The sequence below is a fragment of the Magnolia sinica genome, chromosome 8 (genome assembly GCF_029962835.1).
Source record: "Magnolia sinica isolate HGM2019 chromosome 8, MsV1, whole genome shotgun sequence".
Taxonomy (NCBI): domain Eukaryota; kingdom Viridiplantae; phylum Streptophyta; class Magnoliopsida; order Magnoliales; family Magnoliaceae; genus Magnolia; species Magnolia sinica.
This window is the reverse complement of record NC_080580.1, coordinates 64,713,908-64,858,086: the sequence shown is the minus strand read 5'-3', so window position 1 is coordinate 64,858,086 and position 144,179 is coordinate 64,713,908. Positions and strand designations below refer to the sequence as shown.

Here is a 144,179-nt window from a genome sequence, read left to right as displayed (position 1 = left end):
CAGCGAACGGTTCGATTTTGGTTAACTCAGCAGAAGCATTTACTGTTACTGTAGCTATAATCTATGTAATTCAACAATTCGATTTCAAGATTGTTGGAATATTTGGTTGAATTAAATAGACTATTAAAAATCGAGAACAAAAAAAAAAGAAATTAAATTTTGAGAAAGAAGAACTTATTGAATTGAGTCGAGGCGTGACTGAGTCACTCGGCTTGAAATCGAATTTGCTCCCCTTGGACAACGTCCCAAGTGCAACAGGTTTCCAGAGCAATCGACCTCCAGGATACAACGACTATGACCCGGTCCCAGCGGTGCACTCACTGTACACGGGCTCGAACCACTTGCAGTTTAATTTGAAAGTGCTGAGTTGACTCAGCGATGAACTCAGTAAAATTCTTAAAATTGTATCAGAGAGAGTTTTATAAGAGATAATAATTTCGTATTTTAAAACTGGAATCGATAGTCTTTATATAGACTCCGAAGTGGTACATAAGCACCATTTACAAAAGGTTAGGTCCGGTGGGTTGAAACCCAACAGGGGCGACCAACCAGAAGGGACGCATCTCTCTGGTTTAAAACAAAAAAGCGCAAGTGCGAGTACACTCCCGCACATACAGTCCTGCGAGTACCCATACACACACCCACGTGAGTACACACACACCGCACCTGCACCCGCGCCTAGCCCAGCTCGTCCCGTCCTGTCGCGCACGCGCACACGGACCCAGACTAGGCTCGGCACGGCTTGGCTCGGCGTGCGCGCGCATGTGTGGTTAATGACATAAATTAGAGCTATTGGCATAGCCCCCCACAGGACCAAATTTACATGCCCCCTGAAAGGGGCTCAAGCCTTAGGCAAAAAGACTATCTCATATACAAAATAGTTTACTATGTCAAATCCGATGTGGGATAAAACCCACAACTCAAAAGTACTACAACTTTTTAAAAATGGAGAGAAATTACCGAAAATTTGAAAATTCAAATTTTAATACTATTTTAAAACAAAATATAATAGTCCAGCCGTCTATCCTCTCCCTCAAATCCAACGGTCAAGATTACACTACAGATTCTACTTAGAGGTTGTGTGCCCCATTCAATTAGAGGTGGAAATAGGCCGAGTTAGCTCAAGTTAGGCTGGCCTAGTACCGCTTAAGACTTACGGGCGGCGCATGGTATCAGATGTTATTAGGTGGGATGGAATTGTATTTGGTACCATATGGGTTTTTTTTTTTTTAAATGTATTTTGAAATTCATCACACATGTGGGCCCACATTCTGCCCATCCATATATACCATTTACATATGACATTCTGAATATATATGTATATAAGTGACCGACGTTTATTGTGAATTTGGTTTATTGATTACAATTCTAGAGTCACCAGACAGGATTTTGCTTAATTCGGTATTTTCCTGTAGTCGTGATCATGGTATCCACCGTGTGAGAAGACGGAGATGGAAAGGGAGACGAGGATGAGGAGAGAGAGGAGAGATCTGTTGGCCATGGCTGTGGAGAGACGGAAAAATGCATTTGGGAGGATTTTCCAGGGTTTAAATAGGGTTAGGGTTTTGTAAGATTCAGTACAGATGTAGAAGAGAGGGAGAGAGAGCGATGTTTTGTACCGCGGATGGAGAGGGGGATGAAATAGGAGGGAGAGAGTACGACAGATATTTACAGGCAGGTTCGTTAGCTAGTCCTATCTTGGTGGGAAGCGAATACTATACATTTCAAAAGCACGGAAGGGTCGGGGCGTTAGCATGATTGACATGATCGTAACCGTTCATTCATCAGGACCCATTAGGGCTGGCAATGGATATCCGTTTATCAAGTTGACCCAAGAAAATCGAATTAGGATTAACCGATTATCCGAGTTCTAATCAGATTGTGGTCCCCACTTACACAAGGTAATTTTTATTAGTTATCCGATTAATAATATTTTTAATTAAAATATTAAATAATGACAGTGATAGATTCATTGATTTTTACCACAAAATCCCTCCAAAATCTGATTTTACTAAATAATGCTTGGGCTAATTGAATTGCTAAATAAATTTCATATATTCTTTTCTCTATAAAGTAACAATTGAAATTTGTGGGGTCCACGTGGTTTCTGTACAGCATCTAATCTGTCTAATACATGCACCAATCATAATCGTTCAAAAATTAATTCTGATGGATCAAATCATGAAATGCGCTTTGGATTTTTTTTTATGTCATGGATTTCATTTTCAATGGTGTGGTCCACCTTTTAGTTAGATCATTTCTCTAATCTTTTAAATAGGATTCATTCATAGGATGGGTTTGTTTTAGTGAACATACAAGTGGGCCCCACAATTCTTGACTTTTTTTTATTTTTTAAAGAAACTTAGGAAAATTGTAGTATCAACTGTTGTGAAAAAATGGTTATCAAAAGATTTTGAAAACACTCAGCTTTTAGTGAGTAATTTTTTTACCTATAAGAAGATTAGAAGTGTCCAATTTGAACATTTTTGTTATTAGATAGGATGAGCGGTATAGATCATCAGAAACAAGTTATATGTGTACATTACTTAATGTAGGCATAGAAATTCATTACTTAATGTAGGCATAGAAATTCCCTCCTCTGGAGGCATTAGGTCCTTGTTCATGTATGCCGCGAATTTAGAGCTGGGCATTGAGTCAAGTTGTATAGAGTTATGACTGACTCAACTTGATCAGGTTTTGAAATATGCCTAAACTCGATCTGACTTGGTATTAAGTCCAATATGTCTAACTCAATTCGAATCCAGGTCTAGCAAGTCCAACCTGATCATAAGTACTGAGTCATCACCAAGTCAATTTAGGTGCAGTAGGTATTCACAGCTGAAATCACAACTCACTTAGGTGCACTTGCTAGATTTACAGCCTTTCCAACTACACGACATCTCATATTTGACACACGCGCGCGCGCGCACACATATAAAGAGAGAGATGCTCACCTACATAAGGCACTTGAGCACCTGTGTGCACCTTTGCATACATGTCTTAGGCATGGAATCTGAATAATCAACGTGATGCGGCACTCCCTGAAACCTCATAAGCCCAATTTCTTGCTCGATACAAAACTCTAGTGGGCCATGGATAAAGGAAACAGTCTCTTCCCTTGATTTGCATTTCTTTTAGCTATGGCTCACTAGAGTTTTTAATTGGATGCTACATCAAGTAGACCATTCAAATTTTGTACCCACGACAAGTATGTAAAGGTGCTCACAGATGCTCATGTAAGAAGGTGCACAAGTGAGCTCACGGATGCCATAACCCTCTATACTCACATGCGCATCTTCTTAGGTGAGCATCTGTGAGCACCTTTGCACAGTGTTGTAGGCACAGAATCTGAACGATCTACATGATGCACACCCCTTGAATCCTCACACGCCTAACTTTAAGCCTAATACATAACTCTGGTGGGCCATGGTAAAAGAAAAGAATTTCCTCCATTGATTTGCATTTCTCTTTACTATGGCCCACTAGAGTTTTGGAACAAGCTGGAAATTGGGCTTGTGAGGTTTTAAAGGGTGCCGAATCACATGGACCGTTCGGATTCTATGCCTATGACATGTGTGTAAAGGTGCTCACGTAGGAAGATGCATAGTTGAGCATTCCCCTCTCTTTATACACACATGAGTCAAGTTTTGGATTGAGTGAATAAGTACCAAGTTAGATTTTGGCTTGGGTCTAGTCAACTCAGTCGGGTATTACTCAACTTAGTTTGAGTTTGTACCAGATGAAGTCTACTTCGGATGGACTCACCCACTCAGTCCGGTCCAAACTAGTCATACAAGTTGGGTTTACCGAGTCGAGTCGTCCAGTGCCCCACTCTAGTGGCCGTTGGCTGGCAGAGCATATTACATGTCCCCGGGGCGTAGAGATACCTATGCTTGTAATTATGTGGGCCCGCAGAGATGTCTGTGACAAATCCACACCGTCCATTTATTTTTAAAGAACACAATAGGATATGAATCTATTTAAATAAGGCATATCCAAAACTCATGTGGGCCATACCACATGAAACGGTGGGATTTGAACACCTGGGGGTGATGGAAGTTTTGGCTCAGGATGATATTCGTTCCTACAGTTTATCTGAGTGTTAATAACCATATGAACGGTTTGGATGGAATATAAACATCATGGTCAGGTCCAGGATATTGATGCTCTGTGAGTGTAGTTGGTTCATACTCATGAACAAAAAAATTACATGTGGCATGCTCCTTAATCATATATAACCGTCCAAATAGTCGGTCCCAATTTGAATAGATCATATATAAAAGAACAATGTCAAAGGAATTTCTTCATTTACTTATTGATGGACATAAAATGGACATTCAGGATGTAATAATCAAATGTCTGATTTCAACAGGAAAATGTCCATTAATCAACGGTTAGGATTGTTTGATAAATTTGAATTTGGGGTTATATCCTATGTATCCTGTTTCTCATATGATGTGGATGGTTGAATTGAGAGTGGATTGCCTGTTGTACAAACGGAAAACCCAAATAGTACCTCGTTTTTAACGGTGGACTTCAATCAACACTGTTTCCTGTGTGTGGTCCACCTACGATTTGGATTTGCTTCATCTTTGGGATCATGCCCTTGAATGAGCTGGAAAAATGGATGGACGGCATGGATATACAACATATACATCAAGGTGGGCCCCGTTGACGGCCTCACCGAATCTGCTTTGGTCATTTCAGTAGTCAGTGCCAGGATTGGAGAGAGAAATCAGACGAGCTTTTTCCTACTGTACAACCTACTTATGGCCTACGAACCCTTTTAAACCCACCTTTTAAAACCCACTTATTCTTACCCCTGCTATACAGAGAGAAATCAGACGAGCTTTTTTTGTATGACGTGGTCCAATTGAGTATTGAATATGCCTCAATTTTTTACTCATGCTATGAATTCAACTAGAATAATGGATGAACGGTGTAGATAAGCGAAATGCATCACAGTGGGACGCACAGATATATTATAATATTTTCGATTTTCGTGTAAAAAGTAAGTGGTCAAATCAGGAAAGCTGTAAATGCATGGGGAAGTAATCATTACTTTTCTAAACGGCATTTACCATTTCACCGTGAAAACAAGCCTGTTTGATTTCAAGGGAAATGGAAAATACCCTTTCAAAAGTTCATTATTACCTTTTCTTTTGTTTGGATTTTCAAATGCAATTCTGCTTCAAAAATTGGTCTGAAAAAGTTGACTTGCATTTGTGGACCCCATTGTGATGTGTATGATATATTCACACCGTCCATATATTTTATCAGAATATTTTAGGGCCTAAGTCTAAAATTGATAAGGGATAAACACAAATATCAGCTTCAGCCAACACATCTAAGCGCCACAAAATTTTTATACGGCAAACATTAAATTTCCACTCTTTCCTGTGGTGTGGTCCACTGGAGTTTTGGATCTACCTCATTTTTGAGTTCATGGCCTAAATGAAGCTGACATACAAGATGAACGGTGTTGATACATCATGTACATCACAGTGGGCCCTATATTCCTTTCATAGCCATCCTCGATTTTAACGCCAAAAGGCTATGCCGCCGACATCAGCGTACAGGAAACGAGAGGCAATTCCTGGTAAGTAATTATTACTTATTTTCCAGATAATTTTCATTTACTTCACAAATCAAACAGACCAAGGAAGCGGATTAGCTGGTGCTCGAAGACGAGCACTATGCTCCTCAAACTCCAAGTTGTAGGAACAGTTCAAAAGAGATCAAAGTTACATGGCCCCATAGTTATGTATTTATTATATCCACAATGTTCATCCATATATCGAGATCATTTTGGAGCATTATAAAAAAAAAAGAATCATATCCAAAGATCAACTAGACCACACCACGAAGAGCAGCGGGAAAATTGATATTCACTGTTAAAAATTTTGTAGGGTCCACCATAACATTTATTTTCCATCCAATCTATTCATAAGGTCACAAAGACCTAGATGAAGAGGAAAAATAAATTTCATAATGATTCAAAACTTTTGTGACCCCTAAAAGGGTTTCAATGGTAGACGTTCAATCCCCCACTGCCTTTTACAGTGTGGTCCAATTGATAGCTATATCTGTCTTATTTTTCATCTCAAGCCTTAATATGAGTTCGCCAAATAGATGGACGGTTTGGATATAACACATAACTCATGATGGGACCCACACACCAGGAAAAAAAAAAGCGGCAGCCTGCACTTTTTTTTTTTTTTCACAGAGAACTTTTTTTCCTGCATTTTTCTCTAATACATATTTATATAAATATGTATATATAATCATATAAAAAAAATTTCTCTTTTTATTCATTTCTTTCTTTATTCATTTAACAAGCATATCTTCTAAATCAAAATGAATTACTTGACGTATCATATATGATTTTGAGGTAGGAGAAGCTACTTTATCCAATTAACCTGGTTATTTTTGAAGATTCCATCAGGTTGATGGTTAAAAATCCATTTCATTCACTTCGTAGTCAATTTCAATCAGTTCGTGGTCAATTTCATTCATTTCACGGTCAATTCCCTTCACTTCGCGGTCAATTCCATGCATTTCACAGTCAATTCCCTTCACTTCACGGTCAATTCTATGCATTTCACCGGGTAATGTAGAATAATCCACTCCCTGGAGTCCATTGGATACGACCTGTAGGTAGGCACACAATTATACGTAATTCATCATCCAACTAACTATTGTCAACATTTATAAAAATAAAAGATATACAACCAACCTTATATAACAACTTGCAACTTAATGTACTGGGAACCGTCATGCACCGTAATATCTTATGGCAGAGACGGTTCTGAGGAGGTACAAGTTGGTTTTATACAAAAGAATATAAATAAGTCTAATTCATTGTAGTTTTCTGTATTATGTGTTCGATGTATGTTTACTTCTATTCTATTCTTTTATTTGGTCAGCTTTTGGGACTAGACTGTGTTTTTCCAAGATTTCTTAAATGTTGGTGATAGGTGAACAATCCACATAGACTCGAGATCCATGTATGCTAATCCAGATTCCACAATGTTTGAACTCATGGGCCACATTTAAACGTAGTATAGTTAAATCACATAGATCAAACACTATGATCCTACACGACTGATGACCTTAAAATAGACAGGAAAATGGTCAGTGATCAATTCAATGGCCAATATGAGATTGGTAAAGATGGTTGATAAGTGCGATTTTTGGGCATTGTGTTGTCCACAATGCTCACTACCAATTGTAGGCTCTAGCAATTTAAAGCATGGGTATTGACACATGTATTACACCCTCGCATAGGTAAACTTGAAATAACATATGGAGAATCATTCTAAGTATTAGCAGTTTGGTAATTCATTTTGGAATTATGTTTAGACATTGTGAAATATGGTATACCCCACATTGTGGTGCAGTTGGCTGTAAGTGAGCAGTTCTCTTTACTGAAAACTGTTATCTGATGACTGGTTTTGATTGATTTTGATTGGCATAGCTAATATGTCTTGTCTATGTCTAATTTGTTTTGATTGTCAAACCACTTACATGCATTAAGGTCCCACTCAAGATTAGGTTGCATGCATGCACGCACACATGCAATCAATTGCTGGAATGCAATCATAGATACATCTAGTCACGAATGCACAATGCATGTGCGCATGAGTCTACTCAACTAGATTGAACTCAACCCAACTATATATATATATATATATATATATATATATATATATATATATATATATATATATATATATATATCCTTCTTTATAAACTAAATCGAACTCAACCCAACTCGACTGAGTCTACTCAACTCAAGATTTCATTAGAACTGAGCTGCTCAAGACTCATAAGAAAAAAAAGAAGAAAAAAAAGAAAGACAAAAGCAGAAAAAGCTCAATAAATAAATAAATAAATGGCTTGATTTGGCTAAGTCATAGATAACCAGATCTCATCAATGCTAGAACTCCTACTTGGAAAAATCTTGACCTAAGTAATTTTAATTAAACTGTCCAAATTATGGATTCTATTTAGACGTATTATAAATCCAAAACTATGTTTATTTCATTATCCAACTATCAGATTGGAGGATATTTATTGGACAGTTAAAAGCTCAATAAATTAATAAATAAATGGCTTGAGTAGGTTATTTGTTTTGTTGTTTCTCATACTCTTCTATTCCCATTTATTCTCTAGATATTTCCCAAAGGCCTCCAAGCCAGCCGGTGGCTAACTCCCAAGTTGGTTCATTTCCTTTTGCGGCACAACCAATTTACTATAACAATTTTCAAGGAACAAGTAAAAAAGTGGACATTTATTGAATCAAGGTTTTAAATCGGTGTATTGGGTATCACATCATTTCCCACTGATATGCCCTGTATCACCCCTGTATCGGGCTGGTACAGGCTGATGCCACCATTTCGTTCATGGGTGGTACTAGTTATGTATCAGGGGTTATGTACCGGTTCCAGATGATACTTTAAACCTTGTACTGAATACGAATCTTCTGCTCTTATATGTAAATTCTTCATCTCAGGTTGGTGTGATTATTGGGAAAGGCGGGGAGACTATAAAATATCTCATTAGCAATGTAATCATAACAAAATAAATTTCAGAGAAAATCAATTTTCTGTAAATTTTTGTTGATTTTTTCAAAATTTCACAAGGAGGTTGACACGTGTGATATCATTGATGTGTATTGCACATATCAACAATACCAAATAACTTGTAAAAACAATATTTTCAAAATGTTGCAATGTATTGATATCTGTAATACATTGCAATATTTTACAAAATAACAATGTTATCAATATCGATAACATTGATCTTTCAAAAAAAAAAAAAACAATGTTATCGATATTTAAATCACTGGTTTACTAAGGCTCACCATCTATTGCTGGCTCATGAATTTGTAAGGCCAGTCAAAGTTGGGCATTTTAACAATAACACGATAAGCTGTTTTTTTTTTTTTCAAAGAGTATTTTCACACCAATCATTGCAAACTAGAAGCATTAAAGGGAAGTTTAAGGAAATCAATGAGCATTTGGTGGGCCACCTTCCAAGAAGCTCATTACCAGTGGGTGTATTTTCTGTTTTCTCTACATCTTCAAGAAAAATATTGAACAAGTCCTTCCCTTCCAACTCTTAATACATCAGGAGTTTGAAGAAAACAGTACAATGGTGTTTAAAAGTAATCCAGACAGCAGTCCTTGGCAGCATGCATCATGCATATCAATTTGAGATGATGCTGACAATGATATGATAACAATGTTCAAAAGCAAAAAGGACAGGACTCCCCCAATTCTGACCTTTTGCTTTAGGTTATCCATTGCAGTATCTAACTTACAACAAAAACCACCACCTCCAAAGCCTCATTGACTGTACCTATCAGTCTTAACTTCCATAGTAACGTTCGATAACCACAGATCTTTTATCAATAATATTTCAAAATTACAATTTCTGGTATAGGATTAGATACTATAAAATATCACATGGCAGAAGTTGCCCAGTTTCAAATCAAGTAAATGCAGGTGACATCTAACATTCCAAATCAGATTTTAATGGCCATTTGTGGAACACTTACGGAATATCGAAAGCACTGTGGAAAATGTCAAGGTCCCAAAGATAGAAGTGGAGGGCTTCAAGACAAAGCTACAGTAGACATATTTTAGATGTAAAAGCAAGCACTTTGGAGAAAGGGTAGGTGCTGCATTAGTCGAGGATCAAAGCTGGAATGTGTTCAAACACCATTGGTACTATGGAATCTGTTGTTCTGGTGAGTCTACGGCATGCATTGGTGTATTTTAATTAGTATAGAAATTATCAACTATAGCTGCCTTTTCCTTATAATAGTAGGCACACCATAACATACCGGTGGTCTGAAGCTGGAGCTAGAAGCTGCAATAAGGGAAGTGATGTATAAGAATGCCTTATCCATGGAAAACCTTGCTTTTTTGGGCAAGGTAGAACAGTCAGATTAAGCCACGATGTTTTTGTTTCATCCACATTAACTATCGACAACATTTATAAAATTAAAAGATATACAACTAACCTTATATAACAACTTGCAATTTAACCTACTAGGAACTGTCATGCACCATAATATCTTACGGCAAATCGGGTTCTGAGGAGTTACAAGTTGGATTTCTACAAATTATACCTGATTCGGCAGGTTCTTAACTGCAACAGGAGAAGTAGACTTCTAACGATGCCTCTTTACAAATTCTAATATCATTATTTAAACCTTATATGCTTTTACATGTTAAAATATTGTTGTGAGTCGCCCTTAAAATTTAACTCAAAGCATTCCACATGGAGAAAATTTCACTATTGCATGTGAGCTACACTTGGGATGTAACTAGAGAGATGTTGTGAGAAATAGGACCCTCGACTTGGAGTTATTTTGATTGACCGCTCGTGGAGGGATCCTATCGAGCATCCTAAGGTGGAAAACCTCATGAGCGGGGGATGGTGGTCATGGGACACTATGCCCGAGCTGTCGGCCTACGCTGGGTGACGAGCCCCTCGTAGTGACCATTGAGTTTTCTTAAACCAGCTGATTGTAACTGGAATAATAACTATCTGGCTAATCATGCATTCATAGCATGTTGGTGATGACGGGTGGCTAATTCTGGATGTTGTAGTACGTGCCTTAGATTTGTCAGGGTATCATTTTGCTAGCTCCCAGACCATCGACTATCGACCTATTTTGATGACCTTGCACCATGCTGTATGAGATATGCTACACTGGTGACCAGTCTTATGCATGGGTGACGAGCCCAAGTCCGACTGGATGAGCATCCCCAGGTCGATGTGCATTCATAACATCCATGCACTTTAATAAGATTGCATCCTATCTGTTTTGAAATGTTTCATTGTTTTCTTTAAACTGTGTTTACTAAGGCGGCGGTGTGTAATCTTAAAGGGAATTCACACTGAGATGGTCACTCATTCATCGAATATCCAACCGTATAGAGTATGCAGGTGTAGATGAAGAAGATGACAGCACTGGCATGGAAGGCGCGATGACGGAACCCAGGGAAAGATATTATGATGATGAGCTGCATCAGGAAGCGGCCGAGTACTTTGGGCTTAACCAGTAGTAGTAGCATTTCTTATGGTCGTTTTGATTACATTGAAACTTATAAATTTTGTAATTATAGCCCCTAGCTGAGTGGGCCAAATATTCGGATTATATGACACTATCTTTACCTACCTATGCTATCACACTCTGATTTTTGGTACTTCGCTAGTTCTCTGACCTATTAATAATCGGGTTTCTAGAATGAGTCTTACACTCAGGTTCTGAAAACCGGGGTATTACAAGTTGGTATCAGAGCGGAGTCTGTGATAGCCAGGCTGTGGGATCAATGTACAAAATTTAAAAGGAAATAACTTAGGCGAAACTTAGGAAATTTTCCTTATAAAGGAATTAGGATGAACAAACGTAGAAACAAAACATTTAGGCTCCCCCAAATATTAGTACAATAGACACTTGAACCCACAAAGAAATCCCCAGTATCTAGGAGAGATTTAGGATATGGATTGGAATCCTAGGTTCCCTAGGAAGACTTTCTAAGTGATGCTCTATGAGTTGCATATGAGTTACCCTCTCTAAATTAGTAGCCATGTCTAAGGTGGTGTGGCCCACTAGTATATGATAATTTTTGGGGGTTTGAGTCCAGAACTAAAACACGTCCCAAGGAGCTTGGAAGAAAAGGTGTGTGGAACCAATAGAGAAATTCTGAATACATTCCACAGTCACAAATCCATTTGGGTTAAAGAAGTTATACTTCACGTAGAAATTTCATTGTCCCAAACCCATTTAGTTTAGGGAAGCTTTATTTTAGAATTTCATAGTCATAAGGCCATTTGATTTAGACAAACTATTTACGTAAGTGTCACAATACTTATTAGAGCATGACTTGTCCACGTGGTCATCCAACTAATGGTCACAAAGAAATTAGCCCATGGCCTAGATTCAACGTGACGTCATATACTCAATGTTGTTGTCATACTATGGCGATTCACTGCTCTATTACCTGAACTATGAAATCTGACCTCACAGGAAGCCATGCTGCCTGTGTTACTATCATAGTGGACCCAAACGGTCGACATACATCCCCTCCCATCGCTAGAGCGGCAGCGAGAGCGCAGTCCTGTGTATACGCCAGGCCTTCTGCCTAGAGTGGCGAATCTGGATATAGGATTTGAAGCCGTAGGGAATTCTACTTCCCCTCAGGTTATTCCATCAGGGCTGCCCTCATAGTATTTCGAGCAGAGGACGCCTTTAGCTGATGCACTTGCATCACCAATGGGGACCGCGGCCTTCACAGAAATGGCCACAGCTATGCAGCAACAGCAGGATACGTTTGCGTGGCGGCAGCAGGATGTGCATGTGCTTATGATGGAAACCCCACGAAATAGGGATCGCAGGGAGTTATCACGAGACAGAGATGACAAAGTTACAAATATCTTTGAACGATTTCAGAGGCTTTGATAGCCGACGTTCAAGGGGGCGCCAGACCCGGTACAGGCGGAACACTGGCTAGCAAGAATCACCAAGATGATGTGGCCTCTAAAGTGTTCCGATTCATAGATGATAAACTTGGCCACATACTTGTTAGAGGGAGAAGCGAAAAACTGGTGGCAGAGTCTACAGCGGGGCATCCCAGCCACATACGCATGGACATAGGTTGGGTTAGGACGAAGTTCCTAGAGAAATACTTCCCCCGGTCATGTAGGAATGAGAAGATAGCCTAGTTTTTAAAACTAGAACAGGGCAGCATGACTGTTGCCCAGTATGAGGCCTAATTTGATGAGCTCTCTCGATTTGTGCCCAAGGCCCTGGAGGATACGGAATACAAACTACAAAAGTTTAAGGAGGGGCTCAGGCTGGGAATTCAGTCACATTTGTGCGCCTGGGATTTCGGAGACTTTACTGAGCTGGTAGATAAGGCCGACCATGAGGGTGGAGAAAGACTTTGAGCGCACCATGAGGACTCGCCCCCCAGTTAGGGACACCCTAGCCAGGCCTAGGCAGGCGCCTCCTACCCCATTGGTACTAGAGAGAAGAGTTAGGGTCATGCCTGCAGGCGCTCCGACCATGCCTCCCAGCAGGAACTGCGATTACTGCTACAGAGGTGGACATCATTCACGGAACTGTTTCAAGAGAATGAGGGACGAGGGCATCTCCCCTCCAGCAAATCGCTCGCAGCCAAACCCAGTAGTAGCCAAAGCGGCACCTAGGCCGCAACCGCCTAGATCGGGACCTCCAGTTCAGCAGAGCCCCCCCCCCCCCCCCGTATGTTTGCAGTAGCCACTACCGAGGCTGAGGAAGACCCTCATCAGACGATCCATAGTACAACTCACATCAACGGTACCCCTGTACTCCTCTTAATTGATTTTGGCACAACTTTATCTTTCATAGATTCTACCATTGCAAACAGACTAGAACTGAACACAATTCGAATGCATGCTTCCTTAGTCGTAGCATCCCCCATAGGTAAATTCATCGAAATAGACAAATTATGCAAAGCTTGTCCCCTAACTCTTGCAAACCATGAAGTGGCTGTGGATCTGGTCCTCATGCCTATAAAATGATTCGACGTCATCCTTGGTATAGATTGACTTTCTCAGGTCCAGGCAGTGATGGACTGTCGTGGCAAAACAATCACTATAATTGTCCCTTAGCAGGGCTCCTTTACAATAAAAAGAAGAAGTGGACACAGTACGTTCGAAAGCTTACAAGCCCTAGACGAACCAGAATCAGTCGAGTCCACGATCAGCCCAATCCCAGTAGTGCGGGATTTCCCCGAGGTATTTCAAGAGATACCTGTGTTGCCCCCCAAAACGAGCAGTAGATTTTTGCATAAACCTCAAACCAGGGACTGCTCCCATATCATTGCCCCCATTTCACATTCCCCCTTACGAATTGGAAGAATTAAGGAGCCAGATAGACGAACTGCTGACCCAAGGCTTCATCCACTCCAGTGTTCTCCGTGGGGAGCTCCAGTCCTTTCATGAAAAAGAAGGATGGGTCAATGCATCTTAGCATTGATTACCGGCGACTGAACGAAGTCACGATAAAGAATAGATATCCTCTGCCGTGTATCGACGACTTGTTCGACTAGCTTAAGGGTGCTAGGTACTTCTCTAAGATCGATCTGCGATCGGGGTATCACCAGCTGAGAATCAGGGATGAGGATATCCCTAAGACGACATTCAGGACTCGCTATGGGCACTACAAGTTCTTGGTAATGTCCTTTGGCCTCATAAATGCTCCTGCAATATTCATGGACCTAATGAACTGAGTTTTCATGTTGTACCTGGACCGGTTCATAATCGTGTTCACTGATGACATCCTGGTTTACTCCAAAAGCCAAGAGGAGCATAAACAACACCTGCACACAGTCCTGAGTACTCTGAAGGGAAATCAGTTGTATGTTAAGCTGTCTAAGTGTGAGTTTTGGGAAGAGGAAGTGAAGTTTTTGGGGCACGTAGTGAAAGCAGAAGGTATAGCGGTTGAATCCTCTAAGGTAGAAGCAGTATCCAAGTGGGAACAGCCTACCACAGTCGTGGAGGTTCGGAGCTTCTTGGGCATGGTCGGGTACTACAAGCACTTCATCAAAGAATTCTTGAGAATCGCGTGGCTGCTTACTCAACTGATAAAGAGGAACGCCTGATTCACTTGGGACGAGAATATGGAAACATCCTTCCAGGAGTTGAAGAGATGAGGCTGACATTCGCACCAGTGCTCACTTTTCCACAAGAGGGGGAGAAGTTTGTAGTGTATAGTAATGCTTCGAAGTTGGGTTTAGGCCGCGTCTTGATGCAAAACGATGGGGTGATCGCTTATACTTCTCGGCAGTTAAAGAAACATGAGGAGAATTACCCGACGCATGACCTAGAATTGGTAGTTGTGGTCTTCGTTCTAAAAATATAGAGGCATTATCTCTATGGTGAGGATTTCCAACTAGTTTGTGACCACAAGAGCCTGAAATATATATTCACACAAAATGACTTGAATATGCGCCAGAGTCGGTGGATGGAGACCCTTAAGAACTTCCACTTTAATATATCTTACCATCTGGTAAGGCAAACTCTGTGGCTAATGCTCTAAGTCGGAAGAAGAAACATGAGCTGATAGCCACTCTGATGATCAAGGAATGGGAAATGATGGAGTTTGTCTAAGACTTCGACATTCAGCTTACACTCGATGAGCCATATGCTTATGTGGCTCTTTTAACATCCGAGTCGACCTTGGTTCGCCAAGTAATTTCTGCCTAAGACCAGGACGAGTGGCTTATCAAGATGAAAGAGAGGTGCAGGGGTGAGGAAATGCCCGATTGGAGGATTGGCAGCGATGGTAGTCTCCAATATCAGGGGCTAGTATGTGTACCCGATAATGCAGATTTAAGAAGAGAAGTAATGGTGGAAACACATCATTCCAGATTGGCCATACATCAGGGAGTATGAAAATGTACAATAACATGAAACGGCAATATTGATGGAGCAACATGAAGAGAGATATAACAGGGTTTGTAGTGAGATGCATGGTGTGCCAGAAGATAAAAGCCGAGCATCGGAAGCCTGCAGGCCTTCTTCAGCCACTACCGTTGGCGGAATGGAAGTGGGACAACATCTCTATGGATTTCATTGCTGGACTTCGTAGGACTCAGAAGAAACACGACTCGATATGGGTCATTGTGGATACGTTAACAAAGTCTGTTCGATTCCTTCCCATTCGTACGACAGACTCAACTGATGATCTGGCAAGGCTGTACGTCCGTGAAATCGTTTGATCTTACGGGGTTCCCCGAGAAATCATATCAAATCGAGACTCTCGGTTCACATATACTTTTTAGAGAAGATTGCAGGAGGAGCTCGGCGCGGAACTCAAGTTTAATACGACTTTTCACCCCAAGATAGATGGGCAGACAGAGAGGGTGAACCAGATTCTGGAAGATATGTTAAGTGCGTGCGCCCTCGACCTCAAGGGGAATTGGGATGATCATTTGCCTTTTACCGAATTTGCGTACAATAATAGTTTTCAATCCAGCATAGGCATGACTCCTTACAAAGCTCTTTATAGTTGCCCCTGCCTGGCTCCGCAGTGTTGGGTAGAAGTAGGAGAAAGAAGCTTGTTAGGGCCTGAGCTCGTCCAGGTTATCACTAAGGTGATCGATGTTGTTCGGAAACGGCTTCACGCCGCCTAGAGCAGACAAAAGAGCTACGCAGATAATCATCAACGCGACTTGGAGTTTGCGACGGGCAATCACGAATTCCTGAAAGTTTCGCCTATGAAAGGTTTAATGAGATTTGGGCAGAAGGGAAAGTTAGCACCTTGTTTCATTGGACCTTTTGAGATCTTGGATTGCGTGGGAGCTGTAGCATACCACCTTGCGTTGCCTACTGCACTGACCAGTATCCATAGCGTCTTTAATGTATTCATGTTGAAGAAGTACAGCCAGACGAGTCACACATTGTTAGCTGGGAGCAAATCGAACTTACAAATGACGCTTCTTACACAGAGGAACCTATCCGCATCCTGGATCGTAAGGAGCAGGTCCTGTGGACAAAGACTATACCATTGGTTAAGGTCCTTTGGTCGCATCACGAAGAAGAAGAAGCAACTTGGGAGCGGGAAGCAGAGGTTAAGGAGAAGTATACCCTTAACTAATCAACAACACGCCTCAGGTAATTTCCAGGAAATTTTTTTTAGGGGGGTAGACTGTAACACCCCATATTTTTGATACACGGGTGCTACTTTTAAACTCTTATTAGTACAACTGTGAACCTAGCATCTAGATAATTCCAACTTAAGCCAAGTCAAAGAAAGAACTTCAACCATGTGTCGAAACCACCCATCAACACTCAGATGTGTCACAAAGACCTCCTAGTAAACCAAGCAAGACATTCACTAGCCCCAGGGGTTAGCCTAATAATCAATATCCCCATCTCAACCATTGAGATATGGGTTTTAGCCGCCAACTGCTCAAAGGGTAGGTGCACCTGGCATATACATAGAGTAATGGCCTATGGAAAGCTTCATGTACGCTCATCAGGCAATGGTTAAGCTTGGACATACCCATCACTCCTAGACCTTTTTGGGCCATTGATACTCGAACCAAAAGTGATTTGGCCCTCACATTGGTAGAAAAACCACAGATAAGCACTCTGATCATAATTTATAGGCCACACGCACATTGGATCGTGCTGATCGTCGGTACAACACCTCACATAGGACCACTAAGGAAGATGGACAACATGGATTGAAAGATCCCATCACAGTGGGGTCCATGTCAGCAAGAATGTGTACCATAGGCGCGTGTACCTAATGTACACCGAACCGCCAGAGCAGTCAAACAAAGGTTGACATGACGATTTACGAAAAAGGCGCGGGATTTCTCCTACTGCAGCAAGACGAACTGAGTGATGTCCACTCGCACGGGATGTGGTCCACCTCCGGCCACCATTCGTGAGATCCAGACCGTTCGTTGGTCTTGTACTATCTAGACGACTAAAACCATGTTGGCCAACCAGGCTCATGCAGTCGTGCACATGCACGAATAAGGGACGATAGGAAGACGTCCGCTTAGGACGAGTTGTGGCTGGTTTCGAGCCACTATCTGGATGATCTGAACCGTACATCGGATAGGGAAGCTCTGGACGACCAGTTCTACGATGACTATCCAAACCCATGCATACATGCATGTGTGCATACCATAGGCAGTCACGAATGGACAACTGAATCTCTTGAAAATAGAGCCGTTATGGAACTCTCCACGTTAGCAATCTGCGTCCGTAATTCTCCTTCGATCCCAGCTATCCCTTGGGGTAGAAATTCGCATTTTCCATTCACTACTAGAAGTGGACAGGCAGCCGCCTGTAGCATCGGTCGGCGCGGGGAAACATTCCCTTCTTTGGAAATTCTAGTTGGTGTGATCCGAGCGGCTCTCTGAGCTCCGTGGAAGAATCTCGTCTGTCCCTACTAGGGCTGCAACTGCTTTCTCATCAGGGACATCTCATCTTGCGAGAAATGCAGATGGGGTGGAGAATTTCGCCGAGTGAAAGCAAACAGCTATGAATGAGGGTAAAAATGGGCCCCACCATGATCAAGGGTCCCATCTGATCCGTTCAGACGGACCAGATCATGCAAATGTGCCATGGACAAAAATCCACCATTAATGGCTGCACCATCTTCTCTGTTGAGTCCAATGACCCACCATCACGACATGGGCCCCACAGAGGGTAAAAATTTGCTTTTCCCGTGGGCCATAGCAACAGGAACCCATCCCCAGTGATGGATGGATTCCATGCATGCTGGAATCCGAGATAAATGCACGAAATCAACCGACGAATCATGGCCATTGGATGGGCTGTTCACATGTGCCTCAACCCTATAAAGCCTGGCCATTTGTCTCGGGATTTTCACCTCGAGTTCGTTGGGAGAGAAATCTAGGGAGAGAGTGAGAAAGATAGAGAGAGAGGCTTGAGGAGGGCGGACTCGGAGCCGCACTAAGTCGACCCGGTCTGCACGGGTTGAGTCGAACCAGTGCAGTCCAATTTAGCCATTTAGGAGAGATCAAAAAGAGGGAAGGAGATAAAGGAGGTAAGAGAGGTTAGAGAGAGAGAGAGTGCGAGAGGACCCGACACCCGCACTGCACCAACTCAAACTGACCAGCTTGGATCGAGTTGGGTCAGTTCAGGCCAAGGGGACTTCATTACCAGGAAGGAGTTGCCAGCATAAACTCGGCATGCCGTTGGGTCTAGCAGCAGGTACTACTGCTCAATTCTTCCTCCACCCACAACCTTAAAAAAAGAGCCAAGATCAGCCTCTGATCAGGGCTGAAAACATCCTCTGATCGGGGCCAAAACCAGCCCCCATTCTGGGCTAAAACTAATCCACCTGTTGGATCGTGTAGCTGAACTGAAACCGGTCCTGGTGGGCAGAGACTCTCAGATGGGCAGAGACTAGCCCAAGTTCTGGGTCATGGTGTGAACCGAGCACAACCATGAGCGTGGGCCGAAATCGGCCTGAATGTAGCTCGGGCCCAGAAGCACAATGGACCAAGATCAGGCCATGCATTGGGCCGAGAAATGGACCGAAACCAAGCCTCGAACGACCATTCTGGGCCGAGTCAGACTCCAGCAACGAATATGGGCCGAGCTCAATATATGCAGTGGGCCAAAGGGAGCTGGATGTCAGCCAAAGACTGGGCTGAAACCAGCCCAAAAATAGGCTAAGTACGGCCTTAGTATGGGGCCTCGATCTGGGCTTGGGAGCAGCCACGCCACCCATCATAGTGGGCTTCACCAAGCGCACGCCCAGTGGGCCTCACTACAAATCATAGTGGGCCATGTTCCACCTCAGTGGGCCTCACTATAAACTACAGTGGGCTGCACCAGGGATAAACCTCAGTAGGCCTCACCATACATTGCAGTGGACCGCGCTCAGCTTTATGCTATGGGTCGCACTCATGGAGCAAGTGGGCTGTTGAGTTGGGCTAAGACTGGTCCAGCCCAGACCATCTTGGGCCGCGCTTTGAACAGTAGGACTAGGCCGAACAGGGTCCCATCCAGCCCAATTTTCTAGGCCATCAATGGTCAGCAACGGTTGGCCCATGTCCAGGCCCAGTTTGGGCTAAAATGAGCAACAGGTATTGGGCCAAATCAGGCCCAAGCCAGGCCTAGTTTGGCCCTTGATTATCGGTAAATTTCAGGCCCAACCTAGGCCACACGGTGAGATAGAATTGGGTGGGCCTGTTAACCCTAGTGCAGGCCCAAGCTCCCATGGTTATTGGGCATACAAATCCCAATTCATTTCAATGACTTGAGTGTTTTAAAATTCTTCTAATACAAGTTGCCACATCGGGAATGACCCTAGGGAATCACTTGTGTGACTTTGAGCCGCAAGATACACTCAGGAATTCGAATCAAGGATAGGACTACGACCCTTCAGGTGATGACTTTTCCCCTTGGGCTTTCTATCTCTAAGTTAGTTTAAACATAGTTTCCATCTAAAACATAACCGCTAGTAAGGTTCTGATTATTTGTGTTAATATGCTATTAGCAGACCTACCTTGATCTATGATTGATAAACCACATCCACGTGAAAATAGGGTTACATGTGAGGCTCACACATTAGTTAATAAATTATAAATATTGTTCAATGCAATGATCTTGATTTCCATGTTTTAGCATTATAATACTTGATAGTTCATACTTTGGTTTCATAATGCCTCTTTACAACTTCTAATATCATTATTTAAACTTATATGCTTTTACATGTTAAAAGATTGTTGTGAGTCGCCCGTAAAATTTAACTCACAGCATTTCACATGGAGAAAATTCCATTAGGATGTAACCGGACAGATGTTGTGAGAAATGGGACCCTCGACTTGGAGTTATTTTGATCGACCACTTGTGGAGGGATCCTATTGAGCATCCTAAGGTGGAAACCCTCATGAGTCAGGGATGGTGGTCATGGGACACTATGCCCGAGCTGTCGGCCTACGCTGGGTGATGAGCCCCCCGTAGTGACCACTGAGTTTTCTTAAACCGGCTGATTGTAATTGAAATAATAACTATCTGGCTAATCATGCATTTATAGCATGTTGGCGATGACGGGTGGCTAATTCTGGATGTTGTAGCACGTGCCTTGGATTTGTCAGGGTATCATTTCACTAGCTCCTAAACCACCGACTATTAACCTATTTTGATGACTTGGCACCATGTTGTACGAGATATGCTACGCTGGTAACTAGTCTTATGCATGGGTGACGAGCCCATATCCGACTGGATGAGCATCCCCAGATCGATGTGCATTCATATATCCATGCACTTCAATAAGATTGCATCCTATCTGTTTTGGAATGTTTCATTGTTTTCTTTAAACTATGTTTGTTAAGGCGGCGGTGTGTAATCTTGAGGTGAATTCACATTGAGTTGGCCACTCATTCATCGAATATCCAACCGTATAGAGTATGCAGGTATAGATGGAGAAGATGACAACACTGGCCTGGAGGGTGCGATAGTGGAACCTGAGAAGGATATTATGATGATGAGCCGCATCAGGACGCGGCTGAGTACTTTGGGCTTAACCAGTAGTAGTGGCATTTCTTATGGTCGTTTTGATTACATTGAAACTTATAAATTTTGTAATTATGGCCCCCCAGCTGAGTGGGCCAAATATTCAGATTATATGACACTATCTTTGCTTACCTATGCTATCGCACTCTAATTTTTGGTACTATGCTAGTTCTCTGACCTATTAATGTTGGGTTTCTAGAATGAGTCTTGTGCTCGGGTTCTAGAAACTGGGGTGTTATAAGTTGGTATCAAAGCGGAGTCTGAGTTAGCTAGGCTGTGGGATTAACGTACAAAATTTATAAGGAAATAACTTAGGCGAAACTTAGGGAATTTCCCTTATAAAGGAATTAGGATGAACAAACATAGAAACAAAACATTTAGGCTTCCCCAGATATTAGTACAATAGACATTTGAATCCACAAAGAAATTCCCAGTATCTAGGAGAGATTTAGGATATGGATTAGAATCCTAGGTTCCCTAGGAAGACTTTCTAAGTGATGCTATATGAGTTGCATATGAGTTACCCTCTCTAAATTAGTAGCCATGTCTAAGGTGGTGTGGCCCACTAGTATATGATAATTTTTGGGGGTTTGAGTCCAGAACTAAAACACGTCCCAAGGAGCTTGGAAGAAAAGGTGTGTGGAACTAATAGAGAAATTCTGAACACATTCTATAGTCACGAATCCAGTGTAGGCCAACAGCTTAGCGTAGGTCGACAGCTCAAATACAGTGTCACATGCCACCGTATTTGGCTCACGAGTTTGGGTTGCTCAATAGACACTACGGCAAGGCTCGTCACCCCAGCGTAGGCCGACAACTCGACCACGGTGTCCCATACCACCATGCCCGGCTCATGACACTACAAGAAAACTAGAATTTACCGGCGGTCAAAACCGCCGGCAAATCCCCATGAAACCGCTGCTAAATCCTTTGCCTGCGGTTAGCTAACAGCCGGTAAAGCCTCAGTCGGTAAAGGCTTTGCCGACGGCCAGGACCTTTACTGACAGTTGTGCTGGACGCCGCTAAACCACCAATTTTTGTTGCAAAAATGGTCAAAAGCTGCGGATAAAATCCGTAGCTGAATATGATTAGCCCACAGCACGAGCGTAGCCTTTGGTACCATAGCTCTTTAAAACTTTGCTGCGGATTAAATTCGTAGCCATAGAACCCATGGCCACCGATAATCCGTAGCCATTGAGAAAATCTTTCTTAAAAAAAAAAAACAAAAAAAAGGTGACCCACATGTATTAGTGTTTTTTTTTTTTTTTTTTTTTTTTAACACAAGTCTAAACAGTTAACATATCTTGGTTAATGTCAATGATCTCCTTGTTACCAATGATTGCCATTGTTTCCAAGGGACCGGTTTCTTCTGTCGATATTTGGTGAGCTGTGTAGCAGTAAAAGGCATCAGCACCAGTATTTCGGAGTCCTTCAGCAAGTTCAAGCCCTCAATGATATTGAGGTTCACCACCTGTGAGTGGAGATTCTCTGTTTTGTCTACCAGAAGCTCAATCTTCTCACCACGGTCCAGAACCTGCACAAAGAGATCTTACAATGGGTTTATGTTGTTCTGCACATCACACAATTGAAATACTTTAGGGGCTTCAAAAGACGGGGCTGCATGGAGGACACTAATCTTGGCATTTGGGTGGCCCAAGGAAAAAGATTTTCCTAACCGCACATTGAAATATTAGAGGCAACCATCTGCACATTGAATGCTATACATACACTAACAGTATATGGATTATTCCCCTACAGTAACACATCTTTCAAGTCAACAATCTGGGAGAAAAACCACATTAAAGCAACCACTTAATAAGCAAATATGATACATCAGCATGAGATCCATGTCATTTATCTGGAGGGCCTCACCATGTACATGTTGTGGCCCAAAATCAAGCTGATTTTGATCATCGGGTGGGCTACACTTTTGAATAGTCATGGCCTAACAAACCAAACAGGCCATCCTCTAAAAGCTAGGTTGGGCAAATTAAAATTTTGAATAGTCATGGCCTAACAAGCCAGCCCCAAATAGTTCAAAATCCAGTCCCAAATCCTACATGTGGTGCTTGTGAGGATAAACAAATGAAGTGATCAATAAAGCATTAGATTGAAGCCTGAAGCAATAAGTTTGCGGAGAAACATTGACATAGATACCTTTGGTTGACTAGAAAAAATGCATGTGCTAAAACCATGGACAGACTAGAAAAAATTGCCAAGATTGTTTAAACCATCCACTGTTTTCATCTATGTGGTCTAACTGATTATTTAACCATCCTCACAGTTATGTACATGGCAAAGCACACCTGATACATGGCTCAGATGTCCTGCACATTTTCCAAGTTAGCACGTATCTGCTTGCGGAAGTGCATGTGGAGCCAGCAAACATCCCTGACACAAGGCTCAGATGTCCTGCACGTGTAAGGTTAGCACATATCTGCTTGTAGAAGTGCAAGCGGATCTAGCAAACCTCTTTAAAATCCATGCACTCTGCATTCCTTTGGCTTCTTTAGCAAGTACCCAGAATAAGCTTAAAAATTAAACTATAGAAAATCTGAGCTTCTTATGACAAAATCAACTAAATAAACCAACCACTATCATAAAAATTCATCTATCATCCATCATACAGTGCCATCAACAATTTTTGCTTAGGCAACTGTCTTCAAGGAATGAATCTGGACTGTCCATAGTTACAAACTTACAACCTATGGGACACCCTGAAAGAATCACACCAGTCAGATGATCCTATCCACCTAAAAAGTAGCCATCTGTTTTTTTATGACCATCTCTTATCTAAGTTGTATGCCATGGATGGATGGTTAGGATCATCTATTGAAAGTGATTCGTTAGAATCATAAGCAATCCATTATAAGGCGCTTTTGATTTTTTGGACATGTTGTTTCCAGGCATGCCCTTAAATCATTTCTACCAAAGAGAGAAGTGGACTCTCCAGCACTGAACTATACCTGTACATTACACATTAATACGTTGCTAAGAAAGCACCAAACTTATTCCATCACGAATCTCTTTTCTCATTAATACATATGATTAGTACATGATTTATTACTAGCCTTGACTAATATGTTTATTAGAATAGAAAGGCCTAATCACAATAGCCTTTCATCTCAAAATCAATACACTACTGAAACTTAAAGAGTAGTTAAAATCAGAACTTTGTACTTAGGCTTAAAAAGTGTTGAAGAATAGACAATCCATACAAAGTAAGACACTTAGTTCAAGGCATACAGGTATGATAGAGGGAGACCAGCCAGGAAGTTAACTGATCCAGTAAATTGGTTGCTCTGCAGGTCACTGACAGAATTAACCATGGATCGTTAATGGTATCAACTCACATTGCAATATAAAAAAATTAGATAGATTGAAGAAACTTAGCCCATTAGCATACTTACATTTGTTTTAGATTTGTTTTAGATTCTTCAGACCAGTAAATATGTCCCCAATGGAACCGGAGAGGGAATTGTGACTCAAATTCCTGCACTTGAAAAAAAGATCGGTTGGCAAATATGAACTGGCTACTCATAAACCAGAGACTTTAACATGCTCACAGATTACAAGAACTTACAAATAACAGAGAGATTTCAAGGAAGCTAAGGAGAATAGAATATTCTGACTCAGCCGATTGAATGCCAGGTTTCTGCATTGCAAGAAGAAAACAAAAATATATCTTGGAACTGAGATTCAATTTTTTTTTTTTTTTTAAAAGATTAAATCCTATATGGGAGATGGATTTCACAGTAAAGCTTCTCTAGATCTTCAGGGCTCTGTAAGAAGTCATACAGCTTCACCTGGTTCCATGCCACCTCAATCCCTTCATATTCATCAAAGCTATGTACCTGCATCAAAACCCACCAACATCAGAGAAAATTGAAAAGGACCCAAATGAGAGACAGAAAGAAAAATGAAAAAGGTAGGCCCACTGACTTTCAGTGATGATCAGACAGATCAATTTCAAGTATGTTTAAATCATTCATTCCTTTTGTATAACCATGACCCACTTGATGATTGGAGCATGCCAATGGGTCCTTGAGCCAAGTTTAGGAGCCCAAGCCGTGACCAATGTATTGCCATCCCTAGCTTATGTCACTAGCTATTATGCACTACCAAATAAATACATTATACCTTCCCAAGTCTAAAATCTTCAATTTCTTCAATATCATCATCAGGAAAGCGGCCTACAACTGCAAATCCAAATAACTACTAGGAAACTAGCAACCACAGTAATCAGAAAGAAATCTGAAATGATTGATTATTTCGTAAAATTTTTGTTTACTTTCGTCTAAAGCTAAACCTGTCACGCCACATTAAATGGCAGTGACTCATTGCATGCTTGTATGTTGATCCAGACCAGTTAGATCATTGGGCTTATTGCATATGGAGCCACCTTGAAATCAGAATGATCTAAAGATTCTGAGCGTCCACATTAGATCCATGGATTATAAGTAATACCAACTTAATAATAATATCTTTGGATAATATTGTAGTATTAAATAGTGGATTGTAGCCTTTAAAAAAAATATTTATTTAAATAGTGGATTGTAATTTACAGAATTATGTGTATGTGTGTAAAGGAAAACAACAAGGAGAATATATAATCCAAGAAAAAGCTATAGGATAAGTGGCAAGTGGTTTCACCTACTGATTTCTTTAAGTAACGCATTCATGATTGCTTATTAGACTATGTTTAACAGCTTTGATATCAGATCTGTTCGGGACCAGCTAGGAATATTGTTTGATTCATGTGATTATATGCTCCATCCACAATTGGGACCTACAATTGGGATGGTCTAGATAGCTTGACATCACTGTCAGATCTTGTGGGTTTGGTGGTATCTTAAGACACCAATATGAAGCTAAAGGACAGTGTCATGAGGCGAAAAAAGAACAATACCATTGTTCCACCCAGCTGCAATCAGGATCGACGCACTCAGCTCCAGCAGAAGTTGGTGAAGAGAACTTTATAACCTGATGCAAACATGTGCTTAGACATTTTTGATACATTCAACTCAAAGCTATTTTTTTCAAATAGATGTTTCCTCTACTCACAGCAGGTTCAGTGCACTTATCAGATACCCCAACACTAATAAGGTTTATTTAGAGCTTTTAAATTGGGATAAGATTGCATGGACTTGAATTTTCATATCTGAAAGTATAAGAAAGTCGTTAGAATATGGGCAAGAAAAACCACTAGGGCTCAACCCCATGTAAATAGCTTACTAAGAGATTAGAGGTCTTAGAATCCACGTACCTTGGAGTCTTAGATGCTGATAAGTGTATAGTTACTGGAGACACAGTTACACAATGCCAAACATGATGGCTTTTAGTCGGATTCACGACATCCATACATTCTTTTCTAATTGGCCTGCCTTATATACTTGTACATTACATTCATATATATATATATATATATATATATATATATATATATATATATATAAGAACATGAAGGTGTTCAGAGAAAGGGGAATATATATTATGGAAAAAAAAATCTATACTTCTTCCATTACCAATATACTCAATTGGCCTGCCTTATATCATACAGATCCCCAATCAGAATCACAACAAAAGCTGATAGCTGTGATCATTAGAACCATCAACTATTTTATAGTACATAAAGGAATAATGGTTGTAAATGATTCCAAGATGGAGAAATGGAAACATGAAAGGAAACAGGATGCAAAGAGACTTACCAAATCCATAGCCAAATACCAACCAAAGAAAGTAACCATTTAATATACCCTTCTTATTTGATCTGTCGAATCTGCAGTAACAGCATAAGCCCATCATAAATACAAATGGTTATTTGATTTTATCATGGTAATCACCTGGCGCAAAAATCATGGTGATCCACTCGCCAAATGGACCACACCATTTCATGATTTCTGCACCAGGTGATCATCATGATTGTTCCCGCCTTCTGCATAACAATGACAGAGTTACAATAGTACCTGTATGAAAATGAAACCAGCAAACCTAGAACCCCAGTTAGGTAAAATTTCAAAATTTCCTGAACCCTTGACACCTAATAATCTTGATTTCTCCAATTTTCCCAAAACCCTAAAAACCAAAATTTGCAAAGTTCCCGAATTTTCCACCTACCCTAACACCTAATTTCTTAAAATCCCCAAATTCCCCTTTCAAGGACAGCCAACAGTTCAGAGAACCGACTGAATTTATACTATGAATGCAACCGCTTTTCATGTGCCAAAAATACAGTGGAGCCATAGAAATCCCAAGGAACCCCAACAGTATTCTCATTCAAAGAAAAGGGAGATTTACATAGTAGAGCTGGTCAAACCTGAATATGGCAGAGCCAACTCACCAAAGTAAACATGGCAGGGTGATTGGATGATTTCAAACTACACTTAGATTGGATACCCATCTGCATTCATAGATGAAGATGAAGCAGCAGAAAGCGGAATTTCTTAAATAGTAATATGTAGAATTCTAGCATATGTTTATTACTGTAAAATGAAAAAAATAAATAAATAAATAAAAATTGCCAATAGAATAAGACTAACAATTTTGTTTATTGAGTTACCTTGAAGAAGGATGAAAAAGAGAAGCACAAAACCATTCTTGTGTACATCCAAGCGTAGCATAGGTACTCTGATTCAAGAAAATAGTTATTGTTCTTTTCATTGTGGATTGCTGAAACGTGGGCCATGCAGCAAGAAACAGTCGTGTACTGCTGTGCAGGATATAATTCCTCTATTCTGCATTGGGGGCATGAGCAAGGATCGAACGCACAAGGGGATATAACAGAGAAGAGGCTTACCTAGTTGATCTTTTCATTCGAAGGACCATGAATCCAATGTTCCCTCCAAACAATCGAAGATGATAGAAGACGTTCCGTCTTCCATCCTGATTACTGTAGCTGCAAAGAAGCAAAACCACTCAAACACATCTGGATTAGAAACAGCATAAGCAACCTCAACAGTCTATACATAAATGACATTTCTATTGGGCATCTAGACACATTCAAATGTAGAAACAATGCATTCTTGCATCCACCATCAACAGTCACCACAAACCAGATGCTGCCCATGTTCCAACATAGCACATTGTAAGAGATCTGGGCTGTCCATCAGACGTTTTCTTTGTTCTTTGGGATTTCAGACGTTTCATCATCTTCCCTAAAGGCAATTCAGCCCCCTCTGAGATTTCAATTAGATCATAGGATCTAAACAGAAAACTGTAGGATTTAAACAACATTGAGCAAAACATTCGGCTCATAAGTTAATTTACATATCCAAATAGTGCTAAATTAATCTACTAGGAAATCTCACACATCTGTAGGTTATGGTATCAACATTTGAATCTCACTGGCAGATGGTTTCTATAGACACAGCTAATGAAAGAGCCAAAGACCAACTAAAACGGAAATCATATTAGATTACCATTAAAAAGAGTAGACTAACAGATGCACACAAAATAAAGCCAACAGAACCCAGGGCATTGGACCTGAAGATATTGATGATAAATGGCAAATGGCGCTGAATTCGAAAGAAGTGGTAGAAGCTCTTGAACTACGCTCCAAGTAATATTAACAACTTGCTAACATTCAGCCAATTAGTACATCCTTTTGTATATTTACCTAGTAAAACCATTTTCTTTCCACATCTTTGCGGCTTCTGGTGATGCCCTTCTTCCAGGTTTTGTTGATTTGTAAATCTTGTATAAGTGTTGTCATCATGTATGCCATCTAAGTGGTTAGTAGAACAAGGAGACATATCCATAGGATCCAAAGCTCCATTGCCAGAAGAAAGAGTTGTATCAGTGGTGCTAACTGATGGCTGAGATGAGTTAAAGAGCAGAATTGAGACACAAGTACCAGAACATTAGATGAGACACATTCAGTTGATAAAGAGATGGATACCGAACCTGAATCTGCTCTGGGAACCTTAGTTGGAGATCCAGACCATTCACCAGCACTCTTCACTTTATGTTGTCTCATCCACCATACACATAGCACACATTCATGTGAAAACAGACCAATCAAATTATATAGCCCTCAGTTTGACTCTTGACCATAGTTCAAAAGTCAAACTAACATAATCATCCTGGCCAATTGATCGAACAGATGATTAAAAACAAAAATGGTCAACAGGGGAAAATTCCCCAGTCATTGTGAATCTATGTGTTGGTCCACTAAAGAAGGGTCAACTAGATGGATGATACAATGGGTTCATCCAACCATATAGTGATTTATGCCCCATTTACAGAGAGTTGAAACGCAGGACCTCTAGCATGATTAACACAAGAACATTCTTGGTTGAGGCATTTCCTCAAACAATTAGCATGCAGATTTTCATATAAAAATAATGAAATGCTTTAGTGAAATAAAAATAGAAATTCATATTATTTTTTTACTTTCTTGATCAATTACAAAACTTTCATATGATTACATTAATTCTTGTAACTATCAACAGTGAAATGAAAATGATAAGGGGAAAGAAGTCTCACCAAATTAATTCACAAGAAGAGGAAATGCAAGTTACAAATTCAACGCCACCGCATCTTAATAATCGCCTCCATCACTGAAGAACATATGTCGAATCTCATCCAAAAGCCCTAAACCTAGGAGGGAGAAAGAGAGGGAAGGGAAGGGAATAGAATGCAAAAGCCCTAAACCGCAGAGGGATTTAGATCTGTACCGGTTTGCAGTGAGTAAAAGGACCAGATTTGGCCAGAGGATGAGAGAGAGAGAGAGAGAGAGAGAGAGAGAGAGAGAGAGAGAGAGAGAGATATGAAGGTTCTCAAGGTCGGAGGGCGAGGACGGGGGCCGAGAGAGAGAGACCGAGCAGAGACGGAGAGGTGCAGAGAGAGAGAGGAAAGGCACAGAGAGAGAATCAGCGATGGGGAGAGGAAAAGTGCCAAAAATGAGATCAAAGCATTCGCATTTTGATTTAATAGAGACCCTTTTACAGCAGCTGGATTTGGTTCCAGCCGGCAAAGGGTTCCACCAATAGTCGGTTTTACCCTATTTTCTTGTAGTGTGAGTCTTAGTGGATCGTGGTACCAAGGTTAAATGGGCTTTTCAGTGGTAAGTGGTACCTTAGATTCAAGCGGTTGCGTCCATACATGGTGAACATATATTAGGCCAATCGGGTTTCTTGATAAGCTCGATTGGTATGAGCGCACGTTGAATTAATCGACATGGAGCCCGTACGCACTCCTCGTGGCCTAACCACTATCGATAATCACCATACAACTCAGATTCATCGAACGTATTCATCGTGGCGAAACTAGTTTGGCCACTCGATCGAAAATCATTACAGATTGCCTGGACTACGTCGTAGTCCCAATCACACTTCAATGCAATATCATTCACATATGGTAGTCATAACAGTATTGAACAAACAATTCAATCATTGCAATTATTTAAGCATTTTATAAAATACATAGTGAACATAACATCATACATATGCATTTCATAACATAAATCACATAGCCGAATTTAAATTACATGAAGGAATCTATTCATATAGTTAAGATAATTGAGAATCTCATCTCAACACCTTTAATAAATACATTTCATCAAACAATTGTTCATTCAGACATTTTATCAAACACTTAGACTACACATATCAACATACACATAATAAATTAGTTATAACATATTTTATGGCAATTCCTTTCGCAAAAGAGTTGTCACACATACAACAATCATATATCCTCAATTAACAATCATGGCAAGCATAATTCATAATTCTATATTCATTCAAACATTTCAACAAACACATAGAATGCATTATATTCAACATAGTTCATATATATGTGTAATACACAGAAAACACCATATCTAAGCACATGTGAGAGCAATCAAGTCGATCACAAATCATTAACTGACATTGAAAGCCTTGAAAACCATAACCTAAATGTTTATAGTCCGCACCTTTCGTCGGTACGCCGATTACGAACTCGGTTCGTACACTACGCCTTTGTTTACGGCACAACGACTACCTAAAGCATGAAATAGGTTAGCTATTTCACCGATCTACCTATTTAGATACCTAAAATAGATTAGGGTTAGGATTCCTTACCTAAAAATGGAGTTGAAACTGCTGGTATAGCAACACAGAAGAGGGAATCCAGTACGTGGAGTGGCGGGAATGAATCCCAACAACAAACCATACTCTCTCTCACTTCTCCTCACTCTTTCCTTCTCTTTTCTCTCTTCTCTCTCCTAGGATTTAGGAAATTCGTATGGAAATAAGAGAGGGGTGGGTTAAGGCCCTTATATAGACCCAGAAGTGGTTCAGATGGCCCCAGGGCCATGATATAGCCAAAGGGCATCTATTTCGGGCCAACGGAGCTCATCTGGAGGTCCATTTTCTGCATATGGTTCGGAGAAAGTTCCCTGTCAATGGATCTATGCCAGGTTAAAGTTTCGGTCCAATCGGATTTGTAGATCAACCATGGAGGACCAATTTCAGTTCAAAGGCCATCGTCACTCGATTAAGGTCACAAGTACATTGACCTGTGTTGGGAAATTTTTCTGATCCAAGGGTGTAGTTGGGTCAGAATCTGACAGTCTGAAACCTTAAATTTGGCTTGCAAGCGAACGACCCAATTTACTTAAGTTTGAGTTTATTTTCTAACGATATTTGCGTTTCTCACACACTTCGCTTCGGGCTCAAGTTGTGCATTTTTGGATACTATTTGGATTTGATTCCCGAGGTGGTTGTCAAGCCCAGTAAGGCGGTCATAATCGTATAGTTTCACGGTCATTGGACTTACGACGCGCTGTTCAAGTTCGATATGTAGTTTCAATGTGCTCCCGAGAGCAACTGGGTTTTGAGATTTCTTCTTAGTTTTCAGGTAACGTAGAGTTAGTAATTCCACTAGTTCTGGGTCTTGCAATTCACATAAAAAGCGGTTCAAGCTAATCTACTAATTAATTCAGTCTAGTAGTTAATTAATTTTCGTCTAATTTCTACATAATTTGATCCTTAGCAATTTCTACCTAAGGTGATACTCGGATCTTTATACGGATTTCTCCAAGACGTTAATATCTACCCACCTTAAAGGAAAATTTTGTCATCGAAATTAGTACCTTTTCATACTCCTCGAGAATCTGAGGGTAGTTCTTGTGGACCTCGGCTTCTGTTTCCTAAGTAGCCTGTTCCTCAGTGTGGTGCGTCCATAGTACCTTCACAAGCGGGGTAACCTTACCGTGCAATACCTATTCCTTCCTGTCTAGCATATGCGTCGGTCGCAGTACATAAGTAGTATCTTCACTCAACTGTACCTGCTCCCATTTGATAATGTGGGATGGGTCAGGAACGTATTTCTTTAGCATCGATACATGAAATACGTTGTGCACGCCTGCGAGTGGTGTTGGCAAAGCAAGGCGGTACGCTACCACACCCACTCGGTCTAGTACCTGAAATGGGCCAATGAATCCCAGCGTGAGTTTTCCCTTATTTCCAAACTAAAGGACTCCCTTCATGGGAGAAACCTTAAGAAACACATGGTCTCCAACCTCAAACTCTAGCGGTCGCCACCTCGTATCGGCATAACTCTTCTTTCTGCTCTATATTGCTAGAAGTCGACGCCTGATAATGTCAATCTTTTCTGAGGTCACCTATACTAACTCTGGGCCAATCAAACTCCTGTCATTAACCTCTGCCCAACAATGCGGCACTCGACATGGGCGCCCATACAAGGCTTCGTAGGGAGCCATGCCAATACTTGCTTGAAAACTGTTATAATAAGCGAACTCAGCATAAGGAAGACAGTTATCCCAACTATCCTTGAAATCAAGCACACAAGTGCGTAACATATCTTTCAACACCTGATTCACCTGTTCTGTCTGTCCGTCAGTCTGTGGGTGAAACGCGGTGCTGACTTCAGTTTCATATCCATTGCTTCTTAGATACGAATCCAGAAGATAGATGTGAATCTCGTGTCTCAGTTCGACATGATCTCCATAGGAACTCCATGCAGACGCACTATCTCCTTGATGTACAGCCTGAACAAATCATCTGCTGAGTTTGAAACTCTAATAGTGAGAAAATGAGCCAATTTCGTCAATCGGTCTACAATCACCCAAATAGAGTCATGTCCTTTCCTCATCTTCGGTAACCCTGAAATGAAATCCATAGAGATGAAATCCCATTTCCATTCAGCTATGGGCATGGGTTGAAGTAATTCAGGAGGTCGGCGATGTTTAGCCTTGACCTGCTAGCATGTGAGACAACGAGATACATAGTTGGCTATGTGGGCCTTCATGTTGTCCCACCAGTACAAGCGCTTCATATCTTGATACATCTTCGTACTACCAGGATGCATCGCTATCTTCGAATTGTGAGCAGCTTCGAGAACTTTCCTTCTCAAGTCATGAAGATTTGGGACACATAGGCGGCCACGATAACGTAAACCCTCATCCGTACTAACTCTCTATTCAGAGTCTTCATCGTCACTATCTCACTTTCACAACTCTACTAACCATTCATCTTTCCCTGAGCCACTATGATTTGGTCATCGATAAGTGGCTACACACGAATATGTGCGACGCTCTTGAACGGTTTCTCTACTGTAAGTTTTTACTCAAAGTCTCACACAAACTCTACCATATTCCATTCATCGATCATCAGCGGAGCCACAAATGTTATCATCTTCTTGCGGCTCAACGCGTCTGCCACAAGGTTGGCTTTGCCGGGATAGTAGGAAACCTCAAACTTGGAAGTCCTTTAAGGTTTCCATCCACCGTCGCTGCCTCATATTCAAGTCTCTCTGTGTGAATATGTATCTGAGGCTCTTGTGGTCACGAAAGAGCTCAAACTCCTCTCCGTAGAGGTAATGTCTCCAGAGCTTTAATGCAAAGATGACTACTGCTAACTCTAGGTCGTGCATAGGGTAGTTTTCCTCGTACTTCCTCAACTGTCGTGATGCATAGGCAATCACTCTGTCCTTCTACATCAGAACAAAACCTAAACCAATGCGAGAGACATCGGTGTAAATGGTATATCTGACCCCCTGCTCTGGCAATACTAGCACGGGTGCAGATGTCAACTTGTCCTTCAGTTCCTAAAAGGCTGCTTCTGCTTTCTCATTCCAGGCAAACTTAAGATCCTTCCAAGTGAGCTAAGACAACGGTCTGGTTATCTTGGAAAAGTCTTTAATGAAACGACGATAGTAACTTGCCAGGCCAACGAAACTCTTCATTTCAGTAACCGAACCGGGCTGCTCCCAGTCCTGAACTGCGGTCACCTTAAGGTCCATGGCTATTCCTTCCTTAGACACAACATGTCATAGGAACTTGACCTCTTCTTTTTAGAAGTCACACTTCTTGTACTGGGCAAACAACTGGTTCTTCCTGAGCGTATCAAAGATTGCTCGCAGGTGCTCTTCTTGATCTTCCCGACTCTTGGAGTATATGAGGATGTCATCTATAAATACAATGATGAATTAGTATAGATACGGCCGAAACACCCGGTTCATCAGATCCATGAACACAACGGGTGCATTTATGAGTCTAAATGACATCACCATAAACTCGTAGTGCCCAAAGCTAGTTCTGAACACTTTCTTTTGTACATCTTCATCTCTAACGCGCAACTGGTGATACCCTGACTGCAAGTCGATCTTTGAGAAATACTGTGCCCCTTTCAACTAATCGAACAGATCATCTATCCTGGGCAAAGGATACTTATTCTTCACTGTCACTTGGATCAACCTGCGATAGTCAATACACAAACGCAGCGAACCATCTTTCTTCTTCACGAACAACACAGGTGTTCCCTAAGGAGACACGCTAGGCCGTATGAAACCTGATTCTAACAGGTCATCAATCTATCTCCTCAATTCCTCCATCTCACATGGAGGCATGCGATACATGGGTAAGGAAATAGGTGTCGTATCAGGCAAATGGTCGATAGTAAAGTCGATCTCGCGCCGAGGAGGTAATCCAGGTATTGTCTTAAACACTTTTTAGAAGTCCTGGACCATGGGCATGTTTCCAAGTGTCAGACCATTATGATCTTTGAATAAGGCAGAATAACAAAGAACCTGGAAGGGGCAACTGACCTGAACGGGGAATGTGAAGGTCATGTTTTCGTGTCCATGTGCGGTCACCAGTCGGGTCTCGCAGTCGATCTCAGCCCTCATTTCAGTAAGCCAATCCATGTCGAGGATGCCGTCGTAGTGGTATATCGTGGTGACAATCAGGTCAATGCATATCGTCCTACTCCCTAAATCTACCAAGCAACCCTCACACAACTTAGTGGCATCTGTAAAAGTTCCTCCTACTACGATAACTCTCACCCCAACCATAGGGGTCGTATTCAGCCCTAAGCGCTTGACCGTAGAACATGATATCATCAAAATAGTGGACCCAGTGTCCACTAATAGGAATACGGGTGTACCTTGGATGTTGGCAGTGACCTCAAAGGCTAAAGGCACTGTAGTTGTTGATTGAGACGCTTCAGCTGCAAGCGCATGTACTCGCACCTATTGAGTATGGTTCGGCTACGGTGCCATAGGCCGTTGAGGCGGCCTAAATCGAGGTGCAGGTGGTGCTGATCGTAGAGGTAGAGCTGAGATGGCCTGAGGTAACTGACGGTTGATCTTTTGAGGAGGTGTGAAGCTGATGTCCCTCATCTTGGTGAAACAGTAAGTGTCAGTGTGGCCCGACCTCTTGCAGTAAGTACACCACAAGTTTGCTAGCCTCAACTGAGTTGGTGGAGCCGAAAGTCTGGGAGGTGAATCTACGCATGACCTCTTGTTGAGGAACGGTCTGCTCGGCAAATCTGGTCGAGGCCTTGGACATACGGGTGCATGTGTATGGGATAACCTGTTCCTATCCTGCTCAGCTTTGTATAGGAAGTCTACCATCATATATGTGCATTCGCTGTGATTGCTCCACCTAGGATACACATTGTGTGTGAAGATGTGATGGAGTAGGCGGAAGTCATTGGTCATCTTGGTCATTGGGAGACAGTTGCCTCGATTCTAGTGGATCAATCGACGGAAAAGAAATCGGGTACGATGATTTCTTTTACGCACACTCCTGAGATTCCTCTCGCTAGCATGAACCTCTCCACGATGAATCCCCATGATTCGGGCTATCAAATCTACATCGATAATGGCTTCCTGTCTTCCCACGAGGATAGAGAACTGTAGAGGCTCCAACATTAGGTCTCGTATGTGGGCGTAAAAGGCTCGGACAGTGCTCTCATTTGCACTTGACTTGCCCTCAAATATGGGACTCCACCCGACGTCCAATAGGAAGTCTGTCGCCGGATAAAGCCCAAATAGCTTTTCGTCCATGTGTGCTTCAAAAATGACCCCATGGCCTTGAAACCTTCCATGTGCCATATCCGCGAGTAGAGCTCTTTCAAGAGGAATCTGGGGATCGAGATCCCGCTTCATCTTCAGCTCTCGTGCGACGCTTATATTAGCTTCGACGCCTGATTTCTTCCTTGGATGGGTTGGGCAGCTAGGCCCAACTTCATCTGTGGAAGCCCTCTGGAAAGCGAAAATATAGTCGCCACTAGCTCAAAAAGAACCATGAGAGTGAAACAAAATGGAGGGATGAGATGGGTTGTTGGACCTCGAGATTTTTGAGACACCATGGAGGGTTTATGTGCCTAAATGGGAGAAAATAAGGGAGATAAGAGATGGGTTTGAAAGGATTGGTGGGAGATGGGTATGTAGTGATGAAGAAGATGATATGAGAATGGAGGGGAGTTTTGAGAGAGAAAAATGAGATTTTGGGAGATTTGGAAAGCTTGGAGGGGTGGAAATGGAAGAAATGAAGCAAATGGGGAGGTATAGGGGGCCCCCACATGATTTTGTGGGCCCCACACGCATGTACAATGGCCGGCCCGACCGGCCCGCAGCGGCCCAACCGGCTCATTGTCCGTGGACCGCGAGGCCTCGCCCTAGGTGCGATGCTATCGCTGTCCGCTGGACCTAGGGCGATGGCATCCACCCCAGGGTGCTGAAAATGCATGGGGCCTACCTTGGGTCCCACTGTTTTATGTGGTTTAGGCCCCTGAGTCTGTTTGGTGCGGTTTCGGGTTTCATCTTGTGTATATTCATGCTTTTCAGGTTATTTGAGTGTGGAATACACCGAATCATCGTCTAAACCCATCGATTGACGGCCTGAAAAAGAATTGGGATCATCACACATGATCACAGATGCCTACGGGTCTGATTTCAATGGTTAGTTTCGCCTGTCAGTGAAACTTGGAATTCTACAACCGTTTCTACGTTTCATCGCCCCCTCCTAAGTCAAAATACGTCAGTGTGCATCGTGTTACCATAACCCAGGTTCATTTTGATCTAAATCATACTCTAATACCAACTTATAACACCCTGAAAATCAGGAGTCGAGCAGAAGCTCAGCTTCGAGTTCTAACGCATCACTTATACAACATAGATAATGATGGTTAAATGTTGTCCGTATTATTGCATTAAACATGAATGAGATTACACTAAATCAGCATATCATACTCCAGAGATAATTTGATTACGTAAGCGGAATACTGTGATAAGTATATAAAGTATATAAGTGGTTGTAAGTCCCCAAAGTATGAACATGTCACCAGGTGGAATAATTACATGTATAGTTTCAAAATTTACAAAATGATCAAGTGTAATGTCCAACTAATTTGTATCCCTACAATCCCGTCGGTGCAACTCTAGGTCACGTAGACCCACCAGAGAGTTGCATATAGGAGAACTCTTCTTCTTCATCATAGAAGTCAGGCTCCGCCTTATAAGTACGTCATCATCTGAAGTTATAACAGAGTCTGGTTGGTATTTTAAAACACTGTCCCAAAGTGGGAGTGAGTGATCAACTCAGTGGAGCTATAAGGCAAATGTTAATATATTATCAATTCAATCAAGCAGTAATGATAAAGCAGTACAACAATCATGTCCTAAATACTCTTGTTAATGCAGGAATGATATGTTGTAATGATGCATGCCCTCGCCTACACTCCCTCTACGACATCATCTCACGATCGCGGCATGCACCACTCCGGACACGTGTACTTCGTCGCTAAATCATATGCAATGCGGTGCATGATCGTATTAGCCAATACTTAATTAGATTTATTTATATAGACGGTTTGGGAAGCTAAGGTACCTCCCTTTATATCATTTACCCAAACAATGATCCATCTAGGGTCGTCAATCTTAGTTAATCACATACGATAGGCAAGTTATAGAGCAACGTCACCCCTGATTTAAAAACAGTGGACAGGCAAGTTCAGGTCACCACAGGAGGCTTGTCACCTCGGCATAGGACTAGATTATACTCAAGGTCACTATGGGAAAGGCTCGTCACCTTAGCGTAGGCCGACAGCTCGAATACAGTGTCTCATACCACCGTATTCGGCTCACGAGTTTGGGTTGCTCAATGGACACTACGGGGAGGCTTGTCACCCCAGCGTAGGCTGACAGCTCGACCACGGTGTCCCATACTACCATGCCTGGCTCATGAGTCTTAGTGGATTGTGGTACCAAGGTTAAACGGGCTTTTCAGTGGTAAGTGGTACCTTAGATTCAAACAGTTGCGTCCATATATGGTGAACATAGATTAGGACAATCGGGTTACTTGACAAGCTCGATTGGTATCAGTGCATGTTGAATTAATCGACATGGAGCGCGTATGCACTCCTCACGGCCTAACCACTATCGATAATCACCGTACGACTCGAATTCATCGAACGTATCCGTCGTGGCGAAACTAGTTCGGCCACTCGATCGGAAACTGTTACCGATTGCCTGGACTACATCGTAGTCCCAATCACACTTCAATGCAATAGCATTCACATATGGTAGTCATAACAATATTGAACAAACAATTCAATCATTGCAATTATTTAAGCATTTTATAAAATATGTAGTGAACAAAACATCATACATATGCATTTCATAACATAAATCACATAGCCAAATTTAAATTACATGAAGGAATCTATTCATATAGTTAAGGTAATTGAGAATCTCATCTTAACACCTTTAATAAATACATTTCATCAAACAATTGTTCATTCAGACATTTTATCAAACATTTAGACTACACATATCAACACACACATAATAAATTAGTTATAACATATTTTATGGCAATTCGTTTCGCAAAGGAGTTGTCGCACATACAACAATCATGTGTCCTCAATTAACAATCATGGCAAGCATAATTCATAATTCCATATTCATTCAAACATTTCAACAAACACATGGAATGCATTATATTCAACATAGTTCATATATATGTGTAATACACGGAAAATACCGTATCTAAGCACATGTGACAACAATCAAGTCAGTCATAAATCATTAACTGACATTGAAAACTTTGAAAACCAAAACCTAAATATTTATAGTCCGCACCTTTCGTCGGTACGCCGATTACAAACTCGGTTCGTACACTACGCCTTTGTTTACAGCACAACGGCTACCTATAGCATGAAATAAGTTAGCTATTTCACCGATCTACCTATTTGGATACCTAAAACAGATTAGGGTTAGGATTCCTTACCTAAAAATGGAGTCGAAATTGCCGGTATAGCGACACGGAAGAGGGAATCTAGCATGTGGAGTGGCGGGAATGAATCCCAGCAACAAACCACAACTCTCTCTCACTTCTCCTCACTCTTTCCTACTCTTTTCTCTCTTCTCTCTCCTAGGGTTTAGGAAATTCGTACGGAATGAGAGAGGGGGGTTAAGGCCCTTATATAGACCCAGAAGTGGTTCGAATGGCTCCAGGGCCATGGTACACTTAGGTTATAACCAAAAGGCATTTGTTTCGGGCCAACGGAGCTCATCTGGAGGTCCATTTCCTACATACGGTCCGAAAAAAGTTTCCTGGTAATGGATCTATGCCAGGTTAAAGTTTCGGTCTGATCGGATTTGTAGATTGACCATGAAGGACAGTTTCAGTTCAACGGCCATCGTCACTCAATTAGGGCCACAAGTACACTGACATGTGTTGAAAAATTTTCCTAATCCAAGGGTGTAGTTGGGTCCAAATTTGATGGTCTGAAACCTTAAAATTGGCCTGCAAGCGAATGATCCAATTTACTTAAGCTTGAGTTCATTTTCTAAAGATATTCGCATTTCTCACACACTTCGCTCCAGGCTCAAGTTGTGTGTTTTCGAATACTATTTGGACTTGATTCCCGAGGTGGTTGTCAAGCCTAGTAAGGCGGTTATAACCATATAGTTTTGTAGTCATCGGACTTATGACGCGCGGTCCAAGTCCGATATGGAGTTTTAATATGCTCCCAAGAGCAACCGGGTTTTGAGATTTCTCTTGAATTTTCACGTACGTAGAGTTAGCGATTCTACTAGTTCTAGGTCTTGCAATTTACATAGAAAGTGGTTCAAGCTAATCTACTAATTAATTCAGTCTAGTACTTAATTAATTTTCATCTAATTTTTATATAATTTGATCCTTAGCGATTTCTGCTTGAGGTGATACTTGGGTCTTTGTACGGATTTTTTCGAGACATTATATGGAAGATGAGAGTCAGTGAAACAAAATACCCTACACTATTGGTGATGGTACAGGACTTATTTTTAATTTCAATTTCAATAGTTGCATTAGGGTTGTGTGCAAACATTGAATCTCTTTTTCACTAAAAACAGTTAAAGAGTTAATTTGTACACAAGAGTGGTTACGTTTGGTTTGAGGAGATAATAGTTTTGATATTGAAGAGGAGATCAAGTTTCAAAATAATACTACACCTGCAACAACATCAACATGAAGGAAGTTGTAGTTAATTTGTTGAAACTTGAAAGTGATATAATGTGTACTTGATTATAATGTTGAAAGGGGCTATAAATGCAACAACTTTTATTTTATTTTCATATTATATTTTTATTTATCATATAATTCATATTTCATTATTGCTTTTGTTTATCATATTTTATTATTGTCAAAATACTTATTTTTTCAATACATAGAGTATAGATATGTCGTCAACTGACTCATCGATCAATATTTGAGACCACAGTTCTTTAGTCCACTCTCCGAAATCTGAAAAAATGAAAATTTTGTGTCATTTGTGTAGCGAAAAATTTGTTAACAAAACTAATCAGCTCAGGTTACACCTATCATGTCAGGATGAAGATGCAAAATTATGTCTTAAAAGTCTTAAAGGAGGTCTAACTTCTTTTTCAAACCCTTCTATATTCAAATAAAAAACCCTCCACCCCATTCAAACCTTCCAAAAGACTTGTAATTGGAAAAAAAGTTATGATACATGAAAATTAGAGATAACTTGGAAGAAAGGGGAAGACAAGGAATCTAGATTATTAGTATTTGAAGAAGAGCAATTACAACTCCCCTTGAAACGTAGTATAAAAGAGGATTTTAGACATCAACGATGTCCTCTAAGATAATATAATGCCGATATAGGATCGAGCATGAGTTTTTTTTTTTTTTTTTTTCTTTTTTTTGTTTTAAAGAAGAAAAATAACAAACAATTCAAGTTTCTCTCCAATCTCGGTGCATTTTATAGGGTGTTGTTTACTCAATGTAAATCTACTCATAAAGAAAACTTGAAAATTTTAATTCGAACTATATAAAAGCACAATGAAACTCTCTCTACATTCTGATTCAAGAGAAGTAAACAACTACCTATATGAAAAATTAGATAGCATCTTGACAAACGAATCTCCTCTCTTATAATAAGTAATGATAAAAACACATCTAATGTTATAAACACTTTAAGCATGTAATATTTTTTACTTTTTTGTCAATAGATTGGCTTCATTTTTACTTCTATTGTAGGATGAATTGGATTTTATGTACAACCTCAAACTCGAAATGGAACTCACTTGAGAACTCGAACATGAACTCGACTCGATCGCTTGAACTCGGGTAGAGCTAGCCGAAGCTGCTGACCAAACCGAGCTGAGTTGGCCAATCAAGATCAATGATAAAGCCAAGCTGAGATCTGAGCTGGGGTTGACCACTGGCTGAACTGAATCGAGCTAGCCAAGATTTCCCTAGCGAGCTCAAAATGTAAAACAACTCATTTTATTTAAGCCATCTCCACGACCAAGCCCATTACCCATGTCTGCGACCCTTTTTTCTATTCTCTAGATTGGTAGAAACCCAGCTCTAGAACCCAATTCTACCATGTGGCAGCCATAGCCACCGGATTGGAGACAAAAGGGTTGGCCAAAAGCAGAACCCGCGAATATTTATCGGCTTGCGCATTCAGCAGCCAGTGGTTATGATCACTGGTCTTTAAAAATCAGAAAGAAAATAGAGAAAGATGGCGGCATGGTGGGCCTTGGCATGTACCCACAGCTGCAGCATGTGGCATTGACCATGGCGAGGAGTGCATGTGAGATTTTTTTTCATAGCTCCTAGCCATTGTTTTTTAAACTGTTGGGAGGAATTGGTGTGCTTGGAATCGGGAACACATCTCGATGGAGATATTTCAAATAGGGGCTTTTTCATGTAAAATGGATTACAATTCACACCAAATACCCCCCCTCCCCGGCAAACAAAAAGAAGGGGTGTTTCACACCAATTATCATGAAATACACTCCCCAAACGCACCATTTTTCACACCAATCATTAAGGAATACACTCTCCCAAACAACCCCTTGTTTAGGTCATGTTTCGAGGATCCGAACTGATCATGTGATGGGACTTGTTGCAGATGGAGTCCTCCCAGCAAAGATTCTCTAACTGAACTATTTCAAACCGTTGATCATTTGTATCTTTTTCCAAGTAGGGTGGTCGGGATTTTCCAGTATAAAGTGTCTGCCATGTGTGGACCTCACATAAGCATTTGGAAGGGGTCACAAAGTTTCTCCAATATTACACTAAACCTAACCTACCTGGGCTTCAGAGTCCAACTTGGGTTGAGCCGACAGAACCCAACTAGGCCACCGAAACTTTAGATTGTGTGGGATTAGGTTGGATTAAGTTGGGTTCTTCTGGGGCTAAAGTTCCTCGACCCAGCCAAACCTTTTGGGCTAGGCTTGGCTCCAACCCTTGACACAAGATAATAAATAACAAAGATAATATAAAATCATGACCAACGTAGAAAATAGGGTTCATGATGGAACGGTCCATGCTAGCTAAGGCTGGTAACCCCCAACCCCGATGAGCCTGGCGCACTTGCACATACTAGCTTGCCATGGCCTGGGCTTGGCCCTTGCACGCATGGCCCAATCAAAATTCAGGCCTGGCTTTGGCTCAAGTCATTTTAGCCCAACCCAGCCCAATGCAACCCGACTCGATATCAATGTGTTATGTCCTACCAATATCCCATGTTACCTCAAAAGGCTTGTTTCATCCTTCTAAATTGTTTCTTTGTGCACGTGCAGCCCACTTGATAAACATATATATTGGGAAAATTAGGAAAATTCAAGGGAGAAATAGGAATATTTTCAATTTTCGATCTTGGTCAGGTTAAATCGAATCAGGCCCGGATCCATCTAATTTTTTAAATCAGGCCCAAGCTGAACCAATTTTGTTTTTAGCCAGGATTGGTCCTGCTACGGTAGGCCCATAACAAGCTTGGGCCAGGCATGGGCATTGGGTCTTAATGCGGGTCCGGCCCCATCCGCCCAAACCAAGCCATTGCAACCCATTGTGCAGTCCACATAATATTCTCTTTCCACTTCTACACGAGTTTCTTATCTATATGTTCAATTATATTTGTTTATGACCAACGATTCTAGATATTTTTGGTACTCTTATTTGGATAGCTGTAACTGTTACTTAAAATAGTATATCTTAAATCATTAATGCTTGGTTTTATGTATTATCTTATTAAATTAGTATATCTTAGATGTTAACCCAAGCTGACAAAAACCAACCCAACCTAAATTGGGTTGTTATTAAGTACTGAATAGTTCAGGTTGAGGTTGGGTTGAGTCAGGATTCAGCCTAACTCCCCCTACGTTTGGCTGAGGTTCGGTTGAGTGACATACCTGACCCAACAGACACACATTCCTCCATGGTCCCAGGTGGTTCAAATACCCCAAAGCTCGACTCTATGTCAAGAAGGGTCAGGTCGAGTCACTCTGGCAACTCAAGTGTGTCAATGACTTGATATTTTAAGAATTATAAATTTATAATTATATTTTGTAGGAAAAATTTGAAATTATTGAAATATGGTTAAGTAAATAAAATAACCAAAATAAAACACATTGCACTTCTTGGCGCACCGGTTGTACCTGCACGCAGTTGCTCAGGAGGTTTTGAGTATTTTGTTCCTTGCACTTGACCCATTTGATTTGATTTGATTTTTTATGACGAAAACACCTGACGCGGTGAGTGACTCGGTTTGGCTCACGCCGCCCAGTCATATATCTAGTCGACCAAGTTATACCGCAACCCTTGTGTTTTATTTTCATTAACCCAGTCACTTTCGTCAGCGAGTTCAAATGTTATCTAATCAAGTTGAGACCCTTCCAAGGGTCAAAAACTCTTAGAACTATGGGACCCAGCAGCAGAGGATCCTAACCATCATCAAACTCTCTTAGAACTAGTTAACAATCCCTCAATCTAAAACCTTCTTTGCCCCGTTTGTATCCCTAACCAGATGATCCTAACCATCTTTAAGAGTAAGATACTGAGTCGGGAATCATCTACCAAATCCGTTCATGGTTGTCCATCTTTAAAAGTGAAGCCGCTCAATATCGGCCAATTAACTTAATGAGCCCCACCAATATGTGGCCCAATAATCACAAAATTTGAGCCGGAGTTGTTGTGCTTAGAATACAAGCAGACTGGGCAAAGGAAATACAACAACAAATTACAGCTAGGATGGAACCCTATGGGTATGGTGTGTATATGGTTACAAAGAAACAAACCTGTCTGGATGCCGAAAACATGGCAAGGTGAAATAAGAATGCCTTTGACAAACAACTGAAGCAGAGCATCTGTACCCATTTGAGCTCCACCATTCTTCAAACAGTCTTATGCTTAGACCTTCTTTTGATGTGGCTCCGTCATCATTGACCGAGGAGAACTGGTATTTGGATTATCCAAATTTATCATAAGGATATATTATTTATTAATTCTTTCTCAGCCCTTTAACATGTAAGCCACAAGTTTGACCTTCTTCTCTTTAGGAATTTTCATATAGTAAAAAATATCGCTCAACTTCAGAAAGTCAATCAAAGAAATCCTAAATGTGAAGTTAGCCATTGGAGCTCGAAAAATTGACTTTTATCCGAAATTCTCGATTTGCCCGATCTAACCGATCGCCGCCTTGTCTGGGATATTAAATGATTATGGCATTGATCTTCTCGTCGATGGATTTCAACTCCTCTGGCATGATCCTGCGGTTAACTGCTAGCATCGCCCTACGATCGATGCGATTACAAATTTCAACGTCTGCTGGGGGCAGATCACCGCCACGACACAGAATTGCCTTAAAGCCTCCATCATGCGATCAATGGCAGCATGCAGCCCTTGCGTGCCGTACCAATTCTCTTGCTGAGCTACTTCAAAAGGCATTGTTATTAAACGAAAATTTTCTAGAGTACCATCCATGAGAATGTTTCATGACATGTCGTTAGAAGCCATCGATTCAAGGAAAAGCCTTGCTCTGATACCATTAACGCAGGGGAGGACGTGATGAGGTTGATCACCATCTTCCTCAATCGATAAATACCTTGAATCCACAAGATGCTATTGAATCCACAAAAGAAAACCTCGATTCCACCAGAAGAAATATAATTTCTAAAAAGTTTTTTAATTGATAGATCGAATTAATAATAAAAATGAGTTTAACACCCTTTAAATAACCCTAAACAAATCCTAAAAACGCAATCTAATAGTTTTAATCAAAATAGGAAACAAATTCAGAAAATCACGCAATTTTCCCATGTCCATTGAGACCATCAACAACAAGTCGATGGACACGGAAAATTTGCACGATTTTTTGAATTTGTTTCCTTATTTAATTAGAAATCTTTTATTACGATTTTAGGTTTGTTGATGGTCATTTTAAAGCTGTTAAAGTCATTTTTATTATTGATTTGATCTATCAATTAAAAAACTTCTTAGAAATTCTATTTCTTTTCATAGATTTGAGATTTTCTATTATGGATTCAAGGTATTTATTGATTGAGAAAGATGGTGATCAACCTCATCACGTCCTCTCCTGTGTCAATGGTATCAGAGCAGGGCTTTTCCTTGAATTGATGGCTTCTGACGACGGGTCAAGCAACATTCTCATGGATGGTGCTCCAAGGAATTTTTCTTCAACGGTGGTGAATTTCGAAGTAGCATAGCGAGAGAATCGGCAACACATGTAAGGGCTACAAGCAGCCATAGATCCCATGATAGAGGCTCTAGGACATCTCCGTGTCCGTAGTGGTGATCCACCCCCCGTAGGTGTTGAAATTCGTAATCGCATCGATTGCAAGGGGATGACAGCAGTTAGGTGGGATCCAACAATGAGGAGATCGACGACATGATCCTCCAATGTCCCAGATAAAGCAATAATCAGGTAGATTGGGCGGATCAAGAATTTATGATAAAAATTGATATTTCTAGCTTCAATGGCCAACTTTACATTGAGGATTTCTTCGGTTGGTTTTCTGAAGTTTATCGATTCTTTGACTATATGAAAATCCTTGAAAAGAATAAGGTTATAACTTATGGCTTACAACAACTGTTTCATCCTCAATTGTTGTGTTCATGATCCCCCCCTCCCCCCCCAATGGTTACGATCATGTATTGTTCCAACAATATTGAAATTATCGACAGGCTAGTCGATCAGTGATTAGTTATGAAGAGAAGTCCAAGTGTTTTTCTACGAGAGGCAACCTAATCAAGACGGAGTCGTGATAGGCCATCGTAATCGTCAGTAGTGCATGTGTGGTCCTTGTGAAAATGGAGAACCAACCCAATACTTCTAAAGTGGATGAGTAACCTCTCATAAATGAATGAGACTTCATCAAACATCTTGAGAAGATGGAAGTAATAATGGCATTAGTAGAAAAGAAAGTAGATGCACAGTCCATGAACATTCCAAAAGATGTAATACTAGTGTCTCAAGAATTCGAGACGATTGTACTTGCCGAACTTTCGGACGAATTGTCCCGTATGCAAGATATTGGTCTTTCTCAAGTGGAGTTTGTCTTCAACAACACGAAGAATCAATCTACTGAAGAATCAATCTACTTACCAGACTAATTTGAGGTTGTATATGCCCGAGTTCCTAAACCTGCACTTGACTTGTTTTCATTGCCTAAACTACATGAAATTAGTGTTGCGATGGAGAATATGGTAGTTTGGGTAGCAACTTTTATACTCATATCCATGAGAAATCAAAGAAGCATATTGCAGAGTACAAAGAAGAGGATAATGTCGGCATCCGAAGTTGAATGTATTATGAACCAAGTCCATTGAAGAACTTGAGGAAGTTGAATACATAACTCGAGGACGAGTTTTTTTCAAGTGGAGGGGTCTAATGTAGGACAAGGATCAAGTACGTTTCTAATGCATATGGACCGAAATAAACCCAAAGAGAAATCAATAAAAATTCATCATAGTTTGACTAGTCGATAGATCTAAATTCTGCCAGAAATTCTAGATTGCTTGTTAACTGATTTCTGTAAGTTTAGACAAGTTGAAATACTATTCAACGGGTTGAAATATTGTTCCAGATTGCTTATTGACTGATTTTTACAAGTTTAGACAAGTCAACAAATCTTGTCGACAGGTCGAAATCCAATTCAACATGTCGACAGATCGAGTCGACAAGCCAAAAATCATAGAATTTCTAGTTTAAATATTTGGACACATTTTAGTTGTTTCGACCTGTCGACTGGACCCTTGACAACAGGTCGATGGATGCAGAAAATTTGTGCAATTTTTTTTTTAAAGTTCTTTCCTAGATTGATTAGAACTCTTTGACTACGTCTTTTGGGTTATTTAAAGGGTGTTAAACTCATTTTTATTATTGATTCGATCTATTAATTAAAGAACTTCTTGAAAATTCCATTTCTTCTCATGGATTCGAGATTCTCTTGTGAATTCAAGGTATTTATCGATCGTGGAAGACGGTGATAGAGCTCATCACGTCCTCACCTGCATCAATGGACAAATTTTATTGTATGGAGTATTTTGAGCGTCTAGACTATTTGGGCTCCTAAAATGTGAAAATGAGATCATCATCACGATGCAAGCTATGGTCTCAAATAACTTGAATCAAATTTCAGCTCCAATGAACCTAGAGGATACTAGTGCCCTATTATAGAACCATAATTAAGAAACTTAATTACCAGAAGACTTAGCTAGGTTTTGAGCTAAGTTTGTCCAATAAATTCATTTTATACATGACTTGACATGTGACTAATCTAATTTGTAGTCAATTTAGCTTAGTAAGAAAAGAAGAAGAAGAGGACAACTTACCTAAGAAAGGGCTTATGTTGTTAGGCGCAATTTTGGGTAGGAGGAATTGAGAGAGTGTGTCGAGTAGGTTGTGGGGCTATGCATAGGGGTATGAAAGGGGAATGGAAAGTGTGTTGTCTTGGGTTTTGATAGGAAAACGCATAGAATGACTACCTCAGGAAGAGAGTTTCCACCTTGGATTGCATCTTTGATGGTGATCTAAACCGTTCATTTTCTAGAATCTATGTTGAACAGTTGTTGTAAGAAACATTTGTTGAATGGATGAGCATCCATGAGAATATGAATTTGGAACATTGAAAAGTAAAATTTTAATTTCCCGTATTCAAATTTAAGAGTTCATGATCAGGTTCATTAATGAAGCATGATCAAAAGATCATAACTTTTACATGGTAGTAATGAGAACATGAACGGGTTTAATTAATGCACGTGTTTAAAAATTTATAGTGTCACACATTTCTGGTGTTGTAATTAAATATGCATACATGTACTCTTCATAATGTTAAATGTATATTCATAATGACATATACATGTATCCACTAAATGATGTATGAATGGTACACTATATTAATTCCATCCATGTATGTATCATAATTATATAACTTTTCACCAAAGGTCACTTAATACACACACACACACACACACACACACACACACACACACACACACACATAACTTTAACCCATTCGGAAGGCATGGAAATCTTCTATTTTTATTCTTTCTTCTTTGATTTTTTTTCTCTGAGTTCTTTTAGTTCCTCTAGTTTTTTAAGTAAGGTTAAAATAGTATAACCTTATCTTCCTAGTAGTGCAAATAAACTATATGCATAATGCATCTAGGCTCGATTGAGTCCCAGTGAAGTGCGAAAAGGCTCAGTTGCATCATTAGGAGTTGTAAAGTATATTTAAAAAGCCACATTTCAACAAGTCAAAATTCTTCAAGTGTGTCCTCCATTGAACAACGAATCTCACAATTGAAGATAATATGCATATAACGATAGTTTATCAATTTTGACATTATAAATGGATCATTTTGATGGAAAAGATTGAAATTATGTGGAATAGTCTACCACGACACACAAAAGCTTAATGAAGCTATAGAATAAATGGATATGTCAAGGGGGGATAATTAGGACCAAATAAAATTTATACCTTTCAATGAATAATTTCTTACTTAAAACTAATTAAGGAAATTAACTCTAAGGCCTCTAAGCCAATAGAGGGTTCAATCACATAAACTACAATAGATATACCAATCAAGCAACTAGTCTATAAACGATAGTCTACATTTGTGTGGGATATATATGCTAACTATTCAAATTCTAACATTCATCTAATCATACATACATATGATTTACTAATCACATAAATATAATTAGAAAATTGCTCAAATGGCAATGTCAAATACAAGCATGTATAGTAGTTCGATTCCTCTACTCCACTCTCGATGGATGCACTCTCTTTTAGAGTGTATTGGTATTCATTATTATAGATTTTAAATCAGGTTCACCTCTGACCTTTATAGCCCTACACAAGGACCTAACGTCCACTCCCGTTGGAGGCTCCCACAAGAGACTTTAGTTGATTTTTTATCAGCTAACCAATAGCCCCGGTCCTAGTCTAAGAGCCTACATTTACTCCCGCCAGAGGCTCCCACGAAGACTTAACATGTACACGCCCGTGTCTAGTGAATTCGGCTCCACACAAAAACCTTTCGAGTTTGAGTCACAAACTTTTACCATCAATCTTAACAATGAAAGAGAGTATGGATTCATTAATTAACACTTGTCAAATTGAGCCCCTTTGCCGTGTCTTCTTGGGTAGTTTGATCGATGCTCTCCCATACTTTGATTAACTCTCGTTTTAATCCCTCGATTGTTGATGTCGATGTTTTGTCAATGCTTCAACTCCGACATCAAACACCTTGCATGCGATGCTTCATTGAGGTGATCAAGGTGATAGGAGGTTGGGTGAATCTGCTACAACATATGGGAATGTTGTAATTCTTAAGAGATTGACCTAGATGAGTGTTCTAAAAGATTTAGACAAATAGTATATCAATAAGGTTTGGTCTAATCTCTAAAAAATGGGGGAGATTGAGTTCATCTTCAACATTTATGTTGGAATCTTCATTAAATTGATAAAGCTTAAGAAGAATAATCAAATATCATGGGATTATAAGCTTAGAATGTGAGATATGAGTGGAGAATCTCTTAAGCTTCTATTGCACCCAAAACTCATCCGAATGCCAAAAGACCATATCTTCTTTACAAAAGAATTGAATTCTGATGGTCATAAAATGGGCATAAATGGCAAATCTTCGATTCGGCCAAAATTGGCTTTAATCGCATCGAATTAGCCCCTAAAAAAAACATGAAAGCTCCTGGACATATTTTGCCACATTTAGTCGGACCGAACGTGGTCTTCAATCGCACAAACGCTAGATGAAGGACTCTATAGCAGGAGCCAAATTACACAAATTTTATGACTTTTCTATTGTCTTATTTTGAGCACTCTCAGTGGGACCGAAGGGGGATATGATAGGAACAAAGTTTGCCTGAAATTATACAGTTTGTTTTTAAGCAACTTGGGACCTCTAAAGCTAATCTAAATATGTTCAATTAAGGTTCCCAAGGCTAAGGGATGGTCAATCAAAGGTTAACCTATTTGGCCATGATTATCTAGAGTTTCAAAGGTTATTTTGGGTCAAGGGTTAGGTTCATCAAGGCACCTCATATACTTGCTCTTTGCTCCTTGATGATCCATGTCATCTTGTATCTTTGGTCTTCAGCTTTCAAGGGCTCAACTGACTGCTACATAACACATAAACTCACGTGATTGACAAATAAGGCACACAAATTAGTAAACTAACATGAATTGTCATCGATGGACATAAGATACTGAGTTTATCATGATGTAGCTTATGATTACTTATATACTAAGTAAAATGTGTCATGTTCAATCCAATCCAACTGAGCATATAACTAAGGATGAAGTCAAAGAACAAAGCAACTTGGTTTAAAAGTGGATGGATGATGACTTATATGTGTCACCATCATATTATCAATGCACTTATAAACCCAATATAGGACGTGAAGACCAAGTATCTGAATAGGAAGGCGTGTAATAAAATTTTTAAAAATTATTAAAAATAAGCCGATTCTTACATAAATGAACTCTCAATGTAATCATGTCATTTGGCATGAAATTGATGAGAATTTTCATGTAAGGACAATTATATTAAAATTGCTACTATCATGGAAGGATTATCGAAATAAGTTCACTTAAATAAGTTCGCTTGAGCAATTAAAGATACATCTTTGAATTAAGGATGAAGATAGATTTTGCAATAAGGAGACTAAATAACTACAAATACAATCAAAAGATCATATAGTTGATGCTAATTTTAATACTAATAAGAAAAAGAGAGTAAGATTATGTTAACAAGCCACAACAATTTAAAAGGTATAAATTTAAGAAGGGTGACTACTATGCCTATGGAAGACATTGACATCATGCAAAAGAATGTAAACATTGCAAATCAAAACTAAAGAAATATGAGTTTGACAAACTGTTTGTAGTAAATTTCAAAGCCAATATGATGGAAAATAAGAAAGATTGATGAGTTGACACAAAAGCTACCAGGCATGTCACATATGACAAGCAATTTCAAGACCTGTGAGCCAGTGAAAGACAAGAAAGACAACATGAAGCTTTACAAAGTAACTCATCTACTAAAGTCAAATAATGATATAAACTTTCATCTACGAAAGTACTCACTCCATGCGTTACCCTACATGCTCTAGACAATAGAAAGAATTTTATATCATATTACTTGGTAAGAAAGAATGGCTTCAAAATGATTTTTTAATGAGGAAAGTCTGGTTCAAAATGGTATTTGAATAAGACAGGTTTATTTTGTCAAAGAACGAAGCTTTTGTTGAAAAATGGTATGCTTATAATAAAATGTAAACACTCGGCATTATTAATGAAGTAAACAATATCCTTTCCATATATAATGTTGATTGAATAAATCTTTGGCATGGTAGATTAGGAGATGTGAATTTCAATTATATAAAGTGTACGTGAAATCTAGGGTCCGTTGATAAAGACAATAATGAACACACACACGCACACAAACACACACACACACACACACAAAGTGAAATTTGCAGCAATTTCAAAATTACTAAAAATCCCTTCATAGACGTTGAATGAAAAGCTAAGCTTCTAAACTTGCTACATATGATACACATGATGTCAATTATTGAGATAGAATGGAAAAGTAAGCTTCTAGGCTTGCTAGATATAATACAAGTGATGTTAGTAAAGTACTAATTTGAGGTGGTAAACCATACTTCGTAACTTTTATCAACTGTTTTAAATAAAATTATGTGCATCCTATAAGAACAAAAGACAGGTCCTTAAATAAATATGAAATATATAAGAATATGGTAGAATCATCATAATACAAGAATTAAAATTCTAAAATTAGATAAAAATGTGTTAATTGGATATAAACGTGGTGACTGACATACACAAATTGTAGAAATGAGCTACACTGTCATTCATATAGACTCATCATTTAGGATTTTATTAGTTAATTTGTTAAATTGATCATTTGTTTAGAAAATGCTTTTATTAGTTATAGTTTGAATTTGTCTAGAATTCGAACTCTAACATTATTGATTTCTTCTACTTAGGTCTTAACAAAACTCATTAAGTAGGATGGACAACTCAACCAAGTCACTATCAAGTAGAATGGACAACTCAACCAACTCACCCCAATTCGGGGATACTCAACTAAGTCTCCAACCAGTCAGTGGGATTTTGATATAAAATCTACGTGAATCGAAGGTGGCCCAACCAATAAGTTGTTGCCATCATTTCACACGACAATGCACATCTCTACTTATTTTCGATATTTTAATTACTTTACCCAACTCATGGTTTTAAAACAATTCTAAATGCATTTGAGTAATAAAAATTCAATTTGGTTAAATTGGTCAAGGATTGATCCAACCCAACAAGAAACTTTTGAGTTCTTGACCAATGGGGTATATAATGACTCACCCACAAGAGCGGATACTCTAAAAATGGACGAACTAAACTCAAGAATGGAGACTCTAAAAACGGACGAACTAAACTCAAGAATGGAGAGACTAAAAATGGGCAAACTAAACTCAAGAATGGAGACTCAAAAATGGACAAACTAAACTCAAGAGGGCAGTGTAAGGACTGTTTGGATAGTTGAAAACGAAAGGAAACTAAAATGCTCTAACCATAATGAAAATGAAACATTGAAGCATAAGTATTATTTGTGTAGAAAATATTCAAACAAAATGGGATTCCACAAAGAAATTATTAAAAAAAAAAAAAAAAACCATGTGAATTTTTTAAGTGATATGACATTTCCACTTTCTAACAAAAAAAAAAAAAAGAAAAAAAAAGAAAAGAAAAAACAAAGAAAAAAAGAAGAAGAAGAAGACATTTTTTTAATATGTATCCAGAAACATATGATTAAATACTAATGTTTTTGTTTTCATGGTATTAAAACAGGGCCTTAAGAGCTTTTATGGGAGATTTTACATTTTCTTAACCCGAGTTTTAAATCCATCTAATCTTTTTTAGTTTTTTTTTTTTAATAAAAAATTTAAATTAAAAAAAAAAAAAAAAAACATGGTTCATGCACATAGCATGGGGTTTTTGGTTATTTTAACCCGCTACAATTAATAGAAGTTATTGTAAAGAATTTGTCCCTGAGGATATGAACACAACAATAATAGGTCAGACACATAATCACATGGAAGTGTCAACTTTAGAAGGATTGCATTGAGAATCCCATTCAGCAGTAGACAACACTCATCTCCACCACTAGTGCCACCCTCTTTCATACTCATAACATACATGAAACAGCTTTAGAAATAAAAGTTTTTTAAGTTAGATTCATCAATTGGAATTAGTAGATAGCCACCAATTCAGCATCCCCTAGCGCATGGCCTTCAATTGAGTCTAAGAGCTTCTCCTTAGTTACCTGCCAAAAACACCACAACACATCAGCGAAGGAAGACGGAAATCAAAGCCCTTCAAAGAAAAACACAACACAAACCATCCCCAACCAAATTTGACGAAAATAATGATGAACATCAAGTCTGTTTAAAGTACGGTCAAACCATGGATGGGCTACATATGAATCATCATTGATCTCACCACTCAATGTTTTAGAAATATTAATAATTAGTTTACTTTCGTATGGACTGGAATTAACTCATTGGAAGGATTTCCTTTGGTGGGATCCTATTTACATAGGTTTTATGCGACCTAAAATGGTAACTAGTTTCAGGGAGCTTGATAGCTTGTTTGGAAGCACACAAAAAAGGGCATTGGAGGCTTGAACATCATTTTGAGCCGAAAGGTACTTCATGTATTGCATTTGATGCTCTTTCACAAACTCTTAATCTCCCACTCACCAAAATCTATATGCTCACCAAAATAGGTAATAAAAGTCATGCTCATCGAAAACCTATTTCAAGGAAAGTTTGGTCCAAAATGATCCTAAGACTAGGCATTCATGAGAGTAAGAGTGTAAAAGTGGAATGGTATTGGCCATGTAAGAGCTTTTCTAATGTGACATATGAGTTGAATATCCTTGTTCAGGCTACTAAATACAAATTTAGGCCCAAGCATATTCACCCTGTTAATTAAGTAACACAAACAACATGTTGGAACAACCTTCGACAGTTGCCTCAACAATAAAAATTCATGTTTGGGCCTAGCCCAATGTTCATACACCTTCACCCTACCTGTATTATAGGTGAGGGCATTTTACCTTCATCTATGTATTGAAATTATGGTTTGCACCGCACTAGTAGAAGTATGGAACTGTTCTTATAGTCCCAGAGGGAGGTGAATATGACTTTTCAAATGATTGTACCAAAGAAAAACTTTTATGGCCAAACTTAAATAATTTACAAATAAACTTAGCAAGGCAATGTAACTCTAATGGCTTCCAAGCCAGTTAGAGGGTCTAATAACATAGGCTATTGAAGATATGCATATATAATAGTTAGCCTAGTGATGTGTGCTTGCATGTGGAATGTGTTTCCTATCAGTAAATAACATTCATCCAATCATGTATACAAAATTAAACTTTCAAGCATATGTAAACATGACTAAACAGATGCGTAAATGATCATGCTAAACACAAGCATTTATAGTGGTTCGGCTACGTGCCTACTCTACTCCCGGCATCCATACTCAATCTCAGAGTGCACCGGATATAACTATCAATGGTTTTAAACAGGTTCACCGATAACCTTTACAGTCCTACACTAAGGACACAATTTATGCTTTCCATAAGAGGAAAGGTCCTACACCTAGAACCCACGTTTAGGCCCACTGGCTAAGGTCCCACATAAGGCACCTACCGTTTAGGCCCACTAGTCAAGGTCCCACACAAGGCACCTAACGTTTAGGCCCACTGGCTAAGGTCCCACATAAGGCACCCAATCGAGTTTGTTGATTGAAAACTCTTAGCCTCAATCATATACGAGGATAGAGACTAAACTTTTGAACTCTTCACTATGACACTTACTTGTCGGATTAAGTTTTCTTTTGTAGCTCATCTTGGGATGCTTGATCTTCGCACTTACGTGCTTAAATCAGCTTCCTGGTGCTCCCCCGATCGCGTCGCTTAGATTTACCTGTTGGCTCAACTTCACTATCTTGAAAAACCTTGCATATGATATACCTATAAAGGTGACCAAGGTTATGGGAGTTGGTTGAATCTCTAACGAAGGTTATGAGTGGGTTTCTTAAGAGATTCAACTGATGGATACACTAGAGTATAAGTGAGATCAATGATATACCTATAAATTTGGTCTTAATACTCTAGTGAAGGCTTGAGATCATGTTCTTCATAAGTTTGAGCTTTGAATGCTCTTAAGATGATGAATCACAATGAAGAAAATATGAATTTCATATGGATAGAGTCTAAATAGGTTAGGATAAGCTTGGGTTGCACTAGGGACTCTTAACAGCCTTAATCCATGCTTTTTACAAGTTCCTACAAGCCATTTTTATAGATAAAAACTTCCAATAGATAGAAAACGGCTATGTTACGGTGCTACAGAAGTGACCTTCGGTACCACCGAACTTGCTTCGGTAGTACCGAATTATCTATCGGTAGTACCGAATTAAATTTTCAAGTTGCTGATTGAAAACAGTATCTTTCGGTGGCACCAAACTTTATTTGTTGGTGGCAGTCAGTGTCACCGAAATATCCAGTCGGTGACACCGAATTATCGTTGTAAGCTTGCTGGACTGTTTTGAGCCCCTTTGGTAGCACTGAAAGTATCTTCGGTGGTACCGAATGTGCTTTTCGATGGCACCTTCATCCTACCGACAGTGGACAGATTTTTCTATTTTTCCTGTTTTGTCCAATAAATCTTTCACTAACTTGGGACTTGCTTAAGCCAAGACTATAGGATATAAGATATGGACTTGGGATTGGCTTAGAATGGATGACCTAGGTGGGTTTTCCTATTTTAGTTGGGATTATCTATTTGCAAGGTTTTAAGATCGTAAAAGCAATCATTTGTCTTCGATGTGGCTTCGATGCTTCTAATCCAGTTGCATCGCCGGTCTTTATTTTCTTAGAACTCATCCGACTTCAAGACACAACTAGTTACTAATTGACAAACATGGGTGTAAATAACTGCACTAACATGTATATGTGACTTTGACCTTATGAACCGGTTGGATGGAAGTTAACCATCACTATGGGCCCTAAGAAGGTTTCAATGGTGGGTGTCATTACTACTACTACTTCCCGTAGTGTGATCCACTTGAACCTTAGATTTGCCTCATTTTTTAGGTTTGTATCTTAAAATAATATGAAAAATTGGATGAATAGTGTGGATAAAACCCATGCATCATGGTGGCTTCGCAGAGCCTCTCTCTGTTACTAGGTAGAGATGGACGAGGTTAGTTCTCAATCTGCATCCTGTCACATCCAACCATATCTAAATGTATAGCGAGATATTCTTAGTGTAGAGAAAAGCACTAGGAATGCCTATCCTTATTTATGAATATACAAAAACAAAAAAAAAAAAAAACAATAAAATGCATTAGGGTTCACTTCTCATTATCCACCCATTGCACTTTTATTTCCATTCATCTATCAATTATTTCCTAGTTGGGTACCTTCTTAACTAATAAAGCAATAATTATCTTTACCAATGGCCTATATTTGGGCATTAATTAATAAGAGCAATACATGGAATGACAACATACAACTTAATTAAGATCTTGACGTTTTCTACCAATTCTTCTAGCCATGTAGATTTTTACAGCATATTCCAATGCGCCAGTGACTTAATGCACCATTGACTTGGATTACTCAATGATAAAATGATGTAATGAGATCATCAGCGGATTAACTAAAATAATTTAAAGCACAAAATAATGTTAATCAATCACAAGCTTAATGAATTCAAGTATGTAAATATGCTGAGATTCAAGACTTAATCACAACTCGTCAATTAAATCTTATAAAACATGGTTAGATAGGACTTATGGAATGTAGGACTTCCATCTAGCATATGAGTTGATTTAATTCTAAGGGGAATCTCTTGATTTGCTAATGGGATTGTAGGTTGGGAATACTTTTTGAAACTAAGAAATTGGGTAATTGGATTAGGATTTAGGACTAGGGAGGTTAGAATTTAGGTATTACGGTTTTGAAATTTTGGATGACTTAAGCTTAAGGTTTAATATTAGGGTTTTGAGAAATCTAGGTTCTAGGATTGGACTTGAGGGTTTTAGGCTTTGGGTTATGAATTTTAGAGAGAAAGAGGAAGGATCAATGTGGGAAATAGGGAGGATATGGGTTGGCCATATAGACAGTCGTACAGTGTTGTCCATACTATCGTACGGTCACGTGTGGAGGTCCACACAGTGGTACGGTGTAAGTAGGCCTAGGTTTAGATGGGTTTTGGCGAAGATTAGGGATGGTTTTTAGGGAAAACATAGAAAAATGTAGATATTACCTTGAATGAAGAAAATAAAAGAAATAGATAAGATGGAGTCACTCAATGGCTTTACACCACTCCAATCACATGAGATTTTGTCTCATCTCAAAGTAAAGAGAAAGAAGAATTTTTATTTCATATGCCTAATTATGGCTAGGGTGTGCACGTCCTAGCCTTATATAGTCTTAGGAAAGATTTTTTTATAAAAATACGCTCTCAGATAAAGTTTCACATAATGACACTCAATAAAATAAAATTTGTTCCTAACTCACTAAAATCAACCAAAATATAAGCTTTAAAAAACAAAAAACAAAACATACAAACAACTAAATAAACTAAACTCATTTGTTACCCATAATCAAGATGTTCAATGATAATGACCCAATAGTAAAAATGGTCTGACTAGGTAGCCAACATGCATCTTCCCAGTGTGGGGCCTTCAAAGATGCATAATCATCCATGTGGGGTCTTCAATGGGCTAGGCACTCAAATTGGGCCCACAGAACCCCATGTATGCATCGCGTAGCCATAAAAAACCAGAGCTTTCCTCCTCTAGTAAAATTCGACTGGTGCTTAGATGTCCACCTCATTTTTGAAGCATATCATTAAATTGTTAGAGTTTTTAAAAGGAATCGAAATTTAAACTTCTAGAAAAAAAAGGGGGGGGAAAATCATATGTTAATTGTTTGGGGTTTCTTAATTAGAATAGAATCAAAAGCTGAAGAAAAACACAAATATCATATCTTAATTTGTTAACTGTCAATCACAATGTTTAAAGTATCGACATCAATCCTTTGATAGAGATCTTGCTCTAGTCTATTCCAGATGAAGTAGAAGAATGAAAAACAACGCACAAATCCCCCCCCCCAAGAAACACACATATAGGTGTAACGTCTCGAAAAAATCCGTATAAAAACCCGAGTACCACCTCAGGCAGAAATTACTAAGGACAAAATCCTTTAGAAAATTAGACAAAAATTTACTAAGTGTTAAACTAGATTAGCAGTGAAATTAATTTGAACCACTTTAAATATGAAATGCAAGACCCAAAACTAGTAGAATCGCTAGTGCTATACTATCTAAAAACATAGGATCAACCTCAAAACCCAGTTGCTCTTGGGTGCGCGTCGAAAGTCTGATTTTCGTGAAATTGCACAACTATGACCGTTTTACTGGGCTTGACAACCACCTCGAAAATCAAGTCCTAATAGTATCCAGAAACACACAACTTGAGCCCGAAGCGAAGTGTGTGACAAATGCGAATATCTTTAGAACATGAACTAAAACTTTAGTGAATTGAGTCGTTCGCTTACAGGAAAAATCTAAGGTTTCAGACCGTCAGATTCTGACCCAACTACACGCTCGGATCAGGAAAAATTTCCAACACATGTCAGTGTACTTGTGGCCCTGATCGAGTACCGGTGACCGTTGAACTGAAACTGGTCCTCCGTGGTCAATCTGTAAATCTGATCAGACTGAAAACTTAACTTGACTTGGATCCCATGTCAAGGAACTTATTCCTAACCGGATGTAGAAAAGGGGCCTTCAGATGTACTCCGTTGGATCGAAACAACCAACTTTTGGCTATAACCTAAGTATACCATGGCCCTGGGGCCATTGAGTTCAGTTTTGGGCCTATATAAGGGCCTTAAACCCTCTCTCTCCCTTCACATACGAATTTGCAAACCCTATAGAGAGAAGAGAGAAGAAAGCGAAGGAAAGAGAGAGAAAGTGAGAGAGAGAGTGGGAGATTGTTCCTGAGATTCTTCCCTGCAATTCCACGTGCATAACCACCATTACCGTATCGCTATTCCAGCGATTCTGACTCCATACTTGGGTAAGAAATCCTAACCCTAATCTTTTTTAGGTATCCAAATAGCGTAAATGGTGAAATAGCTAACCTATTTCATGCTATAGGTTGCCGTTGTGACGTAGACGAAGACTTAGTGTATAAACTGAGTTCGTTATGAGTCTACCGGCGTAAGGTGCGGACTATAAACATTTAGGTTATGGTTTTTAAGGCTTTCAATGTTAGTTAATGATTTATGACTGACTTGATTCCTATCACATATGCTTAGATATGATGTTTTCCGTATATTACACCTATATGTAAATTATGTTGATTTTAATGTATTTTATGTGTTTGTTGAAATGTTTGAATGAATATGGAATTATGACTTGTGCTTGCCATGATTGTTGTATAGGAATACATGATTGTTGTACATGTGGCAACTCCTATGTAGAAGGATTTGCTATAATATGTGTTTTAACCAATTTATTACATGTATGTGATATGTGTAGTCTAAGTGTTTGATAAAATGCCTGAATGAGACAAATGCTTGTTTAGATGTGTGTAATGAGGGTGTTGAGATGGGATTCTTAATCCCCTTATCTATTGTTACAGTTTCCTTCATGTAACCTATCTTACTACTATGCGATATATGGATGAAATGCTTATGTTTGGTATCATGTGTAGCATGTATTTGTTGAAATGCTCAAATAAGATTTGTGTTTAGATTTGGTTGTCACATGCTGTCTTGGCTACTAGATGTGAATGCTATTTGTTTGGAGTGTGATTGGGGCTACGATGTAGTCCAGGCAATCGGTAATGGTTTACGATCGGTGGCCGAACTGTTTAGCCATGTTGGAAACGCCTGAGGAATCCGAGTCGTACGGTGATTATAGACAGTGGTTAGGCCACAAGGAGTGCGTATGTGCTCCATTTCGACTAATTCAACGTACGCTCGTACTAGTCGAGCTTGTCAAGTAACCCGATTGACCCGATGTGTGTTCACCATGTATGGACGCTACTGCTTGAATTTAAGGTACCAAACTTACCAGTGAAGAACCCGTTTAACATCGGTACCTCAATCCGCTAAGACTCATGCACCGGGCATGGTGGTATGGGACACCGTGGTCGAGCTGTCGGCCTATGTTGGGGCGATGAGCCTTCCCGTAGTGTCCACTGAGCGAACCAACTTGTGAGCCGAATACGGTGGTATGGGACACTGTATTCGAGCTGTCGGCCTATGCTAAGGTGACGAGCCTTTCCTGTAGTGACCTCGAGTATAAACTAAGGCCTATGTTGATGGTGACGAACCTCTTCATAGCGACATGAACTTGCCTGTCCACTGCTCTTTAAAATTAGGGGTGACGTTGCCCTATAACTTGCCTATCATATGTGATAAGCTTAGCTTGACGACCTTAGATGGATCATCGTTTGGGTAAATGACATAAAGGGAGGTACCTTAGCTTCCTAAACTTCCTGTATGAATAAGTATAATTAAGAACTTGACTAATCACGTACATGCACCGCATTTGCATGTGCCTTTGGCGTTGGTGTTGAGCATAGAGGAAGGGGTGCATGCCGCGATCGTAAGATGTTGTCACAAGAGGGAGTGCAGGTAAGGGCATGCATCATTAATACATACCATGTTTGTATTAATCAGAGTACTTAGGGATGCTTGCTGTATTGCTTTATCATTACTACTTGATTAAATTGATAACATGTTAACCTTTTCCTTATAGCTTCACTGAGTTGATCACTCACTCCTAGTCTGGGACGGTGTTTTAAAACACCAACCAGACTCTGGTTTAGTTGTAGTGATGGCGATGCTCGCAAGGCGGAGCTTGATTATTATGATGACGAGGAGTTCTCCTACATACAGTTATCAAGAGGGTTTATGTAGGCGAAGCCTTGATCGACGAAGAATTACTGGGATGCTGACTAGATGACATTAAACATTTTGTACATTTAGGAATTTGACATGTAATTAATTGACCTGGTAACATGATCATACTCAGGAGACGTACAATCACTTATATGCTTTATATACTTATCACAGTCTTCCGCTTGCGTAATTTAATTGTCTCTGGAGTATGATATGTTGTTTTGGTATAATCCCACTCATATTTAATGCACTAATACAGACAACATTTAATCATCATTATCTATGTTGCATAAGTGATGTGTTGGAACTCGGGGTTGGGCTCCTGCTCGACCCCCAATTTTCAGGGCGTTACAAGTTGGTATCAGAGTATGATTTGGATTAAACTGGACCTGGGATATGGTCACACGATGCACACTGACGTACTTTGACTTAGGAGGGAGCGACAAAACGTAGGAATAGTCATAAGATCCCCAGTTTAGCCAATCGACAAAATTGACCAAAATTGACCCTTGAAATCAGGGCCCGTACACATCTAAGATCGTGTGTGGTGACCCCAGACTTTTTCTAGACTTGCAATCGACGGGTCTAGATGATAAATTGACAAGTTCCACACTCAAACAACCCGAAACATGTGAATATACGCGAGATGAGACTTGAAACGACTCAAACGGACTAGGAGACCCAAATGGTGCAAAACGGGGGGATCCAAAGTGGACCCCGCACACATACGGCACCTGGGGCGAGCCATCACCCCAGAGTCCAGCCACCCGAGGAGTCCAGGGACCAGCGATGGCATCGCCGGATCGGCGAGGCCTCGCCGATTACTCGGTCTGGGCCTGTCGGGCCGTAGCCGGTCGGCACTTGTGGGACGCTGTGGGGCCCACAAAATCACGTGGGGACCTCTATATCCCTCCGGTTTGCTCCCCTCTCCCCTCTTACACACCTCTAAGATTTTCTTTTCCTTCATAAATCCCTTTTTCCCCTCTCAAATCACCCCTCTAATCTTATCTTCTTCCCTTTTCTTGCACCACCTCCACTATTCTCTCAAATTCATCTTCCACAACTACCTATCTCCCTTAATCCCCCTCATTTGAACACATAAGCACTCCTTTATGTCTCAAAAATCTCAAAGTCTAACAACTCATCTTACCCCTCCACCTTATTTCACTCCAATGGCTCTTTTCGAGCTTGTAGCGGCTATTTTCTCCATTTTCATGCTTCTTTCTCTCGTGGGGAAGAAGAGAGCTTCCACGGAGGAAGTCGGGCCTAGCCGCCCTACTCGTTCGAGAAGGCTGAAAAGCACAGCCGCAGGTACAAGCATCGATCGAGAGATAAGGACAAAGTGGGACCTCGATCCCCAAGCTCCCCTCAAGAGAGCTCTACTGGCAGATCTGTCCCATGGAAGATTTCAGGGCCGTAGAGTCCTTTTTGAAGCACACGTGGAGGAGAGGCTCTTTGAAAAATATATGGTGATTGACCACCTAGTGGATTCCGGGTGGGGTCCCATATTTGAGGGTAAGTTCCACGCGAATGTAAGCACTGTCCGAGCCTTCTACGCCCATATACGGGAGCCGACGCTGGAGCCTTTACAGTTTAAAATTCCGTGGAAAAGCAAATAGCCATGGTTGATGTTGACTTGATAGCCTGACTCATGGGAATTCTGCTTGGCGAGGTCCATGCTAGTGAGAAGAATCTTAGGAGTGCGTGTGAAAAGGATCGCCGCACGCAATTCCTTTGTGGCCGACTAGCCCACTAGAATCCAAACAATAGCCTCCTAGCGACCAATATGACTGACGACTTTCACCTGCTCCCTCACATCTTCATGTACAACGTGTACCCCAGGTGGAGCAATCGCAGTGAGTGCACGTGTCTGATGGTAGACTTTCTGTACCGAGCAGGGCAAGGAGACAAGCTGTGCCTGCCCACGTATGTACTACTACAGATAGCTCAGACCGCACGCTTCACTAGGACGGCCATTTCACTTCCATTTGGCCGACTCATATGCAAGCTTGCACGTGAATTCGGCTACAGACTTGGCGTAGAAATTCCTATGCCGATCCATTTCATCAACGACACTACTCTCAACAATATGGAGATTGGGCCACGATAGCGTTAAGCCCGACTCGATGAGAGTGAGGATGAAACAGAAAGTGAAGAGGATGTGAGCGATGAAGAAGGTGGAGAGGAGATAGAAGAAGATCAAGAAGAGGAAGAAGAGGAGGCCGAAGACATTGATGAGGGCTCTCCTCCTGCCAGTCATGAGTGTGACAGTGATCGGGCTACTTCAGAAGCACTGGGCTCAAATCGAAGAGGGCCAAGCCACCCTGCGACAGGAGGTCGGACAGGTCCGGGCTGAACTTGGAGAGACCCGAGCCAAGCTTGAAGAGAACGAGGCCTTCATGAAACAGAAATTCAAGAAGGTGTCTCACACCTTGAGGGTCATCCTGTGTTGTCTGCAGGACAAGGTGGCACCTCCCCCATTGCCAGAGTCAGACGACTAGTCGTACATGTATTTGTCTTTTAGTTTGCTTAGTTACTTGTTTGCTTGTTTCTATATGTAAAGCCTTGATAGGCTTATTAAGGTGGTAGTGTGGTTTGTAGGTTTTAGTATGTGGAACTTTACTTAGATTAGCTCACATCCATCTGCTCTCATGACCTATGTAATGTTACATCTCAGGTATTGTGACAATTTTGTTAAATGAAATGTATGAAGTTTCTGTGAGCTGTAATGTGAATGCTGTGTAGTTAAGTTTGTGAGTATGATGAATCTGACCTGGGTTGCACCCTAAGTTGTATATCGGGAATGCCACCTAAGGCCACATGGCATATGGCACGTCTCACACTTGGCGACTCAATTGACGGGGCTCGTCCCCTAAGCGATAGCTAGATGGACCCCAGTTTGGGCCCGACTCACGACACTATGCCAGGTTCTTAGCCGGCCGCAGGCCCCACTTATGGGCCGACACCTATTGCACCACCGGTTCCTGAGCAGAACCGCGCATCTACCTCGACGCCACACGTGCCTCAGTCGACTCCTCCTCCTGATAGGTTGGAGCAAATGATGTAATTGATACAGTAACAACAGCTGCAACAGTAGTAGTAGCAGCAGTTCCTGGTCACCATTGCTGGGGCCTTTGCCCAAGACATGGGTGTAGTTCCACCTGCACCATTCGTGCACCCTGCTGAAAATGTGGGTGCTGGCGGCCTATTCGAGCGATTCTAGCGCTTGCGACCTCCTACTTTCGTGGGTACTCACAGACCCGAGGAGGCCGAGTATTGGCTTGACCACATCTCTAAGATGCTGAAGTAGCTGCACTGCACTGAGGCAAAGCAGGTTGAGTTGGTCACCTTTAGTTCGAGAAGGAGGCCAATTTATGGTGGGACAGCGTCCTTCGGACCATTGCTGTGGATTACGTATGGACGTGGGAGGCCTTCGAGACCCGCTTCCATGAGAAGTATTTTTCCCTCACATACCGCCATGAGAAGGAGGGAGGGTTCCTTCGCCTCCGACAGGGAGGGATGACAGTTGCTCAATATGAGAATAGATTCATGGAGTTGGCTAGGTACGCTCCATTGATTTTGACTGATGAGCCGATGAAGATACGATGATTCTCTAAGGATCTGCGACTCGAGATACGCTCAAAGATGTGTTACACTAGCATACCCCACTATGCTGAGCTAGTGAGCATGTCTCTACAAGCAGAGCAGGATGGGGATAGGTTATCCCGCACATGCGTACCTATGGTTCCCAAGCTGCGACTAGATTTGCCGAGCAGGTCGTTCTTCGACAAGAGGCCCCGTGCAGACTCACCTCCCAGGTTTACAGCCCCACCAACCTTGATGAGGCGATCGGACTTGTGGTGCACATACTGCAAGAGGGTGGGCAATTCAGACACGTATTGTTTCACTAGGATGAGGGACAATGGTTTCTCGCTACCTCAGAGGATCAACCGCCAGCTTCCTCAAGCTATTGCAGCCCCACCTCTATGGTCAGCACTAGCACATCCATCTTTTCGGCCGCCTGCACCTCGTTTTTGGTCGCCTCAATGACCCGTGGTACCACAGCCCAACCGTTCCCAGCAGGCGCGAGTACATGCGCTTATAGTTGAAGCATCTGATTCAATAGCTTTGGTGCCTTTAGCTTTCGAGGTCACTACCCACATCCAAGGTACCCCCGTATTTTTACTGGTGGACACCGGGTCCACTATTTCGGTGATATCATGTTCTGCAGTCGAGCGCTTAGGGCTGAATACGACCCCGATGGTTGGGGTGAAAGTTATCGCAGCACCAGAAATTTTTACAGATGTCACTAAGATGTGTGAGGGTTGCTTAGTAAATCTAGGGAGCAGGACGATATGCATTGACCTGATCGTCATCGCGATATACCATTTTGACGTCATCCTGGGTATGGATTGACTTACTGAAATGAGAGCCGAGATCGACTGCGAGACCCGACTAGTGACAGGTCACGGGCCTGATGGCACGACTTTTACTTTTCCCATGCAGGTCAGTCGCCTTTTTTGAGTTCTTTGTTATGCTTCCTTACTGATGAAGGATGATGGTCCAACACTTAGGAACACGCTAGTAGTTCGAGATTTTGAGGACGTGTTCAGTAAGATACCTGGATTATGTCCTCAGCGCGAGATCGATTTCACTATCGACCTTGTGCCTGGCGCGACGCCCATTTCATTACCGACGTATCGCATGCCTCAATGTGAAATGGAGGAGTTAAGGAAACAGATCGATGATCTGTTGGATGCAGGCTTCATATGACCTAGTGTGTCTCCATGGGGAGCACTTGTGTTGTTTGTGAAGAAGAAAGATGGATCACTGCGGTTGTGTATTGATTACCGTAGATTGAACCAAGTAACAATGAAGAACAAGTACCCTTTGCCTAGGATAGATGATCTGTTTGATCAGTTGAAGGGGGCGTAATATTTCATGAAGGTTGATTTACAGTCAGGGTATCACCAGTTACGCGTCAGGGATGAGGACGTGCAGAAGAAAGCTTTCAGAACCAGTTTCGGGCAGTACGAGTTCCTTGTAATGTCTTTTGGACTCACAAACGCGCCGGCCGTGTTCATGAACTTGATGAACCGGGTGTTTTGGTCATATCTATTCCGATTCGTCATCGTGTTTATAGATGACATCCTGATATACTCCAAGAGTCGGGAAGATCACGAGGAGCACCTGCGAGCAGTCTTTGATACTCTTAGGAAGAACCAGTTATTTGCACAGTACAAGAAGTGCGACTTCTGGAAGGAAGAAGTCAAGTTCCTGGGACATGTGGTGTCTAAGGAAGGGATAGTTGTGGACCTTGTTAAGGTATCCGCAGTTCAGGACTGGGAGCATCCTAGTTCGGTTACTGAAGTGAGGAGTTTTCTTGGCTTGGCGGGTTACTATCGGCGATTCATTCGGGACTTCTCCAAGATAACCAGGCCCTTGTCTCAGCTGACTCGGAAAGATCTCGAGTTCGCCTAGGATGAGAAAGCAGAAGCGGCTTTGTGTTGCCAGAGTAAGGGGTCAAGTTTATGATATACACTGATGTGTCTCGTGTTGGTTTGGGTTGTGTTTTGATGCAGAAGGACTGGGTTATTGCCCATGCATCGCGACAGTTGAGGAAACATGAGAAAAACTATCCTACGCACGACTTGGAGTTAGCAGCTGTAAGCCCCGTATCCTAGACTGTACTGTTCCGTAGACTTCTGCAGTCTTCCCGGTCAAATTTCGGCAACCTTCGACCCTTAACCGGTATTTGCGCGCGACCCTGGGTCACTCGCCGTCAACCTAAATTGACTCAAACCGAGACTTGTACCCCTGCGACCGTGCCGTCGCCACAGTTCCGATGCCGCGTCTCGCGCGCCGATCTGATACTCTGGCCAGGAGATGTGGGCTAGCGTTCGGATCGAGGAAAACGCCATGCGTGCGAATTCTGAGAGAATCTGTACAATATGTCACATCAATCAATCCCATCATGTCAAGTACATGTCAAGTACACCATCACCTCTCACCTATCCCCAAGCAACCCTAAAGTCAAAAGTCTCTTACACCACCCATACCTTTCTTACTACAAGCAACCACAAAAGTCAAAAAAGGTCTTACACACTCATCCCTCTCTCCCATCCATCACTCCATCGCCCATAGTGGCAGGGCCCCTCCATCCTTGCCGATGTCTCTCTCTCTCTCTCTCTTGTGTATGATGGCTTGTGGCCCACCTTGATGCATAAGATCATCCACCCTGTCCACCCATCTAAAACAGTGTGGCCCACCTTGATCATACCGTTTAATCGACGTCATTCACTCATTTGATCTAGGTCATCCTGTGGGCTTAGAGAGTAAGAAACTCAAATATTAAGATCAAGTGGGCCACGTCTGTGTGGAACCCACCTTGATTTGTATGTGAACCAAGTCTGTCCAGTGTCCCTGGACGCTGGACGTGTTCACTGGAGTGTAAGTCGTCAGTGAGGTGTACTCACACCACGCATTTGATTTGTTGGTTTTTGGGTGGGTCATGTGTATAGGCCTCACCTTGATTGTACAGCAAATCCACGCCATCCATCCTGTTCCTCTGCTCATTTTAGGCGTTGAGCCAAAAATTGAGGCCAGTTTGATTATTCAACGGGCCATAACATGGAAGACAGTGTTCTCTACCCTTGAAATCTTCCTTGATGTACTTATACACCTAAATACCTTACATATTTGACTCATATAGCCTGTCTTGAGATATGGAATCTAATGGATGGGTTTGATTTTCTGGATGTGGACCCCACCTGTGAAAAATCACAGGAAAACCAGAAAATAAAAAAAATATATATACATTACAGCAGCCGATGCTGCTACTGTCAGAAGGCAGGCAGCGCCTGCTGCGTGCGATGAGCAGGCAGACGGGCAGCGGTCCACGGGCCCAGCCGTGGGCCCCACCATGATGTATATTGGACATCCACACCATTCATTGGGTGGGCCACTCCCTGAAGTGGACCCACTCCAAAAATCGGCCTGATCTAGAGCTTAGGTGGCCCACACCGTAGGAAACAGTGGGATTGAGTGGCTACAATTAAAACCCTTTTGGGTCCCATCTAGGGCCTGGACGTGGATATATTATATTATATTATATATAGTATATATTGTATTATATATATATATATTATATTATATTATATAATATATACATGATGGTGGGCCCTACGTGGGACCCACCTCTACCTTTCTAGTGCAGCTACAGTACGTGTAACAGCGATATAGTTGTCCCTTTGGCGGCAGCAAGCCCACATGCCCCACATTGATGTATGTATTTTACACCATTCATTGTTTCAACGGTGGGGCCCACCATGATGCACACGCTGTATCCATACCATCCAAACATTTTGAGACACCATTTTATGGCATGGGCAAAAGAATGAATCAGATCTAAAGTTCAAGTGGACCCCACCATTTAAATAGTGGACCGTGACATTTACCGTTCAACTTCTAAGGGCAACAGTAGTTTCCAATTTAAGTTGGTATTGTTTTCATTTCATCTATCTCTATGTTAACTTGTGAATGGGACGGATCTCAAAAATATGTGAGGGTGGGCCCGATCTGATATGCCTGAGGCCCATTTGATTCGGCCCATCCAACTTGGCCCATATGATTAGGCCCATTTGATGTAACTAAGGCCCATGTGCCGAGGCCAAATTGGATGTACACAAGTCCATTACAATGTGCGACCCTACCATGGTTTGTGTAATTATGTTTATGACGGTCGTACCTTAGGAGTAATGTTGCTTGATATGAGAAGTGACTGATCATAGCATATGCCTTCGGGTAAATTATTCAAGGGCTCTCGGATAGGCGGTATTGCCCTACATGAGCGCACGATACGTGTAAGATTGTTTTATGATTGGATAGTGTGATTTATGCATTAGAATTGTGTGATATGGTTACTGTACGCCTTAGCGACGTCAGGGCCGTAGCCTCCACAGACGTATCGTGGTTAGCAGGATTGGATACCAAAAATCTTGTTCTATATGGGGTGTTATAGATATCCCTGAGTGAAAGTCCCTAAACCCTTATGGTACCAGGAGGTTGCTCCAACGTCTAAACCGAGTAGGTGCATAAGCTCAGAGTGCCGATTACTAGACAGTCGCGCTTTCCACTGTGTCGTGGTCGGTTGGAAGAGGGTGTGGCCTTACCCACCCAAGTGGAGGGGGCAAAGCAAGGCTGACTTTGACTAGCTCGAGGAATGGGTCCGATATTAACGAGCCGAGCCCGATATTGGCAGGCGGATAGTGAGGTCTCTTCCACTCACCTTATTACGCTCGATGGGGCGGTAATCTGGTTGGAGTGTACTAGACCCCAGTGATATTCCAGAGTTGAGCTGTATTGATATGTGGGCTTAGATGAGGATTCGTATGCTTGAGCTTGCATCTCGCATCGCATGACCTCAGTATGGCCGACATCATTCATACCTTACATCGCATAGCCTTGGTATTCATGAATTTATCAGCATGTCCCACATTACTCTGATACTGCATAACTACTACCTTGCGCACACACTTACACCACCCTCTAAGCTTTCCATAAGCTTATGCATGACCATTGCGTGCAGGTGATATTGGACCGCAGCAGCGCTGATGCAGGAGAGCATAGCAGATCATCTTGGAGCGTTTGTCCATTATCATTGTATTTCCCTTTATGCTCATTGTACTTGTAAAGTTTTTTATCATAGTGGAAATGTGATGGAGTTTTTGATTATTGTTTATGGGTTATGCCTTTGGTTATGCTTATTACGAATCAAACTAATGTTGAAAATCCTCCTCGTAGCATCTCAGGATCGGAACCTGGCGAATGGGCGCTGGGAGCCGAGAATGGGGTTCTACGGAGGCTGTCGGCGCCGGATTCAGCGATCGGGAATTTTGTGAGCCCGGTTTCTGAGTTTGGGGCGTGATAGCAGTAGTCATCTTTGCATTAAAGCTCTGGAGACATTACCTCTATGGAGAGGAGTTCGAGCTCTTTTGCGACCATAAGAGCCTCAGATACATATTCATGCAGAGGGACCTGAATATGAGGCAGCAACGATGGATGGAGGCCTTGAAGGACTTCAAGTTCGAGGTCTCCTGCCATCTTGGCAAGGCCAACCTTGTGGCAGACGCATTAAGCCGCAAGAAGACGATAGCGTTTGCGGCTCCGCTGATGATAGCAGAGTGGGATATAGTAGAGTTTGTGCGGGACTTTGAGCAGAAACTTACGGTTGAGGAGCCGTTCGAGAGCATTGCACATATTCGGGTTCAGCCACTCATTGATGATAGGATTATTATGGCTTAAGGAGACGATGAGCTATTGGCGAAGATGAGAGAGCAGGTACGTGGCGATGAAGACTCGAAATGGAGAGTTGATATGGATGGGGGTTTATGTTATCGTGGCCGCCTATACGTCCCAAATCTTCATGACTTGAGAAAGGAAGTTCTCGAAGCCGCTCATAATTCAAGGATGGCAATGCATCCTGACAGTATGAAGATGTATCGAGATATGAAGAGGTCATATTGGTGGGACAATATGAAGGTCCACATAGCAGATTATGTGTCCCATTGTCTCACATGCCAGCAGGTCAAGGCAGAGGATCGCCGACCTCCTGGATTACTTCAGCCCATGCCCATAGCTGAATGAAAATAGAATTTCATCTCTATGGATTTCATATCAGGGCTGCCGAAGACGAGGAAGGACATGACTCCATTTGGGTGATCATGGACTGGTTGACGAAATCGGCTCATTTTCTCCCTATCAGAGTTTCAAACTTAGCAGACGATTTGGCCAGGTTGTACATCAAGGAGATTGTGTGTCTGCATGGAGTTCCTATGGAGATCGTGTCAGACCGAGACATGCGATTCACATCTATCTTCTGGACTCGTATCCAGGAAGCAATGGGTGTGAAACTGAAGTTTAGTACCGCATTCCACCAACAGACTGACGGCCAGACGGAATGGGTAAATCAAGTGTTGGAAGATATGCTGCGAGCTTGTGTGCTGGATTTCAAGGACAGTTGGGACGACTGTCTTCCTTATGCAGAGTTCGCTTATAACAACAGTTTTCAGGCGAGTATTGGCATGGCTCCCTATAAGGCACTGTATGGGCGCCCCTATCGGGCATTGCATTGCTGGGCAGAGGTTGGCGAGAAGAGTTTGATTGGCCCAAAGTTAGTACAGACGACCTCAAAGAAGATCGACATTATCAGGCGTCGACTTCTGGTAGCGTAAAGCAAATAGAAGAGCTATGCCGATACGAGGCGGCCACAGCTAGAGTTCGAGGTTGGGGACCACATATTCGTGAAGGTTTTTCCGATGAAGGGAGTCCTTCGGTTTAGAAAGAAGGGGAAGCTCACGTCGAAATTCATTGGCCCATTCCAAATACTTAACCGATTGGGTGTGGTAGCATACCGCCTTGCTTTGCCTACACCACTCGTAGGTGTGTACAACGTATTTCATGTGTCGATGTTGAAGAAATACGTTCTTGACCCTTCCCACATTATCAGATGGGAGCAGGTACGGTTGAGTGAAGATGCTACTTATGTACTGCGACCGATGCGTATCCTAGATATGAAGGAGCAGGTGCTACACAGTAAGGTGATTCCACTTGTGAAGGTTCTATGGACGCATCATACTGAGGAAGAGGTTACTTGGGAAACAGAAGCCGAGGTCCGAAAGAACTACCCTCAGATTCTCGAGGAGTACGAAAATGTACTAATTTCGAGGATGAAATTTTTCTTTAAGGGGGGTAGATTGTAATGTCTCGAAAAAATCCGTACAAAGACCCGAGTACCAACTCAGGCAAAAATTACTAAGAAAAAAATCCTTTAGAAAATTAGACAAAAATTTACTAAGTGCTAAAATAGATTAGCTGTGAAATTAGTTTGAACCACTTAAATATAAACTGCAAGACCTAAAACTAACAGACTCGCTACCGCTATACTATCTAAAAACATAGGATCTACCTCAAAACCCAATTGCTCTTGGGAGCATCACGAAACTCCGTATCGAACCTGGACCGCGCGTCGAAAGTCTAATTTTCGTGAAACTATACAACTATGACCACTTTGTTGGACTTGACAATCACCTCAGAAATCAAGTCCAAATAGTATCCAGAAACGCACAACTTACGCCCGGAGCGAAGTGTGTGAGAAACGCAAATATCTTTAAAAAATAAACTGAAACTTAAGTGAATTGAGTCGTTCACTTACAGGAAAAATCTAAGGTTTTAGATCGTCAGATTCTGACCCAACTACACCCTCAGATCAGACAAAATTTACAACACATGTTAGTGTACTTGTGGCCCTGATCGAGTACCGGTGACCGTTGAACTGAAACTGGTCCTCCGTGGTCGATCTGTAAATCCGATCGGACCGAAAACTTAACTTGACCTGGATCCCATGTCAGGGAACTTATTCCTAACTAGATGTAGAAAAGGGGCCTCCAGATGTGCTCTGTTGGACCGAAACAGCCAACTTTTGGCTATAACCTAAGTATACCATGGCCCTAGGGCCATTGAGTTCAATTTTGGGCCTATATAAGGGCCTTAAACTCTCTCTCTCCCCTCTCCCTTCACATACGAATTTACAAACCCTAGAGAGGGAAGAGAGAAGAAAGCGAAGGAAAGAGAGAGAAAGTGAGAGAGAGAGTGGGAGATTGTTCTTGGGATTCTTCCCTGCCACTCCACGTGCGTAACCACCGTTACCGTATCGCTATTCTAGCAATTCCGACTCCGTACTTGGGTAAGAAATCCTGACCCTAATCTGTTTTAGGTATCCAAATAGTGTAAATGGTGAAATAACTAACCTATTTCATGCTATAGGTTGCCGTTGTGCTGTAGACGAAGACTTAGTGTATAAACTGAGTTCGTTACAAGTCTACCGGTGTAAGGTGCGGATTATAAACATTTAGGTTATGATTTTCAAGGCTTTCAATGTCAGTTAATGATTTATGATTGACTTGATTCCTATCACATGTGCTTAGATATGATGTTTTTCGTATATTACACCTATATGTAAATTATGTTGATTTTAATGCATTTTACGTGTTTGTTGAAATGTCTGAATGAATATGGAATTATGACTTGTGCTTGCCATGATTGTTGTATAGGAATACATGATTGTTGTACGTGTGGCAACTCCTATGTAGAAGGATTTGTTATAATATGTGTTTTAACCAATTTATTACATGTATGTGATATGTGTAGTTTAAGTGTTTGATAAAATGCGTGAATGAGACAAATGGTTGTTTAGATGTGTATTATGAGGGTGTTGAGATGGGATTCTCAATCCCCTTATCTATGGCTATAGTTTCCTTCATATAACCTATCTTACTACTATGTGATATATGGATGAAATGCTTATGTTTGGTATCATGTGTAGCATGTATTTGTTGAAATGCTTAAATAAGATTTGTGTTTAGATTTGGTTATCACATGCTATCTTGGCTACTAGATGTGAATGCTATTTGTTTGGAGTGTGATTGGGGCTACGATGTAGTCCAGGCAATCGGTAATGGTTTACGATCGGTGGTCGAACTGTTTAGCCACGACGGATATGCCTGATGAATCCAAGTCGTACGGTGATTATCAACAGTGGTTAGGCCACAAGGAGTGCGTGTGCGCTCCATGTCGACTAATTTAACTTACACTCGTACTAATCGAGCTTGTCAAGTAACCCGATTGGCCCGATGTATGTTCACCATGTATGAATGCTACTGCTTGAATCTAAGGTACCAAACTTACCAGTGAAGAGCCCGTTTAACCTCGGTACCTCGATTTGCTAAGACTCATGAGCCGAGCAAGATGGTATGGGACACCATGGTCGAGCTATCAGCCTACGTTGGGGCGACGAGCCTCCCCATAGTGTCCAGTGAGTGAACAAACTTGTGAGCCGAATACGGTGGTATAAGACACTGTATTCGAGCTATCGGCCTATGCTAAGGTGACGAGCCTTTCCTGTAATGACCTCGAGTATAAACTAAGGCCTATGTTGATGGTGATGAGCCTCTTCGTAGCGACCTAAACTTGTCTGTCCACTGCTCTTTAAAATCAAGGGTGACATTGCCCTATAACTTGTTTATCGCATGTGATAAGCTAGGCTTGACGACCCTAGATGGATCATCGTTCGGGTAAATGACATAAAGGGAAGTACCTTAGCTTCCCGAACCTGCTATATGAATAAGTCTAATTATGAACTTGGCTAATCACATACATGCATCGCATTTGCATGTGCCTTTAACGTTGGTGTTGAGCACAGAGGAAGGGGTACATGCCGTGATCGTAAGATGTTGTTGCAAGAGGGAGTGTAGGCGAGGGTATGCATCATTAATACATACCATCCTCACATTAATCAGAGTACTTGGGGATGCTTGCTGTATTACTTTATTATTACTGCTTGACTGAATTGATAAGATGTTAACCTTTGCCTTATAGCTCCACTGAGTTGATCACTCACTCCCACTCTGGGACGGTGTTTTAAAACATCAACCAGACTCTGGTTTAGTTGCAGATGGTGGCGATGCTCGTGAAGCAGAACCTGATTATTATGATGATGAGGAGGAGTTCTCCTATATACAGTTATCAGGCAGGTCTATGTAGGCCAAGCCCTAATCGATGGGGAATTACTGGGATGCTAACTAGATGACATTACACATTTTATACATTTTGGAATTTGACATGTAATTAATTGACCTGGTAACACGATCATACTCAGGAGACGTACAATCACTTCTATGCTTTATATACTTATCACAGTCTTCCGCTTGCGTAATTTAACTGTCTCTGGAGTATGATATGTTGTTCTGATATAATCTCATTCATGTTTAATACACTAATACAGACAACATTTAATTATCATTATCTATGTTGCATAAGTGATGTGTTGGAACTCGGGAGTTGGGCTCCTGCTCGACCCTCGATTTTCAGGGCGTTACAATAGGATCTTACAATATCATGATAAATGGGTCCGTTATGATACATGCATGACACATACTTTGACAACTAGGTGAGGTGCACCATCCAACTAGTGACTCAAAATTCTAGGTGATGGGATTTGCCAATAAATCATCTTGTTCCCACACATACATATAGGGCTTTGCAAATCCTTTATATATATATATATATATATATATATATATATATATATATATATATATATATATATATATATATATATGAGCGAGAGGGGCATGATGGAACTCCATAAACGGAAACTGTTGAAGGAAGATAAGGTGTGTAATGTGGATTTCTGTGATAATTGCATACATTGGCTGAGGGAAATATTTGAGAAACATGAGGAAATGGTGGAATTTCTAAATGAAACATCAAAAGATGCTAAAATACACATATTTCCATATTTAGAAATTAAATAAATGTAAAAAAAAAAAGGAAGATTCATACATAATAAGTTTATCCTTAATGGGGTCTAAAAGCATGTAACGCTAATTTTGTGAAATATTAGAGAAACATGGGAAAATTATGGAATTTTTTAATGATACTACAGGAGATGCTAAATAACATATCCACATATTTAAAAATCAAATAAAATTGAAAAAGACGCATATTGACATTTTTAGGAGTTAAATAGCAAATTTCCCTTTAACTAGGCCTAAAACCATGTACGGTTGACTCATGGAAACATGGGAAAATTTGTAGATACATTTATTGAACCATCCATACATTCACATACATGCATACAAACACACATGCATGATCCATCCATCCATTCATCCATGCATGCATATACACACATAAAAACATGCATTTCATCATACAACCACACGTCTATAAAAAAGTATGAAGTGGTTTTTTTTAATAAACAGATTTTGTAAGATCATTATCCCTGTTATACCCTATGTACGCTTAGTTCCTGGTGCCGAAAAACTCAGGATAGACCATATCAGCAAGCACAGATCGTGATCCCTAATATAGTACCGCAACAACCCGAGATTCGTTGTAACACTCGATTAGTGAGATATGTGTGTTTACATAAAGCAAGATGTGTGTGCATTACGACACACATAAGCATGGCATGGGCCCCACTTGTAGGAATCTTGAAAAATTCCCATGCATCCGTTTCTTCCTAAACCCCAAAATGCCCCTATCACCTTTTTCATCCTCCCATGCAACCATCCCCCCCCCCCCCCCTACAAGACAAAAATGCCCCTACTTTTCTTCCATTCCCCATGAAAGCAACCCCGCAAAAGTTAAAACCTACAACCTTTTTTCCCTTCCCCATGCTAGAAATCCTCCCCATTCTACCTCTTTCTCCTTTCAATTCCCTCCCTATTCTCTCATTCTCTCTCAGTTCAAAAGCCCCAAGGCCCCATACGAATGAGGTATTGCAACATGAGAAAAGAGAGAGAATAGAAAGAAAAGAGATGAAAAGAAGAGAAAAGGAAAAGGGAGAGAGAAGAGAGAGATTAAGGGAGATTATAAAGGAGAGTTATGGTGGGTTGGTGGAGCTCTCCACCACCATTAATGGTGGATCAACCACCTTGTTGAAAGAACTTGAAGAAGACCCCTTTCTTGTACTATTTAGGTGAGTGTGACCCTTCATCCTCTCAATGCCTTCCTTTATTTTGTGACTTGGCAAGGAGGTGGACAACATCTCTTTTGATGAGGTTTTGGGAGTCACCTTCCCTTTGCATCGAGGGCCATCTAAGTGTGTCCCACAACCTATCAAAGTGGGCGTGTTGATGGCGTAATAGCGCGCTCAAGTTAGACTCATTTTTAGGCCAAAGGCCACTGATTATGGACCCACCTCAATGTATGTATATCCACGTTGCCCTTCCATTTTGTAAGAAGTGGGATCCACATGTCCATGTTATCTAGCATGGACAACGTGCGGTCCACCTTGTTGTGTGTGTTGTATATTGTCATGGACCCCATAATGGTGGGGGCCTACTTGATGTGTCGTTCTCTCTCCCTCCTCTCTTTCCTTCCCCATCTTTCCTCTCTCTTCCCTCTCTTTGATAACTAATGAGATCCACAAGTGGCACTATACATTGGACGTTGTGTAGCATGTGGACCATGCTATGAGGCCCACTATGACATTTACTTACCATCTAACCTGTTGAGAAGGTTATATAGACTTGGATAAGAAGCCCACAAGGGTTCCACCTTGATCCAAAGATCTTACTGCCTCCCCTCTCAAAATAGTGGGGAACACCCACTGTGAAAACATTTGCTATTCTCCTCATTTTTCAGTGTGTATTAAGGTATGACCCACTAAGCAGTGGAGCCCACGCCAGGATGCATGACCCCCACACCGTCCATCCTCTTCCTAGCCCTCCTAAGAGGGAGGATCTAAAGCTCAAATGGACCACACCTATGGAAGCAATGGGGCTGATGTCCACCATTAAAACCTCCTTAGGTCCACTACTATGTTTATTTGCGACCCAACTAAGAGTCGTGGGGTCCCACCTTGATGTGTTTGTTTTATCCACACTATCCATTCATTTGGAAGATAGTTTCAGTGCGTGAGGCCCGAATTTAAGTGGACCACACAAAGGAAACAATGATGATTGAACACCTACCTTAAAAACTTCCTAAGGCGTGTTGTGATGTTTATGTGTCATTCAAGCGGTGGGTGGGGCCCACTATGGACCCCATTATGTTGTTTGTGTTATCCAGCCCATCTAAAGTGGGGACCCTTTGGGCGTCACTAAGGACCCACCATAGTCCTCTCCATGATGTGTGTGTTAGATCCTCACCATACACCCATTTTACTAGATCATTTTAGTGCATGTGCCCGATTTAGGGGCAGATTCAAGTCTCAAGTGGGCGATGCCACATGGACCGTTTACCTCACTAGTGAGGCCCTTCTTTAGGATGTTTCCACATAGCACACACCCCAGGATGCAACAATGACCAACTCCTACCCCATGTGTTCTTATAGCCCTCCTTGTTGCCTATTGCGATTCACCGTATGGGCCGCTAAGATACCAATACACTCATACATGATTAAGGATATGCATGGTATGATCATGTGTTATAACATGCTAGTATGCTTAGGTTATTCGTGATGTTGCTCCATACCTTAGTAACATGCCTAGTACATTAATGAAATGCCATCCATATGTCATGCGCATCATTGTATGCTTAACTTTGGATTGTGATCAGTCATGATAGTGGACATCCGACCATGGGGCCAAGGTTGGTACTCGATTTATTATATTAGTTGCCTAATGCACGATAAACTTGCATTTATACACTCTATGGCTTTGAGGTACTCAAGGGACCATATGAGATAGGGTCACCCCACATAATCACATGGTATATGTAGGTTTTGGTACATGACTTGAATGGTATGAGTCATGCATTGCATCATAATTGCATCTACACCCTGATGACATTAGGATTATAGCCTTCACGGCTTTGTCATAGCTGGCGTATATAAGTATGGACATTAAAAATATGTTCTAGCATTTGACTATGTAAGATGTCATTGGATAAAAGTTCTTAAACCCTGTGGTACCAGTAAGATACTCCAACACTTAGACTGAGTGGATACATGAGCGCATGATATCGAATAATAGTAGATGGCATCTCCACTTGTTGCATGGTTGATTGTAATGAGGCACAGTCTCACTTGCTCAAAAGTGTGTGGTAGTGATTGAGACTAAGTCCAACCATCTTGGAAATGGGTCCACTATTGATGAGTCCGGTGCGCATTGGCATACCACTTACAAGGCGAGTAGTGAGGTCTCTTATGCTTGCATGTTTGTGCGATGCAGTTGGATGTTTGTGCACTGGACCTCAGCGACGATCCAGTTAAGAAACTATTTTGATATGTGGATTAGATGAGGATCAGCATGTTTGTGTTACATATATAGCATACGACACTTGGCCCTGTAGGCCCTTGGCTCCGGTGGGCAAAGGCATACCATTGATGAGGTTAGTAGTGAGGTCTCTTATAATTGCATGTTCATGCGATGTAGTTTGGTGCCTGTGCATTAGACCCCAATGATGATCCAGTCAAGAAACTATCATGATATGTGGATTATATGAGGACTAGTATGTTTATATTGCTTGTATAGCATATGGATCCAATTAAGAAACAGTTATAATATGTGGATTATATGGGATCCTGCTTTCTGAAGTTGGCGTATATGAGTTAGGAACTGAAATAGGAGTACTAAAGAGGCCGTCACCACAGGATTTGGAGCTCGAGAATTCTATAAGCCTATTCACCAAGTTTAGGGTGTGATAGATTTTTAGTGATATTGATACATTAGTGAAATTATCAAAATATCATCAATAGACTAATGATACAAGCGACATGGAATTTACACAGTCGAAAATATTTGCGATACATTGACAATATCGATACATCAATGATACTTAGCGATATATCATTGTTACCTGGAATTTCAGATACTACCAATGTTACTCAGCATCACTACCAGTATCATTGGCATCTCCAAGCTGGAGATACAGATAATATCATAAATACTCAAAACAATGGATATGGGAACCCAAATGTCAATTTGGCACGTTTACTCTTTCTTTTAACTAAGGATAAGTCATAATGCCAGATCATAAGTAAGCACATAAACAAAATAGGTTTAAAAATCATCTTGAACCATTTGTTAACCCATTTTTATTTTTTATTATTCCAAAGTAGCACATCAATTTGATGACTTAAACCATGCAACCTATTGCTTGTAAAGAATAAAGGAATATAACAAATTGGCCTCATTCATTCATAAGGTTAGGATAATTCAAACTACATGATTCCTACACTATAGCTTTCTCCCCATGGCATTATTGAATTAATGGTCCAGGCTTATGATTGGATGTCTCACGTCATTAAAAATTTTAGTGATATACAACATACCTACATACATATAGACACACACACACATCATAGTGGAATCCACCACAAGAAGATTACACAAATGATGAGGTATTTCGCCTCCCTCAGTCCACATTTTTTCATTTAAAAATGGATTAGGCCCATTCAAATGGTAGGATCATCCATTCAAGCATAATTTACACCATGCATTGCTCCTAATAGTAAAATGGAACATATCATCTATGTTGATGATTAGACGTGATTAGGCAAGCCATAAGGCATCCAAAAGTTTTAGGGAATAGACATCCATCATCAGCATTCCCAAACACCCTCATTCATAGTTTCAATGGTTATGATCATTTATATCTAGATACGATCGTTCAAATAGGTAGACATCCACTCAATAATCTTCATCATGTCTTGTTCCAATTGCACAATTGAATATACCAATTAAACCGATGATTGGGCATACCATAAGTCATTCAAAAGCTTTAGGGACGTCAGCATTCCACCCTACCCCTCTACCCTCACACAGGTCTCATGGTTAGGATCATTTTGTCCAAATCAAGGGGTGAACCTCTAGTCTAATAAATATGAACTGTTTAACTTGCATTATAAAACTAGACAAATAAGGTCTACAATTACCACCATAAGATATAATATGCATTATAATATAATACTACCAATAAAAGGCATACAACTCATGTGATGGAATATATAATGGTTATTATAAGGTATACAACTCTTTTTATAGAGTAAGAAACTAAATATCACTCTATAAAGAAAGCAACTAGAAATATAAAGCAAATAATTGTAACTATAGATATCATTAGAAAGTATATGACTCATTATATTGTAGAACTAAAAATATAAGGTATCTAACTCAGATTATACCATATATAATATACATAATGTATACAATACCAATTATAGAGAAAGAAGCTTGATATCACTTTATAAAGAAAACAATCAGAAATATAAAGTGAACAACTATAATTGAGTGATCATTAAAATGTATACAACTTATCATAGTTTATAACTAGAAATATAAAGTATCTAATTCACATTAATTATACCATATATATGCGTATATGTACATGTGTGTGAGCATGTGCACAAAGATATATAGATACATAATTTTATGGTGACTTACCATGTGCATTCCATTTGGTACATTTTAGTATCTATGAAATTGACCCTTCTCTTGATTTAGGATTAAATCAAATATAATATCAAATTTACCTAATATAGGTTTTGGCTTACACACCTTGATTTTATGGTAACTTCCATAGCATTTTGGGCTACTGACACAGGAAAGGAAAGTGCGTGAAACAATATGCAAAAGATCATCGTCTTCCTCAAGTGATTAAAACCTTGAATATGCATGAAGAGTTCTTGAGTCAACAAGAAAAATAAGAAAAAAATTAAGTATTTTATTGAATAATGTGTGTATGATTTCTTGATTACACCATTAGTTTAAAAAAACCCAAACCCCAATTCAAAATTACTCAAAATAGAAAAATTCTTCTAAATACTAATTTCCTAATTCTATCAAAACTCCTTTAAAGCCTAATTTTTTAATTCTAACAAATCTCTTTTAAAGCTTGATTTGCTAAAAATATAAAGTTTAGATAAATCTTACTAGAATATTTTAGGCCTAATTACAAGCAACTTCTAAAAAGATAAAAATTCAAAAAACTTGAAAAAATGACAAAATTAGAAATTTCTAAAAATAGTGGAAAAAAATTCCTAAAAATCATAATGTTGGACCAAAGGGGTGCGCTTTCTGGCGAAACAAATGAATTTGGCTGCAAGAGTAGGTCAGTTGACACTGAAACATCGTTTCATAAAGATAGATAGGTTATGTGTTTCGTGACGATGTTCGGATCAAAAGTTATGACTAATTTACATTTTACAGTTTAAACAACAATCTCTCCCTACCCAGGATAAATTTCTTCGAACTGGACCCAGTTACGTCATACCCTATGTAGGATTGGCCTAGATTTGACAAACTACTTCCGCTTTTGTTTGACCTTTCTTTAGATCCAACACGTGTAAAAATTGTATATGTGACGTCCTACATCAGTCCCCTTTCACTTAGAAAGAGCTCATCATCAAGTTATTCGACGAACTTGGCTTATGATACTGCATTGCAAGTCCATGAGATCTTCATGTCCTTAGGAAGATCATCAACATAAGCCTTATCATTAATTTTCCTGAGGATAGGAATAGGGCCAATCTTCTTATTCCTCAACTTGTTATACATCCTAGTTAGAAATCACTGCTTGTGCAAGTAAACTAGCATGTTATCACTCACTTCAAACACTTTTTGGCGCCGATGATTATCAGCCTTTTCCTTATACTTGGCATTAGACTTTTCTAATTTTCTAGACATCATCATGCGTTGCTACGATATGGTCCACCATATTTCTTGCTATAACACTCATACCTGGTAATTTAGGCAAATGGACCATGTCAAATGTATATTTAGAAACACGAGTATACATAACCTCAAATGGGGACTTGTCAGTAGATCAATTTTATATGTTGTTAAAGGCGAACTCCGCCTGAGCAAGAGTAATATCCCACTTGAGAGGCAACTCGTTAGGAAATTCATCGAATATAATCCTCTGGAACTCCGTCAACCTTGGTTTCAACTTCTTTGAATGTCATGGGTTTTTGCTCTTTCCCCTTTATGACCAATACATTGATCATTTCAGTTAAGAGGAGATTGCCCCCCGACTTTAAAAGCATTAGGTTGGTTCTCTATTCTTATAAGACAAGTTAAAGATGGTCCACCATATTTTCTACCATAACACTCATACTTGGTAATTTAGGCAAAGGGACCAGGTCAAGTATATATTTAGAAACTCGAGTATACATAACCTCAAATGGGGAATTGTCGGTGGATCAATTTTATATGTTGTTGAAGGCAAAAGGCGAACTCTGCCTAAGTAAGAGCAATATCCCACATGAGAGGCAACTCTTTAGGAAATTCATCGAGAATAATCCCTTTGAACTCCTTTAACCCTGGTTTCAACTTCTTTGAAATGTCATGGGTTCTTCTTCTTTCCCCATTATGACCAATACATCGATCGTTTCAGTTGGTTCTCTGTTCGCATAGGACAAGGATATGGTCCACCATATTTTTGTTGTAACACGCATACCTAGTAATTTAGGCAAATGGACCGTGTCGAGTGTATATTTAGAAACATGAGTATACATAACCTAAAATGGGGACTTATCAGTGGATCGATTTTATATGTTGTTGAAGGCGAACTCCGCCTAAGCAAGAGCAATATCCCACATGAGAGGTAACTCATCAGGAAATTCATCGAATATAATCCTCTTGAACTCCTTCAACCCTGGTTTCAACCTCTCTAAAGTGTCATGGGTTTTTTTTTTCTTTCCCCTTTATGACCAATATCTTATCCCATGTGGCATTAACAGTGTACTGCCATGTTCGACCAAGTAGCATGTGGGAAGCCTTTATATCAGCCATGTCACACATTATTCATCTTTATAATATTTACAAATGGAGAAGAGAATACAACATTGTTCACTTACCTTTATTTCATTTACCTTCTTAATCAATCTAATCATGTAAGGAGAAGTGTACTTCTCTGTCTTCAATTCTAGCTTTTCCACCAATCTTCGAAAGGTGTTGTGCCATCTGTGGATCTCTCTCCTCCTTCAATGTGTATAAAGATTTCTCATGATCAGAGCGGTGGTTTGCGATTCACCATTATCAGGTGATGGCCTACAAACATGATGAGCATGAGTTTCATCATTGATGTTGTGGTTCTCATCATTACAAGCATGGGTTTATCCTAAAACTTTCACCAAATGGTAAATCATCTCCTGCGATCCTACATAACTCGCAGATTCTCTCGGTAAAAAAGCTTTAAACACCGATGTGTCATATAATTGCTCCTCAGAGCACAATCCATGGGGTTGTTGCTTAAACCATTGTTAAAATCCATCGAATCAAGAAAAGCCTCGCTCTGATTCTAACTGATGAAGGAAAGAGCGTGAAACAATAAGAGAAAGATCACCGTCTTCTTCAAATGATTAAAACTTCAATCCATAAGGAGAGTTCTTAAGTCCATAAGAAAATTAAGAGAGAATTCAGAAATTTTATTGAATATGTGTGTATGATTTCTCAATTACACCACTAAAAAAGAAAAACTCAAACCCTAATTTGAAATTACCTAAAATAGCAAAACACTTCTAAAGCATAATTTCATAATTCTATGAAAAATCTTCTAAAGCCTAATTTCCTAATTATAGTAAAACTCTTTTAAAGCCTAATTGATTAAAAACAAAAAGTCTAGATAAACCTTATCGGAATATTCTCGACCTAATTAGGAGCAACTTCTAAAAAGACATAAGTTCTTAAAACTATATAAAAAAATAAAAATAAATTTAAAAAAAGACATTAAAAATAGTTAAATTTTCCTAAATTTTGTAGTGTTGAACTAAGGGGTGCATTTTTTGGCGATACGGTTGATTTACGATCCGCACATTAAACGAAAATTTCTCTATATCTAAAATGATTTCTTTAATACTAACTTACTTAAGGCCCTGTTACGTCATGCCCTATGTAAGACTGAGCCTGTATTTAAGGTACTACTTTCGCTTTTATTTGGGCTTCTTTTAGTCCAATCATGCAAAGAATGAATCTGTGGCATGTCTCACATCATCTACACATGGAAATAGAAAAATGAGGAATAGATTAAATGGTTTTGATCACTTAAATGGGCATTAAGTGAAGTATAGAAGTATAAAGTCTAAAATTCGTGTTCACGCCCTTGTAATACCGTACCCAACTCATCCATTTAAGTTGCAATTAGCTACATCTTCTCACATGAAGAGGGAGGAATGGAGACAGTGGAGACCCACTAAGTCCAGCGAAGTAGGACTGGGGTCAATTAATCTTACCTCTCCCCTCATTTGATTTAAACAAAGAAAAACCTCATTGATTAAAGGGTGAGGTAGAATTGAAGACCTAAAGCTAGCGGCCATCTTCACAAATGAGTTCAACAATCGATAGTAATGACAAAATCAAGTAAGGCTCCATACCTTATGATTAAAGTATGGAGATTTTAGAAAATCACTAACTTGTGGTATTAGATCCCCATGCAATTAATCATGATATAATCAAAATTAATGATGGATTTTTTGCTACTTCTGTGGCCATTAGGGTTTGGTGCTTCTTGCAGAGCCTCTTTTAGCCAAATGAAGAATAAAACATTGGCAAAGTCCAACCCATGATCAATCTATGGTTGTTGTCTCTAAGAATGCCATTATCTATGAATGGTGGGTATAGCTATGACGCTTAGCATCAATGGCTATGGCAGTTAACAATAGTGTCATTGGATTTTTTGATTCATTAAGGAGCTTACTAGAACATTAAGGAGCTTACCAGAACCAATCGCCTCTTTTTTCAATTGTTTGAACCCTCATCTACATATGTATTCACCTTCAATGAAATCTCCACAGAGATTATAGGTTTTGGGTGGCCTCCTATACTTAGTACATTAGTCCATTAATAACAATGGATTTCAACTTAGAATTCATCCTATTTACAGTAATGGACAATATATAAACTAACAACTAGGACAGAGCACTAGCGTACGTGGAGTTTTCCTGTAACGTCTCGGAAAAATCCATACAAAGACCCGAGTATCACCTCGGGCAGAAATCACTAAGGACTGAATCCTTTAGAAATTAGACAAAATTAATTAAGTACTAAGCTGAATTAATTGGTAGATTAACTTGAATCTCTTTCTATATGATCTGTAAGACCCAAAGCCAGTAGAATCGCCAACGCTACATTACCTAAAAACTTAAGATCAATCTCAAAACCCAGTTGCTCTCGGGAGCATTATGAAACTCCGTATCAGACCTGGACCGTGCGTCGAAAGTCCGAGTGATGTGAAACTATACGGTTATGACCGCCTTACTGGGCTAGACAATCATCTCAGAAATCAAGTACAAATAGAATCCCGAAACGTATAACTTGAGCGTGGAGCAAAGTGTGCGAGAAACGTGAATATCTTTAGAAAATGAACTCAAACTTAAGTGAATTGGACCGTTCGCTTGCAAGCTAAATTTAAGGTTTCAGACCGTCAAATTCTGACCTAACTACACCCTCGGATCAGGAAAAATTTCCAACACATGTCAGTATACTTGTGGCCCTGATCGAGTGACGATGACCATTGAACTGAAACTGATCCTCTGCGGTCGATCTACAAACCTGATCGGACCAAAACTTTAACCTGACATAGATCCATTGTTAGGGGACATCCTCTGAACCGTACGCAGAAAATGGGCCTTCAGATGAGCCCCGTTGGACCGAAACAACCACTCTTTGGCTATAACCTAAGTATACCATGGCCCTGGGGCCATTTACATCAGTTCTGGGCCTATATAAGGGCCTTAACCCACCCCTCTCTCATTCCATACGAATTCCCTAAACCCTAGGAGAGAGAAGAGAGAAAAGAGAAGGAAAGAATGAGGAGAAGTAAGAGAAAGTGGGAGATAGTTGCTGGGATTCATTCCCACCACTCTACGTGTTGAATTGCCTATCTCATGTCACTACACCGGTAATTCTGATTCCATTGTTAGGTAAGAAATACTAACCCTAAATTGTTTTAGGTATCTAGATAGAGTAAATGTGAATTAGCTAACTTATTTCATGCTATAGGTTGCCGTTATGCCATAGACGAAGACTTAGTGTTCGAACTGAGTTCAATACGAGTTTACCGACGGAAGGTGTAGACTATAAACATTTAGATTATGGTTTTCAAGGCTTTCAATGTCAAAAATGACTTATGACTGACTTGATTACTATCACATATGTTTAGATGCGATGTTTTACATATATTACATACATATATGAACTATGTTGATTTTAATGCATTCCATGTGTTTATTGAAATGTTTGTATGAGTATGAAATTATGATTTATGCTTGCCATGATTGTTGTTTGGGCATACATGATTGTTGTACGTGTGACAACTCCTATATGGAAGGATTTGCTATAATATGTGTTTTAACTAAATTATTACATGTATGTGATATGTATAGTCTAAGTGTTTGATAAAATGCCTGAAGGAGAGAATGCTTGTTGAAATGTGTTCAATGAGGGTGTTGAGATAGGATTCTTAATTCCCTTATCTATAGTTACAGTTTCCTTTATATAACCTATCTTACTACTATGTGATTTAAGGATGAAATGCCTATGTATAATAACATGTGTACTATTTAGTTGTTGAAATGCTCAAATGAGGTTTATATTTAGATTGGTTGTCACATATTGTCTTTGACTATCACGTGTGAATGCTATTGCTTGGAATGTGATTGAGGCTACAATGTAGTCCAGGCAAACGGTAACGGTTTACGATCGGTGGCCGAACTGTTTAGCCACGACAGATACATTCGATGAATCCAAGTTATACAGTGATTATCGACAGTGGTTAGGCCATGAGGAGTGTGTATGCACTCCATGTTGATTAATTCAGCGTATGCTCGTACCAGTCGAGCTTGTTAAGTAACTCGATTGGCCTAATCTATATTCACTATGTATGGACGCTACTGCTTGAATCTAAGATACCAACTTACCAGTGAGAAGGCCGTTTAACCTTGGTATCACGATCCACTAAGACTCATGAGCCGGACATGGTGGTATGGGACACTGTGGTCGAGCTATCATCCTACGCTAGGGTGACGAGCCTCCCCATAGTGTCCAGTGAGCAAACCAAACTCATAAGCTGAATATGGTGTTATAGGACATTGTATTCGAGCTGTCGGCCTACGATCAGGTGACGAGCCTCTTGTAGTGACCTTGAGTATACACTAGAACTACGTTAAGGTGACGATCCTTTCCGTAGTAACTTCGAGTATAAACCAGGCCTGCGCTGAGGTGACAAGCCTCTCCATAGCAACATGGAACTGCAATCGTATGTGAGTAACTAGGATTGATGACCCTAAATGGATTATTATTTGGGTAAGTGATATAAAGGGAGGTGCCTTAGCTTCCCAACCTGCTGTATGAATAAGACTAATTAAGAACTTGGTTAATCACGATCATGCACCGCATTGCATGTGCCTTTGGCGTAGGAGTTGAGCACAGTGGAAGGGATGCATGCCGCGATCGTGAGATGATGTCGTAGAGGGAGTGTAGGCGAGGGCATGCATCATTAACACATATCATCCTTGCATTAACCAGAGTACCTAGGAATGCTTGTTGTATTGCTTTATCATTACTACTTGACTGAATTGATAACATGTTAACCTTTGCCTTATAGCTCCACTGAGTTGATCACTCACTCCCACTCTAGGACAGCATTTTAAAACACCAACCAGACTCTGCTGTAGTTACAGATGATGACGATGCTGACGAAGCGAAGCCTGACTTTTATGATGATGAGTAGGAGTTCTCCTATATGCAACTCTCGGGTGGGTCTATGTAGACATGGAGTTGCGCGATCGGGACTACTGGGATATGGACTAGAGGACATTACACTTGACCATTTTGTAAATTTTAGTATAGTACATGTAACTATTTGACCCGGTGACGTTTATACTCTGGGGACTTACAATCACTTATATGTTTATATGTACTTATCACAGTCTTCCGCTTGCGTAATTTAACTGTCTCTGGAGTATGATATGTTGATTTGGTATAATCCCACTCATGTTTAATGCACTAATACGGACAACATTTAATCATCATTATCTATGTTGCATAAGTGATGTTTTGGAACTCAGGAGTTGGGCTCCTGCTCGACCCCCGATTTTCAGGGCATTACAAGTTGGTATCAACACATGATTTGGATTAAACTGGGCTTGGGTTATGGACACACGATGCACATTGACATACTTTGATATAGGAGGGAGTGATAAAACGTAGAAATGATCCTAAAATCTCCAGTTTCGCCCGACGGTGATCATACGACCGTTGAAGCAAAACTGACCGTAGAAACGGGACCCGTATGCATCTGTGATCATGTGAGGTGATCCCAATCCTTTTTCAGACCATCAATCGATGGGTTTAGATGAGGATTTAGCCTATTCCACACTCAAACAACCTGAAAACGTGAATATATGCGAGATGGAACCCGAAAACGCCTTAAACGGACCCGGGGGGCTAAACGGTGCAAATCGGGGGGATCGAAAGTGGACCTCACACACATACGTGGGGCAAGCCCTCACCCCAAGGTCCAGCGACCTGCGATGCCATTGCCAGATTGGCGAGGCCTTGCCGATAGGGTCGCCTGGGCCTGTCGGGCTGCGCCAGGCCGGTCGAGCCGGCACATGTACATGGCTGTGGGCCCCATGAAAACGTGTGGGACCCCTTATATCTTTTTCATTTGCTTCTTTTCCTCCATTCCTACCACTCCAAGCTTTCCAAATCTCTCAAATCTTCATTTTTCTCTCTCAAATCACCCCTCCAATTTCATCTTCTTCCTTTTTCTTGTACCACCTCCACCATTCTCTCAAACTCATCCTCTACAACCACCTATCTCCCTTAATCCCTCTCATTTGAGCACACAAACACTTCTTTGTCTCAAAAAAATCTCAAAGTTCAACAACCCATCCTATCCCTCCATTTTCTTTCACTTTCATGGCTCTTTTCGAGCTCGTGGCGGCGATTTTCTCTATTTCTACACTTCTTTCTCTTATGGGGAAGAAGAGGGCTTCCATGGATGAAGCTGGGCCTAACCGCCTTACCCGTTCAAGGAGGCAGAAAGGCACCATAACAAGTATATGAGTCGATCGAGAGATAAGGATGAAGTGAGATCTCGATCCCCAGGCTCCCCTCGAAAGAGCTCTACTAGTGGATATGTCACATGGAAGGTTTCATGACCGTAGGGTTCTTTTTGAAGCACACGTGGACGAGAAGCTCTTTGGGCTTTATCTGGCAATGGATCACCTGTTGGACACCGGATGGGGTCCTATATTTAAGGGCAAGTCACATGCGAATGAGAGCACTATCCGAGCTTTCTACGCCCATATACGAGAGCCATCGCTGGAGCCTTTACAGTTTAAAATTCCCGTGGGAAGGCGGGAAGCCACAGTTGATGTCGGTTTGATAGCCCGAATCATGGGGTACTGCTTAGTGAGGTTCATGCTAGCGAGAAGAACCTCAGGAGTGAGTGTGAAAAGGATTGTCGCACGTGATTTCTTTATGGCCGATTGGTTCGCTGGAATCCAAGTAATTGCCTCCTAGCGTCCAATATGACTCTTGACTTCCACCTACTCCACCACATCTTCACCCACAATGTGTATCCCAGATGTAGCAATTGTAGCAAGTGTACGCGTCTGATGGTAGATTTCTTATACTGAGCTGGGCAGGGAGACAACCTATACCTGCCTACGTATGTACTACTACAGATAGTTTAGACCGCACGCTCTCTTAGGACAACTATTTCACTCCCATTCGGCCGACTCATATGCAAGCTTGCTCATGAATTCGGCTACAGACTTGGGGCAAAAATTTCTGTGCCGATCCATTTCATCAACGACACCACTCTCAACAACATGAATATTGGGCCACGACAACGTCAAGCCCGACTCGATGAGAGTGAAGATGAAACGGAAAGTGAAGAGTAAGAGAGTGATGAAGAAGGCGGAGATGAGATAGAGGAAGAAAGCGAGAAAGAGGAAGAGCAGGAAGAGGAAGAAAAGCAGGCCCAAGACACTGACGAGGGCTCTCCTCCTACTACACATGAGCGTGATAGTGATCGGGCTACTTTGGAAGTTCGTTTGGCTCAGATCGAGGAGGGCCAGGTTGCCTTGCACAGGAGGTCAAAGAGACCCGAGCCAAGTTAGAAGTGAATCAGGCCTTCGTGAAGCAGAAATTTAGCAAAGTGTCTCGCACCTTGAAGGCTATCCTGTGTTTTCTGTAGGACAAGGGTGCTCCTCCACCGTCGCCAGATTCAGACGACTATTCACATGTGTAGTCATCTCTCAGTTTGTTTTGTTGTTAGTCTCCCTTTGTGCTAGCCTTAGTAGACTTGTTTGGTCATTAGTATGTTTCGTGGTTAAAGCCTGTTTAAATTAGCTCACATGTATCTTCTGTCATGACTCATGTGAATCTATATCTCATGTATTGTGACAATTTTGGTAAGTGAAATGCATGAAGTTTCTTCTGGTTTGGAATGTGAATGATGTGTGGAAGAGTGTATGTTCTTATGTTAAATCTGACATGGGTCGCACCCTATATTGTATATAGGGAATGCCACCTAAGGCCACTTGGAGTACGGCATGTCTTACACTTGGCGACTCGATTGACGGGCACCTCCCCTCAATGATAGCCATACGGACCCCAGTTTGGGTCCGAATCACGAGACTATGCCGGATTCTCAGCCGGCCACTGGCCCACTAATGGGTTAACACCTATTGCACCACTAGTTCCAAAGAAGAACCGCGCATCTACCTCGACGCCGCACGTACCTCAGTCGGCTCCTCCTCTTGATAGGTTGGAGTAGATGATGCTCTTGATGCAGCAGCAGCAGCAGGTTTTGGCCACCATTGCGGGGGCCATTGCCCAAAACATACACACGGTCCCGCTTGCACCACCAGTGCAGCTTACGGGAAATATGAGTGTCAACGGCTTATTCGAGCTATTCCAGCGCTTTCGACCTCCTACTTTTATGGGTACTCACAGATCCGAGGAGGCCGAGTATTGGCTTGACGGCATCTCTAAGATGCTAAAGTCGCTACACTACACTGAGGCAGAGCAGGTTGAGCTGATCACCTACATGTTCGAGAAGGAAGTCAATCTCTGGTGGGAAAGCGTCCTTCGGACTGTGGCTACTAGCTATGTATGGACGTGGGAAGCTTTTGAGATACGCTTACATGAGAAGTACTTTCCCCTCACATATCGTAATGAGAAGGAGAGTGAATTTCTTCACCTCCGTCAGGGAGGGATAACAGTGGCAGAGTACGAGAACAGGTTCACGGAGCTGGCCAGATATGCTCCCCTGATATTAGTAGACCAGCCGATGCGAATGCGGCGATTTTCTGAAAGTCTGCGACCTGAGATACGCTCAAAGATGTGTTGCGCTAGCATATCCAACTATGCTGAGCTAGTGGGCATGTCTCTGAGAGCTGAGAAGGATGGGAACAGGATGTCCCGTACACGTGTGCCTATGGTTCCTAAGCCTCGACTGAATTTTTTGAGCAGACCATTTCTCTATAAGAGACCCCGTGTAGACTCACCTCCCAGACTTACGGCTTCACCAGCCCCAATAAGGCGATCAGATTTGTGGTGCACCTACTGCAAGAGGTCGGGCCATATACATACCTACTGCTTCACCAAGATGAGGGACAACGATTTTGCTCCTCCTCAGAGGATCAACCATCAGTTACCTCAGGCCATCACAGCTCCACCTCTACGATTGGTGCCACCTGCACCTCGATTTAGGCCGCCTCAATGGCCTATGGCACAGCAATCGAACCATTCTCAATAGGCACGAGTACATGCGCTTGCAGTTGAAGCGTCTGATTTAGCAACTACAGTGCCTCTAGCCTTCGAGGTCACTTCCCACATCCAAGGTACACCCGTATTTCTGTTGGTGGACATCAGGTCCACTATTTCAATGATATCATGTTCTATAATCAAGCATTTAGGGCTGAATACGACCCCTATGGTTAGGGTGAGAGTTATTGCAGCAGTAGGAACTTTTACAGATGCCACTAAGTTGTGTGAGGGTTGCTTGATAGATTTAGGGAGCAGGACGATATACATTGACTTGATTGTCACCTCGATATACCATTTTGACGTCATCCTCGGCATGGATTGGCTTATTAAAATGAGGACCGAGATCAACTGCGAGACCCGACTGGCGATGGCACACGGACCCGAAAACACAACCTTCACATTCGCTGTTCAGGTCAGTTGCCCCTTCCGGGTCCTTTGTTATTCTGCCCTGTTGAAAGATCACAATGGTCCGACACTTGGAAACATGCCCGTAGTCCAGGACTTCTAGGAAGTGTTTAAGACGGTACTTGGATTACCTCCTCAGCGCGAGATCGATTTTACTATCGACCTGGTGCCTGGTGCGACACTCATTTCCTTACCCACGTATCGCATGCCTCCATGTGAAATGGAGGAATTGAGGAGACAGATTGATGACCTTTTGGAGTCAGGTTTCATACGGCTTAGCGTGTCTCCTTGGGGAGCACCCGTGCTATTTGTGAAGAAGAAAGATGGTTCGCTGCGATTGTATATTGATTATCGCAGGTTGAACTAGGTGACAGTGAAGAATAAGTATCCTTTGCCCAGGATAGATGATCTGTTCGACCAGTTGAAGGGGGCACAGTATTTCTCGAAGATTGACTTATAGTCAGGGTATCACCAGGTGCGAGTCAGGGATGTGGACGTGCAGAAGACAACGTTCAGAACTAGTTTTGGGTACTACGAGTTCCTGGTGATGTCATTTGGACTCACGAACGCACCGGCCGTGTTCATGGACCTGATGAACTGGGTGTTTTGACCGTATCTATACCGATTCGTCATCGTATTTATAGATGACATCCTGATATACTATAAGAGTCGGGAGGATCACGAAGAACACCTGCGAGCAGTCTTTGATACTCTAAAGAAGAACCAGTTGTTCGCTCAGTACAAGAAGTGTGACTTCTGGAAGAAAGAAGTCAAGTTCCTGGGACATGTGGTGTCCAAGGAAGGCATAGTTGTGGACCTTGCTAAGGTAGTCACAGTTCAGGACTGGGAGTAGCCCGGTTCGGTTACAGAAGTGAGCAATTTTCTGGGACTCGCAGGCTACTACTGTCGATTCATTAGGGACTTCTTCAAGATAGTCAGACCGTTGTCTCAGCTAACTCGGAAGGACCTCAAGTTTGCCTGGAATGAGAAGGCAGAAGCAGCCTTTCAGGAATTGAAGGACAAGTTGACGTCAGCCCCTGTGCTAGTATTGGCAGAGTAAGAGGTTAAGTATATGATATACACCGACACGTCTCATGTTGGTTTGGGTTGTGTCCTTATGTAGAAGGACAGGGTGATCACCTATGCATCGCGACAGTTAAGGAAACACGAGGAAAATTACCCTATGCATGACCTAGAGTTAGTAGCGGTCATCTTTGCATTAAAGCTCTAGAGACATTACCTCTATGGAGAGCAGTTCGAGCTCTTTTGCAACCACAAGAGCCTCAGATACATATTCACACAGAGGGACTTGAATATGAGGCAGCGACGATGGATGGAAACCTTGAATGACTTCAAATTCGAGGTCTCCTACCATCCCGGCAAGGCCAACCTTGTGGCAGACGCATTGAGCCGCAAGAAGACGATAGCATTTGTGGCTCCGCTGATGATCGATAAATGGAACATGGTAGAGTTTGTGCGGGACTTTGAGCAGAAGCTCACGGTAGAGAAACCATTCGAGAGCATCACACATATTCGCGTACAACCCCTTATCGATGACCGCATCATAGTGGCTCAGGGGGAAGATGAATGATTAGTTGAGTTGAGGAAGTGAGCTAGTGATAATGAGGACTCTGAATGGAGAGTCGGTATGGATGGGGGTTTACATTATCATGGCCGCCTATGCGTCCCAAACCTTCATAACTTGAGAAAGGAAGTTCTCGAAGCTGCTCACAATTCGAGGATGGCGATGCATCCTGGTAGTACGAAGATGTATCGAGACATGAAGAGATCGTACTGGTGGGACAACATGAAGGCCCACATGGCAGATTATGTGTCCCGTTGTCTCACGTCCCAGTAGGTCAAGGCCAAACATCGCCGACCTCATGTACTACTTCAGCCCATGCCCATAGCAGAATGGAAATGTGATTTCATCTCTATAGATTTCATTTCAGGGTTACCGAAGACGAGGAAGTGGCATGACTCCATTTGGGTGATCGTGGACCGATTGACGAAATTGGCTCATTTTCTCCCGATTAGAGTTTCGAACTCTTTAGATGATTTGGCCAGGCTGTACATCAAGGAGATAGTATGTCTGCATGGAGTTCCTATGGAGATCGTGTCGGATCGAGAAACGCGATTCACATCTATCTTCTAGACTCGTATCCAGGAAGCAATGGGTGTGAAACTAAAGTTCAGTACTACGTTTTACCCACAGACGGATGGGCAGATGAAACGGATAAATCAGGTGTTGGAAGATATGCTGCTTGTGTGATTGATTTCAAGGACAGTTAGAATGACTGTCTTCCTTATGATGAGTTCGCCTATAACAACAGCTTTCAGGCAAGTATTGGTATGGCCCCCTACGAAGCGCTGTATGGGCGTCCCTGTAGAGCATCGCATTGCTGGGCAGAGGTTGGCGAGAAGAGTTTGATTGGCCTAGAGTTAGTGCAGGCGACCTCAGAGAAGATCGACATTATCAGGCGTCGACTTCTTGCAGCATAGAGCAGACAGAAGAGTTATGTTGATACGAGGGACCATGTGTTCCTAAAAGTTTCCCCCATGAAGGGAGTTCTTTAGTTTGGAAAGAAGGGGAAGCTCACGTCGAGATTCATTGGCCCATTCCAGATACTAGACTGAGTGGGTGTGATAACTTACCGCCTTACCTTGCCCACACCACTCGTAGGCATGCACAACATATTTCACGTGTTTATGCTGAAGAAATACATTCCTGACCCTTCCCACATTATCAAATGGGAGCAGGTACAATTGAGTGAAGATGCTACTTATGTACTGCGACCGACACATATCCTAGATAGGAAGGAGCAGGTGCTGCGTAGTAAAGTGATTCCACTAGTGAAGGTACTATGGACGCACCACACTGAGGAAGAAGTTACTTGGGAAACAGAAGCCGAGGTTCGCAAGAACTACCCTCAGATTCTCGAGGAGTACGAAAATGTACTAATTTTGGAGACGAAATTTTTTCTTAAGGGGGTAGATTGTAACGTCTCGGAAAAATCTGTACAAAGACCCGAGTATCACCACAGGCAGAAATCACTAAGGACCGAATCCTCTAGAAATTAGACAAAAATTAATTAAGTACTAAGCTGAATTAATCGATAGATTAACTTAAACCGCTTTCTATACAATCTGTAAGACTCAAAGCCAGTAGAATCGCTAACACTACATTACCTAAAAACCTAGGATCAATCTCAAAACCCAGTTGCTCTCGGGAGCATAACGAAACTCCGTAACGGACCTAGATCGTACGTCGAAAGTCCGAGTGACGCGAAACTATACGGTTATGACTGCCTTAGTGGGCTTGACAACCATCTTTGAAATCAAGTCCAAATAGTTTCCCAAAACACAAAACTAGAACCTAGAGTGAAGTGTGCAAGAAACACAAATATCTTTAGAAAATGAACTCATACTTAAGTGAATTGGGCCGTTCGCTTGCGGGCTAAATTTAAGGTTTCGAACCGTCATATTCTGACCCAACTACACACTTGGATCAGGAAAAATTTTCAACACATGTCAGTATACTTGTGGCCCTGATCGAGTGATGGCGACCGTTGAACTGAAACTGATCCTCCATGGTTGATTTACAAACTCGATCGGACTGAAACTTTAACTTGATATAGATCCATTCTCAGGGGACTTCCTCTGGACCGTACGTAGAAAATGGGCCTCTAGATGAGCCCCGTTGGACCGAAACAGTCACTCTTTGGTTATAACCTAAGTATATCATGGCCCTGGGGCCATTTACATCAGTTCTGGGCCTATATAAGGGCCTTAATCTACCCCTCTCTCATTCCATACGAATTCCCTAAACCCTAGGAGAGGAGAGAAAAGAGAAGGAATGAGTGAGGAGAAGTGAGAGAAAGTGGTAGATAGTTGCTGGGATTCATTCCCACCGCTCTACGTGCTAAATCGCCTATCCCGTGTCGCTACACTGGCGATTCCGATTCCGTTGTTGGGTAAGAAATCCTAACCCTAACCTGTTTTCGGTATCCAGATAGAGTAAATGGTGAATTAGCTAACCTATTTCATGTTATAGGTTATCGTTGTGCCGTAGACAAAGACTTAGTGTTTGAACTGAGTTCGATACGAGTTTACCGGCAGAAGGTGCGAACTATAAACGTTTAGGTTATGGTTTTCAAGACTTTCAATGTCAGAAATGATTTATGACTGACTTGATTGCTATCACATATGTTTAGATGCGATGTTTTATGTATATTACATACATATATAAACTATGTTGATTTTAATGCATTCCATGTGTTTGTTGAAATGTTTGTATGAGTATGGCATTATGATTTGTGCTTGCAATGGTTGTTGTTTGGGCATACATGATTGTTATATGAGTGGCAACTCCTATGTGAAAGGATTTGCTATAATATGTGTTTTAACTAAATTATTATATGTATGTGATATGTGTAGTCTAAGTGTTTGATAAAATGCCTAAGGGAGAGAATGCTTATTGAAATGTGTTCAATGAGGGTGTTGAGATAGGATTCTCAATTCCTTTATCTATAGTTACAGTTTCCTTTATGTAACCTATCTTACTACTATGTGATTTAGGGATGTAATGCCTATGTATGATAACATGTGTACTATTTAGTTGTTGAAATGCTCAAACGAGGTTTATATTTAGATTGGTTGTCACATACTATCTTTGACTATCACATGTGAATGCTATTGCTTGGAGTGTGATTGAGGCTATGATGTAGTCCAAGCAATCGGTAACAGTTTATGATCGGCGATCGAACTGTTTAGCCACGACGGATACATTCGATGAATCCGAGTCGTACGGTGATTATCGACAGTGGTTAGGACATGAAGAGTGCGTATGCGCTCCATGTTGATTAATTCAACGTACGCTCATACCAGTCGAGCTTGTCAAGTAACCCGATTGGCCTAATTTATGCTCACCATGTATGGACACTACTTCTTGAATCTAAGGTACCAACTTACCAGTGAGAAGCCCGTTTAATCTTAGTAACAAGATCCGCTAAGACTCATGAGCCGGGTATGGTGGTATAGGACACCGTGGTCGAGCTGTCGGCCTACGCTAGGGTGATGAGCCTCCCCGTAGTGTCCAATGAGCAAACTAAACTCGTGAGCCGAATACAATGGTATGAGACACTTTATTCGAGCTGTCGGCCTACAATCAGGTGACGAGCGTCTCGTAGTGACCTCGAGTATACACTAGGACTACGTTAAGGTGATGAGCCTTTCCGTAGTAACTTCGAGTAAAAAAAGGCCTGCGCTGAGGTGACAAGCCTCTCCGTAGGACCTGGAACTGCCATCGTATGTGAGTAACTAGGATTGATAACCCTAAATGGACTATTATTTGGGTAAATGATATAAAGGGAGGTGTCTTAGCTTCTCAACCTGCTGTATGAATAAGACTAATTAAGAACTTGGCTAATCACGTTCATGCACTGCATTACTTGTGCCTTTGGCGTAGGAGTTGAGCACAGTGGAAGGGGTGCATGCCGCGATCGTGAGATGATGTCGTAGAGAGAGTGTAGGCGAGGACATGCATCATTAACACATATCATCCTTAGATTAACCAGAGTACCTAGGAATGCTTGTTGTATTGCTTGATCATTATTGCTTGACTGAATTGATAACAAGTTAACCTTTGCCTTATAGCTCCACTAAGTTGATCACTCACTCCCACTCTGAGACGGTGTTTTAAAACACCAACCAGACTCTATTATAGTTGCAGATGATGGCGATGCTGACGAAGAGGAGCTTGACTTTTATGATGATGAGGTGGAGTTCTCCTATATGCAACTCTTGGGCGGGTTTATGTAGACCTAGAGTTGCGCCATCGGGACTACTAGGATATGGACTAGAGGACATTACACTTGATCATTTTATAAATTTTGGTATAGTACATGTAACTATTTGACCTGGTGACATTCATACTCTGGGGACTTACAATCACTTATATGCTTATATGTACTTATCACAGTCTTCCGCTTGCGTAATTTAATTATCTATGGAGTATAATATGTTGATTTGGTATAATCTCACTCATGTTTAATGCACTAATACGGACAACATTTAATCATCATTATCTATGTTGCATAAGTGATGTGTTGGAACTTGGGAGTTGGGCTCCTGCTCGACCCCGGATTTTCAGGGAGTTACATTTCCAAAACCCCATTAAATGAAAGGTTGTAAGACCTGTACCCCGATTAATCGACCGTACGCTTTAATTTCAGCATTGACATGTTCTAAGTGAACCAGATCGATGAGTTTTAATCGCAACCCTATTTTAATATTGCAATACTCCGAGACTAGTACCCTATCGACCATGCAGGCACTAAGATTACAACGCCGCGCGACATGCCCCATTGCAATAGCCAGAATAGAAGTTGCCATTTTTAGCACAATCTGAGGTAGGCTCCACAACAAACACGTGGCGCAGGCCCCACTTGCACAAATTCTGAGGTTGTCTAATCAATCAATCAATTGATCAACCCATCACCTCTCTCTCCCCATCAGTCAACGAAGCCCATACCCTTACCCATGCTACCCATACCCTTACTCATGCTAAGCCACTCCCCTCTCCTTCTCCATCTCCCCATTCTACCCAGCTTCCATCCTTTCCTAATTCCCTCTCTATATATCCTAAAAGTTCTACCATAAATGTCACGCCCCAAACTCGGAAACCGGGCTCACAGAATTCTCAATCGCTAAATCCAACGCCTACAACCTTCGTAGTACCCCATTCTCGGCTCCCGACACCCATATGCCAGATTTCGATCCTGGGATCCTACAAGGAGGATTTTCAATATAAAATATTTTTTTTTGTAAAGGAGAATAACCACAAGCCTAACCAAGTCACAAAACAACATCACCACATATCCACTATAATAAACCATTTCAGGACAATGAGGAAAGGGAATATCTAGGTATAATAAAACTCTAAAAAGATCTCCGCACACTCCCGCCTCAGCGTTGCTGCGTCCTAGCGTCACCTGCACGCAACGGTCGTGCATAAGCTTACAATTATGCTTAGAGGGTGTGTGCGTGTATGTGTAATGCATGTACCAAATATGCGATATCAGAGTAAGTGAAAATACTGGCAAGTCCATGAATACTATCAACCATACCAAGGTTATGCGATACAAGGCCTATGTAGCCAAATGTCATATGCAAGATGCAAAGCAAGCATGTCAGTCCTTATCGAGTCCATATGTCAATACAGTTCATCTATGGAACATCAGCGGGGTCTGGAACACTCCACACTGGTTGCCACCTCCCTAGCCACACAACCAGCGAGTGGAAAAGACCTCACTACCCGCCTGACCAGTAGTCTGCCAAGACCTACCCGGCTCGTCGATAGCGGACCCATTTACAAGCTGGTCAGACTCAGCCTAGCTTACAGCCCCCTCACTAGGGTGGATAAAGCCACACCCCCTTCACAACCAACCATGGCACAGTGGGAGATGTGGCCTACTGGTATTCGGCACTCGTGCACTCATGTATCCACTCGGTCTAGACGTTGGAGCATCTAATGGTACCAAATGGGTTCTGTGACTTTCACCCAAGGACATTCTAAGCGCCCACAGTGCTAGAACCAAATATTTCTGGTATCCAATCTGATCATCCATGATATGCCTATGGAAGCCATGGCCCTGATATTGCTAGGGCACCAAGTGATCATATCACATAAAATGCGAGATGCATGAGTCATACCATCCAGTCATGCATCAAACCTGTGCTATGTTGAGGGTCAAATATTACATATCAGACCCAGTTATTGCCTAGATTTATGAACATGGTACCATTGAATAACCTATTTTAATCATGTTTGTGTTGCAAGGTGAAATTGTGAGCTGAGACTGGATCGGGATGCTAAAAGCACGGATTTAACGTTCAGAATGCACTAAGGCAAGGGACGGACTCCAGGGGACCAAGATCGACAGAACTACACGCCGGGGATCGCGGAAATCGGGAAACTGAAGCTCAAGTGGCCCGAAATTGGTCCAGAATGCAAGATCACAGGGTTCCCACCATCCGTTTAGCTCGAAACTTTATTCATGGCTCGAGGATCAAAAATTAACCGCACACGTAAAATTTCATCCATTGGATCCCTCTGGAAGTGGCCCAACAGACAGATCAGCCCCTTTAATCATTATGTGGGGCCCGCCTGACATCTGGATATGCTTTAATTTTGTTCTCGACGCGTTAAATAGGATGAGGAAGGGAATGGACGGAACGGATTACACATGTACATCACAAATGACCCCACATATACAGCGCGTGTACATAGGGTACATGCGCGCGCGCCGCACCATACGACCAAAACAGTCCCCAGACGGTTGACCCGTCTTCTTCCGCACCAGCGTCCAGCGGACGGACGTGGGCTGGCCGTTTTTGGCTAGTGGGCCCCACCCATCGGGTATTCTGGTAATCTGGACCATCCATTCGATCAATAGGTGGGGCGTAATCCCTACCTAGATGTCCTTTTCGTCCCATTATGCACACACGTGTAAAAAAAAGATCAAACAGAAGATGGACAGTGGACTGAACCAGCTTGTGGGCCACATTGAAATCTAACCAAAACTATCCTTTCCTGAACAGTTTTTTGTCCTGAATCCAATGGACGGCTTAGATTTCCCAGAAAAACAGTGAAGGAGGCCCCACCATTATCACAGCGTCAATGACGCTCCTCTGTTTTTGCGTCCGGAAAAACCAGGTTTTCCGTGCGGTTCTGGCCCACCATAGTTGATCAGAGGTATGATCCAAACCGTCCATCGTGTATCTCGTCCAAATATTTCCCAAGTGACGTTATTTATTTGGAAAGAAAATGAGAGAAGTGGAAGTTTTTCTTCCGTTTTCTTGGCTGCGGAAAGGCCTACGCACCGGCCTTGTCGTGTAAGGAGTCTTCCTCTCGTGAAACTTCCGCAGGGAGTGCGGAAATCTGTCCTGGACGACAGCTCTATAAAGAGAAAAAACAAGGAAAGGAAGGAAGGGGGGAGGAGTTTTGGAAAAAGGAAGGAAAAAGCTTGGAGGAACGTGGAGGCCAACCAGGGAACGTGGAAGAAAAGGAGCTTGGCTTGGTTTTTCAGGATGTGAGCTGAGCTTGGTGAGAGGGAGCTCAGTTGGGGTTTTGGCTGGAACAGAGAGCTTTTTGCTGGACGTCAGGGAAAGATCCAAAGGGATTGGTTTTCGAGATGAGAAAGGATTGAGAAGGAAGACGGACGTGGAGCGAGGCTTGGGCTGGACCTGGACCTGGTTTTTTTCCTATTTCCTTTCTCCTTCTGTTGTTGATTTTGAATTTAGCCCATTCATGTGTGGCTAAACCTCTTAGCTAGGGCTAAGAGGTGAAACCTGTAGCGAGATGGGAGATTTTACATTGTGCCTTTAATTCATAAACTGAATTTGATCTAGTTGATTATTAAAGGAATATTTTTCTTAGTCTTTTATGGTCTGTTGTGACTGAAATTACAATGGGTTTGCAATGGCTTTGAGTATTTCTTTTTCCTTTTTATGTTCATGAAGTCAGGAACCCCTGTCGTTCATCATTGTCCCATGGGCATGGTAGGATGACAGTACCCTTCCTGATCCTCATACATTATTGGTTGGTTGGTAATTAGCTTAATTCTGTTGTTTACTTTGTCTCCTGGGCATGGCTTGGTGATGGAATCCATTCTAATTCATATACCTTTCACCCCTTGAAAACTATATCAAAGGAAGTCTAGTAAATTTCCATGATTTCTGAAGCAAGCATAAGTTCTCCCTGATCTCTACAAGTGGATCCTCTGAATCCCTAGTTTTCTTCCTCTGAATTCCTTAAAGTTTTACATTAATCTCTCCCCATTATTCATCAATTTACATTTGATTTTGATTGCATCTTAGGCTAGTTCTATTACTACCTAGTTTCAGGAAACGTACAAGTTTCAGTCCCTGTGGATTCGACCTCGGTCTTACCGAGTTTATTACTACATCACAACCCTATACTTGGGGAGTGAACATGCTACCGCGTGATCATGTGGGGCAACTCCGTCTCACCAGGAGTCCCCTAAATAACTCTGCCCAATGGCAAATGAGATGATCAATCATTCCTTACAATGAGCATTCAAATGATGTGTATGGGCATATATCATGATGTAATACTAAGCATGTTCTCAGTGTGTCCTACTAGACTAAGTACACTAGCATGATTATCAAATATAAACAATAATCAGCCTAAATATATGATGGGGTCCACAGAGGGACGATGGATCTAGCCCAAACATTCAGATAGGCTCTAAAAAGTGGATATACCAAACCTGATACTGCATATTCTTCCATCTACGGCAAAGGGTGATGATGTACTCTCTTGTAGACAATGGATGACCTAGGTGTCATACTTACATTAAGAATGGGCTTCATGGGTGAGCGTGATGGCTATACAACAAGGTGAGTTGAGAGGGTGAAACTCTGTACAACAAGTGGGCTTCCTCACCCTCTCTTATTATGCAATAAACTGGGCCTTCCTATAGGGCCCAATCCGTACACAAGGTGGGCTCCAAGGTTTGGATAATTCCTACAAGGTATGGTGGAAAGCACCATCATCAATGGGGGCCCAACGGTTTGGGTTAGCCCAATGGGTATTACTAACATCAATGGGGGTCCAATGGTTTGGGTTAACCCAATAAGGGGAGATTGAAGGTGGGCTTAACAATGGGCCCTAGGGAGGTTTACAGCGGTGGACATTTAACCACCATTGCCTCCTAGCGTGGGTCTCTTGGAATAAGAATCTGAGTCACGACAGGGCCGTCGGCCCTCAAATATCTAGAAAATGGATGGATAGCATGCTCACATCACTCACACATGGTAGGCCTCACAAGGCAGCCCACTACCCAAAAAAAAGAAGGGGGAATAGTATGTATATAACGCATACATCATAGTGGGCCTCACAAAGCAGCCCACAGTTGGGCATATAACCTATAAATCGAGGTGGGCCTCTCAAGGCAATGGGGCCCACGGCCCTAAAATGAATGGACAGAGTGTGTAGCACCTACATCAAGGTGTAGGGGGGGCCCACAAGGCACTAATGGAACCCACCTTGATGTATTTGTTTGATCCACGCCATCCATCTTTCTCCCTGACTATTTTAGGCCATGAGCCGAAAAATGAGGAAGATCCTAATCTCGAGTGGGCCACACCGTAGGGATTAATACCAGTTGTTGAAATCTTCAAAGGCCAACCGTGATGTTTCTGTTCCTCCAAACTAGCCTAAGTCAGGGCCAATTGAGCCCGCACATGAGCCGGCCAATCCGATGGACGGATTGGATCATCCATCGTCCCACCTGGATGGGGAAAAAATAAAGATAAATAACGGAGACGCTGACTGGGCACTGTACCCAAACGTCCAGGGCGGAAGGCCATTTTGGGCAGGGAGTGAAGTCCCCACTCGTGGGACCAACCATGATGCATGTATCCCATCCATACCGTCCATCCGTCTTCCCATATCATCCCAGGCCATGGTCCGAAAAATGAGGCTGACCCAAATCTCTGGCGGACGACACCAGATGGAGTGGTGGCGGCTAGGGGAGCCTCTACCTCCCCGCAACATCCTGGACGCTGCCTTCCTGGCAGTGAGTGGAGGTGGCCCACTCATGGGACCCACCTTGATGTTTGTGTGCGATCCATACCGTACATCCGATTTTTCAGGAGCATTCTAGGCATTAGGTCATAAAATGAGACCGATCCAGAACTTGGCTGATCCACGCCACCAGGAAACAGTGGAGACAAAAACATCCATTGTTGAAACCTTCCCTGGGTCTCCCATGATGTTTATTTTCCATCCAACCTGTGCATTTGGCCACATAGACATATGCTTGATCCAAACCCCATGTGGGCCTCGCCTGATCAGAAAGATCCAATGTCGGATGGACTGCACTATAGGTAACAGTGGAGATTGAACAGCGACTGTTGGGATACCTATGTGGGGCCTGCCATGTTGTGAGCACCATCCAGCCCGTCCAGAAGATCACGTGGACCTGAGCCATATGGCCCATATCACGTGGATCGGAACATGGTTCGATCGGTCCTAGGAAAGAGGCAGATCCAAACTGAGTTTGGACCCCACCACGTCACAACGGTGGTTATTTTTTTCCCGGCATTAAAACCTCACCAGGCCCACCATGCTATTTATTTTTCCAGCCACTTGCTGATATTGGTCATGAGTGACCTGGATATGGGACCCACGCAAATACCATCTTGATCCAGAACTCGTGGGTCCCACCACTGGAAATAGTGGACATGAACGTCCACTGTTAAAACCTTACTAGGCCCCACCCTTAATGTCTGTGCCTCACATCTCCACCGTCCATCTGAATTTTCAGATTATTTTAGGGCCAAGATCCGTAAATCAGCCAGATCCAGATCTTAGGTGATCCACACCACAAGGATCCTGTGGAGGGTGGACCCCCTTGGATTTGGAATCCAGGCACCATATATTCAGAATCCATGTAACCCAAAGGTATTGTGCATAATATATTTGCAGGGGTTTTGGGTTAATTACTCAATCAATTTTAATCTCTAATTTGTGTATGCATTTTATCCAATTGTAGTTCCCGGGCTTTCTTTCTCAACAAATCTGGTGAAGATATATCTATTTCACTATTGCTAGTCAAGTTTAGTAAAAGGGATGATATTCGCCAAATTCTCGTTCTATGCTTAATTATGGTTAAGAGAGAGAAGTTTGAATTTGAAATGCCTGAAATGCCATCACCCAAAAGTGCGCTATTATTTAATAGCGTTCAACTCGTTCCATACATTCTCGATACGTTTGACCGAAGTGGACCAGTGACAAGAGTAATCGAAGGCATAACATGCATCTCTTCCACTGCTTGACCTTTCCTTCAAGTGTGTGTTATCTGATCTTATCACGATGTGTCGCTCAAGGGTTTGCAAAACATCAATGTTTATACTCAGTTCTAGGAAGAAGGTAATGATCATCCGGTATGGAGTTTTGTTTCGTCGTTAGGACAGGTTAGAGTAGTTAGTCTAACATGGGCCATACCACATAGACCTCTATATTCCTAGTGGGGGCCAGCCATTCGGGTCCTCTTTGTACAAACTATGTCAATCAAGGCCGATTAATATCACATGATATATTTGTAATATGCTAGTGTACTTAACCTAAAAGGACACACTAATAATATGCTTAGTGTAATGGATATTATGCCCAATTATATGCCCATAATGTGTATGATGGATAACAATTGTTCATAGCATATGCCCTTCAACTTGAGACACTTAGGGGATCCCATATAAGATATGGTCGCCCCACATGATCGCGTGGTATGCGCAAGTTTGGTGCGTGACTTGGATGAAATGATTCATGCATTTTGCATTCTGTATGTCACGATTACTTTCATACCCTAGTGACATCGGGATTGTGGCTTCCACAGGCATATCATGGCTGGCCAGATCGGATACCAGAAATATATGTTCTAGCGCATGTGCACTATGAATATCCTTGGGTTAAAGTCTTTAAACCCTGTGGTGATAGTATGATGCTCCTAACGTCGAGACTGAGTGGATAACATGAATGCTCGAATGCCAAATATCATTAGGCCACGTCTTTCACTGTGTCGATGTCGATTGGACAGGCGTGTGACCTTATTCGCCTGGGTGTAGGGGGCTATAAGCTAGGTTGAGTCTAGCCAGCTCGTAAAATGGGTCCATTTTTGACGAGCCGGGTGGCATTGGCATACCACTGAAGAGGCGAACAATGAGGTCTTTTCCACTCACTTGGTCATGCGCGCGATGGGTGGCAGCCAATGTCAGAGTGTACTAGACCTCGGTGATGTTTCCAATTACAGACTGTACTGATACGTGGGCTAGTTGAGGATTGACATATTTGCATTGCATCTCTAGACACTCGACCACATATGCCTTGCATTACATTGCCTTGGCATGGCTGAGAGCATTCATGGATGTGGCAGCTTAGCCCTCCATCATTTTCCTCATACTCTGATATTTGTATTCTTGTCATATGCATTGCACACACAAACACGCACTCTACAAAGCTTCGTAGGAGTCTTATGCACGTTTATTTATGCTAGAGGTGATGCTAGGGCGTATCAGTAGCATTGATCCCAGAGCATGAACCTGATCTTTTGAGTTCTTAGTTATATCTTGTATTTCCCTTTCTAACACCGTACTCAAAGATTATATAGTGGATATGTGGTGATGATGATGTTGTTTTTATGACTTTGGTACACATGTTTATGCTCCTTTACAAATAAAAAAATAAAAATAAAAATAAAAATAAAAATGCCCTAAAAATCCTGCTTGTGGGATCCTAAGATCGAAACGTGGTGTATGGAAGGTAGAAGTTGAAAATTGGGAACTACGGCACCGAATTCAGTGGCCTGGAATTTAGTGAGCCCAGCTCTCGAGTTTGGGGCATGACAAAAGTGGTTGTCATCGATTAAGCACCACGTGTTAATCCTTTGTCATGGACCAGGATCGAATGCCCTGAGGATGATGACCAACTCATTTCTTTAAAAAATTACTATAGAAGAGCTCTACTAATAGGAATGGATAGACCAAAAGTTACAGTCCTTAATAGACAAGCCTGCCCAGTGTTTTATAATATTTAGGCTTGCTCCTAGCTAGCCACTCATACAAGTCCTAGTGTTGAATCATGCATAAACTTACACGTGATGTCCTTTCCAGATAGAATTGCTTCATGAGCTTGTAACAATGTACAACTCTCCTAGCCCAAACATGGTTCTATAGTGATCTTAAATTTTCCACACAAGGTGTTATCATGTGCAAGCCAAGGGCAATGTGAGCTTCAAAGCTTCAAACAACACCCTTTCCCTCCCCCCCTTAAAAAATAAAATAAAATAAAAAAACTCAAAATAGAATGGAATGTAGGCCAAGCCCAATCATTGAATTCACATCTTTCTTTGGACATTAATCAAAGAAGTGGACCCCTTTTGGCTATATTGTTTTAGGGCTCACTTATAAAATAAAGTTAAAAATAATTTGTATTTGAATCTTACTAAAATGCTTTATACATTTCTTTTAAAAGTGAAAAGATATTGTTATTTTTTGTTCAAATGTCATCAGTGTTCAACTTGTTGATATATATCATACATGATAAGCCTCGATGCCAACTTTATGAATGAGAACATGGATGTGAATGATGGCATATAGAAAACAAAGAAAAATAAGAGGAACGAAATGCATCGCTAAAGATTATAGCTTCTTAGAGGTGATGTAAATATATTATTATACATTTCTTTTAGAAGTTAAAGGATATTGCTATTTTTATTTCAAATGCATTAGTATTAACTTAGTGGTATATAATCTATATGTGGGAAGCCGTGATGCCCCAATTTTATACATGGGAATATGGATGTGAATGATGGCATAGAACAGATAATAATAAAATGGAAGGAAGGATTCAAGTCCACTTCTATAAATAATTATTCATGTGAAGCAAATGGAAATCCATATAATAGCACGATATTAATAATAGGAAAGGAATTTTTCACTAAGGATTCAAACCTCTTGGATGTTATGTAGATATTTATGATCTAGAAAAAAAAACCATGACATCACTTCTATAAATAGTTATTCATGACGTGCAAATGGATATCCATATAATAGTACGATATTGTGACTAAACAATCTATAGGTAAATTTGATGAATGTGAGAGACAAAACAAGATTCTTAAAGGACGTGACAACAACAATGTTAAGTTTTAAAAACACCATGGAAAATTTCATCGACAACCTTAAAGGATTGAAGGTATTCTTATCCTAATATCCTTCATAGGCTATAAGAATGGTAGATAGGGGAATCTCGAGATTCTAGAGATTAGCAAAAGGCATAATAATACATAACTTGAAAATCTCCATAAGGAGCAAAACAAGACTTTCTTCGTATTAATCATATGGAAAAGAACTATTAATCATATAGGAGAGAACTGCTAATTCATCAATTGAAAAATGAGGGAACCCTGGGAGATCAACTACAAGTTCTAAGAGTATTCTTAATAAAGTAAAAATACCAAAAAAGATACCCATAAAGGAAAGACATAGTGCAACTAAAGGGGCTCGTGACTCACGGGTCTGAACATTTAGTGTGCAAAGTAGTTCAACGGTTGAATGCAAATTTAATGTAAGCATCTCCAAGTAGAGATGTAGAATTTAATATAGAATTTCTTTATCCAATTTTAAGGAAAGCACTACTCATAAGTGTGTTGTATGTTAATTATAGTTCGAGCATGCATTCGGCTGACCAAGCCCTTACAACATGAATTCTTAGGATATATGGTGAATCCAAATGTGCATGATTAACAAAAGATGACAAACAAAAGACAACAAAGAAAGGTAACATGATCTTTATACTCACATAAAGGCACACCAGTCAGTTGAAACTAATCGACTATTCAATTTCAGATTACGTTGAATGCCTCATCAACATGAAGTCCACTTCCAGTTCTTTTTTTCATTAACATGGAGGTTGTTGCACAAACGAGCACGTACATGCGCTTACTGCTTCATCCTTTCAAAAACATGGCCAATCTCGCCTAGCTTTACAATATATTATTCTTCTCAATAATGACAAGAGTCCATCTAAATCAAGAGCATTGGCTTAAAGTTCATTGTCAATAAGGGGAGGATTCAGAATTGTCAGGCGTATGTAGATCTCTCTTGTAGGAAGTTTTGATTTAATGGAGTACATAGACATTATAGTTACATACGCATTCTAGTTTAGTTTATTCAAGTTTATTAAAGTCTAGTTGACAATTCAATCCTATAGTAATGTATTTTTTGCTCACTAATTACATTCATTATGTTTACATAAAATAAATGAATAATTCAATTCAACTTCATTTGAGTCATAAGATCTCCTAGTAGAGATGAAAGGACCATTTGGCAATTTGCATGCGTGCCCACACTGAGCATGATATTTTTATGTCACACACCTATGCTATAAGAATTAATGTCATTGGGATTGTTCATATCCTTGAGTATTCCTGGTCTCATTGGGATTGTTCATATCCTTGATTATTCCTCGTCCCATTTTGATAAAGGAAGCAATGACTACTAGGTCTCCTCGCTTCATCCGATTCAAGCAACAAAAAACCCCATCAATGGAGAGTGAGACAAAGCAGAAGACCTGAGGCCAACAACTGTTCACCTTGTCCAGCAAGCTTAACAATTGATAGTAATGGCAGAATTAGCTAAGGCTCCATACCTTATGATTGATGTATAGAGATTTTGGAAATTTTATTCTTAACAAACTTAGCATAGGGTAACATTTCAGTATATGTAATCATTAGCCACTAATTTGTCATTGTTTTGATCTATCATTAGATTCGTAAGCCGCCGTGTTAGGTTGTGTGCAAGCTTTTACACACATTTAGTCGGTGGGTCCATGAAGCATCAAAGACAAAAGCAATTGCAATTTGAGAAACCAAAGCAAATCAGAGAGTTCCACAATAATCTCCATTTGAACTAAGCATACCCTACAATCTTATCGCATATAGGGCCCACCGTAGTGTATGACATCCAACCCGTACAACAAGGTTGCCTCACCATGAAAGTAGGATGCCCCAAAAAACAGGACAATCCAACTATCACGTGAGCTATCATGTGAATTTGGAGTTTTTAGGTGATATCCAACTTGCATTGTAATATATACAATTGACATAGGGTACAACATTATAAATTACAACTAAAAACATAAGGGTACAACTTCAATGATTTTACTATACCTCTAATATGATAAATAGAAACGATCTTCATCAAATTGAATTAACATTCGAAAGGAATTGGCAATATACACCCCACATTCCAAAGGGATTGGCTATATATGCCCCACATTCCAAAGGTAATTGTTGATCCAAGATATTGGTTCAAATTGACCTATCAAGTATATAGCCCCACATTCCAAAGGTAATTGTTGATCCAAGATATTGGTCCAAATTGACCTATCAAGCAGACCAAGGCATTTAAGATAATTTCCTTCATCCAAGTGAGAATTCATCCGTCACCACTAAGGCTTTTGGAACCAGTCGACAACAAGACCATGTTCTATAAGCAATTCCTCATTAAAGGAGCATTATTAGGCACTTCTTCCATTCCCCAATGGAGTTGAGAGATGACATTGTCACTTTATCTCATCTTAAGAGAGAGTGGCTTCATAATCCGAATTGCATGCTTTACACTTCCAATTATATACAGAATTGTGTACCTTGCATCTCTATTTGTAACTCTAAAATGTGAGTTGCATACCTCATAATAACAATTGTATACTCTATCATGCAAATTGTATATCTTGTATTTGCAATTTGCATATACTCTATCATGCAAATTGTATACCTTATATTTGCTAGTTGCATACAACCAACCCCAAGACCACCAAATTCACGTGGTAGCCCACATGATGGTTGATTGACCTGATTTTTGAAGTGCCCCACTTTCATAGTGGGTGACCCTGTTGCATGGGTTGGATGCCATACACCATGATAGACCTACACGTGATTAAGATTGTAGGATAAACAAGCTTACTTCAAATGAAAATTATTATAGAACTCATTTTCTTTAAATTTCCCGATAAGTACACTTTTCTTTATTGCTGCACCAACTCCCTTCAACTCATAGCATATCTAAAAGCTTTTGAATAACCTATTTCATCCACAGACCAATGCTAGTTCAGAAGAGTAAAGTTCTATGACATGATCACATACGCTAATTTGTATTACATATTGTAATTTCCATGCAATTTGAGCAGTGTCCAACCCCCACACTTTTCTGATTGTATATGTTCACTCTGGGTCTATCAGTGAGATAACTAGATTTCCAAACTTCCAATACGCTAATGCTTTAGACGTAATTTTCAAATTTTCTGAAAAAATTATTTCCAGTTGCTATTCCTCCTTCCAGCATTGCTACTACTTTTGGGACTTCTATTTCCTTTCCGTTGGGGAAACTGTCCCATTAAGAGAAGAATACAACCATCTATTGGATATAAATTCTTGATTTATTAGGAGTTTCCCCAACCCTAGCAATGTGTGATAACCAAAACATAGAACGATTCCACGGAGTAACTAAAATCTGACTACAATCCTGCAAATTATGATTCAAGTCATTCACCAAATTATGATTCAAGTCATTCAAGTGTCATTGTCCTATGACTTGGCACATTCAACCCAGGATATTTGTCGTAAATGTTCTTTAAGATTATGGAGCACTACAAGATTTTGGCATACCCTATGTGTTGGCATCTTAATTCTTTCCCTTTCACTTTGAATCTGCTACTTGTAAATAGTTCGAAGCCACTTTCCCCCTTCTCCAAAAAGTGCTCTCCTTCAACCTCTCTCCATCTCTTTCCTTCTACTATTTGCTTTTCGACTATCCACTGTAATTTCCACCCCCAAAATAGGGCAAGGCTACCGTTTGATCTCCATAGAAGAGTCCCCTCAAGAAGATCTCATTGTCCTCTTGCAAGTGAAGCCAAAAAACCAATACATATGAGCCTCTTATTCCTCAATTGCAGCTTTTTTCTAAAGCATGAGAACCAAGCCAGATTTGAGGGTCCATATAGCTGATGCCGATAAGGAGAGATGGGAATTTCCCTACAACTTACTTGCAAGAGAACAGCTTCTCCGTTTAGAGAAACCGCTTGGAAAAGGCAAAGGGGAGCTATTGTTCTTGAGTACTCATAGTACTCAGGAAATGAGCTCATTTTCAGCTACACGTCAGACCCATTTGCATTCTCAGAAGGATATCAAACGGGAGGACCATTGTCAATACATCCTCTGTTGAATCAGATTCTTACGGCAACATGATGTTCAAGGACCAGTATGTTGAGATATCTACAAAACTCCCTTCCAAGTGCTACAATCTATGAACTTAGGGAGAACACCCAGCCAAATGGGATTAGATTGCAGCCAAATGATCCTTAACACCATCTACACCACTGATGTGTCTGCCATCAATCCCAATGTGGACATGTATGGGTCACAACCCTGTCTATATGGACTTCAGAAATGAGTGGGTAAAGGTTTCTGCCCATGGTGTTCTGTAGCTGAATGGAAATGGGATGGATGTGTTCTATAGGGGAAGCTCTTTGACATACAAGATGATCGGAGGGGTGTTTGATTTTTTACTTCTTTGGTGGGTGAACAACTCTGGTTGTGGTTGATCAGTACACTGCATTTGTTGGGAGGCTTGCACCTATGCCTTATTGGGCTCTAGGATTCCATCAATGCAGATGGCATTATCATTGATAATGTTTCCAAATTAAAAGGGGTCGTTGAAGGATACAAGAACGTCCGTCCAAATCCCTCTCGATGTAATGTGGACCAATGATGATCCACGAATACAGCCAAGGACTTCATTCAGGACCCCATCAACTTCCACCATGAGAAATTACAAGCATTCGTTGACAAGATCCATTCCAAAGGCATGAAATACATCATTCTGATTAATTCATCCAGGCATATCCGTGAATTCCACCTACATAAATTCGAGGAATGGCCAATGACACGTTCATAACTTGAATTCCACCTACATGACATAAATTGGAGGAATGGTCAATGACATAATGACATGTTCATCAAGTATGGAGGGAAACCTTACATGCCCATCTACTTCACAGACTTGTACCCAAAAACTGCTTCTTGGTGGACCAACAAAATCCGGTGGTTCCGCGAGCTGGTGCCACTGGATGGCCTATGGATCTACATGAATGAGGATCTGCACTGGGAGATGTGAAATCCCAAATGACCACCCGTGTTCAACAGGTAAAGGAGAGTGGATATGCTGCTTGGATTGCCAAGAACATAACCAAGACCCAGTTAGACAAGAAACCTTACGAGATCAATGCATCTAGGTCAGATGAATGCATCCAGGTCCCATGATCCAATCTGTTACAAAATCATAGCCATGAGTGTTGTCCACTACAATAGCATTTGGGAGTATAATGCTCAGTCTATGCTTTCTCTCCGACCATTGCCATTCACAATTCCCTTTGAGGGCTCATTAGCAAGCCCCCATTCAAAGCTGTCATGGTTGACATTCGAACTGCTGCTGAATCCATGGGCAGGCAAGAGACAACCTGGCGAACTGAAACATCTTAGTAGCCAGAGGAAAAGAAAGCGGTTTAGGCACATTGTGGCTCACTACAATGGTGATAACTAGGGAACTTGGAAGAACCTGTGATGTTCCGTATCTACCATGCTCAATTTCGATATCTTTAGAATAATGGTCGGCTCAGATGTATGCCAATTCTATGCTCAGCCTACCAGGGAGCCTTGTAACCGTTGGATCAAGCTCAGTGCATTCTATCCCTTCTCAAGGGACCATGCGTACTACTACGAGCTGAGGCAAGAGCTGTGTGAAACACGGTTGCAAAGTCGAATCAAAATACATTGAACATGTGGTACAAGCTCCTTCCCTACCTCTACGCCTTGAAATACCTAGCCCACATAAGCCGTGCGCTGAAATTCCTTGTGCATGTGGCACAAGCTCCTTCCTTACCTCTAGACCTTGAATTACCAGGCCCATATAAGCGGTGTGCCAAATCCATTGAGCATGAGGTACAAGCTCCTTCCTTACCTCTGGACCTTCAACTACTAGGAACCACAAAAGTGATGCCGATTGCATGACCCATTTTCTTCTCATTCCTGAATCTGACCCAAGTTTATAGATTAAGCATTCAGTTCTTGTTGCGGAGCAGCATGATGGTGTCGCCCGTGCTTACAAAGGGTACGAAGGGTGCGACAACTTTTAAGGCACTCTTCCCGCCCATTCATGCTTACAAAGACCATCATATCCAAGAAAGGCCACTGCCTCTCTCTCCATGTGCCTCTGCACCAAATCAATGTGCACGTGTGCCAAAACATGATACTGCCAATGCAATATTGGGGCATGACACCCCGGGAGGCGAGAATGCCTCCTTTCACACTCAGGGTTACAGTTCCCATCGAGGCCACTGACAGCAATTGATAGGAAGGTGAAGGGGAAGGCATTTGTGGATGGTGATGAACAACCAGAGATGAAAATGGGGGGTGGTGGATCGATGTACATTGAGTTCTATGCTAGCCTGAGCAACAAGATGGTGAAGGTGTGGTCACAAGTTGATGAGGCGAGGGGAAATTTGCATTTTGAGAGATCGAGAAAGTGACTGTTTTGGGTTTGGAGGGAAGTGGGGTGGGCCTTCAAATTGAGGTTGATGGGGTACCACTTGAGGACACCAGGGCTACATTTAGTAAAAATACACCAAGTCATGTAGAGAACTTAAAGAGGGTAGTAATAAGAGGAGGGGTATGATGGTGGATATTGGAGTGCTGGGATTGTCTCTTTGCAGAATTTTGTATTGTGTTGCTTCTTTTAATGGTTTGGTCAATGTAGTTCCTAGTTGAGGGGTCGTGTGTGCTATCAATCTATCCATTGCATCGAAATTTAAGGATGGATCTTCATTGCTGCTCTATGTTTTTCCTTCTTTTAAATGTTCTTGAGCATGAGATTATGTTTCTTGTGTGTGTGTGTGTGTGTGTGTGTGTGTGTGTGTGTGTGTGTGTGTGTATATATATTAAATTCAACCAGAATCCTACATCCAAATTGCAATAATCTCCCATAGGCAGTAACCATGCAAGATTTCCAGTAACTAAAGTTATTTGTGTTGAGTTTCCCAACTGTTAGGTTTTTACTCCATTCTCTTCTTGTCCCACATTCTATTGATAATCAATTCCATGAGAAGCAATACAATGAGCTTGTCATGTCCAAACCGATACTGCAAATTAAATGTACGTAAATGCGGACAGAATCTCCTCCACTGTTACCAAATGTAACACAACATGCCGCGCACACATCATTCCAGGCATACACATGCGTGGATTTTGTATGTATATACATGGGTGGTTGTAGGATGAATAAAACAAGTTGAAAACAAAAGAGGAGGAGAATCCTTTCTCCCACAGGAAAATCTATCATCCCTACATATATAAGACAAGCAGATCGCCTGCAGTGAGACCCATGTTATTAACGGTTTGGATCACCTAGAAATACGGTCAAGTATCAACAAGGGGATGACATAACCCTGTAATTCTTCTAGTACCCAATTTTTCTACCAACGTAAGTAGTGCTTTATAGTTTATGCTCGGTCTCCTCAATATTTCCTCGCACAAATTACTCAAAGATGATAATTTCTGAGCAGAACCTGCTCACGGTCCTTATCATGGTAGTGTGAGTACGAACTTTTCATCAGCTGGGCCACACTAATTAGATATTAGATGGGAATCCTCGGGGAAGGGCATGCAATGAAGAGAGCTCTGTGGACCCTGCCATAATTGTTTCGGTAAAATCCACTCCATGCATCATCTGCACCACCTCGTGTTCACTATATATGAAAAAGTTCAGCTCGATCTGCGCTTAGATCGACCACAAAATTGAAACAATATAAAATCATGCCTTAAGCCTCTAATTTCACGTAGTGTGGCCAACCTTAGTTTGGATCTGGTTGATTTTTTGCATGTCTCTCGGCACAAGTGGGTCTCATTAGATTAATGGATTGGATCGAATATAGACAACAAAGTGGCCAAAGAAGTTTTCTATTGTGGGCATTCGCATCTTCACTGTTGTTTGGTTCATCCGAGTATTGGATAGTCCTGATCCTCAAATGAGGTTCTATGGATGGAGAGAGTGGGTGTCACAAACTCACATTTTATGGTGTGCCCACCGAGTTCTGAGTTAAAAATAAGCCGATGAACTCCTTATGGGGCCCACAATATACAAAACAAACAGATAGGTAAAAAAAAATATTACGGACCTCCATTTAATTAAGTACTTGTTTATGGATGGACAGAGCTATATACGCGTATGGCTCAGCAAACCTCCTCATCATCAGAGAAATTCCAATCAAGATTGTAGAGAGTATACTAGCAGCCCAAACACGCCACATACCTGTGGCCCACGTTATGAGTGGATCAACTGATTGTATGGCTGAGGAATGTAAAAGGTGGGCCTGATCACTGCCATTTGCAATCGGCATTTTAGCACATGCAACGCAAATCTCCTCCAATGTCGATTTATGCAAATCATCATGCGTGTGTTTGGTTGCACCAACTATATATCATGATATTTCATTACTGGTCAGTCTAATCTGGTGGAAATTTTCATGATATTTCATGACATTTGGTGCAACCAAACAGCCTAACTTAGAATTCAAGAAGATTGATATAAACAATCAATATGCTCTGTTTCTGTAAATGCTACTAGAATTGATAAAATCATTACCTTGTTTCCGAGGTTCATCATCTGATCCAATGCGTATAGCTTGAACTGGTAGCGATGACCCCCCGTCGGTGGCTTGGGCCCACGCCATCCGGGTACCTTCCAATCGTTGTTTCCTTCCTTGATCCCTGCATACTCTCCACCTACCACCTCTTCCTTCCTAGAGAATCCTTCAGGCAGTCCTTTGATTGAAGGAGGGATATTCAGAACCACCCAATGTGTCCATGGCACGATGGGCCCACTTGGGTCGGGTGCATCTATGTCTTGGACCACTAAGGCAAGACTCTCCGTTCCTTCAGGGACCCCATACCATTCCAACGGTGGAGATATGTCTTTGAGGGCTCCTTGACCATCTCCGGTGTATTTCCTTGGGATCCTGCCTCCATTGTGGAAGGTGGGTGAAACTAGCCTGAATGCTTCGCTCGCCATTACACCTTGTTTCTGTGTATAGTATTTGTAATTTCGAGACGACCAGATTTATACGGGTTGATTGCATGGGAGGGTAGAGAGGAGATTGACACGTGGGTTTCTGCTTAAGTGAAACGTGGAAGAGAATATGAATTTGTCAAGCAACTAGGATGCATGGTTTTGCAGGTTTACAAGTGTGATGGGTGAAGGGCTGTCATTGACTGGGCCCTGTCAGAAGCAGCTGATGGCCCCGCCTCGATTTAAAACACCGGGTTCGAAACTAACGGTTCGACCGCCTGTTGCGGCGTCCATGTGCCCGAAAAGTCACAGGTCGCGATGTTTCGTGCATTCATATTAGGACTATTTTACAAGGTTGATAGCACATCCAACCAGCGTCATGCACAAATGGCCAATTGGCAAAGGGAAGAACGCGAAGGAGAAATGAGAAAGATCACTATCTCAATCAAGTGATTAAAAAATTAAATTTACAATTAAATTTATTTTATTTTTTTTCGGAATTCATAAGAGAAAATGTAAAATTTTTGAAATTTTATTAATTAATAATTGTTTAATGCATCTCATTACACTTTTAATTAAAAAATAAATCAAAGTTTATCATTATTGAAAATAGCAAAATTTTAACTCTAATGAAAGTCCTAATTTTAATGAAACTCTTCTAAAGTTTGATTTCTAATTAAAAAAAAATCCAAATATTTTTTTGCTAGAAGAGTACAAGTATGATTATAAGTTATTTTTAAAGGAAGAAGAAAATCTAGAGCTCTAAAAATGTAATTCTTTCTAAAATTCTATTTTGGAGCTAAAAGCATGTGTTTTCTAGCAAAATGGGCAAACATGATCCATGTTATGGGTTGGTTCACCCCGAATGCCCCATTACAGTGAATACTAATAGATTGTGCGTCCCATAATGATACCCAGATCAAAAGTTATGGCTAATTTATGGTTCACTTTTTTTTTTTTTTTTTGGGTCCAATCATGCTAGTAATGTATCTATGACATGTCCTACATCAAACCCCTCTACCTGAAAAAATTGATTCTTGAGTTACTCAAGGGACTTTGGTCATGATATTCAAATAATTTCTGGCATTTATGTTTATCCGTCTTTTCCCTATACTTTGCATTAGGTTGTTGAGCTGACACAATACATGTATTCATACTCTTCTTGACTTAATCTATATAGATAAATTCCTTCACTTGTGCCTCCAAGATCTCCCACTCTTTTTAATAATGTGGGGTAATTAAACAAACTTGCCCTTGAGACAAGATCAATGTAGTTATGTATATACCCTTGAGACAAGATCAATGTAGTTATGTATATCTCGCATGAGAGACAATTCCTTAGTTCATCGAGTACAATTGTCACGCCCCAAACTCGGAAACCAGGCTCACAAAATTTTCGATCTCCAAATCCGATGCCAACAGCCTCCATAGTACCTCATTCTCGGCTTCCAGTGCCCATACGCTAAATTACGATCCTGGAATCATACAAGGAGGATTTTCCAACGTACATTTATCTTGTAAAAAGCATAATCACAAGTATGCCCAAATCACAAAGGCAACATCATCATCACATATCCACTAATATAAACAGTTGAATATAGTGCTGAAAAGAAAATACATATATCAATGATCAAAGCTCCAGAAGGCAGCTGCACCCTCCAAGCTCGACACTGCTGCGACATAATGCCACCTGCACGCATCTATCGTGCATAAGCTTATAAAAAGCTTAGAGGGTGGTGTAAGTGTATGCGCAAAGTAAGTGTCAAGTATGCAATATCAGAGCAATGCAAAAACATGCCGGTAAGTCCATAATTACCATCAGCCTTATCTAGGTTATGCGATGTAAAACATAATAAGCCAATATCATATACTGAGGAGACAATGTAGATTAGTTATATAATGTGGAGTCATAGTAAACCAAATATCATATACTGAGGATGCAATGCAATATGCGGTGCGAATGAAATAACAAAGCTGGAGTGTGAAGTCGAGATGATAGTATGTAGTATCGCAAGCTATAGGGTCCATCACAATGGACTTCTATCCAAACCAGTCTCATACCTAAATTTGGATAGGTAAACACAATGTGGTAAACTCCTGATCTCAGGTTGGTCGCACGCCCCAACCAAAATCATGGCTATTACGAAGGTGCACATAACAATTAGTTACGCACCACCAGCCCGATTGGATAGTAAATGAGTAAAATGATGAGTATACAACTCTTGCTCAATAAGTCCACATATTAATATCGTACATCTCTAGGATCATCACCAGGGTCTAGTACACTCCACACTGGTTGTATCCTCCCTAGCCGCACAACCATGCAAGTGGCAAAGACCTAATTACCCGCTTGCTAGCAGCATACCAATGCCTACCCGACTCGTTGATAGCGGACCCATTTGGGAGCTGGTCAAACTCGGTCTAGCTTACAGCCTCTCACTCGGGCGGATAAGGTCACACCCCCTTCCAACTGACAACAACACAGTAGGAGACGCGGCCTATTGGTATTCGGCACTCGAGTGCTCATGTATCACTTGGTTTAGATGTTGAAGCGTCTCCTAGCACAGAGATTTAAGAACTTTCACTTACGGACATCTGACATGCCCAGATGCTCGAACCAAATATTCTGGTGTCTCATCTAGCCATCCACCACATACCTATGGAAGCCACAGCCCTGATGTCACTAGGGCGTACGGTGGTCATATGACAAAATATGAGATGCATGAATCATACCATCCAGTCATGCATCAAACCTGTGCGTACAGCGCGCTCATGTGGGGCAACTCCGTCTATTAGGGAGTCCCATAACAACCTGCCCAATGGTATATGTAATGATCAACCACATCTCATATCAAGCATGCAGATGATGTGTATGTGCATGTATCATGATGTTATGCTATCACATACTCATAATTGGCATCGATAATCGGCCTAACGAGGCCTAAGGGAAGGTCACAATGTGGACATTTAATCATCATTACTCATCAATGTGGACATTCAACCAACATTACTCCCAAAGAGTGGCCTTCATAGGGCCAAACATATAGTGGGGCCCATGGCCTCACATAAGGGCCTCTCATACAACATAATGGCACTCACACAAGAGCCCAATGTACATCACAATGGCCTCATCACATAGGCCTCATATGCATCACACTGGGCCTCGTCATATGGGCCACATAAACATCGCATCGGGCCTTATCATATGGGCCACATAAACATCGCATCGAGCCTCATCATATGGGCCACATAAACATCATAATGGGCGGTAAATATATCATGGTGGGCCTACATAATCACGATGGGCCTTACACAAGGGTCTCATACATCACAATGAGCCTTATCACATAGGCTCGTATACATCACACCGAGCCTCATCTTATGGGCCTCACATATCACAATGGGCCGCATCACATGGGCCTCATACACATTACAATGGGCCGCATCACACGGGCTTCATATACAACACATCGGGCCTCATTATATGGGCCTCATATACAACACGTTCGGCCTCATCATATGGGCCGATATACATCACATTGGGCCACAACCTGTGGGCCTCAAATACGTTACAATGGATCATAAATACATCACAATGGGCCTCACTAAATGGGTCGCAACTAAATCACATTAAGGTGGGCCCTGCATATTCCAAATGGGCCCCACCAGATGGACAGCTAGGATCAAACACGTACATCATGTGGGGGCCAAGTGAATGGACAAAGTGAATATACGATACATCACAAGGTGGGCCGGACAGCGAGGATAAAACAGATACATTATGGTGCGGCTACAGAATACTTACATCAATGTGGGTCCCATGTCCAGCTAGACAGATGGACTGGATATACAATATATACATAAGGTGGGTCCCACCGTCCAAAGTGTTGGACGGTGTGGATCAAGCCCACACATCATGGTAGCCTGCTCAGCACAAAATAGATGGACGGTATGGTTGCAAACATCATGGTGTGTCCCACAGTACTGTCTAGATGGATGGATGACTTGGATATACAGTACATCACAGTTGGGCTCCATGCAGTAGGAATGAAACACATACATCATGTGCACCCCACCGGCGTGGATGCAACACATACACTAGGTCAGGGCCCACCGTCCAACTCCCTGTTGGACGTGCTGGGGAAATACATATATCATGGTGGTGTTCAAACCGTCCAACTGGGACGATCTTGATCTGTTAGACGATGAAACACATATATCACAGTGGGTCACCCAGATGGAGGATATACAATATATATATATATATATATATATATATATATATATATATATATATATATATATATATATATATATATATATATATATATATCAGGGCAGGCCACAAACATCAGGGCCCACCGTCCCATACACATGGACGATGTGGGTATAAAACATATATGGTGGGTCCCTTCTAGATGACAGACGGCTTAGGTAAAACACATATATAAGAGTGGTCCACGGTCCAGATGGACAGACGGCGTGGATGAGATCCATACATCAGGTGGGTTTCACAGAACTAGCTGACATCAATGCACAGCAGCTAAGTGCTGCTCGTCCAGCGGATGGGCGATGTGATAAAACACATACCTCATGATCAGACCCTCTGATCTGCTGATGTCAATACAACAACCATAAACCCATACATCATGGTGCGTCCCACATAGATGGACGGTTGGGATAAAACCCATACATCGTGGTGCGTCCCACACAGATGGACAGTTGGGATAAAACCCATACGTTGGGGCTGGGCTCCAAGGGCTGGATGGACAGCCTGGATCAACACATACAACATGGTGGTGGGCCTCACACCTAGCAATGGGCCCCATCGGTTTGGACAACATGGATATAAAACACGTGCAATAAGGGGCCAGCAGCTAGCAATTGCTACACGCTGGCCATTTTTGGTCCAGGCCCTAAGATGATCTGAAAGACTGGATGGGCGGTGTGATAAAACCCATAAATTATGGTGGGGTCCACACGTCCCACGTGTGGACGGTGGACATAAAACACATCATCAAGGTGGCCACCCAAATCCCGTCCAGGGATGGACAGTTTTGATAAAACATATACATAGGGGTGGGTCCCACACCACCCGTCCAGATGGACGGTGTCGGTAAAAAACATATACATCAATGTGGGTCCCAACTGCCCACATGTGCCAGGCAGGAGCATCCAGCACCGTCCTTTGCTGGACGGTGCAGATGAAACGGATACAGCATGGTGGGCCTCATATCTTGCTGACGTCAATACTTCAACTATATAGCTGGGGTACAGTACTCTAGCCAATCTTCTTCTACATCAGGTGGGTCCCACGTGGGGCCCACCACATATTATATATATATATATATATTATATTTATTGTTATTATTATTATTTTAATGTGTTTTCCCTTCACACAGTCTAGCAGTAGAGGCTGCTAGACGGACTGGATATATACCGCATATCATCAAGGTGAGGCCACGTGGTGGCCCACTAGTTTTGAAGCAGGTTGATATTTATGTTTTTCCTTCAATCAGGTCCGTCCAAACGGACTACCGGGTGGGCCCACTTAGTGGACGGCATGGATAAGATACATTCATCATGGTGGGCCGTAAAATTATGGAAGAGAGAGATAGAGAGAGAGAACATGAGACGGGGGAGTTCCGCCACTATGAGCTCCCCTAGGTGGGCCATATACAACGCATACAACAAGATGGGTCCCAAATGGGATCCATACCATCATTCGGTAGGCCCCACTTGGTTCATCACAAAAATTACAATCTAACCCTACAAAACACCCACCGTTTTGCTCCTTCTTGGCTCCTTGATCTCTCGAGCTCCTAAGCTTCCTCTTTGATAAAGGATGATGAGAATTGAAGGGTTTGATGGTGAGGATTAAGGGGGGTAGGAAGTGGGCCACACTTGGCTCTTCTCTCCTTAGTCTTTTTCTCTCCTAGTTGTTAGGAAAAATTCTAGAGAATGAGTGAAAGATGAGAGATGTAAGGAGAGAGGGATGGGTGTGTAAGAGGGATGGGATGAGAGCTTAGTGGTGTAAGGAGAGATGACATAAGGGTTGACTTTTGGGTAAGGCCTGTGTAAGGAGGGATGGGTTATGATGGAATATACTTGACTTGATTGATTTGAAAGGTGGTAGAGATTCTCTTAGGATTCGGAACATGCGACGTTTCCCTCAAAATAAACACGGGCCCACAACTCCTGGCTTGGGTATCGCATCGGCGCGTAAGACGTGGCGTTGGAACCGCGGTGATAGCACAGTCGCTAGGGACAAATTTCGAGTTAAACCGATATAAATATACAAGATACGACTTAGAATCACGTGCAAACACCGATTACAGGTCGCGAATCGTTAAAATTTGACCGTGGGGACCGCAGGAGTCTAAGGAACGTACAGACTAGGATACGGGCCTTACAACAATTGCCTTGAACTCTTGTAACACTAATTTCAAATTCTTTAGGATGTTCACGAGCTTCGCATCTTTTTCCTTTTAAACTAATACATTTACATCTCTCGCCTCCTCAAATTATTTGATGAAATCTTATTCGGTTATAAGTGATTGTCCCTCCACTTTAGAAGTTTTAGTGTAAGTGCTTGTATTTGAAGCATACAAGTAGTTGTCAAATTTCGTAGACAAAATGTTATTTAGATCTTCAATACACTTCAGTCATCTACGACACTTCATGAAGAATTGCTCAACATCACAAGACTAGAAGACTCAATATGGTTACAAGTGAAAGATGTGAAAAATCAATTTGTATGCCAACCATCAGGTAAAATGACCATAAAAAGGACTTTAGGTTAGAGGTTTTTATACATGGGCTTATGTAACACCCCGAACTTTTCAATACCCGAGTATTGGAAGTCCTCGAGTGTTACCATAAATTTAACTTAGTATATATATGTGTACGGTACCAATCTAGTCAACCTAACCCTACATCCATCCTCCAACATGAATTTGACAGATTATGAATGATATTCATCCATAAATCAAGTCGTCCGACCATTGCTCATTTAGTTCGATATATGTACCTTCCTTTAACTAAATCAATGAATAAGTCTTTATTTATAATGATTTAAATATAAGTCCTTTTATAAGAATTGCTTAGAAAATGACATATAATCATCTAGAACTATTAGATTTCACAAAACTCTTAAATCAACAATAATTACAAAAATGCCATCGACATATTACCTGAATTTCAACTCACAAGGTTCTCATGATCCGTTTCGTGCGAAACTTTATACTAGGCCTAATTATCATAAATCAACCGTACACATCAAATTTAAGCCCTTAGATCACATTAATTTAGCTACTTAATCCATACATCCGTCCGTACACTTATCAGATCAAGATTCTGATCCGTTCACCTTGTTCACACCATATGAATATGCCTAACCCACCATTAGGATCAGAATCTGAGAAACTTTCATGTATAAGAAAGTCACTTGAATGTAACGTTATATAAGTCTTACCCCTAATCACTCTGGAAACCCACTCTGTGTTTACCTATTGACAAAACTGACCATACATCCACCCATATGCATGGTTAGAGTGCTAACCATAAAACTTCCTTATTTTTAATAAGTCACCTGACCGTCCATCAGGTTTGGATCCGCCAAATGAGCCATCTAAATATCAGGATGAATTGGTCATTGTGAAGATCTTCGGGTTTAAGTTCCAACCATCTGGTAACTTGTCAATCGGAGGTGTACAAATATTATTTTGAATTACGGAGTGTGCAAGCCACTAAAGGAGCATCTTGGACATCCTTGGGAGATCGGGGCCCAAACTGGACCAAGAGAAAGAGCACGAAAAATAAAGAATGCCCGCCAAAATTCAAGAAATTCGGGCGGCACACTTCGACGTAATGGACGTCGGAAGCTGGTTGAGAAATGAATGGCAATATCGTAAATATTCATGAATGTCATTACATGCTACCATTGAAGCTAAAACATACCGTGCGGCCCACCCGATCAACAAATCTACCCCATTTTTGGACCTTAATCCTAGCAGGGCATGTTAAACATAATGAATAGAGCGGATCGTGCAACTACAAATAGTAAAGTGGACTTTTCGAAAAATATCAATTCATTCAAATTTCTACGTGCATGTGATTTCACGGTAAATAACATTTAATGCATTATCAGATCATGTGGTCCACCTAAAGTTTGGATCTATTTCAAATTTTGGACCATGGGTTAGCATGGTGTGCCAAAGATGGTGGACGGAGTGGATTTCTTAACAAGCATCACTGTGAGCCCCACTTGATTTTTTTTCCTAGCCGTGCATGCAATTCCATATTTTTCACGTAAATGAATTCCTGGTTGAACGTGAACACAGTACCGCGGTGATTAAAGGGTGGCCCACCTGAGTTACAGATCGACCCCTATAACACACCCGAACACATCTTAGGATCATTAGAATCCTTTTGACCATCGATGTTAAATTTCGAGGTGATCCAACCATCAAACTAACTGGGATCTTCAATTAGAGTTAAAAACAAATGAAAATTTGGTGTATAGCCCACCTAGACCTTAGATCAGTCTGATCAACGGCTAAGGTCCGTTAGTGGAGCTTCTAGAACTTAATGGATGAAGTAGATTTGGCAAGGGGTTGGTGGACCCTACCTCTAGATTTAGAGTGTGCACACAGCACGTGTGCACCAGCAGCACACCGAATGGCATGCGTGGTCAGACCAGACTCTGACCCGCCATTTCCCGAAAATGGGAATCCTCCCCGGCTCGTTGTGTTTTTCCCCTCCCTGTTTGATCGAGATATGGCCCACCATGAGGGGCCATCTTAATAATCCAAACCGTCCATTTGATTAAGAAGGTAGAGCTACCCAGAACCCAACTCATCCCGTACGATGAGGCATCCGTGCATGCGCACAAATAGGGCCCGAACAGGGCTGCTTGCGGCACCTCCAAAAACGGAAAAGGATCCGTTTCCACTTTTGTTTGCCTGACAGGCGATCCGCGTGGAGGAAAACCTCTGAATCCCAGCCGTCTATTCCAGCACATCTCGACCCTCCATTGTTGCCACACAGACCGTGGTTTTTAGAGAAAACCAGGGGCCGGTTTCAGCTCCTACCCATGGTATTTGAAGGCAGTTTCTACCAGATCAAATCTGGGATGTTCGTTGTCAATCCGACGGACCAGGAGAAGGCTAGGCTATGTTATAAACATGGGAGGATTGAGCAACAGGAGCTCATTCTCTATTCTTGCAGCTGTTCGAGAGAAAACGACCGTCTCCTTCCACCCTTGAACCCATCACCTAAACTTTCCTCAAGCTTCAAAAGGGCTTGTCTGGAAGCTTCCTAAGACCCACACGAATCGTCTAGAAGGAGCGGATTGGAGGAAGAGGCTCCATATGTGAATCCACCATTTTAGCCCGGTCATCTTCCTCGTTCAAACTACATCGAGCCGCGGTCCGAGTTGGGCCAGTTTGTGCCTCGCTGGGTTTCCAGCAAAAGAGAAAAAAAGAAAAAAAAGAAAAAGGAATAACCAGGGAGCAAAGAGAAATAGAAGAAGAAAAGAAAGAGAAAGAAGGGAGTGTGAGAGTGCACGTTCCAACTCCAACCCAAACTGAGTCAGGTAAACCTTCTCTCCATCTCCTCTTGAGACTCCAAACTAAGCTAAACAAGGACTTCATCAGGTCTTGTATCAAGCTGAAAACACAACATGATAACAGCTATTTTCTGGCATGAAAACAGGCTGAAACACAGTCCAGAAATGGCATGCAAACGAGATCCATTTGAGCTGCAACACGCCCCAAAATCTGGCTAAAAACGGCCCGGAAAACAGTCCGAAAATAAGCTCTGTTCGGGCCGTTCTTTGGTCGAGAAAATGGCAGCCATTGTGCCAATGGTTGAGATCTGAAATGGGTCAAAAAATGGCCCCGGGATGAACCACATTTAGGCAGCCACCATGCCTCCATTAAACACTAAAATGTGTTGAAAAATGGCCTGGGAGAGTGCTGTGTTTGAGCCAAAATCGGGGCCGGAAAGTGGCCTCCAAACCAGCTGCAATAGAGGCTGTTTCACGTCAGCCAGGCCCGTTGCTAATGCAGGTGGGCTGCATGTGGACTTCACCTAGACACTGGTGGGCCCTGCGTCAGCAGGTGGGCCTCACCCTACCACAATCAGTAGGCCACGTAAGTGGGCCCCACCTATCAAAAAAATAAATAATAAATAATAATGATAAATATATCAGGATCATGCACGAAACGTCCAGAGGACGCTGCCTCCTTATGCTTTAAATTTTGGCTAGGAGAGTAGGCCCCACCACAGGCCCTACCATATGGTGTGTTGAACATCAACACCGTCCATTTGATGGGTCCCTGTTATATAGGGGGTGCCCCCAAAAGTCAGCCACACACAGAGCCCAAGTGGCCCACTCCATCTACAATCTTTTAAAGACTTGTTAAACCATATAAAAGCACTTTTCAGGGTCCATCTGAGATTTGGATGCATCTGAAACTTGGTTTGACCCCTTAACCTAGCTGGACACACATGATGGATGGGTTAGATTGTGAACCACAACTTGGTGGGCCCAACAAATGATTACGAATACTCTAACGTTGGATGAACCTCCTAATTGTTATGCATTGTACGGCTCACATAAGCCACACATTAACTTGATTTTTGTCTCTAGTCCACCATGATGTATGTGTGTTGCACACACTGCCCATTTATTTTTGGGGTCGTGGGCCTCATTGCCTGGAGGGGCCCACTTGTTGTACATATGAGGCCCATTATGTTGTGTCAGCCCCATTGTGGTGGTATAGGCCCATGTGTGTGGCCCAATTCAGGCCTTAGCTATGGACAAACTCTAGGGCCGATTTACAACTACCACTCTTATTACTATTATAGACACGATTAGCCACTGGAAGACTAGTTACACTGATATTAAATATTATAAACATAGTTATAATTATTATGTAGTAATATTTTAATTACCATCCTTAAATATTACCAATAATAATGGACTGTACTAGTCGACACTATCATAACAATTATGATTACCAAATTAACTAATACTAATTGTATCATTAATAAGTATCTGGTAGCTATTATATTAACATTTATCACAACAATTATGATTACCATATTGGCTAATATTAATCGTTAAAGTTAATAAGCACTATTAAATTAACCCTTTAATTAATTGTACAACTAACTAGGGTCCAAACCCCAAGGTCTGAGAGTAGACCTGGACTCTTGGGTAAAACTCTAAAACTAAGGTAATCCAAACCCTAGGTTAAGACCTCGACCTAGAATAGCATGTAAAGCTTGAATCTAATGGTATAACTTTACAATTCATGATAGGGTTTGACTCTAAGGAATCATGCAATCTCTAGCAACACGGGTAGGCGGTTCAAAATATAAGGTGATGATTCTTCCCCTTGAGCTTTCCATCTTCTCATTAGCTTAAGTTATAGTTTTTATTTAAATTTATATTTGATATCTCTCTCTTATAATCACATGTGTTAGCTGGTGGAAATTGAATTGCTATATTTCCTGCTTAATGTTCATCTTGTGTATTTGTTCATGAATTATTTGTGGATTGCTTATGGAACTTAAACTGGTACATCAGTGGGTAACCCCCACTTATAAATGTACACCCATACTTTGGATGTAACTCGATTGACGATGATTGCTATGGACCTTCGATCTAGTGGTTATTGAGTGGTGGTGTAGATGGATCATTGATGTGGGCCTACCACCCAGGGTTGTTATGTCTAATGGTTTTTAAGGATGGTCTTTATCGTATGGTTTTGATATTCGCCCTATGTGGCATATTTTGATACTCGCCCTACGTGGTTTTGTTTTGATATTTTTCATATATGGATTCGATGTTTTATACTATGCAACCATGCGATGGTAAGCCCCATATACTGAATATGATTGGCCACTAGTCGATTGAGTTCCATTAAACATCCTAAGATGGTAGTCTCATGAGCCGGGGATGGTGGTAATGGGACACTATGCCCGAGCTGTCGGCCTACGCTGGGCTCTGAGCTCCCCGTAGTGACCTTGAGCTTACCTAAATTGGCTGATTGTAACTGGACTAATAACGGTTTGGCTAATCATGCATTCATAGCATGTTGGCGATGACGGGTGGCTAATCTGGATGCTGTAGCACGTGCCCTTAGGATCTTCGGGGTATCGTTTCGCTAGCTCCCAGACCACCGACTATCGACCCCTGTCCGACTGGATGATTTTCCCAGGTCGATGATTTGCATGGGTGACGAGCCCAAGTCCGGCTGGATGTGCATCCCCAGGCCGATGTGCATACATGCATCCATGCATTTAAAAAGATTGCATCTTGTATTGTTTTGATTGCCTTGTTGTTTTATAACTATGCTTACCTAATGCGGCGGTGTGTAATCTTGAGGGGAATTCACACTGAGCTGGCCACTCATCCATCAAATATACAACCGTACAGGTAGTGCAGGTGGCCCCGTATATTGGTGAGGAGCAGGCTATGGTTGACAAGGGTGCATGATTCTATTTGCTAAGAGTTGCTACATGATTTTACAGTTCAAGATTGTTGCAGTTTACCTTGTTTCACATGTAATATTATGTCAATTTTGTATTTGTAAGAATGGGGACATTGGTTTGTATAAGTCATTATGGGCAACCACTTGTATATTCTAAATGAAAATTTAAACTTCCCTTTTAGCTTACTTGTCCATTCTACGCTCATCTGCTTACTCTGATAAAAAAATACGTGAATTTGACCATCCTTTAAGATTAACACTCGGGTTTTTGGGAAACGAGTCATATACTCGGGTCCTGAAGATTCGGGGCGTTACAGCTTATGTACTTAAAATGTATATATTACAGTGTAATTTCACTAAAGTTCGGCCAACCGAATTTGGATCAGCCAACCTAACCTTAGCCTCGGCCAAGTTTACAACAACAACAAATGGAAAAATCTGTTGCAAGTTCAGCCAGTCGAATTGGCTTGGGCCAGCCCGAAGGTGTCTCGGGTCAAGTTTCTAGCAATGGAACTTTTGGATTTCGAAGGGATTCGACCAAAAGAATCTTAGGTCGGGCTAGCCGAATTTTTGATAAGTATTATCCCACAAAATCTGATAGTCATTGGAACAATATCGTTGAAATTCAACCAGCCGAAGCCTTTTTTAAACTGACTGAAGTTCCAAATCCTTTGGCTATAAATAGGGACATTCTCTCAATTGGCTTAATAACAAAAATTTGTGAAAAATCTTCCTCAAGCAAAGAGAGAAACTCAAGTCCTCCCAAAGCTATCTATGTGGTAATTTTTACTTTATTTTTGCTTATTTAATTTCCTTTCTCAAGTTAGTTTTAAATACAATTAAAGAATAATCTATATTCTACTTGAGAAAGAGAGAAGCAGTAGCTAGGGTTTATTTTCCCTGAGATATATTAGATCCCTAGATTCTTTCTGGTTGAGCATACACTGCTTCATCGACATTCAAGAAAGAAAATCGCAGTATTAATTGAAGCATTGACTTCATCAAATATCTTCAAATCGACGCTGTCTTTTAAAAATAAGTATTATTATTATTTTATTATTTCATTTGGGTTTGTTGAGATAGCCTAGAAATCTCACTGGATTGATTGGTGGTTAGCCCGTGAAAATCATTAAGATAATTTCATTATGGTAAGCCTGTAAAAATCACAAGATCTGTAAGAGGTTATTAAGGTGAACTTGTGAAAACCTTGATATAGTGGAAAGATAAAATTATGAGGGTAGTAATTTTAAGAGTGGAGTAGGTGTGTGTTGAACACTGAACTACTATAAATCATTATGCATTTGTGGTGATTAATTTATTTGATTCTCTGCCTTATACTGTTTTGAAATATTGATTTCTAGGACGTCCTGAAATAAGGTTGTCTTACTTAAAATAATAGGTGAAGGTTGTCCTATGAATTAATTGGAATAAAGGTTTCAATATTTTGTGTGATTAAGAATATTATTTCCACAAGTTTTTATAAGGAATTGGTATTTTCCTATTCACCCTCCTTTAGGACATCTGTAGCTCATCTTTCACTTTGGCTGGTTCTCCATTCTCATATGGCAAGGATAATCTTTCTACTATCCTTAATAAATATAAATATGTTATCCCATCATCTATGTATAGTATCAACATTATATTTGCCATGGTCAACTAAGTAATTCTTTCACAAGGTTGATAGAACATCCATCCATGGTGAGACACAAGAGTCCAATTGACGTAGGGAAGAGCGTGAAGAGGAAATGAGAAAGATCATTGTCTTCCTCATGTGATTAAAACCTTAAATTCACAAAAGTATTTTCCTGCATACAAGAAAAAAAATATAAAAAATTTGAAATTTTATTAATCAATAATTGTTTAATGTGTATGCATCTCAATTACACCATTAATAAAGAAAAAAACAAAAGACAACCTTACCCCTGAGACAAGATCAATGTAGTTATGTATATCTCGCATGGGAGACAATTCCATAGTGACTTCATGTCAAGCCTGTGTCCTAGCGACCATCCCATTCCTTAGGACCTCTCGGTCCTCCCGGTCGAATTCCGGTGACCCGCGACCTATAGATAGCATTTGCGAGCAACCCTGAGTCGCACTCTATCAACCCGAGTCGACTCAACCCAAGACCTATGCCATTGTGACCACGCCATCACCGCGGATACGACGTCGTGTCTCGTGCGTCAATCTGACACTTAGATTATAAGTTATGGCCCACACATTATCCCAATCGTCGATCGCTTGATGCGGGACCTGAGGTGTCGAAGTGGATTCCCTAGCAATCAATCATCACCCTAACCTACACCTACCTACCCTAGCCACCCTAGCCCCAAACCCATGATTACTTACAAGCCATGATGGCATCTCCTTCCCATGCTCTCATAATGGCCTTACAAACCTATCATTACACCTCTTACAAAGTAATGATTACAACCCTACGACTCCCTCTATCCCTCCCTTTCTTCTTCACTTCTCATTTCTCCATCTCCAAGAGCTTGGACGTCCATGAGAGAACTCCTAAGTACAACCCCATTGCAGCCCAAAAACCTCTTAATCCATCCCTCTAAACCCCATCTCAACCGTTAAATCTCTCCCCTTGGAGCTCTAAAACATAGTGGTGGAAGAAGGAGATCAAGATCTCAGGTGGGTGCCCCTCTCTCTCTCTCTATTACAGTCCACCTTAATGAGTGGATTAGATCCACACCGTCCATCAGTGGCAACCACATTGTTGTCCACTAGTGGGCTATGTGGACGTGGGACCCATCTAATGCATGTCTTGTCCCACTGTCCAGCAGGTCTGGACAATGGGAAAACACAAATATCATCTTAGCCCCAACTCTAGTGGGCCACACTGACGTCGACCCCACCCTCTTGGACCCACCTTTGATGTATGTGGTGTACCCACACCGTCCAGCAAGGGACGGTGGGTCCCACGCAACATGTAACTGCTGCTGTATTAACGACAACAAGTTCTGGGGTCCGATCATGAGGTGTATGCTATATCCCAACCGTCCTTACATTGTGGGACCCACCCCACACATGTTACACGTGGGAGGTGGGGCCCACTAGATGTATGCGTTGCATATCTCACCGTCCAGATCTCACTGTCCATTCCTAGATGGTGATAGGTAGGAGCCCGCCATGATGTATCTGTACATCCACGCTGTCCATCCATTTAATGGGTGTGGGACCCACCCCATACGTGTTGCACGTGTGGGGGTGGGGCCCACCTTGATGTATGTATTCTATATTCACCCCGTCCACTTTGGACGGTGCCATGTGGGGTTGGCCGTGATGTATGGGTCTTATCCACATTGTCCAGCACTCTGGATGGTGGGACCCACCTCATGTATGTTTTGTATATCCAGTCGTTCATTTGTCCAGTTGGTGGGGCCCACCTTGATGATACTTGTTTTATCCAGTCGTCTAGTCCAGTCCGCTGGACATGGACTCCACAGTGATGCATGTGTTATATTCATACCATCCACATGGGACGTGGGCCCCACAGGATGTACGCATTTTATCCTAGCTGTCCATTTGGTGGGGCCATCTAGATTGTACAGGCCCATCTATTGCATGTGTAGGCCCACCATGACGTGTATATTATCCAGGCCATCCAGGGCCAGCAGGTCCATCATGATGTATCTATCTTCACCACCCAACTGGCCCACCTGTTGTGTATGTATAGGGCCCACCTTTCTCATGTAATTGTCAGGCCGTCCAGGCTTATGGACCACCCAAGTTGGTTGGGTGTTGCTAGACTTACAGTCTAACAGCAGGCCCACCTTGATTTATGGGTTGTATCCCCGACTTCCACCTGGTGGGGCCCACTATAATGTTTAAGGGCCACTATAAAGTATTTGTTTTACTCAGATAATCTATCTGCTGGACCCTAGCATGCCCAGGAGGTTGGGTGGGTAGGATGTCCAGCAAGGGCCCAAAGTTGCTATATATAGTTGAATATGTTGGAGTGGTGAGGCCCACCAAATTAGAGGTGTTTTGAATACTTCCTATGCCTGTGTCTTGTGAGATTGTGGGCCCCGTCTATGCCTTGTGTGGCCCACTAAATATTTGATTGTATGATGACCTTGCTGTCAGATTTTTGGATGTCCAGGCAAACCCAGATGGGGCTGGACGTTCAACCTTAGAGTCTCTCCACATGCTAGTGCTGCCCATCCATTGTGCTAGGCCTTGTGGGCTGATTGTAAACCCAATATGATGTATGTGATTGAATCCTTGCTGCCCATCCAACTTGCCTAGTTTTGGGCTGATTTATAAAGCCCACATTGGTGGACATTGGTTATACCTTGTCTATTTAATTGGAGCATATGGGTTGCCCATGAGGCCCATCATGATGTGTGGAATATTGTGAATGATATCCATTTATTTTTCTAGTTATTGTGTGGCCATGGGCTATTTTATGAAGCCCATGAGATGTGGCCTAATGTGATGTATATGAAGCCCATAGACGTGGCCCAATGTGATGTATATATGACCCATATGATGAGGCCCAAAGTGATGTATATAAGGCCTTTGAGTGAGGGCCCGTTGTGATATATTTGTGGCCCATTTGGTGAGGCCCATTGTGGTGTATACATGGGACCCATTTGATGCATGATTTAATTTCAACCATCCACCCCAGTGATTGTCCAGAGAGGAATTGTACTGATATGTAGATTTAGATGAGGACTGGCATGACTTGTGATTATATCTTACATATGACATTAACCACGTAGGCCTTGCATCGCATAGCCTTGATATGGTTGATGATCCCAGAGATGTTCGGTACTGGTATTATGACACCCCATCACTATTGCACATGTGAGCGGACGCTGATGTGGGTGGGGCCTAAGGGCCTGGGCGAGCTACCAGTGGTTGGCAGGCTATTGTGCAGGGGTTTGCATACTCAGCATTTGACTCATTCATTCATTCATCTACTATACACTTGGGTTGGTGGTGCGCAACCAAATCATTATTTTTACCTTTGTAATGACTGGGATTTCGATTGGGGCGTGCAACCAACCTTAGATTAGGAGTTTACCACATTGTGTCTAGCTATCCAAATTTAGGTATGAGACTGGTTTGGATAAAAGCCCCTTGTGATGAATTCCACAGGTTGTGATACCATGTACTATTATCCCGACTACACACTCCAGCATCGTTATTCCTTTGCATTGCATATTACATTACACCCTCAGTATATGACATTTGGGTTGCTATGATTTTACATTACATGGTATTTATAGACTTGCCAGTATGCTTCTGTATTACTTTGATATTACATCCTGAGCATGATTATATTGCACACACACTTACACCACCCTCTAAGCTTTCTATAAGCTTATGCACAATAAATACATGCAGGTGTCGATAGGTCGTAGCCGAGCTGAGGTAGGACCGTGCGGCTGAGCTTGTGGTAATATTTTTGGAGACTTGTTATTTATATTGTATTTTCCTTTATGCACTGCGCTCAAATTTTTTGTTATAGTGGATATGTGGTGATGTTGTAGTTATTGCTTGTGGGTTATGCTTTTATGAAACAAATTTATACTGAAAATCCTCCTTGTACAATCCTTGGATTGGAATCTGACGTATGGGCGCTAAGAGATGAGAATGGGGTACTACGGAGGCTGTCGGCGATCAGGAATTTTGTGAGCCCAGTTTTCGAGTTCAGGGCATGACACTTCATCGGGCACAATTGCCTTGAACTCATGCAACACTGATTTCAAATTCTTTGGGATGTTCTCATCTTTTTACTTTTTAATGGATGCATTTACATCTCGTCTCCTTAGATTATTTGACAAAATCCTGTTCGGTTATAAGAGATTGTCCCTTCACTTTATAATTCTTAGGTTGGTTCTCAACTCCCATAGGAGCAAGGATAATTTTTCTATTATCTTTAATAAATATAAATATGTTATCTCAACCTTAATGCATATCATCAACACTATATTTGGTATGATCAACTAAGTAACATATGACAAGCTTCCATGTCAACTACATCGCACATTACTTCGTCCTTATAATATTTACCAATGTAAAAGGATAAACAACATTGGTTGGGCATCTTTGTTTTTATGACCTCCTTAATCCATCTGATTGTGTACGGAGAGGGGTGTTTTTTTTAGTTGCAACTTTTCTACCATTATTTTCGACATAAGATTCTCGCTGCTCCTGATTTCGAAAGATGTTGTGCCAATGTAAATTTATCTTTAGATTCGGCGTGTACAATGCCTTCCTCACAATCGAAGTGGTGGCCTGAGATTCACCATTATCGGGTGGTGGCTTACAATTCATTACCAGTGTCACACCATGAACATAATGATTGCAAGCTCCATCGTTGATCTTATATTTCTTATTATTACGAATATAGATTTGTATTATGACTTTCGTCAAACGATTGATCGTTGTCAACAATCGTTGCATGGCTTGCCGATTCTTCCGGTAGAAAATTTCAAATACCATCGTTGTTATAAGATCATTCCCTAGATCATAGTCCATGGGATTGTTGCCCGCATCTTGGTTAGATGTTATTGTCCTGAGGAAAAGCATATCTCTAATACCAACTAACACAGGGAAGAGCACAAAGGGATAATGAGAAATATCATCATCTTCCTCGAGTGATAAAAACCTTGAATCCATAAGAAAAAATGAAAATGTAAAATTTTTTTAATAAATAATTATCTAATGTGTATGCATCTCAATTACACTATTAATAAAGAAAAAAAATCAAAATTCTTAATTATCGAAAATAGAAAAATTCTAACTCAAATAAATGTCTAAATTCTAATAAAACTCTTCTAAAGCCTGATTTCTAATAATAAAAATTCTAAAAACTTTTGTTAGAAGAGTCCTAGCATTATTATAAGTTATTTATAAAGAAACAAGAAAATCTAAAACTCTAAAAATAAGGAAATACTATAAAAATTGGAATTATTAAAAACAGTATTTTTCCTTTAAAAAAATTTGACCTAAAAGCATGTGTTTTCTTGCGAAACAAACAAACTTGACCCACTTTGTCGGTCGGTTCACCTTGGATGGCCCATTAAAGTATAGATGGATAGTTTGATTGTCTCATAACAATACCCATATCAAAAGTTATGGCCAATTTATGGTTCATCTTCTTTTGGTCCAACCATTCTAGGAATGTATCAACCCTCAAGTTCTAAACAACTATTCTCATAAATAAGAAATCTGAAAATAAGAGAAGATTGGAGAGAAGTTACCGGATTGGAGTTGCTATATTAATTGCTATAAAACAGAAAACAAGTTAGTTCCTAAGAAAAATAAGTTCAAAAAAACTTAACTTAAAAACACAACAAAAAGTTAACCTTAATCCTAAACCAATTCTAATATTAATTAATCTCAGAAAAACGTATCTGAAGCCCCCGGCAATGGTGCCAAAAACTTGTTGACAACCCCAAGTGCAGGGCTACGATATAGTAATAACTCGGTGAGACCGAGATCGATCCATAGGGACTTTCCTTGTACGTATTCTGAAATAAACTAGAACTATAACTAGAATCAGAATTTAAACTAGAATCTGAAATAAGAGAGATCAATTATGAATAAATATCAATAATAAAAAGGAAACTAAAGTGTTAAGGATCCACTTGTAGCCAACTTGGAATCAATGTGTGAATATTTTTGAAATTAGTCAGGAACTTAGTTTAATTGTATATATCCGGTCTTTGTCAAATTTGTGTCTTTCATACCATTAGATTACGACTAAATTTAGGGCACCGATTGAGATTATTACCCTACTCACATCCATACAGTTATAGACTTGATCGATGCTCGATGACCATCAATCTAGGTTAGGGCCTTCCCAATTAATTGGCATGTCCGATCATCAGATGGTTGTGTCCAAACATAAATCGCCTGGTGGGATAGGTTTTTCATGGCTTAGATTGACCCGTACAGCTCTTGGTCAGTCCCATTGGTTGGAAACAGCCCCCTAGGGTTAGTATAATGAATAAAGGGCCATTGGGGCCATTTGTGTACCTTCTGGCACTACAAAATCCATTTCATTTCATACCCCCTCTCCCAATACGAATTTACCTTATAAATTGTGGACAAAGAGAGAAAGTAAGGGAGAAAGGGAGAGAAAGAGAGAAAAAGAGTGGGATCATTGGTGTTTGCTTGCACCAGAATTCCATTAATAAAACCCAAGCTATTACTTTTTCTCTCTGTCAAATCCACCCCTACGTGTGATTAGAGGTAAGAAATTCTTAATCTCCCGGTTAAACTATCTCATGTTACATTTTATGAATCTTACCTAAGTTTTATTTGTTTTGATTAGGAATTTATGTTTTTTCCCTAAAGCCCTAACCCTAGAAGCGCCAAGTCGGGCAAATTATTATAAATGTTTGGGCCATTATTCCTAGGTTACCTTTTATTGACCCTTGAGGGTCTTAGTTAATGATCCTTAGTTGTGAATGTGTCACGCCTCGAAACACAACACCTGGGTATATCCGACCCCGATTCCGTACCCAAAGGCATGACTTATATTTTATATATTTACATTTTATAATCCACACATATATTAACAAAATGATTCTCATTCATAAAATATAACAATCTAAAAATTAAATAATCAAACATTTATTTAGAGAATAATAAAATATCCATGTTCCAACTATTCAAGGTTATCTCCAAACTCATGTCATCTCCATACTATCATACTATACTTAATGTTCATTACACTTATTTAGAAAATGCTAAAGAAACAAAATAAATAAAAGAAAATCTCTTTACGCGCCTTCACGAGATCCTGATCCTGAAATTTTAAAATCCCAATAGGGTAAGTTGCGAAGCCTCGTGAGTAATCTCAACACAGGTTTCAAAAATAACATCATATAATCTGAATAAAATATACTAAAAGATACAATACCTATTTATGTAAAGCAACAGATGATGAGATTAATAAACAAGATTTTTCAATGTGAATTCAAAGAAAAATAAATGAATGAAATCAACATATGTTAAAATTCACAATAAGTGTGGTTTATTCTTTTTAACACCAGAGTCAGTTTACACCAGTTGGCCAACACCCGCGCCAATATAACACTTAGCCTGGCAATGGGAACCTCTTGCACAACATGCTCACCCATCCAAAGGGCACTTGGTGAGGGACTCATTTGTATGTTAGCTCGTCAAACTACTACCCTACTGGACCTGACAGTGAGAACCTTTTGCAATCCTAACATGCTCACCCACTCAAAGGGTATGGTAGAGGTTCCAAGAGGTACCAATTGGGATTCTGAGACTTTCAACCCTAGGATCTTGATTGCCCCACCTATTTATACTTTAGGAATTTTCAACCCACCTATTTTCTAGTATTCCGAAAACTATTGATGGTGTATGATTTTAATATTTTCATGAGCTAGAAAAGGGTCTTTCATGATTGTTATTCCTTGATTGAATCTATAATATGGGGACTACATAATTTATAAAACAAAATTTCTAATCACTATAACCATTCCTACATAATCAAAATTCCACATAGACGAATAAAATGCAGCATAATCCATCAGATTTAAGAATTTGAAATTTTCTATATGAATATATTTTTTTTCAATAATTTTAATTTTAAAAATCTAAATATTGATTTTTTTTTCATATTAGAAATAAATAAAAGAATTATTAATGCATGGTTAGCAATAATCCAATTTAAATTTGAATTTAAAGCATGCTCATTAAAATAAAGACAACTAAATAAAATCCACCAGTCGAAATAAAAAAACAAACAGATAAATCAAAAATAACAAAGATGAGTAAATAAAATATTAAATCATTCATATAAAAAAATAAAATAAAAGGAATTTTAGAGGGAAATAAATAAATTTAATTCAATAAATGAACAAACAAACAAACAAATGAATAAATAAATTTAAAATTCAAGTGAGAGAAAACTCACCTCTTATAAAAGAAAAAAAACTTTTTAATTTATTTTATTTCCCTTCTCTCTCTTCCTTTTTTCCCTCTCTTCCTTTTTCTCTCTCCTCCTTTTCTTTCTTCCTTTTTCTCTCTCCACTCCTCCCTCTACCTATATCTCACGTCTAGCCAAGAAATACTCTCCTCTCCCACTCTCTCTCTCTCTCCTCACGTGAACAGCTAAAGCTCGCTTCTTACCCTTTTTTTCTCTCTTCTCTCTCTCACAGTCTCTCTCCTCACGTTTCACACCCCACCTCCCTTCCTTAGCTTTATAGCCATCCTTACATGAACAAGCATCACGTGTGCAATTTTAATATTCTTTACGTTTCTTTTAAATTCAGTTTCCATCTTTATGAGTTGCGTTTTCTTTTCTTTCTTTAGATTTAAACAATGTGCACCAATGTAGTGTAAGGTGCCATGCATTGTATGCATGCCACATGTGTGGCACATGCATGTGCCACATGTGTGTGTGGTCCATGTATGTGAGGTGTGGTTATGATGAGTATGCATAGTGTATAGTTTGTGATGCATGCATGGGCCACTTGTGTGTGCATGTCATGTATTTGGTGCATGTGTGTGGTTGTGATGTATTCAATGGTGCATAAACATATGTTGCAAATTGAAGGATGGATCGATGTATACATAGATTGACGGGTAGATATATGGACAAATAGATGGATAAATATACGGTTAGATGAGTTCATGTGTGATCGAGGGTTGGACTTCGTAATGTACCTGTGGATTGGTGGTGAGATAGATGGTTTGATGGTTGTATCATTAGATGAATAGTTAAATGCATGGTTGAATTTATTAGTTAATGAATAGTTGGATTGGATATGTCCAAATCAATGGTTAAGATTGGACCAATTGATCTTACAAATCGATGATCATATCGGACTAATTGGGTACATCGATCAATGGTTAAAATTAGACGGTCAAGATTAATTTGGGTTACTACATTCTACCCTCCTTAAAAGAAATTTCATCCTCGAAATTTACATACCCATAATGCGAACAGGTGAGGGTACTTATCTTTGATCTCAACCTCTCGCTCCTAAAAAGTTTCTTCTTGGTATGGTGGCTCCACTGAACCTTTACTAATGGTATAACTCTGGATTGAAGCGCTTGGTCTTTCATGTCAACAATATGCATTGCTTGTTCGATATATGAAGCGTGTTCCCATATCTCTAATGGTTGATAGTCTATAACATGAGAAATGTCTCACTTATATTTTTTTAATATCAACACATGGAAAACATCATGAATACCAGACAACTGAGGTGGTGAAGCCCTATATGCGACAACATCAACCCTTTCTAGAACCTCAAATGGACCTATACACCTTGGAGCCAACTTTCCCTTTTTACCGAACCTCATGACACCCATCTCCAACTGTAAACTCTAGATCTCTTCAGTGATTGTCAGCATAACTCTTTTGACAACTTTGGGCTACGTGTAAATGGTTTCTAATGATAAAAATCTTCTTTGTTGTTTCTTACACAATCTCTGGTCCGAGAAAAGTTGTAAGGCCCGTATCCTAGTCCGTACAGTTCCGTTGGCTTCCGCGGTCCTTCCGGTCGAATTCCAGCAACCCTCGGCCCATATCCGATGTTTGCACGCGATCCTAAGCTAAGTCCTGCATACCAAGGTCGGCTCGATTCGAAACTTGTATCTTAGCGACCACGCCGTCGTCGCAGTTCTAACGCCGTGACTTGCGCACCGAACCGTTACCCAGGTCAGAAGATGTGGGCCCGCGTTCATTTCGAAGAAACGCCGCGCATTGCGAACTTCGAGGGAATCTCTATGACATGTCACATCAAATCAAGTTAAGTACACCACCTTACCTTCATGCCACCTCACCCAACAATAAGTACAAGTGGCCTCTCTCTCTTTTCCCACAAGTCAACCCTCTCTCTCCCCTCACCACTCCTCTTTTACAAGTTTTCAAACAAACACATCCCTCTTTACAAAATTTTCAAACCAAACCATACCCCTCCATCTCCTTTCCTTATAACCACCACATCATCGCATCCATATCATCCCATCCTCTCTCTCTCTCTCATTTCTCAAACCTCCTAAGCCAAGCGTGGCCCACCCTCTCATCTCTCATCCCCACCATCGAAACTCCATCATCCACCATTGGAAGTTGATCATAGGAGCTAAGGAGGCTAAGGAAGCAAGGAGAAGGCCGATAGGTGGGTGATCCACCGTTGATTTTAACTTTTAGGCCCACTTCTTGGTGGGACCCATTTTGATGTATGTAACATATCCATAGAGGGCCCATAGTGGTGGGGTCCCTCCCCTCCATCACCATCTCTCTCTCTCTCTCTCTCTCTCTCTCTCTCTCTCTCTCTCTCTCTTTCTCTTTCCATTGTGATGGTGTGGATCCCACCAATATGTGTTATATCTACCCCGTCCATCAACATCAGATGGTGTGGCCCGTCCTATTGTAGGTGATGATCCACACCATCCACTGTTGAAATGGATCCAATGCCCTTCTTGTTATATATTATATATTATAATATATATATATATGATATATAATATAATATATATTATATATAATATAAGATATATATTATATATGTATATAAGTGCAGGTGGGCCACGTCCATGTGGAACCCACCATGATGCCTGTGTTTGCACCGTCCAGCGTCCCTGGATGCTGGACATGAGGGGGCTAACATGCGTGTACTGACATGGGTGTGTACTAACAGCTAACAAAAAAAATAATAATATTTATCTTTTTTTAGGTGGGCCGCTCCTGCAGGCCCCACCTTGATGTATGTACTTAATCCAAGCCGTCCATCCTTCTCCTCAGATCATTTTAGGCGTTGAGTCGAAAAATGAACTCAATCCAAGTTTCTGGTGGGCCATAGCATAACAAACAAAGTTTCCTACCATTGAAATACACTCTGATGTTGTTGTACATCAAAACCCATCCAATATTGGGATTAATGGGTTTGTATTGAGCCATGGGGACTAATGGTTGGGCTGGATTTCCCTGATGAGGGCCCCACCTAGGGAAAACCTCAAAAAAAACATAATTGTTTTTAAAAAAATCACAAAACATGCAGCTGCTGCTACTAAGGACGTCAGCAGCAGTGACTGGCTGCACTGTGGGGAGGAAGGCCTGGGACCATTGGTCCCAACATGATGCGTGTGTTTTATTTATGCCGTCCATTC

At 41.1% G+C, this 144,179-nt stretch overlaps 1 protein-coding gene and 1 pseudogene across 3 annotated transcripts; one reads left to right on the top strand and one right to left on the bottom strand.

The window, feature by feature from the left end:
• Positions 1-54,256: 54,256 nt before the first annotated feature.
• Positions 54,257-118,579, bottom strand: LOC131253377 (uncharacterized). 3 transcript variants are annotated; one of them, XM_058254338.1, is made up of 2 exons: positions 118,132-118,579; positions 54,257-54,484 (listed from the first exon to the last, which is right to left on the bottom strand). In XM_058254338.1, the coding sequence occupies exons 1-2, from the start codon at positions 118,555-118,557 to the stop codon at positions 54,410-54,412; spliced, it is 501 nt and encodes a 166-aa protein (XP_058110321.1). In that variant the 5' UTR covers positions 118,558-118,579; the 3' UTR covers positions 54,257-54,409. The 3 variants fall into 3 exon arrangements, with proteins under 3 accessions (XP_058110321.1, XP_058110322.1, XP_058110323.1); XM_058254339.1 differs by lacking the exon at positions 54,257-54,484 and adding an exon at positions 108,298-108,345; XM_058254340.1 differs by lacking the exon at positions 54,257-54,484 and adding an exon at positions 117,799-117,866.
• On the top strand, positions 110,321-114,773 carry LOC131253376 (putative alpha-xylosidase 2; annotated as a pseudogene).
• Positions 118,580-144,179: the final 25,600 nt, after the last annotated feature.

Coding starts and splice junctions, on each gene's coding strand:
- LOC131253377 (XM_058254338.1), bottom strand. CDS start 118,557: ATGGCGAGCGAAGCATTCAGGCTAGTTTCACCCACCTTCCACAATGGA. Junction 54,485..118,131: donor TGATGAACCTCGGAAACAAG/GTAATGATTTTA, acceptor TGTTTTTGGCAG/GTAACTAAGGAGAAGCTCTT.